At 37.5% G+C, this 144,179-nt stretch overlaps 3 protein-coding genes across 4 annotated transcripts; 1 reads left to right on the top strand and 2 right to left on the bottom strand.

The window, feature by feature from the left end:
- Window positions 1–27,703: 27,703 nt before the first annotated feature.
- TEKT5 (tektin 5) lies at window positions 27,704–89,768 on the bottom strand. Its single transcript, XM_051963419.1, has 7 exons — window positions 89,116–89,768; window positions 86,030–86,113; window positions 83,327–83,397; window positions 79,993–80,136; window positions 71,499–71,721; window positions 32,268–32,422; window positions 27,704–28,117 (listed from the first exon to the last, which is right to left on the bottom strand). The coding sequence occupies exons 1-7, from the start codon at window positions 89,677–89,679 to the stop codon at window positions 27,901–27,903; spliced, it is 1,458 nt and encodes a 485-aa protein (XP_051819379.1). The 5' UTR covers window positions 89,680–89,768; the 3' UTR covers window positions 27,704–27,900.
- Window positions 89,769–110,937: 21,169 nt separating this feature from the next.
- NUBP1 (NUBP iron-sulfur cluster assembly factor 1, cytosolic) lies at window positions 110,938–122,115 on the top strand. Its single transcript, XM_051963381.1, has 11 exons — window positions 110,938–111,162; window positions 111,257–111,361; window positions 112,005–112,138; window positions 113,271–113,339; window positions 116,770–116,802; window positions 119,398–119,488; window positions 119,943–120,097; window positions 120,621–120,731; window positions 121,061–121,163; window positions 121,348–121,431; window positions 121,797–122,115. Exons 1-11 carry the CDS (start codon window positions 111,144–111,146, stop codon window positions 121,853–121,855), a joined length of 963 nt encoding a protein of 320 aa, XP_051819341.1. The 5' UTR covers window positions 110,938–111,143; the 3' UTR covers window positions 121,856–122,115.
- TVP23A (trans-golgi network vesicle protein 23 homolog A) lies at window positions 119,367–140,068 on the bottom strand. Of its 2 annotated transcripts, XM_051963405.1 has the most exons (8): window positions 139,505–140,068; window positions 137,916–137,995; window positions 125,312–125,456; window positions 124,462–124,551; window positions 124,124–124,252; window positions 123,644–123,772; window positions 123,085–123,181; window positions 119,367–119,465 (listed from the first exon to the last, which is right to left on the bottom strand). In XM_051963405.1, exons 1-7 carry the CDS (start codon window positions 139,511–139,513, stop codon window positions 123,122–123,124), a joined length of 642 nt encoding a protein of 213 aa, XP_051819365.1. In that variant the 5' UTR covers window positions 139,514–140,068; the 3' UTR covers window positions 119,367–119,465; window positions 123,085–123,121. The 2 variants fall into 2 exon arrangements, with proteins under 2 accessions (XP_051819365.1, XP_051819354.1); XM_051963394.1 differs by lacking the exon at window positions 119,367–119,465 and having other exon boundaries at window positions 122,016–123,181; window positions 139,505–140,063.
- Window positions 140,069–144,179: the final 4,111 nt, after the last annotated feature.

The following is a 144,179-nucleotide window of genomic DNA, read 5'->3' as shown; positions in this document are numbered from 1 at the left end:
TTCTATTTGACAGCTTTTAAGGTCCTTATCAGCTCTAAAGTTATATTCCTTCTCTCAGGCTCTATTATCAGCTAGAATCTTTGTCCATTGGTCTCCCAAATAAAGAAAAGCAAGAGTTATTTCTCCTTTCTCCTCCAAACACTTAACTGATACAGAAAGGTTGAGTGCCCCTAGGTTCAATGACTCTCACAGAGTCACTCAGCATGTTAGTGGCAGAGCTGGGAACCCACTTTTCTAGATTCTGTTCCTTATTTCTCCCACTATAGAAGCTAGTGGAGTTTATTTTGTCTTCTTTTTCCCAGCATGTGTTCTATCCCCAGAAAACCTTCTCTAGGAAGCTGGGCCAGATATGACAACTCTTCCCCTTTCCTTGCTCTTCCTAGAAGAGCTGAGATGAGACCCAGCTCTAAGGGAAAGAGGGAGCCAGAATGCCTCAAACTTACATATATGTGGGACCAATGTCTGGCTCTTATTTCCTTTCCTCTCACTCTCTTTGTTAGGCTACTGTTGAACTGAGGACTTCTTGGGAGGGGAACAATGCAGGGTTGCAGAGGCAAGGCTGGAGAAAGAAGGATTCTGGAGCTCTATATGTATTAGATGTAGGAGAGAGAGAAAAAGGAGACAGACCTCTCCTTCCTCACCGCTAAGGACCCACCAAGCAATGTATCACCAGCTGGACCGCTGGTAGAAGAGACTGTTGTGTTTCATTTCTAGTGTCTGGAAGCCAGCTGTGTGGGATGGAAAAGACTGCCCTTCATCTCCATGTTGGCACTGAGTCAACCACTCAGGGGAATTTCAAAGCTGTAGCTGTGACTATTGCTTCAGCAGTAGCTAAAAGCCCTCATCCTGCAAGAAGGGTTGGGGAAATGGGAGAGGAGTAGGCTGGAGTTGAAAGGAGTCCTAAGGGAATGGACCTAAAGTTAGTTTAAGGATCTGGATTTAAGGGCGTTCTCATTCAATAGGGTCTCTGCTACTTTCTACTCATGTGTCTATGGGCATGAAAAGAATACAGAGAGTACTGATTTTAGAGGGAAATGACCTCAGTTTAAATCCTATCTTTTCAGTGACTATCCCTGGGGCTCAGTTCCTCATTTTTAAAATTATAGGGTTACACATGTGCAAAAATGTTTGTAGAAGCCCTTTTTATAGTAGCAAGGAACTGGAAAACTGAGTGGATGCCTATCAATTAGGGAATGGCTGAATAAATTGTGGTATATGAATGTGGCTCTCTTCGATAAAGAGAGCTAATTCAGTTTCAAGTGATCAAGGATGGACAGAAGCAGCTACACCCAAAGAAAGAACACTGGGAAATGAGTATAAACTGCTTGCATTTTTGTTTTTCTTCCCGGGTTATTTATACCTTCTGAATCCAATTCTCCCTGTGCAACAAGAGAACTGTTCGGTTCTGCACACATATATTGTATCTAGGATATACTGTAACCTATTCAACATATATAGGACTGCTTGCCATCTGGGGGAGGGGGTGGAAAGAGGGAGGGGAAAAATCGGAACAGAAGTGAATGCAAGGGATAATGCTGTAAAAAATTACATGGGTTCTATCAACAAAAAGTTATTTTAAAAAAAAGAAAAAGAAAAGAAACAATCAGCAGGATGATATCAGAAAATCCTGGAGAGACTTACATGAACTGATGCTGAGTGAAGTAAGCAGAACCAGGAGATCATTGTACACGACAACAAGAAGACTATACAATGATCAACTCTGATGGACATGGGTCTTTTCAATAATGAGATTATTCAGACCAGTTCCAATGATTTGTGATGAAGAGAGCCATCTACACCCAGAGAGAGGACAATGGGAACTGAATGTGGAACACAACATAGAGTTTTACTCTTTTTCTTATTGGTTGCTTGCATTTTGTTTTCTTTCTTTTTTTTTCCTTTTGGATCTGATTTTTCTTGTGCAGCATGATATTTGTGGAAATATGTAAAGAGGAATTACACACGCTTAACATATAGTGGATCTTTGCAGACTGAGAGAGGGGAGAATGGAGGGAAAAAATTAGAAACAGAGTGAATGTCAAAAATTATCCTTATATTTTGAAAATAAAAAGCTATAGTTTAAAAAATAAAATAAAAACAAAAAGCTTTATAAAAATTAAATTATAGAGTTAAACACAATGAGCTCTAATGTCCTTTATAGCTATGTAAATAAATATTAGTTATTATTGTTAATACTGTTTGGTTATCTGCGGAATGGGTTTAAGTCTCTCTTTTTTCTCCTTTCACAGCTGCCTCACATTCCTTCCATCCAGAGAATCTGGCAATCTGTTTGGTTTGTGATTGGCACAGGACAAAAGCAGCCTTTCTGAAAATGATGCTAGGAGGAACCCCATTCAAAACCAACTCCTCAAGAAATTATCACCCAACTATTTGGAATCGATACAGACAGGATAAATTGGGCATGATCTCAATAAGAAGGGGTGCTGGGGAAGCCTTAATGTAGAAAGTTGGACTTTAGGTGAGATTTGTAAGAAGCTAGGTTTGAGGAAAGAGCTTTTCCGGTATGGGGGACAGCCAGTACAAACCAAAGTTGTAAGGGGGGATAAAATCTAAAAGGTCTGGAAGGTAAGAAAAAGTATGGTTTATGAGGGCCTTAAAAAGCCAAACTGAAGTGTTTTATTTTGGGTCTTAGAGATAGCTATTGGAATTGATTAAAGAGTTGGGAGATGTGGTCAGACTTGCTCTTTAGGAAGATCAATTCCATAGCTGAGTAGAGGACTGGATAGCAGTGGGAAGAAGTTTGCAACAGAAAAACCCACAACTGGCTATTGCAACAGTCTGGTAATGAAGTGATGAGAACCTGTGCCAGGCTTGTACCAGTGTTAGAGAAGAGAAGAAGGGATGATGAATTACATACATGTGATTAAATGCTCTCAGATTGAGAGATAGAAAGGACCTGTGGCCCCCTCACTTTACAGATGAGGAAACTGAAGCCCAGGAAGATCAAGGGCAGAGGATGGGGTGAATGGAAGAGTAATCAATGTGTAATCAGTCTGAAAACATAGCTTGGAGCCAAATTGTGAAGGGCTTTAAATGCCTGGCAGAAATTTGCATTTTATCCTAAAGGAAATAAGGAGTCATTGAGGTTTATTGAATGATGGAGTGAAGGGTGAGTGTAGGAGGGTTGGTTAGGGTTGCTACCATAAAAAGAGCTGCTACAAATATTTTTGCACATGTGGGTCCTTTTCCCTTTTTAATGATTTCCTTGGAATACAGACCCAATCGTGACAGTGCTGGATCAAAGAGTATTCACAGTTTGATAGCCCTTCAAGCATACTTCCAGATTGCTCTCCAGAATAGTTGGATCAGAATTTTTTAAAACACAAAATATCTAGGCACAACAACAAGCCATTCTTTCCCTAGACATTCAGTTATCTTTCTCTTTGCCCACTCCTATCAGGTCTCTGGCTCCCAGGTGAGATGGGGAGAGATTGTGAACTTGGTTAATCTCATTTCTTGGTCCTGGGATTGGTGAGGCCCACGGAGCTCTTGTTCTCTTGGTCCAAAGCTAGCATGCCAGGTCACTGGACAGGCTGCCTCAGACCGGGGCTCCACCTTTCCCCTCCTCCCTGCCCCATTCTCTACTGAAAAGAGCAGACAGAGAGGTCAGACTTCCTCTTCTCCCTCCCCCTCTCCCATCAGTCTTGGACAGTTTGCCATCCTGCATCCTAGAAGCCTGAGTTGGCCTTCTATCAAAAAAGGAAGGGAGGGAGGGAGGGAGGAAGGAAGGAAGGATGCCAACTGGGAGTAGACATCACAGACACAAATGGCTATTTACAAACAAAAGTATCTCCTTTCTTGGCATCTAAAGTCCTTTCCAAAAGAGTGAAATCATTCCTTAAAGTAGATTCTACGGGACCTAAGTTAAGAAAAGCTGCAAGGGCAGTCAAGGATGGTCCCAAGAGGATCTTTCCTGCTTTATTCTCAGTGCCCACAAATAACCCCAAGCCTGCCCCATCCCTCCCACAGAGCAGGCACTATGGAAGGCTGCAGGGTCAGGGAGGTTTTTCTGTCAAAGTTTGGTAGCTGTCGAAGGTCTGTTGATTTTGGCAGGACAGCCACTGAGCATTTGAGTAGATATGCAAAAGTCCACATCACTGGAGCCTAGATTCTCCTTCAGGTTGGACTCTGTACTATTTGCTGATGAGCCCCACAAGGATCAGAGAAGCCTTTGAAATGGGGTTTTTCAAAGTCCTTAAATCAGCTATACAAAGAGCTTTCAGAAATCCTTTAGCCTCGGGTTATACAGATGTAGGCCCTACACCTCTATCACGCTTTTTATTTTGGGAACAAGAGAGTTCTGCCTCTCTCAAATACTCAATTATTTCTGTCAGAGCCAGGGTTCAGAGAAGCAAAGGTTAAAAAGGCAAATCAGACTCCACAAGCATTTATTAAGTACCTTCTCTGTAGGAGGCTCTATGCTGGGGATATATAAAAAAAAAAGTGAATCAGTTCTTGGACTAAAGAAGTTTCCCATCTAGATACAACAGGTACTTTTTTAAAAAGTGAAAGGAAGGAAGAAAGGAAAGGAGGGAGGGAGGAAAAAAGAAAGGAAGGAAAGGAGGAGGGGAAAGGGAGAGAAGAAAAGAAGGAAGTAGGAAGGAAGGAAGGAAGAAGGAAGGAAGGAAGGAGGAAGGGAAGGAAGAAGAGAGGGAAGAAGGAAGGAAAGAAAGAAGGAGGGAGGGAGGGAGAAAAGGAAGGGGGAAGGAAGGAAGGAGGGAGGGAACAAGGAAGTTTTGGTGTAGATATTGCCCTAAGGCAGGTTTGGGGCCTGCTGGTTACTTTCAACCCGGTTTAGCCTGTCTAAAAGCAAGTATATTCTAACTGGAGGCATAATAAACCTAAGCTAATTTTTTCCAGGGAGGGAAGCACTGCCCTAGCAGTTGAGGAAGATCCATAGAAGGTGTCACTTAAACAGAATTGAGAAAGAAACAAGGGATTTTTAGAGGCAGGAATAAGGGGAATGCACTTTAAGCCTAAAGGACAACCAGAATTGAGTGTAAAGGCTCAGAACTATGTGAGGAAGAAGACCACTTTGGCTCAATAGTAGAATGTGGGAAACAAGAGTTGAGAATGTTGAAAGGTTGGAAAGCTCCATTGGAACAAGCTAGTGAAGATTTAATAGCTAAATTGAGTTTATTTTTGATCTTAGAGGCAATAGGAGGTCATTGGAATTTATTGATTAGGGGAGTGAGATGATCAGATCTGAACTTTAGGAAGTGATCCATCCCTCAGACAAGTGATTTAAGATAAGGGAAGCATCTAAAAAGAGAATTGGGTCAATGGGACTTTGAACGAGCACTTCTTCCCTCCGAGAACCAAGAGCCTCTCATGGCAATCTACCTACTTGAACTATAGTTAATGCAGCACCCCTTTACTGAGACCTACCTTCTGGACACTGATGCTCTACCTCCAACTGATATTATCCTAAGTATAAATAACTCCTGTTTTGTCTGATGCCCTCAAATGAAATATTTATCAAACCTTTAATGTAACACCTGACACATAGTAAGCACTTAATATTTGTTTCTTCACTCTATTGTTCTTTTCCATAACTGCTAAAAATGTATCCTGTCTCAGGTATGGCTCAGGTATATATTGGACTGGGTTGAGGTTAGAGGGGGAAAACAGGAATGTATGGAGGTAAGTACCATCTATTTTTCTATCCACAATCACTCTTGGAAAAGAACAGATTTCTGTCTTCTGAGAGCACTCAGGCTACATATATAAGGGTATCAATACTGCCATAGTTTTTAGTAGGGAAGTTCTAGAGGAGGCAAGTTGAGAAATAGAAAGTCTAAGGAAAGATATTTGCCACTAGCATCTGTTGACAGATCCTGTAGCTAAACAACCTGCTGGGAAGGAGATTTTGGTGTGGGAGCCCAATGAATCCTGTCTCTGTGGGCTGCAGCTCCCACCCCCCTCCCACAAAATCTGTCTTCAGAACAGGGCTGAGTCTGTCTCCCTGAAAAGTGATTAACCCTTTAGGGTTCCATGCTGCCTCCAACTGAACTTCCTCATCCTTTTTCTGAAGCCTCTTCCACAGATGAACAAAATAAGGGGTTGAGACTAGGAGTCAATGTTAGGGCAGAAAGTTGAACAGGTTCTCCCTTGTTCTGAAGCATGAAAAATGGAGAAGGGGTGGTTGGTGAAGGAATAGCACAGAGACTTGGGCCTGAGTAGGGCAGATTACACTTAGCATCTGGAAGCGATAAACCTGCAGGGTGGTTTGGAGGAGTGAATAGGGGGCTGCCTGGGGTTTGGCCAGGGTTGCCAGTTCAGGCCTCAGCATGTGAGCTGTGTTAATTTATGATCTGAAAGATACAGGGGGGCCTGGTGCTGGGAGGGGGGTTAAGATAACTTTACTCCCCCACTTTTTTCTCCTCCTTTCCCTTCCCCTTTTTTTATGAGAAGTTCAAGATTCTTGCCAAGTTCAGAATCCTAAGAAACAAGTAGAAGCTTGTCTCAGATCCAAGTGTAGTGATCCTGGGGATGGGGACTGCTTTGGGGGAAGAACTGTTTCACTTTGGGATGGACCTTTATCTCTCTGTGCCTTTTCTGTTTTCCTCCACTGTTTTGTGGCAGGAATGGAGGGAAATGGCTCCAGGTGGGAAGGGATAACGGTAAAGACCTGGATTGTGAGATAGAGTGTACTTGGTGCTGTGGAAGAGTAATCTTGGCAGGGTCCTCAAAGTTACTCAACTATCCTTCCTCCTTCCTCCCCTCTCCAACCTTGGATTTTATGGTGTGGTTTCCCCATAAGTGGAGACGGGACAGAGAAACAGTGTGACATAGTAGTTAAATGCTGGCCTCTGATTCATGACAATGTGTCCCAAATCTGCCAGCTTAGTGGTCAGATGATGTTGGGCAAATTACTTAAACTTTTCAGCTCCCCCAGCAACCAAAAGACCAACATCTGTATTGGCAGAGGACTATACCAGGTCCTGGTGAGAGATGGAGGGAGGGAGGGAGGAAGAGACAGAAATGGACACAGAGACAGAGACAGAGAGAGGGATTGAAAACTTATGCAATTCCTCTTCTTTAGATCAAAGCCATAGCTATCTTGCTTAGCAAACTGGCTGACATAGGTGAAGTGTTTAATACATATTTGTTGTCTGCCTGGTTGCATAGGGGTAAAGAACTCTCCCTCAGAGAAGAGGGATGGAATTTGAATACTTTAGAGTAGATCATAGATTCTTACCCTCCCTTATGAACCTTAAAAAAAATAAGCCCTACATTTCAATACAATTGGCTTCACATTGTTAATTTTAGGCATTTTATTTATGCATTTAAAAATATTTTTCTGAGAAAGGCTTCCTAGGTTTTGCCAAACTCCTAAAGGGATATGTGACACAAAAAAGAGAAGAACTGCTCCCCCTGTTTTGAATGTGTTTCTCTGCATTTTCACCCAACAAATTCAGTCAGGAGAAAATACTGTGTGTGTGTGTGTGTGTGTGTGTGTGTGTGTGTGTGTGTGTGTGTTTATTTGTGGGGGTAGAGAAAAGACTGATCAAAATTCAACAGTGACCCTATCTTGGAGACAATAAATTTCTCATCAATAGGTTTCTGATAGGGAATATAAGATGGTGCCTGTAGTAGTAGTAGAAATAGCAGCAGCATTAATAGTAGTAGTAGCAGTAGCAGCATCAGTAGTAATAGTCATAATAGTAGTAGTAGCAGCAGCTAGCATTTATAAAGTGCTTACTGTGTGTCAAGCATCATGCTAAGCACTTTATAAATAGTATCCTCACAACTCTGGGATGTCATTATCAACCCCTATTTTATAGCTGAGGAAACTAAGGCAACCAGTAAACATCTGAAACTACATTTGAATTCAGATAATCTTTATTCCAATCTCCTCAACCCATCCATCTAGCTGCTTGTTACCTTTTCCCTTTCTTTAGAATGGCCCTAATACGTCCCCAACAAATCTATAAACTTACTGCTCTCTGCTCTGATTTCTTACTTGCTATGTAAAAAAAAAAAATAGATGCACTCTTTTGATCCCCCTTAGTTGCTACTACCCCTGCTCTGAAATTTTCATGTATTTTAATCTATTTTGCACATATTTATCTTGTCTTTCCCTATAGAATGTAAGTTCTTTGAAGGTAAGGACTATATCATTTTAGTCTTTGTCTCTGCACCTGGCAGGTACTAGGTGCTTAATAAATGCTTATTGATTGATATGTTTTTTATTATAGCTTTTTATTGACAGAACATATGACAGAACATCAACATTGCACTGGCTTCCAACTTTTCCCTTCCCTCCCTCCACCCTCTCCCCCTAGATGGCAAGCAGTCTCATACATGTTAAACATGTTAAAGTATATCTTAGATACAATATATGTTTACAGGTCCATACAGTTCTCTTGTTGCACAGGAAGAATTGGATCCATAAGGTAAAAATAACCTGGGAAGAACAACAAAAATGCAAACAGCTCACACTCATTTCCCAGTGTTCCTTCTCTGGGTGTAGTTGATTCTGTCCATCATTGATCAATTGAAACTGAATTAGATTTTCCCTTTGTCGAAGAAATCCACTTCCATCAGAATACATCATCATACAGTATCGTTGTTGTTGTGTATAATGATCTCCTGGTTCTGCTCATTTCACTCAGCATCAGTTCATGTAAGTCTCTCCAGGCCTTTCTGAAATCATCCTGATGGTCATTTCTTACAGAACAATAATATTCCATAACATTCACATACCATAATTTATTCAGCCATTCTCCAATTGATGGGCATCCACTCAGTTTCCAGTTTCTAACCACTACAAACAGGACTGCCACAAACATTCTTGCACATACAGGTCCTTTTCCCTTCTTTAAGATCTCTTTGGGATATAAGCCCAGTACTAACACTGCAGGATCAAAGGGTATGCACAGTTTGGATTGATTGATATGTTAAGTCACAGTCATCCCTCAAGATCCAGAAAGACTTCTTTCACTATACCTGACTCCACAGGTTGATACCCAATAATATTCTGTCTCACAGTGTTTGCCAAAGTGCCATGGATGTTTGTTCTCTTCTCTAAATAGGATTTTAAGCTCATTGAGATCAGAAGTTCTCTATCCCACAAGCAGCCCCATCGTGCACACAATAATAGCTCTGGTTGAGTTGAGATAGATGAGATGGGTTGGCTGAAGTGGGATTGGAAATTCAGAGGAATTCTAGGGTACATACCTTCCCACCCCAATGTCAAGGCTAGGCAGGAAATCTTGGGCAGGATTTTGTCGTGTTTTCCCTCTCCATGCTGAGATCACCATCTTCAACACTTCATAACTCATAGCTGGCTCTGGAAAGGGCTGGAAGCAGGAGCAAGATGGCAAAAGATCGCTCTTGAACTCACCAGAATGCCAAACCCAGACCTGGTGTGTCTGGAAACCTCAAGGGGAATTCCACCCTCACCCCATCTTCTTCCCAACATTTCCCCAATTCCTTCTCACTCCCTGAAACCAGACAGGCTCCAGCCCACCCAGTCACCTGTGACCAATCCTGGCACGTGACGCTGCGAGCCAGGGACACAAGGAGAGCCAGAAATTCCAGACCCCTCACGTCTGCCTCTCAACCTAATTTCTTTACCAGATTTAGACTTAGTTTTTCCACACTCCCTCAGCACTGAGAAAAGAAGAGTGTATATTAGGGGAAGGGGAATGATTCTTGGTCTAAAACAAGCCAATACCATCTTTTATTTTAGCAGGGATTGGGAAGGGATTCAACACCAGACTTCAGAGTTACCCCTGAGTTAGTATACATGTAACATGCTCATGGTCAATCAGAGCTGGACATCAGAGCCAACAGAACAGAGGGATGACTGCCAACTCTGGAGCACCTGGCTAATGTTATCAGCATGGTAAGACAGGGGACAATTTAGCCCTAAGCCACAAGGGCACGGGTAACAGGGGACTGCTGATCATTTTCTCCACAGACTAAGCCCATTTCAAATTGTAGCAGTAAGGAAAAAATTTCAGTGAAATAAAAACCACTTGAATTAGGGTCAAAAGACCTGAGTTTGAGTTCTGGTGCTGCTATTTACTTATATTACAACATTTTTTGGATCTGAAAGAGTCTTCAGGAATGATCTAATGCAACTCCCTTGTTATTTCAGATGAGGAAAGTATTAGCTATTCCTTCATCTTGCACCATTAGTAAGTCACTTAACCTCCCTGCAGCTCTGTAGGCAACACTCTAAAATTATACTAAAAATACCAATAGAAAGTGATTCCACCCAGGGAGTTCCCTATACCAATAAAATCACAGATCCTGAATCTTCCCTTTTCCCTTGTCCCCTCTCCCACAAAGGATACTACCTCAGCTATTTCTGCTCTCTTTTTTGTAAAAATAAAAGGATTAGGATACATGATTTATAAAGTCCCATAAAATTCTAACATTCTGTAATTTTGGATGGAGGAGAGACATAGCACAGCACATGGAGTTCTGGGAACTGGCAGCCTGCCCCATATTGGTGTCCTTAATGGAAGGGACTTATTTGTCAAATCCCATTCATGATACTCATTGCAGAATCTTGGACATATCCCTAAGCCTCAGTTTCCTCATCTATAAAATTGTGGGATGGAGGGCGAGGCTAAGTTTATCTAAAATCTGAGTTTTCCAGCGTTATAGGATCAGTGATCCTCTAAGGAAAGGGAGGAAAAAACTAGGAAAAGGGAGGAAAATTTACCTAAATAATCAATTCAACTGTTCTCATGAGCTGTCTCTGTGATCCCCTGTCTGTCTCAGGATTAGTGTGGCTGACTGCTGATCAACCCTGCTCTGCTTCTCTTCCCCCCATGCACACAGTTGTTCATTAGGCAGGCTTGAATTTCCTTTCCAAAGGGGAACGCTCTAATATGGCAGATGGAAAGTTATAGGTGTCCTCTTATTTAATCTCAACAGCTGGTAATCTCCCTTCTGAATTGTTATATGCTCTATGGTACCTGATTACTCCCCCTAACCCCCATCTGCTTACTCTGTGATCCAGTACTGCTGGTATTCTTGTTTCTCACACAAGACATTCCATCTCCACTTTGGAATTGTCACTGGCTGTCCCCTCCACCTACAGTGCTCTCCTTGATTTCTTTCAAATTCCAGGTAAACTCCCTTCTTCAAAATAAAGCCTTTTCTGATTCCCTTTAATGCCAATGCCTTTTCTTTGTGATTATTTCCAGGAAGTGTGTGTTGTTATTCAGTCATTTAGAACACTAGCTTCATGATCCCATTTGGAATTTTCTTGGCAGAGAAATAGGAGCAGTTTGCCATTCCCTTCTCCAGCTCATTTTACAGATGAGGAAACTGAGGCAGAGTTAAATAACTCACTCAGGGTCACACAGCTAGTCTCATGGCAGATTTGAACTCAACTCTTACTGACTCCAGGCCCAGCATTGTATCCATTGCACCACCAGGCTGCTCTGTTTGTACTTAGTTGTTTGCATACTGCCCTATTAGACTGTGTGCTCCTTGAGAATCAGGATTGTCTTTTGCCTCTTTTTATATCTCCAGTGCTTAGTACAGTGCCTAGCAAAGAGTACACAGGTATTTGATAAATGCCTGATTTCCCAGGATTATAGTTAAAGTCCTTCCACAAACTATGGATTTCCTCTCTGCTTAGCTTTGGAACTCCTGGGCAGTTCTGTAGGTGTGCATAAGCTTAGTAACAAGAAATTGTGGGGGAGTAAGGAAGGGAGGACTCTTCCTGGAATCTAGAGGCAGAGAAAGTGGGAGGTAGGAAGCACAATTACTTCTCCCCCTCCCCGGGGCGGGAGGGGGGGGACTACAAAAAGGGAAAAGATGACTTCTGGGAGGCCCTTTCTGGGAATAATAACCTGACTTGGGATTTATGAGAAATGTGGATGCTGGAAGTGGAATCCTGGTTCCCAGACAGCTCCGTGTGTCAATACAAGCTTCTCATCTTCTGGAGTCATTTTTTAAAAATAGGTTTTTATTCATATCTTTTGTTTCTATGTCATCTAAATTTCTCCCGTATCCCTCTCACTCCCTCTCCCCGAAAAGTCATCCCTTAGAATAAATAATTTTTTAGAGAGAGAAAAATTCAGCAAAACTAATCATTACAATGAAAATATCTGATATAAGCAATACTCCATGTCTGCAGACTGCTCAGCCTCTGCAAAAGAGAAAGGAGAGGCATTTTCTCAGACTTAATATGATTATGAGATTCAATTATCCTCCTCCACTGCAATAAATAGAAGATGGAATAAAAGTTATTTTTTTTAAACAATCAGTTCCCTATTTCTAAATGGATGTTAGGCAATAACTCAATCTTGAAGCAAGACGGTATTTGGGATATAGGAAGACTAGGTCATGATATTTTGTTTCCTTCCTCCAGGCAGGTTCACAAAGAGCCTACCTATGGTTAATAATTCTTATACCTGCATTCAAAATTTTTAAATTGCTGTTGTTAATTTTTATATAAATTAAATATATATAAATGCTTTAATGTTTATTTAGTATTTATTATGTGGCAAGCACCTTGGTAGATGCTGAGGCCAAAAAAAGGGAGGGAAGGAAGGAAGGAGGAAAGGAAGGAAGGAGGGAGGGAGGAAAAGAAACAATTCCTTCCAATAGGGAGCTTTTTCAGTTTGTGAAAAGAAAGGAGAAGCAGTTCAAATTAACTAAGTAAAACATTTTCTACTCCCATTTTTAAAGACCTTCCTACCACCCCTGTCTCCAAAGAGACCAATTTCATTATCTTTCTGGTTCTATCACTCACCAGGTTAAGTGACTTCCAAGCTAATAAGTGTGTAAGGCTGGATTTGCTCACAGTCCTTCCTGCCTTAGCCACCTGCCCCACCTCAGCAGACTATACTAAAGAACAAGAAGGATAAAGACGGGACAGAACTGAGATGAAGAGATCTTCTACCTTAATATTCTAATTTTACAAATAAATACTGATGAGCTTTCCTCTCTAACGTTACCAGCCATTGACTCTATTAGTCTTGTACGAACTTATTTTAACATCTCCTTCTCCCCCCTTTCCTCCTATTAGAACATAATCTTGAGCACAGAGACTCCGTTTTCTTTCTGTACAGTGCACACGGTAAACACTTGCTTGCTATAGGACTAATTGATAGTAGTTACCAATTATTTAGGGAGGCAGGACTCAGCCCCCAGGGCATAAGTGGCACAGTGGACAGAGGGCCATGCCTGAAGTCAGGACGACTCATCTTGGAGAATCCAATCTGGTCTCAGACATTCATTAACTATCACTTTGGATCAAGCGCCAGTTTGCCTCAGTTTCCTCATCTGTAAAAGGAAATAGCAAATCCAAATGCATACCAAGTAAAATGGGGTCACAGAGAGGCTGGCACACAACTGAACAATAACATCCCAGAGTCCAGTTTCTTAGACACGAAGGTGTCGGAGAGGTACAGCAGAGAACAGTGACCAGTTAGTAGGCAGATTAGAAAAGGCTTTCCTAACAGCACTGCCCCCATTCCCATGTCTGATGATGTCCAAAACTCAGCATCCCTAGAAACACTAACCCTGTTCTAACGAATCCAGGTCCGGAGAAAAGGACCGGACCACAGCCCAGCCTGGGACGTAGCCTGGATGGGGTGAGGCTGGGCAGGGCACAGATGGCACCTCCCCCCGCATACCCCACTCTAGACAGCTCTTAGCCAGACAAGTAGCTCACGCGTGAGTGCCAGCCGGTGCCAACGCCCTAAGTCGTTCCTTTGGGAGGGGAGGGAATTCCAAGCAGCTTTGTTGGGGAGAACTCTGACGGGACACAGAGGATTTCGTTCTTCCATCACATTCTGGGACACATGACCCAGAGGGAGGCGGGGGCAGGCGAGAAACGGGAGTGCCTGTGGGAGGGTCCCATAGAGCCAGATATAGAGAGATACAACTCAGCCATGGTCAAAAAAAAAAAAATGTTCTGTATGTTTAAGGGGAGGGGGGCAAGGCCCCAAAATAGTCGATTGGGAATTTTAATTGCATGTTTTGCACCTGCCTCTCCCATCCTCCTTAAGTCATCTCCCTCTCCTACCCCCCTCCTCTCAACCCTTTCCCCTGTCTTGCCCCTGCGTGTGAGGGGAGACTTGTTCAGCGTGCTCCGAGAATGCACAAGAACAAACAGCCAGTACTTTGTTTGCTGTGGATGGGCTGACATTTCTGGGCAAGGCCAAAAATGCAGCTATCTCATGCTGGACTTTCTGTCGCCCTGTCCTGGCTAGGCTGGAAAGGGAGGAGTTATTTAGCTTGGGGAGGCAGCTATTCCCATCCTGCCTACTTCTTCCTCTCTCCCCTCCCTCCCCCACCCCACGAAGAGCCTTTTCAATCAGCATACAAAAAACAGTAAGAAAGAGACCCCTCCCCCATCTCTGAGCTGATTTGGAGGGTGGGGGTAGAGAAGTGGAAAGAATTACTCTGAGCCAGGCAAGTCTAAATCGAGATCCCGTAGTCTTTCTGAGGTACTATCCAGACAAATCCTCTTGACTCCCCAATCTACAACTTTCCATGAGTTCCTCCTCTTCCTCCTCCTCCTCCTCCTTCTCTTCTTTCTCCTCCTTCTCTTCCTTCTTTTCATCTTCCTTCTCTTCCTTCTTCACTATTGTTACTTCTAATATTTCTTACTGCCTAATATTTTCCTCCATAGGATTCTTTGAAAGAACTCATTTGGACAAAATCTGATTAAACAACAAAAAAATTATGTTAAGTACCTACTATGCGCTAGATACAATGAAGCACGAGGATATAAAGAAAAGAAATTGTTCCTGCCCTATAGGAGCTTGTGTACGGAAGGGAGTTAGACCACACGTGAAAAGATAAGCAAATACAAATAAACGCAAAGTTTGTCTTGTGACACTGTCACAGATCTAGTGCAGGTCCCCCTCACCTGGATTATTGAAATAGGCATTGGGGATCTGCCTGACTCAAATCTCCCTTCACTCCAATTCATCCTTTATTCATTCACTAAAAAGTTTCCCTAAAATGCAAGTCTGATTATGTCATTCCTCTACTCAATAAACTCCGTTGGTTCCTTATTACCTTCAGGAGCAAATACAAAATGTTTTATTATGCAAAGTCTCATAACCCAGCCCCCAGCTCCCTTTCCAGTCTTCTTACACCGAACTCTACACTCTTCTACCCAGTGACACCCTTCCACCCCTCATCTCCTGGCTGTTCCATTAACCAACCCATTCCATCCCTCAGCTCCTAGCTTTCTCTCTGGCTATCTATCCTCAATACATTGAATGCTCTCCCTCTCTCTTTCCTGACCTCCCTGGCTTCTTTTAAGTCTTAACTATAACCTCAACTCATCTAGGAAATCTTGGACTACATTTAATTCTAGCACTTTCCCTTTTAAAATTATTTCTTACAGAATTGCATGAATTTAACCTACACTAGATTGCTTGCTATCTATGGGAGAAATTGAGGAGAGGGTGAAAAATTTGGAACACAAGGTTTTGCAAAGGTGGATGTTGAAAATTCTCTTTGCTTGTATCTGGAAAAATAAAAAAAATCAAAATTATTTTCTATTTTTCTTTTATATGGCTTGTGTTGTATATATTTGTTGTCACATTGTCTCCCCCACTAGATTGTAAACTTCTTAAGGACAGGGACAGTCTCCCCCCTCTCTTTTTTTTATTCCTAGCACTTAGCATAATACTTAGCCCATAATAAGCATTTAATAAATCTTTATTAGATTGAATTGAATTAATGACAGGGGGAATCAAGAAAGGTTTATTGTATATTGCTTTATACATTTATGTGTGTGTGTGTGTATATGTATATGTATATATATATTATATATATATAAAGCATACATACTGTAACACATATACCTTATGACAGAGATAACATTTGTGTATATATCCATCTTCCCTATGAGAATAAGAATAAAGATTGTTTCATTCTTTGTATTTGTATTCCTAGCGTCTTAACACTGTACCTGGTAAATTGTAGGTGATTAATAAATGCTTGTTGATTGGTGGTTTAATGGCACTTGAGCTAAACTTTTGCTCATATAAGTTTTGATAGAACTTTGAAAAGGATAAAGTGCCATAATGGAAGAATCTGGGGAAATTGCTTGGAGAATAGAAGGAACTTTGGATCTATTCTGCATTTAATTTGCTGTGTGATCTTGAAAAAAGTTCCTTTTCCATCTTTGAAACAAGTTTTCTCATCTGTAAAATGAATATATCAGATCAGAGCTTCTTAATTTTATGTGTATGTGTGTGTGTCATAAATGTGCCAGTCTGATGAAGCCTATAAAACTCTTTTCAGAATAATGTTTTTTAATATACAAAATAATTAGGATTATAAAAAGGAAGCCAAGCATATTAAAATATAGTAATCAAAACATATTTAAGGAAAAGCATTTATATGTCTATTATGTCTATTATGTGCCAAGCCCTGTGCTAAATGATTTTTAAAAATATATATTATCTCATTTGATCTTTACAACAATTCTTCAAGGTAAGTTTTGTAATTTTATAATTGAGAAAACTGAGGCAAAAAAGATTCAGTAACAATAATGATGATGATGGTAGCTGACATATATATATATATATATATATATATATATATATACACACACACACACATATATATATAGTACCTACTATGTGCCAAACATTGTGTTAAGTGCTTTACAAATATTATCTCATTTGATCCTTATAATAATCCTTCCAGGTAGGTGCTATTATTATTCCCATTTTACAGATGAAGAAACTGAGGCAAACAGGTTTAAGCAACTTGCCCAGGGTCACACAGTTAGTAAGTGTCTAGGGTCACATTTGAACTCAAGTTTCCTGACCGCAGGCCCAGCATTCACTGTTCATAAACACCAGCTCTAGATCATAAACTAGATGACTTTTAGGGTCCCCTCTGGCTCTAATATCTATTACAGTACTGTTGCTCCTAACATCCATTGTACTTAGAGGGGAAAAAAGCTGTGTGTGTGTGTGTGTGTGTGTGTGTGTGTGTGTGTGTGTGTGTGTACCCAAGGCAGGGAATGATGCCCAGGACCTAGACCTGGCCCTGGATCTTCTTCCTTCATCGAGAAGAAGCAGCCAAAGGAGCCATAAAGACATGGGCTGAGCCCCAACCCAAATGTGTTTTCCATTAGCCTCTGTTAGTGACCCACCCTAGCAACCTCTGCCAGGCTATTTTCAGTGAGAGCTTAACCTTCTCCTTTGAGCTGAGGTGCTGTGCAGCTAGGAGAAAGCTCAGGCTGGCCCATAGCTCTATTGGCTCCTGAACTCAAATCCTGGAATTTAGAACAAATTTTAAAGATGATTCAATTCAGTCCTATAGGTCAAAGCTTCTTAAAGTATAACTGAATGTGGAGGTCATGAAGTTATGATTTATTATCAATAAATGTTTGATTTGTATACTTATTTCATATACCTATATATCCAGGAAACTAAAAATTTCTCGGGCAAAAAGGTGCATGAGGGGAAAAGTTTGAGAAACTCTGCTATAGATGAGGAAACTGATATCCAGAGATATAAATTGACTTGTGTAATTCACTAGGATTCCCATCCCCTCTTCATCTCCTGTTCCCTCTCTCCTCCTCTCTCATCTCTCCTCCCTTTCTCTCTTCCTCTTCCCTCCCTTTCTTTTCTTTTCTCCTCTCTTCCCCTCCCCTCCCCAGTTTCCCTGCTCTTTGTCTCCTCCTTTCCCTTTCATCTCTCCCCTGCCCTCTCTTTCCCTTTTCCTCTCCTCTCTTTCTCTTTCCTGCCCTTCCTCTGATATCATTGTGATCAATGATAATACCATTCTCATTATGTTGATTTTATTTCACATCATTTCATGTAATCCCCCCATTTTCCCCATAAGCTTTCTATTTATCATTTTTATGGCACTATAATATTCTGTTACATGAATATATTGTGATTTAATGAGCCATTTTTCAATTGTCAATTTTACAGTTATTCCAGTTTCTAGTGCTAAGATGTTTTGAAATATTTTCAACAAGTATCAAAATTAAAAAAGAAATTTTATGAAAGAATAGAATCTCAAAATCAATCTCCTGTGTTTTCTAGTCCAATTTTTATCTGATTCAGTCAATTATCTAGCATTTATCAAGTGCCTACTATGTGCCAGATGCTGTGCTATGCACTGTAGCTAAAAGTATAAAGAATCCCTAGTGACCAGGAACATCCATTCTAATGGAAGAAACAACAATATCAACATTCCATTTACTTTGGCTTTACATGCATTATCTCACTCGGTCCTCATCACAACAGCTGGGGAAACTGAGGTACAGCAAGATTAAATCATTCATCCCAGGGTCACACAGCTAGTACAAGTCCAAGTTAGGATTTGAATCCAAATCTTCTTGACCAGCACTCTATTCACTGTGCCATTTTGCTGCCCAACTCTCATAATCACAGTCATAATAGCCAACATAAAGAGCTGTAAGATTTTCAAGTGGGCAATAAAATAATTAAAAAGAAGTAATAATTTATCCTTATGAGAAGTTTCCATTCTAAAGGAGAATTCAGCACCAATGACAATAGCTGATATTTACGTAACACTTTAAGATTCCCAATGATATTTCCATGTATTTTGATATTATATAATTTTAATAATAAATTAATAATAATAAAATATAATAAATAATAAATTAATAAATAATAAAATGATTATCTCATTTGATCCTCACAACAACCTGGGACATAGGTGACACTATTATCCCCATTTTACAGATGAGGATACAGGCAGGCTGACACAGAATTCAAACTCAGAATTTCCTAACTCCAAATCTGAAACTCTAGCCACTAACAAGTACCTATAAAAACATATAGAAAATAAACAGAAAGTTAATAGATATAAAGTAGTATGAAAATGAGGGCACTAGCAGTGAGGGGGGATAGGTAAAGCTTCATGAAGAAAATGATACATGAGCTGCAAACTAAAGAAAGAGAGGGATTCTGTGAAACAAGAGATGGGGAATACATGCTTTTGTTTGTTTCTTTATTTTAACATCTGAAGCTAGCGGTTGACTAGCCTCTTAAGAGAGAGAAATCACAGCTTCTCAAAGCCAACTACTTGCCTTTTTGATCACTTTAATTACCAGGAATTTTTTCCTTACATTATGTCTTAATTTCCCTGAAATTTCTAGCCATTGATTTTCTATCTGGAAACAAGAAGAATAATCTCATCCTTTTTCCATATGATAATCCTATATATACTTGAAAAGTCTCCGAATCTGTTTCTGTCTCTCTGTCTCTCTCTGTCTCTGTTTCTTTCTCTCTCTCTCTCTCTCTCTCTCTCTCTCTCTCTCTCTCTCTCTCTCTCTCTCTCTCTCTCTCTCTCTCTCTCTTTCTCTCTCTCTCTTTCTCTCTCTCTTTCTCTTTCTGTCTGTCTGTCTCTCTGTCCCTCTCCTGAAGATACCTGTCATGTATATCACCAATAAGTCTTCTCTTCTCCAGATTAAAAATATGCCATTTGTTCTGCTCCTTGTATTGGAGTGAAAACTCACCTGGGTTCATTATTATAGTGTGCTTTCTAGAGCCTCATGCTGGGGTGCCAAAATATATAGTCTGGACTAGCTCTCTGGAGGATCTCGGGACCAGCCTGAATCCTTGATCTTAGTGGAGGAATGATAAGGTGGAGATCTATATGGATGGTCAAACATGGACCACTAGCAAATTGCTCCCGTAATCATCTCCAGAGCATGCTTCACATCCCAAGCAGCTATCCTCTAAGACATCGGAGGTACCCAATGCAAATATCTTGTCTTTTTTTTTTTTTTTTTTTTTTTTTGCTTAAACATCAACACCTTCCTCCCACTCCTAGTTTTTTACCTCCCCTTCTTGCTAATCAAATAGAGATTAGCACTGCTTTTAGAAAAGAGTGTGACAGAACAGTTGTTTCCTTTGCAGGTCTAACAACAGCCTTATATCTTCATGATGCCCTTTTTTGTATCTATCTATAGGGGAAAAAAGGAGAAAGCTTTAATTTAATCTCACACAGATAAAGGCTATAGGTGAGTAGCTTCCTTTTGTCCTTCCTCAATTATGTGGTCAACTCTTTTATGGAACAACATTGGCAAAGAAAACCAGATTATCTTCATCAGGAGACAAAACCCATCATAAAAGTACAGAGAACAAATAAAGCAGACAAGAGTAAATGATCCCAATTTGCCAAGCAGTGAAGATACAGGACAGAGGAAAAAACAGAAAGAAACTACATTTATCTGATTCATGTGGCAGTAAATTCTGTCTGGACAAGTCATATTAACATGACATGATTGGGTTAATGAGTCAGATAAAGCTCATTCATGATTACACTCTGTTCAGTAGTAGTAAAAGTAGTGTCCTTTTCTTGCAATCATTGATTTTCTGAAGGCATCTGCCTTACAGAACTCCAAAGTTCCCCAGCATTGCTTCCATCTTCCATAATTCTTAGTTCCTTCTTCCAACTCAGAAAAAGTATAATTTCCATCACTTTAGATGGAAAATACATTTTTACATTTGATTTTTGTTTTATTTTTCTCTGTTACATGTAAACAACAAATTTTAACACTTTTTTTACTTTAAGTTTCATATTCTTTTCCTCTCTTCCTCCCCATGTTGAAAAAGCAAGGAATGCGATATAAATTATAAATGATATATATGTATATTATATATATAAATTGTACATGCAAAACATTTTTATATTAGCCATATTGCAAAAGAAAACACATAAAAACAATAATAATAAGAAAAAAATTTAAGTATGCTTTAATCTATATTCAGACTTCATTAGTTCTTTCTCTGGAGGTGAAAAGAATTTTTCATCATAAATCCTTTGGGATTGTTTTGGATCATTATATCATTATCCAGAATCATTTGGTTTTTTTTTCAATTATTTAGAGTTTGACTTCATTGATGTGTTCTTTTCTTTCATATTATAGTCATTGTGTATATTATTCTTTTGTTCTGCTTATTTCACTCTGATCAGTTCACAAAAATCTTTCCATGAGAAAAAGAGCTCCACATGTGCAAAAATGTTTGTGGCAGTCCTTTTTGTAGTGGCTAGAAACTGGAAACTGAATGGATGCCCATCAGCTAGAGAATGGCTTAATAAACTGAGGTATATGAATGTTATAGAATATTAGTGTTCTATAAGAAATGATCAGCACGATGGTTTCAGAGATGTCTGGAGAGACTTACATGAATTGATGCTGAGTGAAATGAGTAGAACCAAGAGAACATTGACTACAGCAAAAGCAAGATTATGTGATGATCCATTCTGATGGATATGACTCTTTTTAACAATGAGATGATTAAGGCCAATTCCAATGATCTCTGATGAAGAGAGCCATCTACACTCAGAAAAAGGACTGTGGAAACTGAGTGTGGATCACAACATAGTATTTTTACTCTTTTTGTTGTTGTTTGCTTGCATTTTGTTTTCTTTCTCTTTTTTTTCCTTTTTGACCTGATTTTTCTTGTGCAGCAAATAATTATATAAATATGTATACATATATTGGATTTAACATATATTTTTAACATGTTTAATATATATTGAATTACCATCTAGAGGAGTAGGGAGAAGGAGGGGAAATTTAGAACACAAGGTTTTGCAATTATCCATGCATATGTTTGGAAAATTAAAAGCTTTAATAAAAAAAAAAACTTTCCATGTTTCTCTGAGTTCCTCAGATGTATTTATTTTTTACTGTACGACAAAATTTTATTATATTGATAGGCTTTTGAAAAAGACCTTATGTTTAATTACTCCAGCTATCTTCCAAGTGATAGGCACCAACTGCTTCCAGTTCTTTTCTATCACAGGGAGTGATTTTATGAATCTTCTGTTTTGTTTTAATTTGCATGGTAAAGCCATGGCAGCATTTACAAATCATCCTTTCATTGAGCAGCTTAGAATTTTACTAGGAATATTACAATCAAAATCAGTATCCTATAGTCTGCTGATTCTCACTTTATGTCTTTTCAGAAAAATTAATATTTGCCCATCTACAATCTTATAGCAGTTCTTTTTGGGGGGATTTCAAAGATCACCAACAATGATCTTTGAGATTACTTGAAATCAATACACTTGACTAGCAAAAAATACTGACAATTTCCAATTCTTAAGTATTATCATTAATCAAGGTTTAATTATTTTAGCATAGGTTGATTTTTTACCAAATTGCTTTATTTTTATGATATTTTTAATGATATATTTTAATGATATTGTTCGGTTATTTTGTCCAAATCTTTGTGACTCCATTTGAAGTTTTCCTAACAAAGCTACTGGAGTGATTTGCCATTTCCTTCTCCAGCTCATTTTACAGATGGGAAACTGAGACAAATTTAAGAGCTTAAATTAGGAAGGGTCACACAGCTAATGAGTATCTAAAGTCAGATTTGAACTCAGGAAGATAAGTCTTGCTGACTCTACACCTAGCACTCTATCTAGATGCCCATTGAATTATGATTGGTGCTAAATAAAAGCTTGAATGAATATTCAAAAGGATTCAAAAGGATCAGATTTCAGCAGTGATATGACTGAAATCACAAGTCCATCTTCATTTCCTTGTGAACACCATTCCCAGATTCTTCAGGAAAGAAGTACTTCTTTCTATCTGTAGTCCCTTGGATTAATCTACTTTCCAAATTTTCCTGATTATTTCCCATGCATGAAATACTCTAGACCTAAACTCTGCCTCAGGGTTTCCTTGGCTTTCTTCAAGACTTAGCTAAAATTTTACATTTTGCAAAAAGCCTTCTCAGGTCTCCTTAGTCTTAGTCCCTATCTTATGAAATCCCTCCATATGTGTGTGCATTATATATGTTTGTATCTCTTCTATTAGGCTATGAGCTCCTTGAAAGCAGGGACTAGGATTTTTTGCTTGTTCTGTTTTTTTGTTTTTTGGGGGTTTTTTTGTCTTTCTATAGATCCCTGGCGCTTAGCACAGTGCCTATCACATATTAGATGCTTAATAAATACTGACTGACTTACCAAATATTATTGAGCATATTGAGGGAGGAATAGAGCTATGTTATATTGCAATCAATCATCTCCTTTATAGGGAAAAAGGGCAAAAAACTAAGGAGGTGACAGACATCTAAGGAGATTTATTCAAACAGAAAGCCGTATTAAGTGTCAACTCTATGCCAGGTACTCTGTTAGGCAAAGGAGTCTAACAAAGACTAATTGAAAAGCTTATATTCTATAGGGAGAAGCTATCTATATACATAAAAGTGAACAAATGAATAAGGATTTATTAAGCTATTGTGCTAAGAATTGGAGATATAAATACAAAATTGAGATAATCATAATGTTAGTCCTCAAGGACTTATCATTCTAAGAAATAAATCGCCAGTTCTCCAATTAATAAATGGTCAAAGGATATGAGCAGACAATTCTCAGATGAAGAAATTGAAACTATTTCTAGCCATATGAAAAAATGCTCCAAGTCATTATTAATCAGAGAAATGCAAATTAAGACAACTCTGAGATACCGCTACACACCTGTCAGATTGGCTAAGATGACAGGAAAAGACAATGATTTTTGTTGGAGGGATGTGGGAAAACTGGGACATGATGCATTGTTGTTGGAATTGTGAATATATCCAGCCATTCTGGAGAGCAGTTTGGAACTATGCTCAAAAAGTTATCAAACTGTGCATACCCTTTGATCCAGCAGTGTTACTATTGGTTTTATATCCCAAAGACATCTTAAAGAAGAGAAAGGGACCTGTATGTACAAGAATGTTTGTGGCAGCCCTGTTTGTAGTGGCCAGAAACTGCAAACTGTGTGGATGCCCATCAATTGGAGAATGGCTGAATAAATTGTGGTATATGAATGTTATGGAACATTATTGTTCTGTAAAAAATGACCAACAGCATGATTTCAGAAAGGCCTGGAGAGACTTACAGGAACTGATGCTGAGTGAAATGAGCAGGATAATTATATACTTCAACAACAATACTATATGATGATCAATTCTGATGGACCCGGCCATCTTCAGCAATGAGAAGAAACAAATCAATTCCAATGGAGCAGTAATGAACTGAACCAGTTACACCCAGAGAAAGAACTCTGGGAGATGACTATGAACCACTACATAGAATTCTTAATCCCTATATTTTTGCCTGCCTGCATTTTGGATTTCCTTCACAGGCTAATTATACAATATTTCAGAGTCCGATTCTTTTTGTACAGCAAAATAACAGTTTGGTCATGTATATTTATTGTGTATCTAATTTATATTTTAACATATTTAACATGTATTGTTCATCCTGCCATCTAGGGGAGGGTGGGAGGATGGAGGGGAAAAATTGGAACAAAAGGTTTGGCAATTGTTAATGCTGTAAAATTACCCATGCATATAACTTATAAATAAAAAGCTATTAAATTTTTTTTTAAATATTAGTAATCACAAAAAAAGCAACAATATTGTAAGGATAATAAATTGTGAATGACTTTGCTGTTCTCGTGAATACAATGATGAAGAACTCGTGATGAAAAATGATATTAACTTCCTGAGAAAAAAGGGATGAAATTTGAATGTAAATGGAAGCATACTTTAAAAAGAAAGAAATGGCCAGAGAGAAGTGAGAAACTATAGAGATGGTAAATAGAGACTAAGAGCAATTGATTGACATGTCCTTTGATTACTGGTTCCCAAAGTGGGATGAGGTGAGGTACATTTTCACCTGTGGCCTAACAGGAAGATGATTGGAGAGTAATTGCTTGGTGAACCTGAGGCTACCTTGATGGGATGAAATGAAGTATAGGGTGCTGGGGCAGGGGATGGAGTACCTGGATGGAGGTAGAGGATGAAGTTCAGCAGCTAGCCCAGATTTAAGTGATAGGGACTATAGCTGTTATTTCATTCATATAGGGGACTCCCAGGGGAGAAACTTCCCTCTACCAATGCAAGTGGGGCCCATCTTTGCAATTGAAAGTCTTAGAAAGTTGCTTAGAGCACTATGTACTTAAGCATATTAAGTCCCCAAGTTCACACAAGCATATGTCAAAATGAGAACTCTAGCAAATGAAATTCAGTTCTGATGAAGATTCCAATAAAAGAAAACTCAGGAGACTCAGTGGATAAGAACGCTAAGATGATGTTGGCTTCAAATCTGGCCTCAGATACTTATTAGCGTGTGACCCTGGACAAGTCACTATTTGTCTCAGTTTTTTCATTTGTAAAAAAAAAAAAAAAAATGAGCTGGAGGAGGTTACAAACCACTCTAACATCTTTGTCAAGAAAACCCCAAATGGAGTCATAAAGAGTCAGACATGACTGAAGAACAACAAATAAAAAGTCACTACAAAGTAAATATGAGGTAACTTTAGTAGAGGAGGTATTAGCAGCAGGAGAGCTCATGTAAGACCTCACATAAGACAAGGTACTTGAGATGAGCTTTTCTGGGAATCCGTTAGTCAGAGGTGAGAAGGAAGAGTACATCAGGTTGTGTAAAGACATGAGAGGAGATGGGATGTCTTGTGTGAGGAAAAACTGATTTGTGAAGGGTTTGGGAAAGGGGGAAGAAGCAACAATAATACATAAGTCCAGAAAGTTAGGCTGCAGCCAACTGGAAGACTCTCCTTAAATGTCAAACCAAAAAGTTTGCATTTTATTCAGCCCTAGAACATTTTGAGCAAAAGAGTGAGTGACATGGTAGGCCCTGGTCTTTAGGAATATCATTTGGACAGCTTTATGGAGGAAGGGATTGGAAAGATGTTGGAGAACTGTCCCAGAAAGTCTCCTCTCTTTACCCAAGAAACAGTTTGCTCCCCAAGGCAGAACAGAAAGCATTCTAGCTGAGCCAAATGGGGAAACAGGTCAGTTGAGAAATTCTCCAGTTTCTCCCCATTTATTTTCTGTCCTGGCAGGACACCAGAACTGGATTTTGTCTGGGACTTCCTTTAATCAATTGGCTTTTTTCTTTCCTCTGAAAAGATAGAGAAAAATATGGTCCCATACTCATTGAATTAATTGCCAAAAAGGGAAGGGGGAAGATGAGTATATATCAAATTAGAAGCACAGAGTAACTTCACAGTTCTGTCCCTTTCTGCCTTTGTTCCTCACTTCTCAGGTCCCCAAATCAGGAAATTATTTTCTGTCCAATATTCCCTAAGGAAAGGATCCCTTGAAGTTGTAGTCATTCAAACCCTATAAGTGCAAATCCTACAGGAAGTACTAAGGGGGGAAAAGGGGAGAGAGAGAGAAATGTGGAAATATAAAGCAAAGGCCCGGTACTCCAAGAATTACCTTCTATTTGGAGAACCAACACTAACAAATGAAACAGTAAATTAATAACATAAGGAAGTATGAAATTAAGTATCAGAGTGAGCCATGTATTGTAGACAATATAGGTCATTGGGAAAGGGCCCATTGCTCTTCTTTAGTCCCCCAACAGTTTCTTGAACCACCCTGAAAACTCCAAAAAGTCACGATGTCCCTTAGAAGGTCAAGGGAGACACACCAGTGGACCAACTTATAGTCTCATAGTATATGATAAATAAGCCTAGAGCCAACATATAAAGAGTTTGTTTAAGCTATTAAAACTTAAAACTGTACTAAGGCTTTGAAGACAACACATTGCAAAATATGTTATCTCATTTCTCATTTGATTCTCATACCAACCCTGTGAAGTAAATACTATTACTATCCCCATTTTTTTAGACAAGCAAACTGAGGGTGAGAGATATTGAATGACTCACCAGAGATTATAAAGTTGGTAAATGTCTGAAGCAAGATTCAGATTTTAGGTCTTTCTCACACTGAAAAATGGGTTTTAGAAAAGGTTTATCAGTTTCTTTTCCCTAGTAACTCATGGAAGAACATAGAATACATCAGATAAATGTTTTTTTTTTCCTTTGGAGTGTTTCCAAGTAGCCAGACAAGACAAGGAAGTGTTGTTTAACAGGGGCTGGAAACTATCTGAATGGGAGATTTATAAGATGAGGCAGGATAAAGAAGCTAAAATAAATTTCTAATCAGAGACAATGAAATGGACAAGATTTTTTTTTTACATTCTGCTTGTGATTTTATTTTGTTTTTATTTTGTCAATTAAATAACATTTTCTCTCTCCCCCATCTCCCTACCCTTTGGGAAAAGAGACAGAGAAGAAAAAACAAAACTTTGGGACAAATATGCATAATCAAACAAACCAAATTCCCTCTTTGACCCAGTCCAAAAATATACATCCAGCTCTGCATCTTGAGACCATCCCCAGGGGAAGACAAGGGTGCAACTAGGGAAGTTTGCATACTTTTAGCATTGGTCTTCCAGAACTGTAATTGATTCTTAAGGTTTTCAGAGTCCAGAGGCTTTCTCCAACAGCTTCAGCCTATGCAGATGATCCTTTCTGTGGATCTCATGATATTTAATGTTTATGGCCCCAAACTGACTTCAATTTAACTTCCCAGCCTGATTCTCTCCCCCCCCCCCGCCCCGCCCCCATCATACTTGTATCATCTGTTTCAGGCCTATCACCATCATCATTCTGAATTCCATCCTCCTCCCCAACCTTCCTTGCAACACCCTCACAAAAAGACTTGTACCTGCCTCCCCCCCAAATAATTCATCCCCTTCCTTTTGTCCCTTTCCATCTCTAAACTGCTGTGATTACACGAGTGAAGGAGGTCCCTTCTAACCCTGGAGCCATGAAAAATTCTGCCAAAATCTTTGTGGGGACATTGCCCTCTCTCATGGCCCGCCTGCCAGGAAGTTGGCTCTTTAAGCAAGGAATAAGCTCCAAAAATGTGGTTTTCGTATATTTATTTGACTTTATAAATATTTTTTATAATGGTAAAAAGGGAGTAAGTGCAGATTTCTTTTTTCTGATTTCCAACTTTTTGTCACATATTTAACAGGTGAAACAAGGAGTGGACTGCTATCCGTGCGCAGTGAGGAAGGGAGAAGGAAGAGCAAGTTAGGAGTACAGTGGGGCTCAGAGATTCAAGTATAACCCACTAGGCGAGGGGTGCTGGGAAAGGTCTTTCGCATTGCCATACATTTTTCCTTGTCGAGGAAAAGAGAGTTGGCCTTGACAGAAACATCATGTTCCAAACGGGTCTTGGTGAGGACCAGAAGGTGCAGGGTATCCTGCGCCTCACACAGCCGCATCTTCAGCGTCTTCAAAGTGTCATCGATGGTGAAAGTCTCATTCACTAGCCTAAAGTGAGGAACAGAGGACAGAGAGTGAGCCAGGCAGGGAAGGGGTGATGGAGAGGGCATTGGCTCAGGCAGGTGATATATTGCAAACAATAAAGGCCATTATCCCTGTGGAGCCTTGGACAGCGCTGCACCTCCCTGCAATTTAATTAAGCTTCCCCATTTGTAAAACTGGAGGATGGGGAGGGAAGGGGGAAGGCGACTTGGCTGATTTCTCTGAGAAGCCTTTCCATCTCTAAATCTCTGCTCCTGTGAATCTAATACTCTCATCCTTCAGACAAGAGCAAAAGAGAATATAGCCTAAGGCTTCTTAAACTTTTTCCACTCATGACCCTTTGGCATCTGTGACCCCAGGTATATAGGTACATAAAGTAGATATACAAATCAAATATTTACAGATATTGTCATAACTTCATGGCCACCCACATTCAATTATGATACCCACTATGGGGTCATGAGCCACAGTTTAAGAAGCTGGGATATAAACTATATTTGGGGGGATCTGAGTTAGACATCCAGGTGAATTTACCCCCTCATGTATCTCCGTCAGACTGAAATGACTGAGGCTGAGAACTCTCCATCCTTAGAAATCACTTTGGACAGAGTTTCATTTGGAGCCTGAGTGATGATCAAGACTTGCAGGGGTGGGAGGGGACCTAAGATAAGGTGCATGGATATAAAGCTCAGAATAAGAAAGTACCGCCTCTGCCTGGATAACTGCAAGCACTTAACCTCTCAGTGCCCCAGCCTCAGAGCTGTAGGGTAGGTGCTGCTGACCTTGGTAGAGGGAGTTTCCCTATCAGTAGTTTTCTTTTGAACCAATGATAATTCAGGACAAGTTTCCCCCAAAGAGCAATGGGGCCGAGTCAGATGTCTAAGCATTTTGGCTGAGATGGGGTGAGAGAGAGGGAATAGAAGGGAGGAGGCCCCTGGGACAGGCACTCAGAACAAATGGCCAAAGGCAGGGGGAGATAGCAAACTTTAGGACCTGGATAATACACAGAATGGCCAATTCAGCTGGTGGATAATCTTGACTCTTACCCACCTCTGTGTCCCATTAGGACACTGGGATGGCAGCTCTCTCCCACCCCACCCTGTTTAGAAGAGTCCCCAGGAATTCCTGCACCTTGGAATAGAACCCATCAGGAACTCCTGAAGAAGGGACTATTTCCTACCATCTCCCCTCCTTCCCCAGCCCTTATATCCAAACTATTTCAGAGGCCTGTCAAATGTACCTTTGCAACATACACTGACTACACTGCCATCATTTTAGGCCATCGGCTCATGCCTGGTTATTGTGATTGCTAGCTGCTGGGTCTGACTGCCTTAAATCTCTTCCATACCAATTCATCCTTCAGTCATTAAAGTGATTTTCCTAAAATGCAAGTTTGATCATGTCACACATATGCACAAGTACACACACACACACACACACACCACTCAAAAACCCTCCTGTAGCCTCCAGGAACAAATACAAAACGCCCTGTTTGACATCCAAAGCCCTTCATAACCTGGCCCCCTCCTTCCTTTCCAGGCTCTGACACCTTACTCCCCAGCATATTCAATCCAGCATCCCTGGCCTCCTGACTGCTCCACAAACCAGCCACTCCATCTCTCAGCTCCAAGGACTCTGTCTGGCTGACCCCAGGACCAAATGCTTTGCCCTCTTCTTTCTACCTACTGACCTCTCTGTCTTCCTTTAAGTCTCATCTGAAAAGCCTAACCCCTCTCAATTCCACCACCCCTCCTTCTGTTAATTATTTCCTGTTTCTCTTGTATCTAGCTTGCCTTGTATATGTGTGTTGGTATGTTGACTGTCTCATTAGATTATAAGCTCTTTGAAGTCAGGGAAAGTCTTTTGCTGCTTCTTGTATCCTCAGCACTTAGCACAGTGTCTGGTGCTTAGTGGGCACTTAGTAAATAATTATTGAATCGAATTGAGTTCTGCATATCCAGTTACAAATTACCCTTCCAGAGAAAGCACTATAGGCACTTGCCAGGTTCCTCTTTACAGCCTCAATTGAGTCCACTCCTAAGCTTAACTAAAAGTCCTTTGCCCATTTCCTTTTGGTCCTACAATTGGCAAGCTTCGGAGAGGAGCTCAGCCAATAGCAGCATTTCCTTTGGAACAAACAACAGATAAATTCTGACAAAATTTCTGTGAAAAAACTTCTGGCTGGCCTCTCCCCAAGAAATTTGCCTTAACCATCACTGGGACCCCTTTTCTCTATTTGCCTGCAGAGCAGTCAGTGAGTTAGGCCAGAAAGCAATAAACACAGTGAAGTGCAGAAACTAGAATTGAGATCATGGGGCAATAGAAGCAGCTCAGAGAAAGAAAAGAACTTTTCTCCTATGTGGGCCTGGTTAAGAGGGAGCAGTACCTTGGGTACTTAATCTCAGGAGGCCAAACTGCTCCATTCCAAACATGTCATGGAAGGAAAGAGACCATCCCAGATCAAATCAGACACCAATCCAAAAGGGAGTCCTCTCTCTCACAGGCTTTCCAGCTTTCCATCTGGGCAGGTACACACCACCACCCTAAATGTCAAGACTTTTCCACTTCCTACTGTTATTAAACCTTTGACAGGAAATAGCAGAAACACTGCTAAGGGTTATCTCTTTAGGCATCATTCCTATCAGGGGAGCACAGAGTATTTTTTTTTTTCAGAAGCTCTCCATGCGGCCTCATTTATTTCTCTGGCCTGTGACTCTCCCCAGTCTCTGAATCTGTACCATACTGTCTCATTCCTGGCATTCTTGCTCTTTTACTGAAATCTGCAGGATGAGGAAAAGAAGTACCATGAACCTGATCTGCTGGGATCTGGGAGCTTAAGAGCAGTCCTGTGAAGAATGAGAAAGGCAACTCTGAGGACCAGAACGTGGAATCTGCATAGAGAATTCCTAGGTCAAATTCTAGACTGAACCCAAAGGCCTAAGGCCTAAGCTTTGTCTGCCCCAGTCAGACCCTGATTTAGTATGTAAAACCTGGAGTCCAGCTCACAGATGATAGATTACAGATGATACATGTGGAGTTGGAATAGACCCTAGAGGATCCAACTCATTCCTCAGATGGGGGATCCCGATGTTGAATACAATTAGTCAATCAAATATTTATCAGGTACCTCCTCTGTGCCAGGTACTGTGCCAGGCATGGGAATACAAAGAAAGACATAAGACAATCCCAGCCCTCAAAGACCACCCAGTCTGCTGAGGCTGTAACACATAAAAATGCATTTTTACAAGACATAAAAAGAAGGTGATATGCAGGGGAAAAGGGTCATGTGTAGGGGAATAATGATGTGAAGTCTAGAAATATACAACCAAGTGGGAAATGATGAGATGACTGCCCTGGGGTCCCCTCTTTAAAAGAAGGACCTGAGAAGAGCTCATTACTGTCCATCCTCTACCCATCTCTAGTCAGAGGGAGGAAAGTACTTCTAGGGGCAGGATGTATCACATGAGTATTAAGTGGCAGTGGTGGGGCCTGAACGTAGATCCCGTGATTACATTCATTCGGCTGAATTGCTATTCACATTACATTTCTGGATCTCAATTTCTCATGTTTCCAAAGAATAGTACTAACCATATAGAACTCATAGAAGCTTGAGGAAATTAATGGAATATCTATTCTTTTAAAGCCACAACAATGATTGATCCCACAATGTTTGACCAACATGATTTACTCAATTAATGAGGGAAAAGAGAAAGCTTTAGAAGGCCTGACTTCTAGCTTTCTTTGTCCCCTACCTCCACCTTCCTGCCCTCAATCCCCCCAGTTCTCCCATTCCTTTTTTCAGGTTAGTAGCAGCTTTCTTTCTCTTTCTCTAATAGGAAGGGGGGGCACACCCACTGAGGAAATATTTGGATTATTTGAAGCACTCTCAATTACAAACATTCACATTTTTGTGGGTCTGAAAATTGGCAGCAGAAATCAGAAGTTCAATGGATAGAAACTCTGACCTTACTCTGAAGAATCTCACTTTCTAAGGAAATTTCCTGGGAATCACTACCTTAGGAAAGATTATCTGACTTTGGATACCCAGCAACTCTAGCAGTGCTTTTGACTTCCCAGTGCAGGGCCATGCTCCCTCTTCCCATACATAGTCCCCCTTTCATACAGCCAGTCCTTGCAGCCACCCCCTGCCACTCACTTGCAATGAGGGACATCCCGACAGAGTTCCACGTTAGGGCGCCGGGTCCTGTGATGTAGCCTCGTCTGAGCCACCTTCAATGGACACTCCTTGGCCATGATGGCCCTCTCCAAAAGCATGATGGTATTCTCAGTCTGAAAGATTTGCTGCAGTGTCTAGACAACCAACAAAGCCTCATTAGAAGCAGTGGCCTCTCTCTACTTTATCTTTTCTCTTTATATCTCCTTTGTCCCTAATTATGGAGTGTTTAATAAATAAAAATCTCTAGATCTTTTTTTCCCACAAGACATTTTACTGTTAAATGTTTTTTTTTATTTTCACAATTAATTTTTTAAGTTTTTATTCATATTTACACACACACACACACATACACGTCATTTCTGGGTATTACCCATCTCCCCACTCCTACCCCTCTCTCTGGGTGCCATTGCCATTATCCTCATCTATGTCTTGACACTGGACTCTGATGATGCTGGAAGAGAGAATGAGGCTAGAAACTGCATGGTTCTGCCTCTCAAATCCATTTTACTTGCAAGTCAAGATATCACTCTCCTGATGCTGGTGAGGTTGAGAAGAGGGAGACCCCAAAAGTCCCAGAATGAGGAGTCTCAAAAGAATCTGCAGGCTTGGACCCATCTCCTAGTCAAGGGGCAAAGTTTATTAAAAGCAATGTGATGCCATAACTGAGCCAACTGAATTCTAAGAAATTCCAGTAAAGAGACTGAAGCAAGGAGATACACTTATACTGCTTTCAGTTGTAAGTATGTTAATTCTGATCCAAAGGTCCAAGGCTAGGAAGTAATTTCCAGGTAATTAAGCGTGATCTTCAAATAGTTTGAGTGTGCTCAGTTTCCTGAAGTAGGTTCCAAAGCCAGAAGACCAAGGATTCATTAAAACAAAAGCCCAAGGTCAGGGGACCCCAAAATCACATTACATCAATGCCATAAGTCCTTCTCGAGAATGAAGGACAAACACTTTGTCCTTTCCTTAAATGTTCTTTCACTTCTAACAAAGGATAACCTTTAAGCAAAACCAACTGATACATCACTTTGGTCTGACCACATATATACCATTCCACACCCACAGGCCTCCATCTTTCCAACAAAAGGAGGTTGATACATTTCCTCTTTTCCTTTCTGAGGCTGAGATTAGTCATTATAATTATAGAACCATTGAGCTTTGTTTTATATATTTTTTGTTTCCATTATTGTAATCATTCCAAAGTTATTTTTGATATAGTTAACTAATTTTGACTTATTTTCTCCCCTAAGAGTAGTTACTCCAAACATTTGACTTCTGAGTCATTCTGTAATTTTGAAACAATATCACAACTGATAGGAAGATAATAATAGAATTATCTTCTGTGACTTTCCAGAGAAAACATATGAGATCCCTTTTCAAGGATGAAATTGCATTCCTCTGTCACCTTTATCCACCCAGTAGATCTCCTTGAGATACACTAAGTATAAATCAAGGTAACAAATATGAAGATTTTTTTTGAAAAGGTAAAAATACTACACAAGTGTGAAGTATTTAAGTAAGGTTAAGTAACAAAATATTCTATTTATATCTACACATCAGGAAATGCTTCATCCTATGATGAAACTCCCTTAGCCTGTTCCACTTCAGATCAATTATACCTACACTTCTGATCTATAACTCCAAATGGTCTCAGATTTTCCATTCTTGATTACAGACTTTGTCCATCTAAGGAGGACCTTTCTTTGTGAGGGCCATGCTGAGGAACTAAGGGAGAAATTAGGAAATTTTCTAGAAACAAACAGCTACTGGGGGAGTGTGGGAAAGGAAGCAAAATATTTCCCAACACCATTCCCAACACCATTGATGAATGGAGAGTGAAATGATAATTTCTAGAAAATATGCTGTTAAAGATCTAATACAGAGGGTTCCCAGGGAAGAATTGGTCAGACAGAAGCAAGGACTGGCTTTATCAATGAGGAGGAGGAGAGCTGCTGAATTCCAACCCCAAGGGCCAGCACAGAAAGCAAAATTGTATAATTTATCCTCAGTGATCCCTGCTTTTCTCTCTTCTCTCTTTGCCTCTGAACCCTCCCAACAGACTCCCAAAATGATCTTATCCTAGGAGCTGATTGTGTGAGACTCTTAACTTTCTAGCACAATTCCCTATACTTCAATTTTTTTCCTCTTCCCATGCCCATTAAAAATATCCTGTTCTAAGTTTCACTTACTTGTCCCTATTCTAATCCTTATTTTTCTATTTCATCTATAAATTGAGTTGGATGAGGGTAGGAGTATTTATCCTGTTGTCTGAGAATAATTGGTTTCCTTGGGAACCCTATAACTTTATACATTTAAAAACATTATTCTTGAAAGGGGTCTATGGGCTTCCTCAGATTATCAAGGATTCTATGATACAAAAAAGGTTTTGTATCCCTAAATTAGACAACCTTTATTGTTCCTTTTAGTTCTATATCCCATAACTAATAGACAACTAAACTTAAGAGTCAGATAGACTCAAGTTCAAATCCCCACCTCACACATTTACTAGCTGTGTCAAGTCATTGGTCAAATCATTGAAATGTCCATTACCTCATATTCCTCATCTGTAAAATGAGAGTGTTAGACTCAATGGCTACTAAGGTCACTTCTACCTCTAAGTCCTAAATAACAAAACCTAAGTAAGCCTATGATACCATAAAAAGATCTAATACAGGGGCAGCTAGGTGGCTCAATGGATAGAGCACCAGTCCTGAAGTCAGGAGGACTTGAGTTCAAATTTGACCTCAGACACTTAATACTTTCTAGCTGTGTGATCCTGGGCAAGTCACTTAACCCCAATTGCCTCAGCAATCATATTTTATATAACAATCCTAATATCTTATCTCACATGAGTGACTCTTTAATAATGGCACTATGGAAAGTATCTTGTTTGCATTTTGTTTCTGCCATTAAACTATAAGTTCCTTGAGACCAGGGCTTGCCTTCTGCCTTCCCTTGTAATCCCAACCCTTAGCACATAGTAGGCACTTAATGTTTATTGACTGACTTCCCTTGGAAGAGTAAATGGATGAGCATTTGCTTAAGTCTGAAAGAATTACAAATGCGGAGCTGGTCAGGACCTCATTACAATTTCAGAAAATGGAAACAAAGCAAGGAAAAGCATTTCTCAATACTTTAATTAATTCAGGCTCTTCACCAGAAAACACCCTGATGTTGGGAAAGATTGAAGGCAAAAGAAAAGGGGAATGGCAAAGGATGAGATGGAGAGATAGCGTCAGAGAAACAAAGACCATGAATTTGGACAGATTTCAAGAGATAGTGGAGGAAAGAAGGGCGGGTGTGCTATGGTCCATGAGGTCACAAAGAATTGGACATGACTGAATGACAACATGAATGGCAGAACATTCCTCCTTCCTCAATAAACTCTCCTGGTACCTATCACCTCCAGAATCAAATATAAAATCCTCTCATTGGTATTCAAAGTCCTTCAAAACCAGTCTTTCCAGTCTTCTCCAAGAACTCTGTGATCCAGAGATATTGACCTCTTCTCTGTTCCTCACACAAGCCAATCCATCTTCAAACTCCTGGCATTTTCATTGTGTCTCCCAGAACTGGAATATCCTTCCTTCTCATTGCCCCACCTTCTGATATCCCTGGCTTCTGTCAAGTTCAAGTTCAAGTTTCAAGCTAAAATTCTGTCTATAGGAAGCTTCTCTCCAACTTTCTTACGGCTAACTCCTTCCCTCTGTTATTATCTCCAATTTATTCTGTATGTATCTTGCTTGCAAGTACTTGTTTGCATTTTGTTTCTGCCATTAAACTATAAGTTCCTTGAGACCAGGGCTTGCCTTCTGCTTTCCCTTGTAATCCCAACCCTTAGCACACTGACTGTCTGGCACATACTAGGCACTTAATGTTTATTGACTGACTTCCCTTGGAAGAGTAAATGGATGAGAACACTTTGTTCTAACAGTCATGAAGGCTGCTAACGCAAGTGCTATGGAGGGCTTGGAGCTTGGACAGATATTGGAGATATCACTTCCATGCACTGACTGCATCCAGGGCCAGTATCAGTTGTCTTGACTGTGTCTTATGAATGATTCTGGAGGAGAGGCTCTGATGACTTTACCCAGATCTGCTTCTCTTAAATCCAATCACTCACAAGTCATCACTCATGATGTCATTGGTAGTACGAGGAATAAGTATGGTGAATATGGGATCAGAAAGATCTGAGTTCTGATCTGATCTCAAATACTAGCTGTGTAATTCTGGGCAAGTCAAGTCATTTCTGCCTCAATTTCCTTATCTGTTAAATGACAATAATAGTAATACCTGCCTCCCAAGGTTATGGTGAAGATCAATTGAGATGCTTGTAAAATGCTTTGAAAATCTTAAAGTGTGGAAAACAAAGTTTTGTGGGGGTGAATGTTGAAAAGTATCTTTGTATGTATTTTGAAAAAGAAAAAGCTATTATTAAAAAAAAGTCTGATAGAAGAGCTGTCAAGAGTAATACCATTGGGGCAACTAGTTGGTGTAGTGGACAGAGTACCAGCTCTGAAATCAGGAGAACCTGGGTTCAAATCTGACTGTGTGACCCTGGGCAATTCCATTGGGAGGAATTTAAAAGGTCCATCTAGCCCACTTATATATAGGAAGTTGAGATAGAGGGATTGTTAAATCAATTATTTGTAAGAACTTGGATAGTGAAATGTGATCATGGGGAGCCAGAACTGCCTTACTGTCATGGAAATGAGCCATTTTATGACAAAGTTTCTTGAATGGTAGATTTGGGACAACAATTCACTTCAAAAGTTGTTATGTACTTGTGTAATTCACTGTACTAGATACAAGGGATACAAAGATGAAATCATTAGAAATAATCATAACAATTTAGCATTTGTGAACTTTTAGCTTTATAAAAATGCTTTACTTATGCTAAAAAAAGAGAAAACTTTAAAGTGCTACATAACTGCTAGCTCTCATCATCATCATTATTATTGTGATCCTAGAATAATGAATCAGAACCAATGGATTGAAATGACAACAAATCAGATTCCAACTCAACATGAGGGAAGAATATTCTAATAATGAAATGGGCAGTAGCATTTCCTAACATTGGAGATGGGGGCTATTTGTCAGAAATGACATCAGCAGATTTATTGATCAAGAAGAATGGTCTCTTCCAATCCTAAGGTTCTGTGGGCATAGGACAGAGATTAGGGATGGAAATAGAGAATTGGAAGTCATCTGTATAGAAATGATAAATGAAGCTGCAGTTGATGAGATTGACAAGTGTGTGTTGCAAGAAAAGAAAAGAGGACTAGAAGAGGAATACTCACATATCAGGGGTGAGACAAAGAAGAAAGGTTCTTAGAGAAGGAGCAGGATTACTCAGGGGGATGTGAATTTGGCCACTGCTTCTTGCTGTCTTTTCTTGATGTACCACAGACACTCTCAGACCTATAGTGCCCCTCTAAGGGGCTTTCAGCTGCTCTCCATAGGAAAGTGAAGAATAATCTCTAATAGTTCAATGTTGGCGGAAGAACAATGCAAAACCACTGTCCCAGAATCTAGTGGGGGGGAGGGAGAGGGGAGGAGTGGCAGTGATGGGATTGAACAGACCTCTGATTCATCCCAACATCAGAGAAGGAAGACAGGGAGTCAGGAGGTAGTGGGTGAACTGTTCCCCTTCCCCAACCAATTCATCACATATTTGCCAGATCATAGTCCAGAAGTCCAGATCATAGTTCAGATCCTTTGCAGCTAGGCTAAAGGTGTTTTGTTCTTAATGGGAGTGTTTGGGAAGTGGAAGGCATTGACGATGCTAGTTTGGGGCAATGGGACTCAAGCAAGCATTAAGTAAATGACTCCTACATACTAAGCACTATCATCAGGCATTGGGGATGCCTCAAGGAGCTTGCATTCCATTGGGAATTTTGGAAAATAGCTACACAAATATTATCATACCCAAAAGGATACCAAGAAATATGGAGGGAGAGGATATTATTAGCTGGGGGAATCAGAAACGGCTTTATAAAGTAAAAGATGGGGTTAACTCTTTCCAACAATGAGATGATTGATGCAGTTCCAATGATCTTGTGATGAAGAGAGCCATCTACACCCAGAGAGAGGTCTGTGGGAACTGCATATGGATCACAACATAACATTCTCACTCTTTTTATTGTTCACTTTCATTTTGTTTTCTTTTTTTTATCTGATTTCTCTTGTGCAGCAAGAGATTGCATAACTATATACATATTAGATTTAACATATTTTAACATGCTTAACATATATTGAATTGCTTACCATCTAGGGGAGGGTGGGGGGGAGAAGGAGGATAAAATCTGAAAGACAAAGCGATTCAGGGGTCAATGTCAAATTATCCATGCATATGTTTTGAAAATAAAAAGATTATTAAAAAGATGGGATTTAGCTAAATTTGGAAAGAAATTACATATTTTGAGATGCACATGTGAGAAAAGAATGGATTACAGACTTGAGAAATGGTTAGTGCAGTCACAACATGCAAGATGTTATGAAGAGCATCAAGAAAACCAAAGCAATATATAAGATTGGAAAGAGATATAAAGTCTTTTTAAAAAACCAATTAGAAACAAAAAAATAGAAAAAATTCATATTTATTTCTAATATCAATAGGAAGTCATTATAGTTTATTGAGTAAGATAGTGCCATGGTCAAGAACTGAGCATTAGGAATATCATGTTGGCACCTGTGCAGAGAATGTATTAGAATAGGGTAAGACGTAAGGCAGGTAAGCCATAGGCTATTGCAATCCTACAGGCAAGAGATGATGAGAGTTTGAACTGGAGAAAGAATCCAATGGGAAGGATAAGATTTGGCAACTTGGATATGCGAGGTGAGGGAGAATGAGTAGTAAAGGATAATACCAACATGGATGACTTGGAAGGATGGTTTTACCCTTGATGAAAATATTTAAGTTCATAAGAGAGGTGGGTTTTGAGGAAAAGATTAATGAATCTCTTAAATTGAGAAAACTGAAGGGAATCAGTAATGAAAACACCTAAATCTGTCCACGTCTCTACCCCAATTTAACCTCTGAAGAAGAAAAATATCACTTTAAGAGTGGAATCAGGCTAAATGAAATGAGCAGAACCAGGAGATCATTATATACCTCAACAACAATACTGTATGAGGATGTATTCTGTTGGAAGTGGATCTCCTTTGATAAAGAGAGCTAATTCAGTTTCAATTGATCAAAGATGGACAGAAGCAGCTACAACCAAAGAAAGAACACTGGGAAATGAATATAAACTGCTTGCATCTTTGTTTTTCTTCCCGGGTTATTTATACCTTCTGAATCCAATTCTCCCTGTGCAACAAGAGAACTGTTCGGTTCTGCAAACATATACTGTATCTAGGATATACTGTAATCTATTTAACATGTAAAGGACTGCTTGCCATCTGAGGGAGGAGGTGAAGGGAGGGAGGGGAAAAATCGGAACAGAAGTGAATGCAAGGGATAATGCTGTAAAAAATTACCCTGGCATGGGTTCTGTCAATAAAAAGTTATTTTTAAAAAAAAAAGAGTGGAATCAGAAATATGGAGTATTCCAATGAAGGCTGAAACCTCCAGTTAATTAAAGATCTTAGGATCCTGATAGATTCAAATCTTTTGTCAAGGTTTAGATATGGCAAACAAAATTGGGGAGGCTTCGAGAGGGATTGTGATTTACCCTAAATCACTGTAAGATCCAGGTCCTGATTCCCAGGCTAATATTCTTTCTATAGTACTATTTAAAAATTATTTTCAGGAGCCTTCCTGAGACATTTTTGAACCTCTCTTTTTTCCTTCATGTTCTTCTTTTGCTTACATCCCAGAGCTCCTCTAGTACACTAACCCACGCCTTCCTGGGTTATATATTTGCTTCCTGAAAAATTCAGTTCTGGATCCTAGGTATTGTTTATCTTAGTGAGACAGTTAACAAGGCTGAGGACCTAACCTTTGCTTACTTTTCATTACTTTCCAAATCACTTACCACTGACAACCTCAATTCAAAGCCCTTCTTGATCCCTCAGCCTCCTTGGCTTCCTAGGTCTGGTGATTCATTACAAGAGAGTTCTAATTTGTCTTTTTTTCTCTTCCCTGTAGTAACTTAATGCCAGAATCTGACATACTAAATCCAATAAAATTAAATTTAAAAAAATTATTAAGCACTTTATAGTATATAAAGCACTGAGAAAACAGACAAAAAACAAAAAAGAGATAGCTCTTGTCCTCAGGAACCTTACATTCTCTCCCAGAATATATGTTATATACACTGATAAGTAAATATAAAGTATTTTTGGAGAGAGAAAACACTATACCAAAACTGGAAGTATTAGAGCAGGGTCCATGGAAAAGATAGCATCTGAGTTAGGTCTTGAAAAAAGAAGTCTAAGAGCCTTTCTCTCTTTACCCTCATGTAAAAAAATACATACTTCAGGTCATCACAATGAGTTAGAAAACTTTCTGGTGGTCTTATTTACAAAAGAAAAATCTCAATTTAGAACAATACTTCAGGGTAAAATGATTATGTAAATAACCCTGGGAATTAGATACTATTATTATCCTTATTTTACAATTAAGGAAAGTGAGGCAAACAGGGTTAAATGACTCACCCATAGTCACCCAGCTAGTATGTATTTGAGGCAGTATTTGAATTCAAGTCTTTCTGATTCCAGATTTAACACTTTATTGACCCTACCACTTAGCTGCCATGAAATTAATTAATGGAATTAGATAATTATATTAATGTAATATTTCTCTTGAGGACAATGGTATTTAAGAATAAATCATCTGAAGAGAACAGATTTTAATTCAAAGGAAATTTGGGGTCCTGTGAAAGATATGTGGAATAGGTTTTTGGGGGGATTTGAATAAAGGAGAGGTCTTCCTTGGGGCCCTTCAAACTATAACTGACAGTTAAGATGATCGCTGAGTTTCCTTTACCCCAACTCTTGCATGAACCAGGCTGAACTCATACCACTTGGGGTATAGCCTATTGGTTAAAATTTCTCAGATAAGAATGCTATCAAAGATGCTAGGTGGATTGGCAAATACTCAGTGGGCACACCCTCACATTCCCCATGGAGTTTCCCTAGAAACAACTCTAAGTGAGGGGAGAAGGCATGAGGCTCAATCAAAGTACCACAGCCCTAATATAGAAGAAATATGCATCTCTCTGTGTATTGTCCAATGTTTCTTTCGGCAATGGGAGAGCAAACCCTTGGCTGGGACACCAAAGTGTTCCCCATCTGGAAGAAAGAAAAGTGGTATTGACATTTTGAGGGAAAGCATCTCTGGTGAAGTGCTGCTAAGGGCAGAGCCTGTGATAAGACTAGATTTGCTTTTCTCACAGACATGGGCAGGAACACCTGGGGAAACTCAGAAAGCTCCAATCCCAGCGGCACAGCACTGGACCCTTAGCACCTAAAATCAGCGGCTCCTTTTCTTTTTTTCCCCTTCTCTCTTTTCTTAATTCAATAATTTTACTAAACTATTTATTAAACACTTACTATATGCCAGGCACCATGCTGTGTACACAGAAATAGAAAACACACACATAAGAGTAAATGCAAAGTAATTTGCAGGGGAAGGACTGTAGGGGGGGTAAATTAAGAATGGGGAGTAGGTGACTAACTTTTTTTCTGTCCCTTCTCTGTCTTTTTTTTGTATTAGCCTACCCAGCCTCAGGTTTGCTCCTGACACACTCAATTTATAATTGTTCAGTCCCTTCAGACTCTGAGGAGTAAATAGGTTAGTGTTCTCATTGACTGGAGTTTTCCAGCCATGGTACTCCAGAATAATGCAGACAAGATGTTCTACTGGGAAATATAGAACTAAGGAAATGGCATTAATTCACTCATTGGAGCCAGCCCTACAAATAAGACTTTAACGTTTCCAAAGCATGGTCATTTTATCAAACCCCATCTTTACAACTTTTATGAGATATCACAGCATTCTGTATGCTTCTTATATTATATTAATTATATTATATTTATTATATTTACCTGAGTATGTCTGATCAGCCCCACCAAACTAAGCTCAGCACAAGTGCAGCTAATAAATGTTAGGAAAAGAAACATGATCATCTCTATTAAAGAAATGATAAAACGAAGGTTCAAAGAATCCAACTGACTCTCCTAGGTTTGCACAGCTCCTAAGTATGGAGCTGGTTGTAGACTCAGGTTTCTTGATTCCTCCTCTTGCTCTCCTTCCATTACACTGTAGTGACACTACATTAAGATGCTCTCTTGGCTTGGGTGACTCACTTTCAGACCTGAGCACAATAAACAAGTCAACTCCAGGGGGTGTTGTCATGGCACACATACCACTGATACTCAACTTCACTCCACCTTCTCATACTTTCTCCCTCCCCTCAACTCTTGTCAGCTTATTTGTTGCTCTTGACAATGAATACTATGATTCAGTCTCTGGAAGTCCCTGGAATGCTATTCCCAAGAGCTTGCCACAAGGCCTGACGCAAGGGCTATTCACTGATAATGGGCAGGACGGGGAGGCCTGAGAGAAGAGAGCAGCATTTGATCTTGACTTGAAGCAGTTAACAGTTAGTTCATTTAACCCCAATTGCTTTGCCAAAAAAATAGAATTGCACTTTTAAAAAGTTCAAACACAGCACAAAAATTCAAACTGCAGTCTGGCCAACCTTAAGTTTAGATTTTGACAAAACAAACCCTTAGCAGGAGCCTTTCCTCCAGGTCTTTTTAGTCCAGAAGGTTTGAATTGTGAATGTAGGAGAACTGTGGCTGAATTTTCAGAACTTGGTTCTTCAACTGAGACTGAAAAGACATCTCTCTATTTTCTTGGTGTTTTGATGGCAATAGCAGCAACAATAAAATTCTTATAGGGAATTCTCATGAGATTTAGAACCAGGAGAGTATACAGAATAAGAGATTTGGAGCTGGAAGGATCGTTAGAGGTCATGTTCAGTGTTCTCATTTTACATAAGGAAACTGAAATCAGAGAGATGAAGAGTCACAAAGATTTCTAATAGTATAGCCAGGACTCCAATAGTACAGCCACAGTATCTGGCTTTTCTCATCCTGTCAGGCTAAGGTGACACTATACACCTGGCACTGTGCTCAGTGCTAGGTGATTTAAAGATCATTACGACACAGATCCTGCCCTCATAGAGCTTACAATCTAATAGGGGAAAGAACAAGTTTTAAATCCTGTATCAAAGTGGATTAGTTTGTGTGACCCTGAGTAATAAAGATAATATTATTAGTAATAACAGCTAGCATTTTATTTAGCATATTATTTCATTAACTTGTTATAACAACCCTGGAAAATAATTACTATTTATTATTCCTACTTTATAGATGAGGAAACTGAGCATATAACAAGCCATTTTTCCCCCCAATTACATATAAAGATAGTCTTCAACATCCATCCAAGATTGAGTTCCAAGTTTTTCTCCCTCTTTGTCAAGACAGCAAGCAATCTGATATAGACTATACATGTAGAGTCATGTTAAATATATTTCCATATTAGTCATGTTGTGAAAGAAAAATAGAAACAAAAGAGAAAAACTTTAAGAAAAAACAAATTAACAGAATTTTTAGAAAGTGAAAATAGTATTCTTTGCTCTGCATTCATAGTCCATAGTCCTTTCTTTGGACGGGAATGTCATTTTCCAACAAGTCTTTTGGAATTGTCTTGGATCAATGTATTGCTGAGAAGAGTTACGTCTATCTTAGTTGATTCATTACACAATCTTGTTGTTATTGTGTACAATGTTCTCTTGGTTCTGTGCACTTAACTCTGCAATAGTGTATATAAGTCTTTCCAGGTTTTCCTGAAATCTGCTTGCTAATTATTTCTTATAAAAATACATTCATATACTTCACCTTGTTCAGCCATTCCCAAATTGATAGACATCCCCTCTGTTTCCAGCAGAAAAGAGTTGCTAGAAAAATGCTATGAAAAATATAAATATGGAGAGATCCACTGACATCAAATAACAAATTTTAATTTGGAGCTTATTTTAATTTTAGCACTATGTTATATACTATAGAACTTATAAATTAATATGAGACACATCAAGAAACCTACAATTTAATTATGAACAGAGGTGACTGGGAATATGAGGCAATATAGAATAATGGTAAAACAAAAGGTGCATACAACAAGTATGAAAGGAGTTCAGAGAAGAGAGAGCTTATTTCCAACAAAAATGGTCAGGGGAAGCTTCATATAGCAATAGTATGCATTTATATTCCTCATTTGATCCTCACAAAACCTTAGAAGGTTAGTGCTATTGTTATCCCTATTGTACATAAGAGAAAACTGAACCAGGCAGAGATGTAGCTTTTCCCAGCTTTGAACTCAGACTTCCTGATTCTAGGGCTAGTACCACCTAGATTCATGGAGAATGAATACTTTGAACTGGCCATGATAATTAGGGAGGATTTCAATAAGTGAGGAGAGGGAAACATTCTGTAAGCAAAAGAAATAGGAACAACACAGGAGCAGGAATGGCAAAATATAAGGTATGCTATCATAATAGTCAGTGAACTAGTTTGTTTAGGGGCGCGGGGGAGATCTAAAGTTGAAAAGATAAGTTGTAGCTAGACTGAGGAGGATCTTTAAAACCAGACTATGGATTTAGGGGCAGTTAAGTGGTACAGTGGATAGAGTGTTGGCCTGGAGTCCGAAGATTCATCTTCTTGCACTCAAACCCGGCTTCAGATATGTACTAGCTGTGTGACCCTAGGCAAGTCACTTAACCTTCTTTGCCTCAGTGTCCCCATCTGCAAAATGAGCTGAAGAAGAAGAGGCAAATAATTCCAGTTATCTCTGCCAAGAAAACCCCAAATGGGGTCATGAAGGATTCTACAGGACTGAACAGCCACAAGAGGGATTTGGGGGTTGTCTTAGAGACATTATCATTAGGGTAGAAAGAGAATTGGATTTGGATCAAAATAGAGTATAACATTCCTTAGTGCGCAGAAATCAGATTAAAATGTTAAATGAGAAAAAAAATAAATGAAATTATAATTAAATAAAAATATAATAAAACAGATAATACTATCAACATAGAGTTGCAGAGATCTTGAATTTGACACCACTGGATTAAAAGACCTGGGTTTCAAATGCCAGTCCTTCTCCTTACTACCTTTTCTGATCTTAAGTAAATTATTTCGCCCTTTGAGGCCTCAGTTTCCTTTTCTGTAAAAATGAAGGGATGAGACTAGTTGAGTCCTTTCTTAGATCAATGATCCTGACTTCCTCCCAGCCTTGGGGGAGGGGAGGGGAATTACACACCTTGGAAGAACTAGATTTGACCAGGGGAGGGGAACACAAGTAATCAGTTCAAATCGGAGAAGGGGAAAGTTCAGAAGGAGGAGAATCTGCAGAGCAATGGGGCCTTGCGCTCTATAGTCCAAAAAGCTTCAGTCAGCTTTGGTTCTTGCGCCAGCTCCCAGGCCCAAAGCCACCCCCTGCTGCTCGCACTCCTAAAATGGCCACCCAGGTACCATTCTGGGCGGGGCCCGGAGAGGCTGAAGGGCTGTGGCTCCAGACAAGTGCCCGCATGCCCGGCATGCACACCGGCAGGTTCAGAGCTGCGCTGTCTGCCTTTCCTTCTCCGATGCCCTTTATACACACACTGGAGTGGTACACACACATCTGCCCCGCCCCCACACAGCGGGACTGCGGGCGCCCTTCCTCTGCCAACGTCCCAGTTTATCTCCTATCTTGCTTGTCCATCCTTGGGTGCAGGCTGTCCCCCCCATCAGACCGTGAGTTACCCGAGGGCAGGGACCCAGTTTCTGGCCTTTATAGGCCCGGCACACTGTAATCGTTTAATAACTGTTTGCTGACTGCACACACACACACACACTCCACCCCTACTGTCCACTCTCGAATGCAGATTTCCCCCTGGGAGGACGCTGCCCAGCCCTCCCCAGACCTCAGGTGATGTGCTTTCAGGGATGTGGTTAAGCTCATTCGGTAACTCCTGGCCCAGGTCCCCATTTCTTTTGAAACACTGTCTTTCAGAGATGTACAAAGAAGATGAGGATTTAAAAAAGAAAGAAAGAAAAGCCTCGGGGGTAAGCACCTCGGGAGGCAGAGCAGAAACCTTTTTATAAGTCACCCGTTCCCCTGGCACGTGCTCCTTCCGCGCTGGCAGGGGCAGGGCTGCCTTGGGCTTGTTGGGCCTGGATTGGCAGAGGGGATCACCCCATGGGAGGAGCAGCGGCTCACCCACAACAGACTCCTGCACAGACAGAGAGACCCGGGACCTGGCCTGGCACAAGTACTCGCAGTGTGGACATCCTGGGCTCCGGGAGCTGAGAGACGGGGACATCTGAGGGAGGCCTTTAGCCAACGGTCTGGCATCCTGCCCTTCCAGGAAACAGACAGGAGTTTGTACTGCCTGGTTCTCTCCATCTGCCCAGCCCTGCCCAAGCAGAGGGGATACTCTATATAACTCCAGGAGAGGGTGGTCCCCCAGCCTAAACTTTTACCTTAACTTTTTTAAAGAGTCAGATTACATTGTATTAAAATAAAACTCTGCAATGGCTTTGAAAAGAAACTTTTCTTCCCATTTTTCTCCAAATCTAACTCTCTCTTTTCCCATACACAATTCTTTTCCCTCCTAGCAAATAGCCAGCTACTTTTAAAACAAACAGCTCTGCCTTCCATCCCACCCTAGGGACAGTCTGTAAGAGGACAAAAGATCTTCACTGTTGGTCAGACAGACACCCAAAACTCTAAGATTGGTCCCACTCCTATTGGGGAGTTTGACATTTGTTTTCTATTCTTCTTTCCTAACTCTTTGCCTGCTTGAGGGTATAAATCTCTGAGCTCAGCAGCCTGTAGAGTCTGCATCCAGAAAGATTCATAGCCACTCATCAGTATCAAAGTCTAGCACAGGGGTCCTTAACCTGCAGTTGGTAAGCTAGTATTTTGAGAAATGTGATTTCAATCTAACAGGTTTCCTTTATAATCCTATATATTTCACTGATTTAAAAATATTCCGAGAAGAGACCCAAAGAGTTCAGCAGACTCCCAAAGGGTTCATGACCTTTAAAAGGTTAAGAAACATTAGTCTAGCATGTAGCTTTAGGAATAAGTTTATAAAGAGAAGGCATATTTCTCCTTTTTCCAAGTCTCCTTTTCTTGTCGCCTGTATTCTTGTATTTTAGTCCGATACTAGTTGCCAACAAAAGGTCAGAAGCCACTGCAGAGTCATCATCATCAACTCATAAGCAGTGTTTTTGCCTTTCTTTTTTGAGCACTTAGCGATGTGCTTGAATTAGATTTCTAAATAAATACATGCTGATTAGTAAGCATTTATTAAGTTCCTACTGTATGCCAGGCACTGTACCATGTGGTGGAAATACAAACACAAAAACAAAAAGGACCTTATGTTCTACTAGAGGCAGATACAATTTGTTCTTGGAAAAGTTATGCAGGATGTATTTCTTTAAATACATGGTAAGGAGGGCTCTAGTTCCTAGGAAATCAAGAAAGGAAGATTAAAGGAGGCAGAAGCAGCACTTGAGTTGATCTTTGAAGGAAACTAGAATCTAAGAAACTGAGGTGAACAGGGAGAGGATCCTCCACCTAGGAGACAACGAAGGCAAAGGCAGGATACAGAAGGGCCTATGGGGAGCAGCAATAAGGCCAGTCTGGCTGCTACAGAAAAGTAGTATGTGAGGTGGATTAATGCATTATCAGATTGTAAAGATAGGCTGGAGCCAGACTGTGAAGAGCTTTAAATGTCAGCCAGAGGAATCTGGGTTTTCTCCTAAGGGTAATGGAGTATCCCTAAAGCTTCTTGGTCAGATCTGTGCTTTAAAGCTATCAATTTGACAGCTGTGTTGGGAATGGACTGGGGGAGAAGAGAGAACACCTCCTTCCCATTTATGAGGGGAATTAAATCTCCTTTTTAAGAATCAGGATACCTGGAAAGACTTACATGAACTGATTGCTGAGTGAAGTGAGCAGGATCAGGAGAGCATTGTACACTGCAACAGCAAAATTGTGTGATGATCAACTATGACAGACTTGGCTCTCCTCAGTAATACAGTGATCCAAGACATCCAATAGACCTCTGATGGAAAATGCCATCTGCATCCAGAGAAAGAACTATGGATGGAATACACATCAAAGCATACTGTTTTCACTTTTTAAAAAAAATTGGTTTTTTGTTTTTTCTTTCTTGTGGTTTTCCTTTTTGTTTTGATTCATCTTTCACAATGTCACTAATATAGAAATATGAAAAATGATTGTACATGTATAAGCTATATCAGATTATTTGCTGTCTTAAGGAAGATAGGAAATTAGCCTAGAAAGAAATGATCAGTGGCTTTAGTAAAGAGTAGCAAGATACAATTAAATTCTGGAAGAACTGCACAGTAATTCCAATGTGCAGCATTTAAAGTACCATGGAGCTGGACAACACTTTAACCTTTTTTTTTTATCCTATGTGTATTTTTTCCCTATGGGATCTTATCCCCCCCCCTTTTTTATAATGTCAGAGGAAAAAATAGGATGAATTTGAAGAAATTCACACTACATCCAAATTTGTTGGAATGAACTAATTCCGTAAAGCAAGTCTTCCTTTTATTCATTATATCTAATCTTCATTATGAAACTCAAAAAACTCATCTAGCACTTAGCCTAGTGCCTGGTACATAGTAGACATATTATAAATATTTATTAACTGATTCATCTGCAAATATGGGAGTTGTGAGCAGAATAGTACTAATATTAAAGGTCATCAAATCACCTCTGTTCCTACTCTAACTTGGTGCCATATTATTTCTGACAAGTTAAGAAAGCCTGCCTGGACCTTATGTCCTGCTTCTTCCTACCAGTTGAAGATTGGTAGTGGGTCAAGGATGGGTGGAGTCTGATGCCTGACAGCTTCCCAGGGGCCTCCTACCAAGACTCGAGCAATGTGAGAAGGCCACTTTTGGCAATGAAATGCAGATAAGTACTCATCTTTCAAATTATCTTTCAAAAATGTCTTTCTTTACATTATTTGGATGACTGTATTATCCTTCCAGTTCTGCTCCCTTCACTATACATTAAATTATTCATCTCCCAAAATTCTTCAGTGTCATAGAACTTAAAAGTTGGAAGAGGCTTCGAAGGTCATCTGCTGCATCCTCCCCAGTTTTAGAGAAAAGACTATATTTAGGCCCATGAAACTTAATGATTTGCCCAGGTCACAGGTAGTAAGAACGGAACTCAGATTGAATCCAAGTCCTCTGACTTGGATTCCCATACCATTGGGAGAAACAATGTCGTGTTGCATTCATACATAGTAATTTGTTCACCCATTGCCCACTTAAGGAGCATTATTTTCAGTACCAGCACAAAATGTGCTGCTCTAAAATTTTTGTTTATATAGGACCTTTCCTTATTTCTTTGACTGCCTTGGTGTATATAAGAGTTTTAACATAGGGCATATCAAAAATAATATATAAAGTTGGCTGACTTTTTTAAATTATAATTTGTAATTGTTTTCTGGAATGATTGGATCAATTCTCTTCTCTTTGAACAGTGCATTTGAACTGTGCCTGTATTCTCACAGCTTCTTCAATATTTATTGTTTTTATCTTTTGACATCATTAATTTGCTGGATGTAAAGTGAAAACTCAAGTTGTTTTTACTTACATATTTCTAAGTATTGGAGGATTGTTTTTGTGATTGCTGCTTATTTGTATTTTTTCTTTTGAAAAGTGTTGTTATCTTTTAAGGAATGGCTCTTAGGCCTATTTTAGTTTCCTACAAATTTTAGTTATCAGACCTTTATTAGAAATATTTACAATGAAGATTTTTCTAATTAACAGCTGCTTTTTCTCACTCTTGGAATTTTGACTTTTTTATTCTGAAGATTTTATATAATTGATATTGTGTATTTTATATTTTATGATCATCTTTATTCCTTGTTTAGTTAAGAATTCTTCCTCTTAGCCAATGCTATGTAAGAATGAAGGAAATAAGCATTTCTTCATTGTCTGCTATATGCTAAGTACTTTACATATTTGATTCTTGTCATTTATAGTAGTTGTGTTCTGTCGCAAAAATAATGAATTAGCACATAATGAACCACTACTCCTTGGGGAAATACAGGGTTAGGTTGCTGTGCACCTCACATTTATTTTAGCTCTTTCCACAATGGCTCCTGTACAGTTAGATAGATTTCTTCTCCCTTTTCCTAGATGCACCATATTGATAATTCATTAACATTGATCTCATCGCCAATAGTGTTGTAATTCATGCCTGAAATAAACTTATCTAACACATATTTTCTCTGTAAGGCATATCACAGCCTTCTTGAACTTAGGAAAACCAGATAGCACTTCAGCCCTACACTTATGGGTAAAATCATCAACCAAAACGGCAAAATTACTCACATAAAGTACAAAAATGTGGTAATGAGTAGACTACAAAAAAGGATACTTAAATTATGAGAGCTAAAACAAAAAGGCAGAGCCTCTCTTTGTTGAACCTCAGTAGGGCACATATATAAAGTACATCAAGAAACACAAAATTTTCAACACATCATGGAACACCATGAATATTAATTTGGGGTTTACAAATTTTAATAAGTAGGTAAATTCACAAATATGGAATATGTGAATAGTAAGGATCACCTCCTTACCTCATTTGACCTCACAAAATTCTGAAAGGTAAGTATTATTAAACATTATCTTCATTTCACAGTTGCAGAAACTGAGGCAGACAAAGGTTAAGTGATTTGCCCAAGGTCATACAACTAAGAAGTTCTTAAAGACCAGATTTGACCTCAGGTCTTCCTGACTAATGGTTTATCAGTTGTGCCACTTGGCTTGTCTAGGAGTAAGGTACTTTTAATCTGATCTAAATTTGGTATGAACTTCAATATTTATATATCTATTTGGATAATGTATTTTGCTAAATAATGTAATATATTGGCCTAAAATTGATGTGTGTGGTTTTTTTTTAAATCAGGAAGGTAACATGATCATTCTTGTGTTTTAGGAATATAATTTGACAGCTTTTTGAAATAGAGATTAGAATCAGAGACAATTAGAAGTCTATTTTCAATAGTTCAGGCAAGAGGTGAGGATGGGAGAAAATAAAAGGGCACAGATGTGAGAAATATTGTGGAGACAGAATGGATGACTTGGAACTGATTGCAGACTGAGAATAATGAATGAGAGGGAAGAGTCAGGGATAAAAGAATTTAATCTCAAAAATGGAAATTAAGTAAACACTGAAGGAATTATGAAATAAAAAAATCCCTTGGGACAGTTTGGAAATACTATGAATTATCTAAAAAGCAATACATACTTTGTGTCACAAAATAATCTCAAAGATATAGAAGACATTATCAAACAACTTTTATGAGACAACTATGATACTGATACTTAATATAGAGAGAGGAAAACTACACATCAAAATATATAGGCAAATTTCACTAATGCATATTGATTTTTTAAATGTAAAAGCAACATCTTAGTGAAAAGAATTTGCTATATCCAAAATAACTAAAAACAAGCAACAAAAAATTAATTTCATTGTAATAAAGGTGAATTCATACTAGGGATGCAAGAAGAATTTAACATTAAGAAATGATTAGCACCATTGATCATGTGATATGACTTCAATGACATAGGGAATTCTCAATGAGAGAATTTTTCAACCAAAGCAAATTGGCTTCTCTGTAATATATAACCTGAGAGAATTGCCCACGATCACATAAACAGAATGTGGCAAAACAAACTTGGGATGTCCTGATCCGAGATCACTTCTATATCCACTGTGCTGTGCTATATGTCATTAATTATATAAATCACAAAACAAAACAAAATCTTCATCAAAAATATGACTTTATCAATATACATAAACTTCTTTGACAAAACACAATTTTCAATTACATTAAAGAATCTTAAAAAGTATAGAAAAGCCTATTTTCAATACATTCAAAATATATATCTAAAATAGTTATCACTTATTTGAAATGAAAAAATACCAGAAGATTTCCTAGTACAAATAGAGGTAAAACTAACATAGTTCTCCAAATACTAGCTAAAAAAAGAGAGAGAAATTAAAGACACAAATATTAGCAAAGAGATAAAATTGTTCTTAGTTGCAGATTACCTGATGACCAAAAGGCAGAGTATGAGGGGGACCTCACATAGGTCTTCAGAGAAAGTTGGATGATCATTTTCCTTTGTCAGGAATGTTGTAGGAGAAATTCTATTTCAGGCATATGTTGGATTAAATAGCTTTTTGAGTTTCTTTCCAACTATGATTATGGGATGCTGAAACACGTCTATTGTTTAGATGATAGTAATTTGGACAGGCAGTCACTGAGTTGTTAATATATGTGCATCTTGAAAATGGGCATTGCAAGTGGGCTATGCAGATGGACAATGAGCTGGGCACAGAATTGATCTAAAGAAAAAAGGCTGGCTAGACTACTTTTGGTGAATATTACAGCATTTGCAATCATGACAGGGAGTTCCCTGACACAAAAATAATAGCTGACATGTATACATAGTACAATGAGATTACAAAAGTATCATATTACCAAGTGCCTATTGGTCATTTCAAGATGGATATCCCAAAGACACCTCAAACTCACCATGTCTAAAAACTAATTACATGGGACTACATATGCAATATTTAACCGGGAGTCAGGAAGACCTAAATTCAAATTATGTCACAAATATTTCCTAGATGTGTGACTCTGGGCAAGTCATTTCATTCTCCCAGCCTTAGTTTTCCTTCTCTACAAAATGAGAATAATAGTATTATCTCACAAGGTTGTGTGGGAGCTCAATAAGATAAAAAATGTAAAATACTTTGCAAGTCTTAAAGTACTATATAAATACTAATTTACATTAATCTTATTTGCTCTTCACAACAACTTTGTGAGAGAGGTCTATAATTATCCCAATTTAATAAATGAGAAAACTCAGGTCTGTGATATGATCTTCAATAATGAAAGAAATATCCTTATCAATGAAATCACAGGTCCATCAAAATGCCATAGGATCATAGACCTAACACTTAAAGAGAGCTCAGGGACTATCTAACCTCGTTCTTTTATATTAGTGAATTTGGGGTCATCAGCTAATAATGAACATTACTTTGAGAAAACCAAATATAAACAATCTGAACTTAAAAAAAAAATCCACAAGCAATTGTTCACATTAGAGTCTTTAGGAAATGACTTTGTTTCAAACAACAGTTTTCCCACCACAGCTGTGTTCTTTCAGATCATTAACTGCTTGGGTGAATAGCTAGCACAGGCGCCTTAAGCACTCAATATATATTTGTTAATGGATTTTTTGACTAAGGGATGGAGAAACTTTAAGCTCAAGTATTAAGAGCCAGGGGCAATCGAAGATCTGTCAGTAATGAATCATAATACATTCTATAGCACTTTCAAGGTCTACAAAAGCTTTTTTTCCCCACAACAACCCTGTGTGCAAATAATATATTACAAGGGTTTTGAGACTCAAAAATGTAAGTTAGGTGGCTTATTCAGAATGGGGCTACTAATAAGTATTGGGGGTAGGAATTAAATTCAGGTCTTTTGACTCCCAATGCTAGTACTCATATATTTCAGGAAATAGAACCAAGATCAATTGGAAAATATTCTAAAGTCATAGAGAATTTTAGACCTGGAAGGAACCTTAGAGATTATCTCATTTATCATTTATTATATCATTATCCCCTTTACTATATAGCTAAGAAAATTGAAACCATGAGAATTATAAAAATTTGATTTTCTTCCAACTTTTCAGGACATCTGCTGTAGAAAATGAGGTATATCAGTAATTATAACAACTTACTTATATAGACAATGAAGACTTGCGAAGTCTTTTCCTCAAAACAAAATTGTGAGGCAGGTAATATATTATTTTACCTTGTTTTTATATATTAGGAAAATGGTTCACAAAAGTCAAGTGAATTAACTGGGACTACACAAGTGTCAAAAGGAATACTTGAATCCAAATTTAACTTGACTCCATGTCCAACATAATCTATGAGCTGTATCACAAAAAGGTGCTTTTATATACCTTTAAATTATTTGGGATCATTAAAATGGCTTACAACTGTCTACTATTATGGAGGATGGCCAACAAAGAAACTGAGCTGAAGTGAAAGATGAGTTTAAATCTGTTACATAATCCCACTCTATGCTCCTTTTAACCTGGTCTTTAGTAGGATCAGGACTTAAGTCATTTGAGGTTCTCCTTAAAAGAAGTTGAGATCAGGGCTAGAGAAAACTTGGTCAATTTTCCTCTCCCTACCTTCCACATCTTCTACTCTCTATAGCAACAATTTACTAAGTCCCTGACAGCACTCTATTCCCTTCAAGTTAGAATGAGGCCTTTGTCAGCTCCCCATCTGACCAGATCCTGTGTATCTAATCTTACAGGTAACTTAATGAAGTGGGTAATTTCTTTTTCCCAGAAGAATTTCCCTTTCTGAGGATCAGAGGGCATGAGTTCCAGATCTGGCTCCAAAACTCCGTGTGTGACCATTGACTGTTTTTAAAAATTTTTAATTTTAATTATATATTTTGTTTTCATATCACCTTTGTTTCTGAGTACATCTCTCTCTCCTCCTTGCCCAATGAGCTGTTCTTTGCAATAAAATAATATTTTTAAAGAGAAAGGAAAAAACAAATCATGTTGTCAAAACTAACATGTCATTGGAGTCTGACAGTATAGGTGATCAATGTTCTACACTTGGAGCCCCTCACCTTAACAAAGAAAGACAGGAGATACTTTTTCTCATTTCTTCGGAGACAAGCTTGGTAAATATAAACTTCTGCTCCTTCTTCACCTTGTTTTTCTCCTCATCCTCCTTCTACAATTTCTTAGCTTTCTATAATTTTTAAAAATGCATTTTCAGGTCACTAATTCTTATTCTATTTTATTAACATACATCTGTTGAGATGTGATATTTTCCCCAGAGGACTGCTTTAGCTGCATCCCAGAAATTTTGGTATGTTGCTTCATCATTATCACTTTCTTTGACATAATTATTTCAATGATATGCTGCTCTTGACCTATTCATTATATAGGATTTCATTGTAAATGTATCCATCTGGGGTTCTGTGTTTGGTTTGTGCTCTTCCATAACTTCTTAATCATAAAACCTGTCTCTCTGTATCTCAGGGATGCTTTGGGAGACCAAGTTAAGAGTTAAAAGCATTCTATAGATATCAGAGGTCATTCCACCACTCATTTCCACCGTAAGAAACTCTGCCTTTGCCCAGTGGGCAGCTTGGTTGTACTATAGTAAGGACAAAATTCCCATCCCCCCCTCCCTGGGATAAGGCCTTCAACCTATGAATCTTCAATTACATAGGAGCTCTCATCTTCTCTGTCTTCAAGAGTATGTTGTTGTGATCTTGGAAAGGCAATAGACAATTACCATAAGAAATAAAGTTATAAATCCCCTGAAATGGGCTCATCTCACACAAGGCATTTGCTCCCTTGTGATCTGCAGCAAAGGAAGAAGAGGGAAGAGGTAACTGTGTAGAAGATTAGAGGGTTGGGGTTATTAACTTGGGGTTCGTGGGCCTCCAGAGAATTTATGGATGGGTTTCAGGGCACTGTTGAACTTAAATGGAAAAAATTATATCTTTATTTTGATATAATAGGTTTTCTTTGTAATTCAATGTATTTTATTTTATGCATTTAAAGATAATATGCCAGGAAGAGATCCTTAGGCTTCACCAGATTGTCAAATAAGGTTAAGAATCCTTGGGATAGAGGAAAGATAAAAGAATCATGCAGGTGGAAGAAAAGAGAAGGATCTAGTGGGTGATCAAGATCATAAACTGGGAGAGCCAGGTGATAGAGATGCTAAAGCTTATGTACTGAGTTTTGACCAGCATATCCCTGAGAATCTTCACAATAGTAAAATCTCAAGAGATTATTTTTATTGTATAATTGTTTCAGAGTTTTGTGATTCCATGGATTTTTTTGGCAAAGATACGGGAGTGGTTTGCCATTTTCTTCTCCAGCTCATTTTACAGATGAGAAAATTGAGACAAACAGGGTTAAGTGATTTGGCCAGGGTCACATAGCTAGTGTCTGAGATTAAATTTGAATTCATGGCTTCCTAACTCCAGGATTAGTATGATAAAAAGAGAAAGAGAGGGTAGGGGCAAGAGGGGAGAAAGAGAGAGAGAGACAGAGAGAGACACACACAGAGAGACAGACAGAGAGAGGAAGGGAAGGAGGGAGAAAAGGAGGGAGAGAAAGCTACCTACAATGTTAAATAGAAGGAAATTTAGAGATTGTCCTCTCATTCAAAAATTAAGGAAAACTTTTTTCTTCTGATCTGGGCCTTAAAGGTAAATTATAGGCAGTGATTGATTTTCCTTATTTTACTTCCTTTAGAGAAGGCTTGGGAGCTTAGAGAGGCTGAAACTCTTGTTTTCTTTAGGATTGGAGATCCCTGAAGTTGTGGGCTTCTCCTCCTGTTATTTCCTTCTCTTTTTCCTCCTCCTCCTCTTCATTTTCCTCTTTCTCTCCCCCTCAACAGGGCCCAGCCCACACTCCGCACACGGTAGTACAATCAGGATGGGTGATATCTGTCCAGCAAGCTACTTTAAGTGTCTATTGGTTTCACAGTGATTTTTTTTTAAGTCAAAATATATTTTTTTCAATCAATGGTCTTTGCAGCAGCTGGCTAACAGAGAACAAAATGGTACCTCCTGGAGAAAGAATACACCAAGCCTTTGGAAAGTTGGTTGTGAAGTATCTGCTCTGCACCCATTGACTTACTGGGGGAAGAAGGAGAAAAGGAAGAGAGGGAAACAATTTCCAGATTTGCTTCAGATGAAATTGATCTCAGCTCAGCAGAAAAGATCTTTGCATATTCCAGATCATTGCCTGGATGGAATAGAAATTAGCCTAAAGGTTTTATAAGGAAAAAATGTGCTGGCAGAGTTATCTGCCCTGTAAAACAATCTGCCTACGTGTTGTCTTGTGACTAAAGATTGAGAGCCCTTAATGCCGCTGAATTATTTTTGATGTGGAAAAAAGGATAGAGTGGTGCCAGCGGGGTTTAGACTTCTGGATTCTTTGTGCAATCTTGCATATTTATTGTTTTCCAAAAATGCATAAAGCCAAGAGGTTTCCAAGGAGATGCCTGGCTCAGCATCACTTTCCCGGGAGCTTCTTTGATGCCGGAAAAGACCAATTTGAAAGTCTGAGTTCTTTTCACTGGATCAAATGCTTGGAGACTCTATAGTATCAGGAGACAGGATAGGTGTATGTAGAGCTGGGAAACAGAGGTTAGAGGAGGAGAACAAAAGCGAGAGACCTCCCCAAAGAGTTAGCAACCGAAGCTGGAACTTCTGGTCAAATGTCAAGCAACAATATCAGTGGACATCATCCAGCTCAGCTCCTGATGGCTCCTCCTCAGAGTTGTCCCAGCTATCTCCAGGACCATGGTTGCTTGGGGGAAAATCCCTTTTTCACACCCTTTTCTGACTTCTCCCATGGAAAGATTGTCTAGGATAGAAAAGATCTACTTGGGATTTGAAAGGAGGTACTTTTCTCTTCTCAGACATTGTTTTGTGTCAGGAAGGATCTTTAGAAGTCATTGAACTACTCATTTCACAGACAAGGAAGCAGAGAGATTAGCCAAGGCTCACATACTAATAAGCAAAACCAGCACTTGAAACCGGGTTCCCTGACTGAGTCTCAGGTTCTTTCTTCTAGGCTTTGTAGTGCTGAGGTAGAGAAGGGAAGAGAGCAAACTGATTATCTTTTGCTTACCTTTCTATAAGACTATTAACACTGAGGCATGGATGGTAATGGGGCATAGAGCCATTTCACAGAGCATTTGAACTTTTGAAAATGCCAAATTTAGGATTTATTCAAAACTAGTAAACAAAAATACTGCCTCCATCAGTTTGCACATTCTATTTCTATTCACATACCTAAAATGGCATTAGCTTTTTTTGATTGCTACAACATACTGTTGACTCTTATTAAATTGTGGTCTACTAAAAACTCCCAGGTCTTTTATATATTTACTGCTGCCGACCAAATCACTCCCATCTTGTATTAAAACGGTTTTGTTAGGATCCTCAAGCCTGTTACAGAAATACACTTAAGATCAATCAGGAAAATCTCAACAAACAATGGTGTTGTCAATGACCTAGGTACCACTGATCATGTGACATGGATTTGCCACCACCACACTTTTAGAGCTTTATTGTACCCAGAATCTTGGGCAGCTCAGTCAACACTATAAACAAGACTTCTGTGGCAACACATATAATGCAAGAAATACAGGGAAAACCATCCAATTATTAGATATCTCCCATGGCTACACTATTTTGCTAGGAAGAAGTCTCGTCTGACATAAGAGTCTCACTGTCCCTGTAAGATAATTAGTCATACTATAGGAGTATGACAAAAAATAGTTTTTGGCCTTGATTTCTTCTGCTTTTTTCTGTAGGCTACTTTAGAAGAAGCTCATGTACCACTCATTATTACTGGCAATCACTTCTGCCTCCCATTCTCACAGCTCTATTGCTGTACTTTCCTCCTTACAATCATATCCCCTCTCCTTTCCTTTTTCCTCTTTTCTTGGTCTCTCCTCTGACCTCCCTAACTACACTGCTTCTCTTATGCATAAAGTATCATAGAGGCAAAGAAGCACAAGATGACCTCATCTTGGGAAAAAGCCCTAGTCATCATACCCTAGATATAGCTTCTTCAGAAGGGAATGTTGACAAGTGCAGCGGGTATATGACAGCTCCAGAGACTACTAAAATGTCAGGTAAGTCAGAAAATTGTTGTAGAGTCAGAAGCAGCTTTGGGAACCACCATGAATGATACTGGGGGTGGTTTAAGTCTCTCTATACAGCTAAGATATAGTAGAAGGATTTGATAAAGGATAATAATATACTAGAATCACCCTGGAACTTGGGGTCATGGTCTTAGAGCACATATTGCTTTCTACCTTTTTCTTCTCCTCAAAGATTAATCTTTCTGAGTTCAAATCTGGCTTACAACACTAACTGCATGATCCTGAGCAAGTCATTTTATCCTGTGTCTCTTAGTTCTCTCATCTGTAAAATGAGCTGGAGAAGGAAATGGCAAACTGCTCCAGAAAATCCCAAATGGGGTCACAAAGAGTCAGACTTGACTGAAAAAATGATTTAACAACAGTAGCAGCAGCAGCAACACTAATATACAGGTATCGATACCTCAAGGTCAACACAGGGCTCTGCTACAGAAAACACTGGTAAAGGAACAGAGTCCTTATAAACAGGTTCTGATCATCTTTACCAGGTCAGCCTTGCCTAAACCCACTCTATTGTTGTCAATTGTTTTATCTAAGATATGTCACCTGGAAAAAGATATACTTCAGAAGTGGACTCACTAGGACAGAATACAGTGCATGGATCAGTCTCTAAGACCCTAGTTTCTTCATCTATAAAAATAAGGGATTGTGCTCATTGATGGAGGATTTTTTTCTTTCAGAAAAAAAAATTTTAGTCAGTAAACCCCACAATATCACTGGGCAGCTAAGTGGCACTCTAAATGAGAGCACGGACCATGGGTTAAGTTAAAATTTGGCCCTAGATACTTGACTCTAGCTATGTGACTCTGGGCAAGTCACTTGAACCCTGTCTGCCTCACTACCAAACAAGCAAAAAAAGATTTAACAGAAAAGACAATACCCAAAAGGAAGCTAAAAGTGGGAAAGAGAAAATATAAGAAGGTATCAGGTTGGGATATGATAATGGTGATGGTGTAGTTGATACCAACCAAATCAGAGCAAATTTTTGTTCCTCTCTCCAGAGAAGCAGAGGTAACTAAGGGTAATGTAAAATTTATTCAGATCCCAAATGTTCCCCATCTCATCAATAAAGTACATTCTCTCTAAAATAAGGATTTACTGCCAAACAAAAACAAAACCTTGTCAAAATTCTTTGAAAAGTCTATCTAAGGAATATTTGATGGGTTTTTCTATGTACCTAAAAGACTTTCAGATAATTAATCAATTTCTACCTACAGAGAATCCTTATTAACTCTGATACATACAGATTTCTATTTTTTTAGTGATGTCCTACTTCAAGTTCCATCCACTTTCCACATGGCCAACCCTCCCTTTTTATTTGGCTCTCCTCAAAGGCTTCCTATAGCACTAATCCCATTTTCTGGTCCTTCTTGAGGCATAGGTTCCCTAGGCCTCAATTCCTGATGACCCCTTTTCTTTCACAGTTCAATTTCTAGAAATATGGACTCCCAATAATAATACTAAACAAAGAAATAAACCATTCTCTGGGTTCAGGCCAGAAACAGTGAGAACTAGAAAGTACATTCTGTAGCCACTGCCATAGACATATGCCAGGATAAATGAAAGTATGGTAAAGAGGGCCCACAACCTATCCTTGTCCAAAACTTGCACACTCCCTGCAAGATAGAGCAGGATTTAGTTTTTTGGCATCTATATGCTTTTCTTGGTAGAGATATCAGGCTGGTCTTCCTGTATACAGGGGAAAAGTGTGCAATTCACCAGTTAGAACCTATAAGACCTCTTTTATTGATATAAATGAACTCCTGAAAAGGAATTCCCTTTATTAAAGTGAGTCAATACACCTGCTCTGCAATTTAGAGTCCTTAGAAAGATTTAGGATACTGAGGGATTAAGTGACTTTGATGACATAGTCAGAGAGGCAGGATATAAGCCAGACTTTTCCTGCCTTCAAGGCCAGCTTGGTAAACACTACCCCAAGTCTGCCTTTCTGGGCATCTGTGATCCTATAAATAGAGTTGGGGTTAGTCAGAGAAAATGTCCTGCATGGGCACTGAATGGGAGGAAAGAAAAGGACATTCCAGATGGAAGGTAAAACAGGGACAGAGGCTTCCAGGCAAAGAAATAGAGTCAGTTTTGTATGAAGGGAGGGTACCAATTTTCATTGAAAAAGAAAAAAAGTAAACTGGTAGATTGGGAATAAGTACCTAAAATGAGTGAATAATTTATTTAGTTCAATGTCATATAGGTCATGTGCTTAAGAACACTTAACAAGCAAAAAAAATTAAATTTATGGAATAAAAACTTACGTCTGTCAAGCCTTTTGCATACTTCCTCTCATTTGGTCTTTCTCCTAATATTGGGAGGTAAGTGCTTTTCTACTTCTGTTTTTAAAAATGAGGTAATCGGGCTCAGATGGCTAAAGTACTTTATTGAGGGTCACACAGAGAATGTCTGAGGAGGTCTTCCTCACTCTAAGTTCACACCATCCTAATGATGGATGAGATATAACAAAGTGAAAAAGGACTTAGGATGGGACAGAGATATTCTAGGAATGGCAGCAGAAACTTGGAGACAAGATAGACTTAGAGAAGGGAGGAAGTGTATGCCTTAGTTGAGGAAAGACCCAAAAGACAGTGATACCGATTGGGAGATTTAGTCATATTTATGGATGAATAAGAAAAATGGCAGTAGGAAAGAGCCTAGGGACAACGAGGTGCTCCAGTGGATAGACTATCCTGAGTCAGGAGGATCTTAGTTCAAATCTGGCCTCAGACACTTATGAGCTGCTTAAGCCCAGGCAAGTCAATTGACCTCTGTTTGCCCAGTAGAAAAGAAACAGTGAACCACTCCTGTATCAGATAATATGATCCAAGAGTCACAAAGATTCTGAACATGACTGAACAAGGGGAAAATCTATTGTGGGGGAATATCCAAACTCAATCACTTTTAAAGCAAACCCAGTCTAGACCCCCAATGGCACTGCCCAAAGCTCATCAGATATAGAAACTGAACTCCAATTTTGAGTTGAAATGGTATGATAAAAAGTACTAAGCAGGCATAGGAATGGTGAAGAAAGAGATTATCTAACCAGGCAGATTTGGATAAGCCAACCAGATTCCTCCTTTAGTTTAGGAGAACTAAAATTTTTAAATTTTTTAAAAGAGCTTTCTCTTTAGAGATGCTATTAAATTTCTTGCTATTGTCCCTTGATCTCAAGGAAATTCATAGGATCTCTTTCACTGGGTAATGTTGATTCTTTCCCTTTTAATATTATAAAATTCTTCTCTCTGCAGAACATTTTTTTTCAGGATGTGACTGTTCCTAAGTCAAAATGCATGTTCACCTGACTAAATTAATCTGTCTGACACTTGAGACAATATGAAGGACACTAGTACCAGGATATCCTGCAACCCTCTTTCCCAGGGGGTGTTATTTGAGTTCTATTGTCTGGGGGGATACTTCACTTTTAGAAAGACTGGCTGAAATGAATTGCTATACTCATGTTGTTTTGGAAGCAATCTGGCTGCTTGCAAAGCAAAAGAATTCCCCAGAAATGGTTTCCAAACTGAGTTAAATAAATAGACTGAGTTGGCTTTGAGGGAGCAAACTGAGTTGGAGGACCAGGGCCCCTTGCCCTCTTAGGCGGTTTCCCTAACTAATTATAGAGGAATTTGGCCTTCACAGGAAAGTGAAGTTTTTGCTGGTGCTGATGGTCATTTGAAAATCAAAAACCAAAATGAACCTCCAAATAAAAACAAAGTGACTTCTTTTAAGAGTAGAAGTCATGTACTTTTGAACTCTGAATCTCATTTAGGAATTCTTCAAACTTTTTTCCTCTCTACTAATTTTAAAGGTTGATCTCTACACACACAATAGCCTTAATTTGCTCATCAGTATCATCAATAATTTTTGCCTTGTGATTCTGATGATCTAACAGTTGAATTTTAAGTAATATTACTTTAGTTATATTCCCTCTTCCAGGAAATTTTCATGAACTACACAAACACTGGACTTTACCTATTTTAAGTGTACAGTAGTTGGTTTTTAAAAACAGGATTTAATATTATATATATTTCATTATTTATAGCCCTAATAAAGAATGAATATTGCCTAGATTGAGATATGCAATTCAACGGATAGCTTATTGAATTAGTCTTTCAATACAAACACTATAAATAGATGATAAACTAGGACCATAAAAGAACAGAAACAGAGTGGACTGCATTGCATTTGGTGAATTTCTGGATTTTTCAAGGATTCTAAGTTGCAGTTGACTCAAATTTTTAAAAAAGATCTTTTTTAACACCAATATTCTTCTGGTTATTTGATATGTCTGCTAATTATAGAACACCACAGTCTCCAAAGAAATAAGATTGTGAGTCATCCAAAAGGCAACAGAGAGGCATTTGGTGGGAGTTAGAAGACAGTAACATATCATCTGCCAAATCTTCCTCCACTTTAGTATTTTTAAATTCTGAATCAATTATTCTTTCTAACAGAGCTCTACTCGTCTATTACGTATTCAATTTTTTTCTACTCTGATATTTGCTTGTTTTTAATTCTGTGTTAAGAGCTTTGATTTCTCTCACATTCACTTCTAAATTTTTTAAAAGAGCTTTCTCTTTAGAGATGCTATTAAATTTCTTGCTATTGTCCCTTGATCTCAAGGAAATTCATAGGATCTCTTTCATTGGGTAATATTGATTCTTTCCCTTTTAATATTATAAAATTTGTCCAAAATGTTTGATTTCTTATGAGGCTTCATTCTATATCTCTGTCTTTCTGTTGGCTTATCTGCTGGTGTATTGGTGTTTTAGTTAAGCTTTCTCTCTTAAATTGTTGGAATTTCAGTTTTTTTCTTTTGTTCACTGCTTGTCACTCACCTTTGAAAATCCTCCTCATTCTTTTGTCTCTTCCTCCTTCCTCTGAATGGACTCATGGAAGTACTATTGATCTGGGTCTGCCCCTCTCGTGTTATAGGATATTGGAATCCTATAGGCCTATGTCTCTACCCTGAGTAATCTCCAGGGATAGAAGACAATCACCAATCAGCTTTCCAACTGATTTTTACCCAGCCCATCACAATGTTCTTTGTTAGTTGATGATTCTAGACGAGTCACTACTAATCTTCTGTCCTTTCTGAAACTTATTTCCCTTCCCTCTTATTCTCCTTTGCTGATAATGGCTGGAAAGGATCAGTATCTGTTATCTCTCACAGAGTTCTTTACTGTGGTTCTTGTTTGTATAAATTGGGAGAGGTCTCAGAGTTGCTTAGGGTTAAGAATTCTGAATGAGAAGTTTTTCAATATTCATGAGATTTTAGCTTTTATGAGTGTTCTATATTCTTATCTTATGGATTATGCAACTGCAATTGCTCTCTATCTGGTAATCATCTTTTTCTTTTGAGGTTTTGAAGTTGGAGAAATTTATACAAAGCAACTATTTGGCTGTAGAAAGCAACATCAAAAATATGCACAGGAGAAATGTAAGGAAAATCATCAGACAGACATGTAATTGGAAAAGTTATGCAACAAGAGTGAAGGATCACTGGTCAAGTGGGAAAAAGAGGTAGGAAGAAGGCCTCAAGCATTTAAAAACACCTACCATGTGCTAGGCACATACTAAGTGTTTTATCTGAGAGATTATCTCAAAGAACTTACTCTATCAGAATCTATACAAGTATAGTCAAGAGATCTAGAGGAAGACCTCAATCATGTACCTGGATATCCTGAGGAGGATTTATGGAAGAACATGGAGTTACATAGGATAAAAAAGTATGGATGGATGTAGTGTGTACTATTGGAGGGAGAACCAACATTAGTGAGATTTCAGGTGCATCAAAGTATTCTATATCAAGATAACTCCTGGAGTATCATGATCAAGAAAGAATCAAGATTTCAGATCAATAGGGAGACTCATGACATGTGTAAGTAGGCTACGTATCATAGGCTATGTATCACCTTACTGATGGTGACTTGTGCAAAAGAATTAGTAATACATTATCAAAAAATGTATGACAAGAAAAGTTATTAGGCTTGTCACATAGTAAGGGCAAAGGATAATGGACAAAAAGTCTTTATGTTGCAGTGGTACCCATAAAATATTATGGAAGTGTCCAGTATCTTGGATAGGTCCTCTTGGGAAGAGTTATGGAAGGATAGGGAGGAGGATCCAGAAGGGAAGAAACAAGTACATGAAGAATGCCTATATTAAAAGATTATGACATCCATCAGTATATCTCTCTTGGACAGACTTGTAGGTCAACTAAGTTGATCTAGAATTGGGTATGAGAAGGAAAGAGATCTGGATTACATTTTGGAACTGAATGGTGCTTTGAATGGCTCCGAACTTCCTTCAGAAAAAAATCATTCATTATTTTAACATCAACGTTCAATAGTCATGAAATACCACATTCTCTAATGAATCAAACTCTGGTTCATCCAAAGGACAGTGGAGAGGTGGATGATAAGTGTGAGGAGACTACACTATATTACTACTGAGGAAAGGAATATTTATCAGAGACCTGTAGAACCAGAGAGGAGATGAGCTAATCCTGTAGTGAGATAACTGATTGGATAGACTGCATATTCCTGAAGTATCCAGTAGAGTAGGATCTGCAGAATATTGGAGATAGACAAGAAAAATGTTAGAGAGATAGTGTTTACAAGACTTCAAAGCTCAAAATCTCTCCTATTTTTCAGCTAAGGGATCTTCCAGCTCCAAATCTATAATACCATATCTGTCAAATATCACTAGATTTGAAATCACTTCCATACATATAGTTCTTTGAGGTTTGCAGTGTGTTTTACATGTGTAATTTTGTTTGATCCTCACAATAATCTTGGAAGAGAAGTGCTATTATTATTCCCATTTTACAAGATGAGGAAATTGAGGCAAAGAAGAGTTAGGTGACTTGCCCAGGATCACACATTTGGTGAGGCAGGTTTGGAACTCAAATCTTCTTGACTTTGAGCACTATGGCCTGCACTACTGGAAGCAGAAGAACTGGGTTCAAATTCAATTCTACCCCTCACCAAATCCCTATGTAATCTCTACCAACTCACCACCTCTTTAGCCATTGTTTCCTTCCTTAGAAGCTCAAGAAAGCAAAATTTACTCTACTGATCTGAAGTGTTATTGTGATAAGATTAAATGTTAGAAAGTTTACAAACATTAAAAAGCAATATAAATAGACTTTTTTTTTTGTAGTATAAACACCATCAATAAGCCCACTGGGAAGGAATGAGTTTCAAAGTTGGGTCCATGCTTTCTTCCCCGAATGGACATTAATTAAATACAAGTTGTGGACAACAAGGAATAAAAGAAGGAAAACATTCTGACTCTTTCCCTGGTAGCCTTTGAGAAGCAGGTCCTTCTCAAAGATGGGGGCAAATTCTGTCTGCATCTGTTTCTTCTGTCATTTTTCACAACTTGGAGCCTCAAATCACTTAGGATGTGGGAGATTGTAGAAGATGAGAAATTAGATTGATATATTTGACGATACGACGTTAACTATGTTTCAGGAATGTGTGGTTTATTATGATTCCCCTGTGAAGGCTGTCAGGGCTTCATATTGCTAATAACAAAAGTAGGCAAATTATGATGCAGTTAACTCATAAGTAAGAGCTGCTGAATTTTGGCAGAAATGGGGAAGGAGTTTGCATTTATACAAATTGGAAAGTATACACATACACTATATATACGTGTGTGTATCTAGGTGTGCATATACATAGATACACACACACATGAATACATACATTTATGCACACACACGTATATACACGCCTCCATACGCACAGATTGGATAAGCCAGCCAGATTCCTCTCAGGAAGAGATCTAGAATGATTTGCTTGGCATGTAAGTTTGGAAATTAAACTCAGATTAGATCAAATCTCCTTAGAATTAGTTGACTATGATTTGCTCCTTGGAGGTGACTTTATTCTCTGAATAATCTGAGTATGACACAGCAGGGTTAGAGAAAAGGCCACATTGTATTCAGATGTTGGTTAATGCCAATCCAGACTGATGCATGTATGGATAACTAGAACACTGTGGGGAATGCCAAGCTCTCATGCCCTCCTCTGTGCCAAAGGGCCTTTTAGCAGAGTATCCAGACTGGATAATTAGATGCATGTGGAAGGAACTCTCACACATGTACATCTGTAGTCTCCACAAGCCCCAATTGTCAGGTCAGCCACTCTCTTCAAAGGCAGCAGCTCTGATTACAAACTTTGTAGTTCTGGGCTATTTTAGCCTGGAGACTTATCAGCCCTTTCCCAACCACTGTGAAATACACTCTTAAACCTGACCTAGAAAGGCTCTAGGGGTGGGAAGCACTGCTTGGCTATGGCTTTGCTGGAGACCACAAATAGAGGGACTGTCAAAGGCCAAATGTCTTCAAGCACTGGCCTACTTTAATGGCCAAAAGCCTCATTCCAAATGTGCCCTAAAGGTGTACCTGTGCAAGTACCTGTGCAAGCCAGGCAGTGAATAAACAGCAATTCTAGCAGTTGGGGGCAAATTCAGTTCAAAGAGAGTAATGAGATGATTCAAAATACGATCACTTCTGTGTATATCTGAGGTAGACCTGAGACTGGGGTAATGGGAGTAGAGGAGGTTGAACAACTGAAAGACCAGGATGTTTTAAAAGGGGCAGAGAGTTAGGGTGAAGAAGAGATCAAATTAATTGGGAAAGAGGAATAGAGGTCAAGAAATAGAAACAATAGGATCTGAGTGATTGAAATTTTAGAGGAGAAGAGTTGACTGTAGAGAAATTATAACAAAGTATATGTCAGGAGGTATAAGAAAAGGAGCCATCTTGGACCAAGGGATGTGGTCTTATCAGAAGAAATCTAGGTTTCAGTGAGCACTTGGGAGAGAAGGAATGTAAGTAGTAGTTAAGAGTGTATATGTGTATACACACAGAGAGAAAGACACAGAGAAGGGAGAGAGAGAGAGAGAGAGAGAGAAAGAGAGAGAGAGAGAGAGAGAGAGAGAGAGAGAGAGGAGAGAGAGAGGGAGAGAAACAGAGGAGAGAGAGAGAGAGAATGACAGAGGGAGACAGACAGACAGACAGAGTTTGTTAGCAACAGAGAAGGACTGAGGATGGGGAGGGTGCAATGGAAAGAATGGCAAGATAGAAGAGGAGGATAGATAGGAACTAAGGAGCTGATCATACTATGGAAATGGTAAAAGAGGAGAATTAAGGCTGTCAAATAGTAATCCCTCCTCTACATTCTCTTAACACAATCTTAGTGTCCTATATTCTTCCCAGGTCAAGTAGCAAATCAGGAGCAGCCCACCCTTTTGTGAACAGGCAGCCCCAGGAAAGGAACATGATAATTTCTGATGCTTAGTTGTGGGTGAAAGCTCAAAATGAACCAGGAAGGGTTTATTATTATTAAAGCCTTTTATTTTCAAAATATATGCATGGATAATTTTTCAACATTAACTCTTGTAAAGCTTTATGCTCCAATTTTCTCTCCCTTTTGCCCACCCTCTCCCCTAGTTGCCAAGTAATCCAATATATATTAAACATGATAGAAATATATGTTAAATCCAGTATATGCATACATATTTATACAGTTATCATGCTGCAAAAGAAAAATCAAATCAAACAGGAAAAAAATGAGAAAGAAAATAAAATGCAAGCAAGCAACAACAAAAAGAGTGAAAATGCCATGTTGTAATCCACACTCGGTACCTACTGTCCTCTCTCTGGGTGCAGATGGCTCTCTTCATCATAAGATCATTGGAACTGACTGAATCATCTCATTGTTGAAAAGAGTTACATCCATCAGAGTTGATCATCGTATAAACTTCTTGTTGCTCTCCTGGTTCTACTCACTTCACTCAGCATCAGTTCTCGTAAGTCTCTCCAGGCCTCTCTGAAATCATCCTGCTGATCATTTCTTACAGAACACTAATATTCCATAACATTCATGTACCATAACTTATCCAGCCATTCTCCAACTGATAGGCATCCACTCAGTTTCCAGTTTCTTGGCCAGGAAGGGTATGCAGTATTCTAGGAGTTCTTCCATGTTGTTCATTCATGTATGATCCCATTTGAGTTGGTTTTTTGTTTCTGTTTTTGTTTTTGACAAAGAAACTGGAGTAGTTGCCATTTCCTTCTTCAGCTTATTTTACAGATAAGGAACTGAGGCAAATAGGGTTAAGTGACTTGCCCAGGATCACACAGCTAATAAGTGTCTGAGGCCAGAAATGAATCAAAAAGATGAGTCTTCCTGTTTTCAGGCTCTGTATTCTATCTACTCAGCACCCAATTGCCCAAATTGTAGCTCAAAACCCTGCCTGCTCCCAGCTACTTTCAAATCTGATGCAATACTAAATCCCTAAGAAACTCACAGTTTCCATTCTACATAACCCAGCCTTGAAAATCATGTTCATATGACCAGTTAGAAACTATTAATTTCTTTCCAGGGCAGTGGAAGTTTGAAAGTCTGTATTTTCAGGATGTGGCCAGTATTTCAGATCAATGGAAAAGGAATAGGTGTCAACCTTAATAAAAGATACTAGTTAAAAAGAAGCACTTAAAAACTACAATAACAATGAACTGTTGAAATGGTGACATACGGAATACCTTCTCCACTCACCCACTCTCCTTCAATATCTTATTTTCTTATCTAGAAGAGCACAAAACTGATAATCATCAAGAGAATGCCAAGCTGAGGCCTGAACCCTATCTTGTTTCTTTCTTTGGCAAATGGCAAACAGATCTTGTTAGAGCTTAATTTATTCAATCTAGGCACTGACTTATTAACAAAACAGCTGGTGATTAAGTAATTAAGATTAATATCAGACTATGAGGCAATGGGAAACTCTGAGTGGCGGGAGATGGGAATTTGAAATTAAAGTGGTGAAAATCTTAAAAGAAAAAAAGTCTCAAAATAACTATTCTCTTCATGAAAGACAGACCTCGGCTATACAACCAAGAAAGATAGAAAAACCCCACCCAGCCCATGAACTTTGTGCAATGGTAATAAATACAATGCAATATTAAACCATGTTTGATGTAGCAAATTAAATGCTTATAAAAACAAAAAGCCCTGTTTTATTGTCATCTTTGGCAAAGGGGTAGGGTGGGGTCCAGACTTGTGATTTCAGTGGTCTAAGAAATTTCTTTTAAGGAAACCCTTTTACCAATACAGATCTTCAATAACTATGAAATTTAAAGTTATCTCAGGCTTCAGAGATTGTATGACCTGCCCAGAGATGTAACTTGAAAGTCTTTCTTATTCTGTGACTGGTCCCTATCCACTACACCATGCTGCTTTTATTTTTATTAACATGTCTTAAAAAAAAAAAAAGAATGTAACCAAAAATGATTCACAATTTCCCTCTAATTTCTTAATCTCAAAATCTCTCAAGAACTCCATTAACCAAAATCATAGTCATCTTCTGGAATCTTTAAAGCCAGAAGATTGGTTTCCTAGTGTACCAACATGGGCAACGTGGATCTGCTGTGTCCTCCTTAAAAAGCTATGGCTTCACATATGCAAAAAAAAAAAATCATAGCAGCCCTTTTTGTAGTGGCAAGAAACTGGAAATTGAGTGGATGCTCATCAGCAGGGGAATGGCTAAATAAATTATGGTATGTGAATGTTATGGAATAATATTGTTCTATAAGAAACGATCAGCAGGATGGTTTTAGAGAGGTCTGGAGAGACTTACAAGAACTGATTCTAAGTGCAATGAGAACCAGAAAATCATTATACACATCAACAACATGATTATATGATGATCAGTTCTGATGGACGTGGGCTCTCTTCAACAATGAGATGATTGAGGTCAGTTGAAAGCCATTTACATCCAGAGAGAGAACTGTGGGAACTGAGAGTGGACCACAAGATACTATTTTCACTCTTTTTGTCATTGTTTGTTTGCATTTCGTTTTCTCATTTTTTTTCTTTTGAATTTGATTTTTCTTGTACAGCATGTTAATTATGCATGATTATCCATGCATTTATTTTGAAAATAAAAAGCTTTAATTAAAAAAAGAAGCTGTGGCTTGAAAGATCACAGATCTCTTCACCCTTATTCTTATAAACATCAAGCAATCACACAAAATGGAGGACATCAACAGTCTCTGATATCATTGTTCAAAATGCCGATGTGTACTTTGCTTCTTTGAATGAAGCACATTATTAAGCAAGGGAAGATTTACAAATAAATTTGGCTTAGACATGGGGAGAGTAAGCCAATCTATCCCCACCAAGAAGCTCAGATCTGACTGTGGGTCACCACCTACCAGCTTCTAGAATCCCAGATTTATGGGCTAGGTGGGTACACTCTAGATGGGTCATTTCCCATAGTCTCCTACCTCTGGGCAGGCTTTCTTCTAGATGGAAGCAGAAAGATGGGGAGCAGGGGTTTGTCCCATTCTGAAAGATCTTTTTAAAGGTCTCTGATAGCTGGCTCACCTTTGCCAGTTGCAGCTGAAGTTTATTTTTCACATCTGTCACCTCAGAAATTCGGGAGCTGAAAGCCAGGTTGGTATTAGTATACTGCTTCCATATTTGATCTGATGAGGCTTCCAGTAGTCTCTCAGCTTCTTCCCGAAGCCGGATGGAGTTGGCTCTCATATTTTGAGAATGCTTAATGTTATCATCACTAAACTTGGCCAATGTCTCAGGTACTGAGACCCTGGAGATAAAATACAAAAGAAATTAAAATAAGATTGAACAGGCAGACATCAGCATAGACCTTCCTCTCACCTAAAATTTTTAGGACTGAAAAGGAAATGATCCCAAATGACATCTTAGGCTTTTCTGTAGACACAAAGATAAGGTCTATCATCTGTTTTCTGATTTAGTTCAAGATGAGCAGTGTTTACACTGATTACTCTGTAAAAAGCTCTAGCTTTCCTTATCCATAAAGAAAAACTCAAGGAACTGTAATACCTCAAATTAGGGGAAAAAAGAACAATTTAAGTAAAACTTTTAAGAATATAAAGGTGACAGATTTTTCTCTGCTAGACAGTACAAGAGAAAATGGACTTAAACTTCCAAGAATTTAAAGTTAGAAAGGATCCTGAAAATAATCTAGCCCACTCCCATTATATTACAGATGGAGAAACTGAGGTTCAAAGAAGTTAGATGTTGAACAGAAGGATATTTGGGTGTTGAATAGCAGAAATGAAAGTTAGCTAATAGGAAGAACTTATTGGCAAAGAGAATAGTCAGAAACTGCAATGAGTAGCTAGAAGCAGCCGTGGAGTTTCCTTCTCTGGTGGACTTCAGGAAAGGGACAGACTCATATATGTTTAGGCTGATTTAGGTGCCTGGAGTTCACTTAAATGTTCACTCAAGCTCCCTTCCAGCCCAAGGAGTCTTTAGTTCATAAATAAAGGCTGTTTTCCATTTTAAGGAGGAAAAGGAAAAAGGATTCAATTTCCTGAAACTCTATTGCAGGAGAAGGCTGGCTTTTCCGGAGTTCCTAGAGCTTATTTATATTTCTCAGCAAGTAGAAATTAAAATATACACAGGATTGCATTGTTAATTTTATTTGGTGGTCATTATAAAATAGCAGCATACTACATATCTTTGGCCTGGTAAAATGAAACTTATAAGCTGCTCAATGACTTAAAAGAGACCTTAGAGATCCTGTAGATAAACTATCATATTTTATTAATGAGGAAAAAACTGAAAGCCACAGAGATAAAGACATTTCTCCTAGGCCATAGTGCTATACAATGACAGCATGCCTCTGAGATCAGTGTTAAGGGCTAGGCAAAAATTTCATAGAGGGAATTTCTTTTTAATCTGTCTTCAAGGCTGATGAACAGACTAATAAATTTGTGGTTGCTTTGGAGCCATTTACGATGTCAATGAACAGCAGTGTTATTGCAACTGACTCCTAATCATCCTTCTTTCTTCCAGTATCTCTCCCTTCTCTAATTCATTTGTAATGGAGCTTCCAAAATAACCAAAAAACAAACAGATAGACAAACAAAAACAGGCCTACGTTTCTGTCCTGCTCAAGAATCTTCTATGACTTGGTATTATTTCTAGGATAAAATAGAAACTCCTTGATTTGGCATTTAAAGCCTTTCACAATTGGGCCCCAGCCCTACTTCACCAGACTGATTTCACATCTCTTCCTATCACATATGCCAGAGTTTCTTTGCTATTTCCTGAACTCAGCAGTCCATATCTCCAGAGTTGCCTTTGCTCTTCTACATTTCTGGAATATATGCTTTCTTTACTTATCCTTCTTAGAATCTTTATTGTTGTGGTGCTATGGTTTTTTCAGTCATGTCATATTCTTTGTGACCCCATTTGGGATTTTCTTGGCAAAAATACTGCAGTGGTTTGCCATTTCCTTCACTAGGTTATTTTATATTTAAGGCAAATGAGGCAAATAGGGTTAAGTGACTTGCCCAGGATTGCGCTGTTAGTAAGTTCTGAGGCCAGATTTGAACTCAAAAAGATTCTTCTTGACCCTACCTCCTGCATTCTATCCACTTTTCCTCCTAGTTGCCTCCTAGAATTTTTTCTTTTCTTCATTTTTCCACCTCTTAAGAAAAACCATTTCCTGGTCTCAAGCAATCAACATTCAATCAACAATCAACCAACAAGCCTAATTAATCTTAAATGGGAGGCACTTACAAATGCAAAAGAAAGAGTTGCAGCCCTCTAAGGAGTTTACTTTCTGTGGTTCTCACTTCTCTTAAATTAGATTGTTTATCAGAGCACCTGCCATTTCCAATGCCCTTTTCCCCCTTCAACCACGCCTACCCCATCAGTCCCATTTTCTCCCCTTACTGACCTACAAACTCTTATGTCGTTTTTTCCTCTTTTAACACTGTGTTAAGGACCTAGCATAATGTCTTGCACACAGTAAAAAATTAATAAAGGCCTGAAGTGAATTGCAATAATTGTACTCTCTCTCCTCTTGGTCCCAGGTCAGTTGACTATTCCTGGATAAATAACTTTTGGATATTTCATTTTGTCAATAGGTTCCCAAGAATTGTAGGCATTATGTGTCATAGTACTGTAGAAAGAAAAAAAGGTTGAATGTAGAAACAACACTTAACTTGAAATCCTAAGAAATATGGTTTGAAATCTTGGCTCCAGAATGTATTAGCTACAAAGCACTGAGTAAAGAATTTCTTATTTACCTTTCTGAATTATAAGTTTCTTATCTCATCTAAGACTGAGATAATGAATAATATTCATTATTCATATGTCATGTAGGATTGTTGTAAGGAAAATATTTTGCAAATAAAGGACAATATAAAGTGACATTATTGTTGTGAATGAAGAACTCAATATTAGATTTCTTTTAGATGTGTCTCTTAAAGATGGAAAAGAAAGTAAAGATTTGCAAGACAGAAAATAAAGATAACTCTCAATAGTAATGGCCATGTGGAACAGAGTGAATAAAAAAAATGCAATTTAATGTAATGCAATTCTGTTGACACTCATTTTTAAAAGCCTGGATAGATGTGCCTCATTTTGAGAAAGTCCAATATAGGAAAATATGAACTTTCAATCAAGTAGGTAAATGTGGTGGTGTAGCAGGATGAGAGACAGTGTAACATAGCAGATAGCATGCTGGATTTTGAGTGAGAAAAGACCAGGATTCTAAATCCAATATGTGATCATAGGCGAGTCATGTAATCCTTGTCAGCCTTAAGTTTCTTTATCCGTAAAAAACTGGGAAAATGGGATGTATTTAACAATGTTGCTAAAAAAAATCAAATGCATTAACATATAAAAAGGACTTTGCCAACCTTAAAATGACACTAATAAATATTATCCATAATTATTATTTAATCTCACTCAGCCTCAGTTTCCTTGTAATTATTTAATCTCACTCAGCCTCAGTTTCCTTGTAGAATGTCTTTAAAGATGATTTCTTCACTATAAAAAATACAACAAAACACTTTCAAATAAAGTTATTCCTTCTATATTTTAAGAGATTAATCGCTTATCCTCCCTTCTTCAAAGTAATCTGGAAAATCTGAGTAAAATTTTTTGGCCCTTCATACTAGAAAATTTTTTATGGGATGTTTACAGTATCTTACTATAAAATTTGGATTACGTTACACACTATTATACATATATTTTATGCATTTCTGAGTTTCTAAACTTTTCCTGTATCATCCACTGTATCCTATATCTTGTATTGTCTGTGGTTCCCAAAACTCCCCCAAAATTCCCACTTAATTATGCTGTCGAAAACTTGATGCAGAAAGTAACAATGGGAAGGGATAACTGTACAGTATTTGGCAATACAGTGTGATACAGAGTTTGGCTAATAGTGGACACTATAAATGCTGGTTGATTGATATTAAGAGGAATATTTTCTTCCTGAGATTATTGTAGGACTCAGATGTAAAGTACCTTTTGAAAACAGTAAAACTACATATAAATATAGGATACTATTGTCATAAGTTTAAAATTGCCTTTTGAGGACATCTAGTCTAGCTCACTCATTTTACAAGTAAGAGAATAGAACAGAGACGTGACTTGCTCAAAATTACACATAGTTAGGAGCAGTTTTAGGACTTGAACCCAGATCTGATGATGCTACATCCAATATTCTTTCCACACACCATCCTGCACTATAGTTATTTATGTCAAAATTGGCAACGTAATTTTTAAAAAGAAATCCTCGGGGCAGGCTCACTCTGTGCATTTGAAATAGGATTTCTGAAACTGAATTTCACACCACATCTTTCCAGAATACATCTCTTCTGTCCTTCCCTAAAGTCTTGTTCTGATGCCTAATTGTGGAAAGGGAGAGAGCCTGGGTTTTTAAAAAGGCTAAATCAATGGAATTCACATTGATAAAGCTCTATCCTCATGGGGAAAGCATTGAAGATTCACCCAGTGATGGACTGCAGGATCCAAGGAACTTTTGGACACATGGCCTGCAAGGTGATGAATTTTTCAGCCACAACAACATTTAATTGGAAGCCTGCCTGAATTATAGAGGAGTTATGGTCTGGATAAGTGGAGGAAGTAGCCACACCTTTGAAATTATAGCTCCTTGAAGTACAAATTCTGTCAGGTGAGAAATAAGGAAATAAACAGTAGGTTCAAACAATTTCTCCCAACCAAGTCTTTTCCCAGAGTTGTTCACCAAACAGTCAAAATCCCCTCCTTTATTTGTTCCTTCCCAGGGTGGGAGCCTTGTCAATAGTGGACCAAAGGGGCAGGGGAATTGGAAAAGTTGCTGTGGGGAACAACTACAAAGGTCTCTTTGATCTTGGAAGAACTAGGTGTGGGGGAAAGAGTTCATGAAATCCTATCAACATCCCTGAGAGATGGTTTTTGCCATAAAACTCCAAATGTCATTCTGGAACAGGCTTTTTACTATGTGATTTAGAAAAACTCACAATGGTAGTTTGCATGGAGGTTTCCCAGGGGCTGAAGGGTGGCCTCAATCCCACTGGCCACTTCCCAGTAATGTAGAATGATAAAATTTTAGAGCTAGAAGGATCTTCAGAAAACATCAGTCCCAAGACTGTCCTTTCCCAAGTGAAAAAAAAGACAAACCTCAGAGAAATCATGTGATTTTCCCCAAATCACATAGCTAACAAGTAGCTGGAGCTGTCAGAGGTTAGAATCATAAATTTTGAGCAAGATGGAACTTCTAAACCCATTTTTCAATCCCCTCAATTTTATGGAGAAAGAAATCAGAGGCCCAGAGAGGATGTCTAAAGGAAATCAGGGTGGCTTGGAATCAGAAGACTTAGCTGATGGGATAATCTCTCCAGGTCTCAGTTTACTCATTTGCAAAATGAACTAAGTGTCTACTGAGCTCTCTGAGAGCAGGGACTATTCAGGGCCTTGTATTTCTAGTGTCTTGCACAGAGGAGATAATAAATATTTGTTGCTTTGAGTAAATGATCTCTGCGGTCTTTTTCATCTCTACAAGTTCTAATGTCTGATGTGGATAGCAAACTAAGATCAGAACAAAAGTCCTATGGCCAGCACTGTTTAACCCACACTGTCTCTTCCATTAAACGAAACCATATCTACCCCCAGCACTCCTCTAGCTAGCACTATCGAAGCTGGTTTAGAGCATGTTCTCACAGCATCCTTGGGTGTATTTAAAAGCCAGGAGTATATTTTTTGGCTGGTATGGTTAATTTAAAAATGTTTATAATGTGTCATATGGATTTCAAACATGTTTTGGAGTTTTCCTTCCACTAAACTCGGGGGAAAGATAAAAACAAAGATTACATAAAAGGGAGAGCTCCTCCTGAGATATGGGCTCCCTAGAAAGAGCTGGCCCTTCCCCCAAGCCTCTCACCTTGGTACCTGGGACTGCGGGGGAATTTTACACTGTAGAGGTGCTGTAAAAGTCATTGCATCCTCCTGCCGCAGATGCGGTGCTACGATTTCCCTCCAAAATTCCCAACTTCCTGCCAGCCCGCCTTTGCGGGCAGACCCTGGGAATCCCCAGGTGCGAGCCGAGGCCTGGCAGCTGCTCTGGGCGAAGGCGTGTCCTGCCCTGTCTCTGCCCGTCCCAGCCCACCCCACCTGCCTGCGGAGCCCGGGCGCCTGGAGCACCCTGGCTGCTCTCTCCTGGTAGGACAGGGACAGATGGCAGCTGGCTGCACTTTCATTCTCCGATCCTGCTCCCGAATCTGAAACTCCTGGGTCTACACGCTGGCTCCTGGGAGTTTCATCAGTGATTCCTTACCAGCCCAGTCACCTTACCCGGCATTGTTCTGTGCCATCTTTGCTACCTTTCCCCTAGAACTATGGTCCCCAACATCTTGGGCTATCTTGGGGAAGGCAGTTAAGGATACAAAGTCAGTGGTGAAATGGAACTGTGAGGGAAGAGAAGAGGGCTTAACATTCCCAGCCCTGGGTTGCCTTGGCAAAGAATGCCCATTCCAAGACCAATCACCCAAATCCAGCCCCTCAGAGCAGTGATGCTGCCTCGGGACTGGGTGGAGGCAGTGGGATTTCCATCTGCCCAACAAGACTGCGCAGCATTGTGGAATTCGGGGCACCCCTGGGCCACCTCCTCCAAGCTTTGCAGTAGACATAAGGCTGCTTAATGACAACTGCAGGCCCTAAACACGAGCCCTGGCCCCTGAAGTGCCAACGTCAGCAACTCTCACAGCCCATTCCTTCTTCAACCCATCACCCACAGCTTTGCAGCCACTGAAGCCAGTTGGCAACTACCATTCGACCTGCAAGGGCCAGTGGCAAACAGTGCCCTCTATAGACTAAGTGAATTTCTGCAGTTTTGACTTTTTTAAAAGCAGGTCTTCATTTCTCAGGGGCTTACTTAAAGCTTAACTCTCAGGGTCCGTTTTCTTTCCTTATTGGGAGGCCCATATTAATGATTCTCATTCATATAGAAGGACTGCCACCAAATGGTTTACAGACAATATTTCATAGGAACCTCTTAAGCCTCATCATATTAAGTCTCAGAAGTGATAAAAACTTGAAAGATATTAACTTGATTTTACAAATTGAGGTTCAGAGAGGTTGTGCTCAGTCACATAGCAATAGTTGAGCTAGTGACAACCCAAATATTCCAACTTTCAAACTAGTGCAGTTTTTATTATATCACTATTTCCCCTCTTTCCCTTCCTTTTTGGTATTTACTTTTATCCACTATGGGAACAAAGAAGAAAAAAAAAACAAATAAATATAAAAGAACCCTCGTTAGCAGTTCTTAATTTTTATTTATTTATTTTTGGTGTGTGTTGAGTGTCAGAAGCTCCTTTGGCATTCACTGGCCCATGAAAAGGGTTCATGGACCCCTTTCCTCAGAATAATGTTTTTAAATGCATAAAAAAAAACCACATAAGATTCCAAAGGAAACCAGTTATATTAAAATATAGTCATCAAAAAAATTTTTTTTAATTAATGGGCCTCAGCATAACCTTTGTCCTAGATTTTAAAATTATAAATTTAGAGCTAGGTGGGACCCTCAGTCCAAATCCCTCACTTTACAAATGAGATAAATATTTGTAAAAGGGCTTATTTAAGCTCCTTGGCACAAAGTAACCACTATGTAAATACTTATCTCTTCCCTTTTCCCCCTACTTAGAAGGAAACTGAGACAGAGAGGTAAAATTACTTGCCCAAGGTTAAACAAGTAGTACACTGGCCCAAATGGACTTTGAATCCACAATCTAGGAGAAGTTGATTTCCCAGAACCCTTAGGAAAAATTTTTAAAGGACAGCTTGGACTGTCTGACAACTGTTGGAAGCTAAGGGAAAAAGGAGGGCCTGTGATAGGAAGCTGAGTACTTCTTTTAAGCATTTAAAGGTTTGGGGACATTGAACTAAAGATGGTGTCTGCACATTCTCCTGCTCTGAGGATATTAGATCTAGGGAGAATGGCCATGCTGGATCAGGCTAAGAGTACAAAAAACCTCATCCTACAACTAGTAGGGAAATGGAGATGAGTCTGGAGCAGTGAAGTGTATCTGTCCTTGCTGAGACAAAAGAGGGCAGAGCGATGAACTGGGCCCTTGGACACTGGGCTCAGTGAATTAGTATCTTGCAGCTGGTCCTGGTCAGCTCCACAACAATTCAGGCCAACATTTATTAAGTACCTTATGTGCAAGGAACCAGACTAGACACTTGAAATTCAGCAGCACAAATCAAATAGTTCCTGCTCTTATGACTTACATTTTACCTCCACCCTACTCACTAAGAGAGTGACATAGCAAGAGGCATAAGCTCAACCAGGACCTTACAGAGCAGAGGGTTCGTGGAAATATGAAATTTTAAGTGCAAGACAAAGAATGGGAAAGGGACCTTCCCATTGCCAATTTCACCATCATTTATGAAGCAACTCCATCACAAATTTCATCATCCTTCTGATTCCACTGCCACACACTCTCAAAAACAAATACTTTTCTGTAGACACCATCATCATGGACATTAGGAATTTCCTATGCCCAGCCAGTTAAAAGAGTCACACACTTACGCGTCATCTACTTTCTCTACTCCATGGAAGAAGGTGATAGCATCTGATGTGTTTCTCAGGTTGAAGCACTTCTCTTCAATAAACTGTGCAGAATTTTTATCAGCTAAGTCCTTCTCCAGTGCATGTTGGGCATCTCGGTTATCCCTGAGGAAAACAAAAATCTCTCATAGCTAGCTTTAGGCAAAAGGATTCAGTTTCTGGTTTGTCTTCCATTTTCCCTACTAGATTCACTCCTCCATTGCCTACCATCTCCCTACCATTGGTAGCATGGTGGGCAGTCTCTTCCAGCCATTTACCATGTATACCATCTCACCTCTTTTCTTGTTAGAACATACTTTCATAGTCGTGATTTAGAAAGAAAGATATACCTTCTAGCTAAAGTATAAATGACTGATAAGAGATTAAAATGCTCCTATTCCAAGTGATATTTCCATTTCAACAGAAGACAATTCAGAAAATCGATGGAGCTTCTATTCTAAGTTGGCAGAATTTTGATTATTAGGGTTAAGATAATAAGAGAGAATGGTGGATTGGGGAAGACCTTAGGTACTCCTAATATCACATTCCCCATTAAAATCATTCCTGAAAGAATCCTTTTGCCCAACTTATCTTGAAACTATGAGGGAGTAGGTGTCTTCCTCACTGTAGCTTTAATTCTTCTGTAATACCCTTGTGTCTTTGGTCAGTTTGTTTTAGAGAAATAAGAAAAGGGAAATTCATCTCGATACCTGCAGTAGAGAATTCTATAATCCAGCCAGTCCTGTCCTCTTTGCTTTGCTCAAGAGGGGACAGAGAATGATCTTAATTAATTTCCCACTTTAAATCCCAGACTGATGGTGAAATGTGAACCAGAAAAATACATGCTGACCAGGAGAAACCACAACTTAACTCTCCTACAATTACAAACTGAACTTTCTGTTCCGCTGGAAGAAATGAAGGAATGTCAACTTCTGGTAGGGACACTTCCCCATCCAGATGGGAGGCCCCAGGATTTGCCGAAAATACCTCCAAAGTTCCCACTCTCTTCCATGTGCCAACGGCTCGAATGGGCTGGCAGCAGTGCTTCCCACACTGAGGATGAGGAAAGATTGCATTCTGTTTCCTTAATTGGGCTCTGGATCTGCACTAATTAAGTTCCCCCAAGATAGCATAATGTTCTCTGAAAGCAAGAGGTAATCACTTGATGATGACAACCTTCTTTTGACATGCGGACTTTCACCTGAGAATTTAAACTGCTTTTTGTTCAGAGGGATCTACCTCATATTTTTAATGGAAGGGAATGTCTTCCTCCTACCAGCACTCCCCACACTCTTGCCCCCAACCCCATCCCCATCCCCCAACCGTCTTTCTGATATTGAGATCATTTATTTATTTAGAATCAGAAGAGACCTTAGAGATCAGGACTCCCCACATTCTCTCCTGCTCCCTGATAGTTCACACTCAGAACCACAAGATCTAGAAGTGAAAGGAACCTTAAGGATCATTTCATCCAATCCAATACCTCAGAAAGATTAGATAACTGGCCCAGGATTTTAGAAGCATTAAATAACAGATAACTTTTAAGCCCAGATCAATTTACTCCAAAATCCAGGGCAACTGCTCTTCAGTTATCTTCTTTCTACTCTTTTGGGTGTCTCATTCTCATCTTTCCCCATTCCACAAATTGTCCACCTCTCCAGATCCAAGTTGGAATAATTGAATTAAGCATTGTAAGCACTGTCTGATCCTTTCCTAGTTACTCTCTCCCCCTGCTGGCTGTCCCCAAGTTGCAGCAAATGGATGTATGTGTAAAAACACATTATTAAGATCAGAAATACATCAGTTGGGGTGATCTGGGCCTTATGCTTTTGAGGGACTGTCACACTCATGGAGAGAAGAGGCTACTACTAGCCCACTGGGTTGACACTACTAGCTGGTGCTAAGAACCCATTTTTCCTAAGGTTTATAACTGAGGTAGATCAGTAAGGCTATTTCCATAAGCCAGAGCCATAATTTACAATTTTTGTACACTGAGCAAGTGGGATGAAATTTGTGTTATGTGTGAGAACAGGGTTTGGATGAGAGGTATGGTGGAAGTTGGAGAGTAATTTCTGATCACTGCTAATGTGTTGGCAGTTCTAGGGCTGTACCAATTTGGGAAGCAGCCTCCAGGGAGAGGAAGCATATAAAACTCCCTATTTTTCTAATTAGTCTTGCTAAGTTCAATTGTCTCTATATCTTTTGAAGTATGGCAAAGTAGCCTCTAAAGCCTCTAAAGTATGGCACACTGAAGCCTTAATAACCTACCTCTAGTGATTCCTCTGCCTTAAGCCGCACACAAGGAAGTCTCTCTATAGTCTGGCATCTCAGTATAATGAGTCGATCTATACCCCACCTGCTTCACCAACAACTAGGCAAAGTGAACATCACTGTCTTTCCTATTTCATCCCAGGCTGCATTTGGTACTTTCGTGACTTTATTTTTCCTTTGAAGTTGCTTGCCATGCTCATTTCTCATCTGCTTTGACCTAAATCCAAATATTGGAGTAAGGAAGAAGTGGTAGAGGAAATGAAATGCAATTGGCCCTGAATCCTCATCTTGTTTTCCAAAGATGATACTGGCTTTAGAACTAGGGTACAAGAATACTATGTCCTTTTAAAGATTCCAGGTCATATTTGTCCTACTTGTCATTCCTTATACCCCAGATATACAAAAATAGTGTATAGGCCCAGTGGGCTGATAGCTATGCCTTCTGAGTACAGAAATTGCTGGTCCCATGTTAAATAACTTTTCCTGAAATAGTTAAATGTCAACTTCCTATTATGAAGGATGGGACCAAGCTACTTCCCTCAGTACAAGCCATGGAGCTGCCGCAATTGCAGCAGCAGGGACCTGTAAAGCTTGATTTTCACTTTAATTATGTCATGAGTAGCTTCTTAACTTGTCACGATGTGGTTACATAATCATCTGAGTATCAGAGAACAAAAAGGTGAATTCATTTTAAGACTCCTGACTCCAGGCCTCTACTGACTATCCTTTGGCACCATTCCAGTCAATCCTCCCAGAAATCACAGGGTTCTGTTTCATAATACTCCATTTTGCCACATCTGCAGTTATAATTCATATATACTGTCCACAGGGTATGAGATCACTGCAGACTATCTTCCTCCATAACTTTCTCTCTTTAAAAAAAATATTAACAATTAGATAATCATCATTATAATAAATTAAAGGGGGTGGGGTAGGGAAAAGAAATGGTGTCACTCCTGCCAGTTTTGTCCAACATTAGGAAATTATATTAACCAGAAAACAGAAAAGGAAATCAGGGAAAGAAAAAAAAATGGCAAATACTCACCGCAGCTGAGCATCACATCTTTCTACAAGTTTTTTTATTTGATCTTGACAACATTTTAGCAAATCAACCTCCTGCAATGCAAAATGTCTGCCAGTCAGAAGTGATAGCAATTCTCAGAAACTGACTATTCTCTTGTCTGGCTAGTCTCAGAGCCTTCTCACTCAGCTGCTTAGAGAGGGAACTTGAGAAATGGAACAGAGAATATTGGCATCCAAAATTCACCTTTATTTTCTTTAATGGGCCAGCAAGTGGAAGCTTATTAACAACAAAATAATTAGATGATGTGGGCCTGATAAATTGATGGAAACCCACTTGATCTATTTCCTTTTTGGAACTGATGAGGAAATGGACTTGTCACAAGCCAACTGAAATTTCTGCAAAAGATCTGAAACTAGACCTGTCAAAAAACTGAAATGACTGGAGGAAACTCTATCTTGTTGGTTTTTCATTTTAGTAGATTTCTGGATTTGCATATTTTTCATGTTTCATAAGAATGATTTTTTTTTTGGAGATCAATAAAGTCTTCTATACACCTCATAGTAATACACATCATAGAAACCAACCAGTGACCATTGCAGGAGATAGAACAAGATGATCCCTTATATTTATGAAACACTTTACAAATAAAACCCTTTCACTTACATGAACTCATTTATTCTTATGATCACCCCAATGAGATGGACAGAAAAGGAATACTTATCTTCATTTTACAGAAAAAGAAACCAGACAGGTTTGGTGACATCCAATGTCATTCAGTGAGACAATAGCAGAATCAGGATTAAAATCCAGTTTCCTGATTCCTAATCTGGTGCTCTCCTACAAAATATTATCTATACTCTGATAGGAGTGTGGTATAGTAAAAGGAATTTTGAACTCAAGAGTGAGAAGCTGTGAGCTCTGATACTTATTGGTGGTGGACCCTGGATAAATCTCTTAATAATAGCAATAGTGATGACAACAATAATAACTTTTTTATATATGGGTATCTAGGTGCCACAGTGGATAAAGTGCTGAGTCTGGAGTCAGGAAGATCTGAGTTCAAATTTGGCCTCAGACACTTCTTAGCTGTGTCATCCTGAGCAAGTCATTTAACTGTTTACCTCAGTTTCCTTATCTGTAAAATAAGCTGGAGAAGGAAATAGCAAATCACTCTAATATTTTTGCCAAGGAAACTCCAACTAGGGTCAGGTCATGAAAAGTCCAACTGAACAATAACAGTTACACAGCACTTCGAGGCTTGCAAATCATTTTACTTATTGTATATCATATCATTTGATTTTTCCAACAAACCTAAGAAGTATAATTATTACCCTCTTTTTTGTTTTTAATTTAATATCTTGTTTTTTTCTAATTATATGCAAAAGCCTTATTTTTAAAGATAAAGAAATGGAGCTGAGAGAACTTAAGGGACTTGCCTAGGGTCACATAACCAGTAAGCATCTAAGGTAGTCTTCTTTATCTTCTTTTTGCCTTGGTCCCCTCATCTGTAAAATTGGGTCAATAGTATACTATCTACAAATGTATTCTGAGGAGAGTACTTTGTGAAATCTTAAAAGCATTCTAACATCATGTAACTTATTTTCTCTTTTTTTTCTTCCTGCCTTTCCATGTCTTATGCATTTCCTCTCTTTCTTCTCTACCCCTCCCACATGTTCCAGGTGTTACATAATCTCACTAAAGTCATGTAAGACTAAGGAGGTTGTTGAGTCCTTCATTCTATCAATGCATTCTATTAATATGGATGCAAGACTGGAAAGAAAATTAGAATGAGTCTAAAAGAAATCAGTAATCAGGGCAATTGAGAATTTCAGTAAAGAATGAAAACAAATCAACTCACCTTTGTACTTTCCTTTTGAATGCTGGAATTGATGTTCCTGCCATCAGTTATACCTTCCCTTATGTAACATAGTTTTGTTTTGTTTTTTGGTGGTCTAATATACTTATTCTAAATCTTATCTTAATTTACATTTTGTTTGTACAACAACTTTTTATTCCTCTATCTTTCCCAAAGATGACAGAACTCATCTAACAGGTCATTCATAAAGCAGACGTGGAAGGGACATGAGAGGCCTTCTGGTCAATTTTTTCTGTGGATTTCATTTTGTGGATGGAGAAAAGTGATTTGATGTCACAAAGTTACAAAGATAATAAGGCTCACGGGTGGCCTTTGAACCCAGGTTGTCTGATTCCTGGGCCTTATTATACAACACCTTTGTTTGGTAAACGAGTAAATGGAAATTGGTCCCTTGACTCCCAATTGATCCCTTGACACCAATCTCATATAGCACTGAAAACTGAGCTCCAGAAATGCAAAGAAATTTTCCAAAAGTCACACAGCTAGTTAGTTGTATCTCAGGTGCTCAAAGTCTTATGTCTTGTTTAGCAATCTAGTGTTTTGTTTTTGTTTTATCATGTCACACAGCCACAGATCTGCAGTCTGAGTGATTTTCTTATGCCTTTCTAAAGCTAGGCATAACCTGGAGAGAAATGCAATGTCTTTACTCAAAGAGAACTGCTCAGAATTTTTTTTTTCTAACTCTCCCTCTGATTTATTCCTGCTTTCTCCCATAACCTGTTAGCACCCAACCAAACAAAATAGCCCTATCTTAGGAAACTGCAGCCAACCCCAGGTACTCTTGACTTGCCTATTAACCCTATACATAATCTTGTGGGAAGGATGAATGGATGGATTAGATTTCATACCTGGATAAGGTTTTTTTCAACAATGTCATGGACTAAATCGACACCTATCCGCTTTTCACGATGGTACAAACATTCGAGGGCCACCTGCAAAGAAGGAAGAAAAAGATAAGACAGTGTGTTCTCTTTCTGATTATATTTAGATCACTGTGCACAGGGATGACTCACATCTACCTCTGCCGGCATTTGTTCTTTTTACTTAGAAAGTTGTACTTTGAGTTTGGGATTTGTATTTTTGGCTTCATTGGGTTTTGTAACTGTGCCTTTGGATACAAACACTTCCCTTTCTTCTTCTCACTTTGAAACTGTAGCCTTGTCACCCAATCTGACTCTTACAAATATAACATATAAACATACTCTTGGGGCATTTGAAGACCACTTCTTTATCCAGATCTTTATCCAAAGCTCCCATTCCATCTCTTTCAGGAAGTGTTCCTTGACCATCTAAGCTTACACAGATTCCTCCCTCTACTAAACTATTTTGCTCAATGTTTCCATTTCCACTTAAATACTCAACCAAATACAAACAATTGTTTTTATGTTATTAACTTTCATTTAGTATATATCTTTTATTCCCAATGAGCTTGGAACTGTATCTTATACTTCTTTATATCCCTCATAAAGTCTGTTACATTGTGGTCTCATGACCTCAAAACAAAGATACTCAATGGAAAAGAAAAGGACTCCAGCTGAACTTGGCTTATTGACTTAAATCACAATTGTCAAGCCTTTTGGAATAATCTGTGCCTAATCATACCTCAGGATAGCTTACAAAAACAATACAAAAACTTCCCAGGGATACAACTACAACTCTAGGGGACCATGATCACAGACTCACAAGTCATCCCAAAAAACAGAATACTCCGTGACCATGTAGTCCTACCATGTTAAGTCATTACCTGTGCATCTTGTCCTCACTCCTGTCAAGACAAATGACTATATCTGAAATATAAAGCCATTTAATCAATAAATATTTGATAAGACCCTATTATGTTCTGAGAATACAAAGACAATCAAATAATCCTTGCTTTTGGAGAAGGATTGCTACTGGGTGAGACACAATGTATATATATAGATACATACAAAACACAGAAAAATCGAGAACCCACAACTGTAAGATTTGAAGAAAACTTCTTGTGAGTTCCTTTAATATCCAGCTTGGTTCACTTAATTATGCATGAAATGAAGGACTTTTAAAGCTGGATAAAACATTGAAAGGACATTTAGTCTGTTCTCCAATTTTTTAGACTTTAGTCATCCTCAACAAAAGAAGGCTCTTATTTCTTTTGAAAGATGTCTAGAAAAGCAATTTCATGACCTCTTGGTTACCTATTCCAGTAAGCATTAATAATTGTTATTATAATTTGCCTTTATATGTATATACTTTAATGGTATCACACACTTAAGAACATACACATTTATTTATGGAAACTCTGAAAAGGTGTACTTGAATCAAGGACAAGCAGGGTACTTATAGTTAAGCACCTACTCAGTGTGAAATAATGGTTCTCTAAATATATACTTAATGATATGGTGATGTAATGGTTGTGCATGCTCAGTGTGTTGTAGTGATATAATCATACTGAGGTATTTAAGGGAGTTGCAGACCCAACAGACTCTTAGACACAGACACAAGAGAAGACTCCAGACCCCATCTTTGACCATCCTCGTAGGTCTTCATCACTCCTCCGGGTTGGTCCGGAGATCCTCTAGAAAGCTAGCTTGAACACAGGTGGTCACACCCTCCCTGACTTCTCAGGAAAGGAGGTTTTATTAAAAATAACTTTTAAAAATTGTTGCTTATTGCGCCATCTCCATGCCTCTGCATATTATGCCACAGGCAGCCATGTTACTTGATCACTCTTTATCTCAGCCCCCTACCATAGACTTCTCCAAGGAGGAGATGTTCAGAAGCAGTGTAAGCAGGCCCTCAAAAACCCTTCCAGGCTGTTTCCAAGGAATCTTCATAAGACTATGCCTGGAATTAAGCCACATGGTCCTCTCATCAATGTTTGCTTGGACAGAAAGAGCTGCACCAAAGAGGCAGACAAGAGAAGGCTCCTTAAATGTGATGGAGTTATTCATTAAACTTTGGAAGGCCTGAGAGGGATCAGCCCTGTATAATAGATTTAAATGGAAGCCTGCCAACCACCAAAGAAAGCTTTGAAATTACCAAACTAAAGAAATGTTTCTGAAAACAATTAGTCACCAAGCTATGCTCATAAAACTGCTGACGTGTGTTCCTCCATGGAGGGGAATCCTTTCAGTCATAGATAGTGAGTCATAAGCCCCAATGAAGTTTTTATTATGATCATGTATCTCTCTATCAATACCAGAATAATAACTAGGATTCCAGTTTTTTTTGTTTGTTTGTTTGTTTGTTTGTTTTTTTAAGGAACAGAAGGTTAAAGGAAGGCAGTATATTAGAAAAGTTTACAGGAGAAAATAATGGTTTTGAAAGAATAACTGCTGATTGGTTCACTTATCTGTGATATCATAAAGACTATTAGAAGATAGGTGTTAGTGATATAACTACACCATTCAGGTAAAGACTTTGAAGTGAGAAGAGAATAAGAGAAGATGGTAGCAAGGATTGTAGGAAAAGTGCAGATCAGATCCACATTCATATGGCTCAACCCAATCTTTGATCCAGTTAACCACTCAGACATGTATCTCATATTCCAAACTTCACGCATGGAATCAGATAGCCAGCTATGTGAATTCTTATGAGATATTCAGTTCAATTTGAAAGAGGTAGGAATTTCAGTAAATAGTGCTTGGATTAATTAACAATTTCAGGAAACTCCTGGAAGGCAGGTACCATTCTATTTTTTAGACAAAAATGCCTGGTACATAGTAGAAATTCAATAAATATTTCCTGTTTTGAAGTGAATCGTATTTACAAAAAGACCAGCCTGGAGGACTGATTATTTAATAACATTTTCTCCTGCCTTTTCAAAGTTCTTCTACTTCTGACATACCAAGTCAGTGACTAAGTTGGCTCAGAAAGCTACCAGTTATCATTGGCTATAACTATTTTTTGTATGTTTGACATAGTCTGCTCACTCTATACACCTACATGTACTCACCTGCAATGGATTTTCTAACTCGTCGGCTGCACACACTAGTCGCTTCTTGACAGTGCTCAGTGCATGGCTCTCATTCAATAACCTGTCTAGTTCATAGGTCAACTCTGATTTCCAGAAGCCAATATCAGATAGCCGTTGGCACAGGTTTCTGCAGGTGCCGTCCTGCATCTGTTCAGTCAACTGGCCTTTGTCCTGCATCAACCTCATAGAATCAGCTGTCATCCTGTTGGCCCACTGCCGACAGGTTTCAGCCCCACGCAACTGGGCCATGTTTGACTGATCCCAGTCGTGGTGACTATACCGGGAGAACAGGGCAGTGCGCAGGGCAGGCAGGATAGTGGGAGGCCTCAAGGAACTCCGGCCTCTGGTCCCCTCAGCAGGACAGCTCTGGTTGGCGGAGACTTTGTAACATACATTAGGCTTCCATGAGTTAGGTTGTCGGTATCCTGGCAAATGGTAAGGTTGGTAACTCTCCTGAGTGATAGTAGCAGGAGGCAACTCAGACAAATAAGATTTTCTGGGACTGCAGTAACTGGCAGTCTGAGTCGTTCCAAGAAACTCCATCTTCTACCATAAGCTCTTATCAACTAAACTCTGCAGAAGTCACAGGCATCTGGAATTATTGTGCTTGGTTAGGATTTTTTGTATTGTAGGAACTGAAAGCACCTCTATGACTCAGAGCTGTTGTCATAAAGCCCTAGTGGAGAAGATACCTATTGACATCCTTACTTAAGAACAAGACTAGTTCTTTCAAACCATTTTATTTGGTCAATAAGCATTTTCTTAAAAATAAGTTTTTCATGGATATCTATGTCCTTTCATATTTCTTCATTCAAATCCTACTTGAACTTTATAATTTTGTTACATTTACTTTTTGAATAAGTTTTTATTGATATTTTCTGTTTCTCATATTATCATGGTATCTCACGTGTTTATCCCCATCTCCCCCAAAAAGTCACTCCATGTGACAAAAAGTATATTTTAGAGAGGAAAAAAGTCAGCACAACAGTACAACATTGAAAAAAGTCTAAAAATGTGTGCAATGTGTAACAGTTACATTTACTTGTTTTTGGTGTGTAGTTATTTCTATTTCTATTATTGTAGTTTATCTAGCTATCTATTCATATACTCATCTGTATGTATGTTTTCCCCCTGGCTCTACTTATTTCACTCTACATCAGTTCATATAAACCTTTCCATGCTTCTCTGTACTCATCACACATATAATTTCTTATAGCACAGTAATATTCCATTACATTCATACACCACAATTTGTTTAATGATTCCCCAGTGATGATCATTTATTTTATTTCCAATTCTTATCTGTCACAAAATATTTTTTAATATAAGTATTTTGGATTATATGGGGACTCTCTTTTCATCAATGATTTCCTTAGCATATTGGCTCTGTAATGAAGCATGAACTTTATTTGCAAAATTTGTAATTTGCAAAGAGTTGGTACATAAGTTGCATAATTCTGAATGGCTTTACAAAAATGCTTGTACCATTTCATAGCTCTACCAAAATTGTGTTAGAGTGACTATCATTCTATAATACCGTCAACATTGGCTATTATCATTTTTTGTCTTTTTTGCATATTTGCAGGGTATGAGGTAAAACTTCAGGGTTGTTTTGATTCATGTTTCTCTTATTATTTTTTCATGTGGTTGTGAATATTTTGCATTTCTTTTGAGAACTACTTTTTTCATATCCCTTGGATAAGAATTCTTATTTTGATATAATGTTTTTCCATTTGACTTTCTCAGCCTAAATGTGTTAATTTCATAGGCTAAATTATTTTCAAGAAATCAGAGTTATTTACTTTCTCTTTTCTAATTTCTATCTCTTATTTGTGAATACATTCCCTATCCATAACTATGAGAAGTATGTTATCTGTTCTGCTTCTAATTTTTGTTGATGATGTATGTTTTTTAACATTAAGTTCACATATCCATTTAAAATGTATTGTGGAATACAGTATAAGATGTTGTTCTACAGCTAATTTTTACCAGATTTCTTTCCAGTTTTCCCAGCAATTTTTATCAAATAAGATAAAACAACTATATTTTGTTGCTTACAAGAAACATTTTAAAAACAAAGACATCTAGAAAATAAAACTGAGAAGACTAGAGAAAAATTTAGCATGTACCAAGTGAATTCAAAAAAGCTGGTACTGCCATCATGTTATTAGACAAAGCAAAAACATTAAAAAAAAATTAAAATTATACTATACTTAAAAGAACCATAGGGCAGAGAAGTGGCATGACAGAGAATTAAGCTTAGTATCAGGAGAACTAATCTTCCTGAATTTAAATCTTGCCTCAGATACTTATTGGCTGTGTGACCCTAGGAAAATCACTTAACCCATTTTGGCTACCTTTGCTCATCTAGAAAATGAACTGGAGAAAAAAATGGCAGATCACCTCAGAATCTTTGCCAAAAAAACTCCAAATGGGATCACAAAGAATTAGACACAAATGAAACACTGAAAAGAACCATTAATAGCAAACCAACAACAACAAAAATTTAAATAATCCAAATGTGTTAGCATCCAAATTCATAGAAGAAATATTATCTAAGCTTCATGAAGACATGGACAGTTACAATTATACAATAGTGATAAGAGACTTCAATATCCCTCTCTTAATTTTGGAATAGGTGAGAATTCTAGTCCCTGTTTGTTGGGCAATTTACAATAAATTGTTATACTCAGAAAACCAAACCTCTGTTTTCTTCACTCATTTCATCTTTTATCAACCACAATATTAGCAAAATAGAAGAGAGTATTAATGAATTGAATATGCATTTAAAAAATTAGAAAGTGGACAAAAATGTTAAGCACAAAAGAGAGGATATTAAAAATTAGAGGGACATAGATAAACTGGGAACAAAACCCCGTAAAAATAGTAAATAAAACTAAAAAGTAGTTCTTTGAAAAGACTAACATAATCTTAATAAAAAGAAGAGATCAGAAAATCCATTGAATAAAATAGTAAATAGCAAAAACAAACTAAATAAAAAGAATTTGAATATATTATATACCTTACAAAGTTGAGAACAAAAAGAAATAAAGGAATACCTTCAAAAATACATAATACCTAAATTATCAGAAAACCATTTATAGATCTTAAATAACCCCATTTCAGAAAAGGAAATCTCTGTCTCCTGTAATGGAACTATCAAAGAAAAATACAACTGAATTTGATGGATTTGTGCTCCTTTCCAAAAAGGATTTCTCTCATTCTTTTCATTATTCATCCTTCCTTTTTCTCTACTTTAAACTCTCATTCTCTGATTCACAACTCCTATAATTATTTAGTCTCTGTTTTCCTTCTATTCCTCATTCAATCAAAGTTCTCAAGGGAATCCATTCTATACTCTCCCCTCTGAGCAGTTTCTGACACTATCTTGTAGAGCTTCCTCTGTGGATTCCCTTTTTTCATTGTGCCTAGCTATAAGAACAATTTCAGATATCAAAGAGTACAATGCCCCATTGTAAGATTCCACCAAGTTCCTAACTATGCAGCCCACAACTAATCTTTGCCCTTTGCCTCAAAATCTCCTCCATAGATCCATGTTCTATTCACTTATTATAGGTGTCATTACATTCTAGGATTTCCAGCTCTCCAGTAACTCCTCTCCCCCAAGGTAGAACAAGTAAACTTTTCAAGCACCAAATTCTCCAGGCCAAACCCACCACAAGGTCCCTATCTCTTTTAATAAATTATCTCTTTTCTCCCAAAGAAGCATTCATCAGTGCAATTCCCCTGACCACAAATTTAAGCTTCCTTCCTTCTCCCCCTTTTTCAATCCTTCCCTTTTCTCCTCAGTTATTCCCTTGTAGGCTCTTCTCTTTCTGATACTACAGGATTCACCTTAATCTCATTGCTACCCCTTAGTTTGATCTGGGCAAATCATGCATTCCTCTTTGTCCCCCTTCATGTATATTCCCACATTGTAATGTCAAGATAAAACAAAACAAAAAATAACATTGAATTCACTTATAGGCAGGATGTTACCAGGTACTGCCCATAATGCTCCATGCTTTCCTTTTCACTATTACTTCCACCAAGGAGACCCCTGTCTCCTTCTGTTATTTAGAAAGAAGTTTCTCATTTGTATCTCTACTATTATGTTGTTGCTCCTGCTATCATGAGCAGCTACATTTATTCATGTTTCCTGCATTCTTTTGTTTAGGGTATTCAAAAAGCAAATGATCTCTTCAGTTCTGATTTTTCTTTCATAAAATGTTTCAAATGCCTGTTTATTGTTGAACATTGTCTTTTTTTTCCCCCATGGATGGTTAAGCTCAGATTTGCAGAGTAGCTTATCCTGAGCTGCATTATTCCTTAGAACACATTATTCTATTCTCCCCTACATTTTTGTTGATACAGAATAGTCTAATGTTATTCAATTTTTTTTCTTTATATTTGAAAGTCTTTCTCCTGATCAATTGCAGAACTTGTTTCTGACTTGAATAGCTTAACTTAGCCATTATGTGTCTTGAAGTTTGCAGTCTTGGGGTTTTTCTGAAAGTGTCCATGAATTTTTTCAAGCGATATATTTCATTTTCTATGTTCAAAAGTTGTGGACAGCTCTCATTTCCTGAATTGTGGTGTTAACAGGACTTTTTGTATTGTCTTTTTTTCTTTTTTGAGAGAACTACAATCCTTAGGTTGTATTTATATACTAGGTCTTCAAGATCAGTATGATTTGTTTGCATAATGAGCATATATTTTTAAAAATTTTATTGTTTTTTGCTTCTCTTCTAAAATGTCCTTCACTCCTATACATTTGCATTCCCAATTTATTGTTTTCACTTTTATTTCTTTAGTGGGATTTGCCCACAGATTTTTTGCTATTCAGGCTATAAATGTTGTTCTTATAATTCTATCTTCTTTTTTTCACTCAAAAGGAATGCATTGGGGTTCCATGTTCTCCTCATATTCTACCAGGTTCTCTGTCTCATCAAATGTTGGTTCATTTTCCTTTACTTTGCAATAGTTATTCATATATGCCAGAACATGTTTACAAGATCTGTAGGACATATATTCTTCTATTGTTACTTTTTTTTCTGTTGATTTATCTGTTAATATTCAAGATTTTTGAATTTTGTTTTTCCTGAAATCTTCAGCAATTTCATCTTTCTTTTCTATTCATTTTCCTTATTATTTATTTTCTGACTCCTTCCCTTCTAGAAGTGGTTTCCTTGGTGGCTAGATCTCAAAAGAATATTAGTCTCCTCCCATCCTGGACAATTCATGGTTTATCTAGGTTCAAACTATGTCTCTGCCTTAGATGAATTTTTGACTATCAGAACTGGCCTCAGATGGATGCTATGTTTTTCCGCCCTCAGGCTTAGTGGAATGCTGCCCAGACCTAACACCTGAATTCTTGAACTTAATATTCTCACTTCCTCTGCTTCTTAGTTCTCTAGCCCAGAATCACCAATTCAGAGCTTTGCAGCACTAGTACTATCTATGGTGTTGTGAGCACTTGCTCCCAAAAGACTGCAGCTATGATGGCTGGTTGTCATGACCCATGCAAATTTCTGCAGCCTACAGCCAGTATCTCTCAGGAAAGAAGGAGGAAAATCAGGTGTATCAGGGGAGTTTGTTATAAGCTTTTTTCAGGTTTTTGAATATAGCCTTTCTGATGGTAGTGTGGGAGATGGAAAAGTATTGAGTAAACTCAGAATTAGTGAGAGTCAGTTTATGGGGTTTTGTGAGAATTTTTTAAATTTTATTTTGAATTCTTATTGTAGTAGACCTGGAGACAACTGAAGTTGCTTTATCTCTGGCATGTAATTTCGTTTTGGAGAGATTTGCTGACATGATGTGGAAGTTCAATGAGCATTTATTGTATGCTTACCAGATATGCATTAGGCTAAGTGCTAGGGACACAAAAAAAGTAAAAAATACAAAAACATTCCCTTCCCTTAATGTGTTTTAATATTCTAATAAGAGATGGGGAATAGTATGTAAATAACTAGTTATATACAATATATATATAATCAGAAAATAACTCTTACATATGAATGTGCATATATATGTATATGTGTGTGTATATGTGTATCTATAGATAGATTTATCTACAAATAGATCTATCTATAGATAGATATGCACATATGTATAATGTTATATGCAATGTCATATACCTGTTGTTACCTACTTGTGCAAAGGATATGAATTTATCAAGGGCAAATAGGTTACCCCCTTTGACTCTGCCCTTCACCAGTACAGTATTTGTGGGGAGAATGGCTCAAACTTAAAGGGGGATACTACAAAACTTTTGCAATCCCAAGTTCCTTTCCAAATGTAGCAACTCCAATGAGGAACTTTTTTGGCTAATACAGATCAGCACTTTTTTAGTAATTTATATTATTAGAGAATTACTTAGGGTGCTAAGAATTTAAATTACTGGTAGAGGGCCAGAACTTTGGAGAAGTATACTTGAAACAAGGTGTTAACTCAGTGGAATTGATAAGATGATGGTTCTCTAGTTCACATATATCTAGTATGGTATAATAATATAATTACTTTAGATTGATATAATGATATAATCACTCTAGATTAACTTAAACTCAGTATACTATAATGATGTAATTGAAATAGGGTATTTAAGGGCTAAGAAGGACTGGAAGAGGGACATTCTATTTTTGACCATTCTGGTGGCTCTCCTGCTTCCTCCACTAAGAGTTGGGCTGGTCCGGAGATCCTCCAGAAAACTAGCCCGGACTTTACAATTACTTGCTTACAGTCAGTAGGAATCAGAGGTGGAAGATGAAAGCAAGCCTCCCTCTCTTTCAGGCCAGTTCCCAAACTACCAAATGCCTCTCAGTAACTATCACAATTAAGGAGTGCATTGATAACCTTTGTATCTATTTTTTGATGGGAGAAATATATAAATTTCAACTTTTAGAAAACTTCACTATTTATTTCCAGTGTCTTAGAGACATACACAATATGGATTTAATGATTGGATTGGACTAGATTATTTCTTAGGCTGCTTTCAGCTCAATAGGAAAAGATCCATTTTGTGAAACTGCTAGTTTGGGAGAAGGCAAGCATGGTATGAAGAGAGTAATTTTTCAATATCTTTATTATTAGACTATTATATTAGATAATCACTGTATTGAAATCATATATTTGAAAACTGGAAATTAAGCTGAATAACAGAAGACTGAATCAAATACTCAGATCTAGATTAAATCCATTGGGCCTATCCTTATTGCTAAGGTTTTATCTTTGTATTTCTATGACTCTGAGCTCCAGAGCAGTACAAAATATGATGATAGATCTACAAATATTCAAGAACTCTTTTTTTTTTTCCTGGAGGCAATCAGAGTTAAATGATTTGCATATGCAGGATTATCAGACTCATTTAGTAGAGCAATTGAAAACTTCCTAGACCCTTCTTTCATTCTTTATTTTCAGTATTTCACAAACACAAGTTCTCCCCAACACACATACATAGACCAAATATACAACTGTGATTTTCAAAATTGATCAGCCAATTTGATACATCTGCATCACCACTGATTGTATCAATGACCTGTTTTATTTCTTTTGCTGTATCTAAGGTGAAGGCATACCTTCTGGAATTCGTTTTCAGTACCCTAGCCATCTTCTGACCATCATAGCTCTTAACAGCTACATTACTACACATGAGACCGAGGTATCATTTTGGGTACAAAAAATAGATGCTGAACTGACTGAGCCGAATGGGTAATTAGATGGAGGAAGTTCAAGAGCATAGATAGAACTTCAGTGAGTTTATATGCTATTAAAACATGGGAAGAAATAATAGGTTCTATACACAAAGAAGGTTATTTTTAAAATTTTTAAAGCTAACCTTTTCCTACAATTCCCTAAAATTGTCTCTTAATCCTGACCCTGGATGAAAGTCTGGTGTTTTCCTTTAGGCTTGGTTAAAGAAAGCCCTTGATTCAGAATCTGACCATTCCTGGTAAGGCTTGGTGACTGCAGATGGTTGATCTTGGCAGTCAAAACTGGTTGTAAACTCAGGCATGAACTCTGAGAAAGAAACCGTTTCCCAATCATAGCCCACCCAGCACTATCTGCAGGCCTAATTTGAAAAGGGAAAAATATTCAGACCCAGATGCCTAAGGACAACAAAGGAGACCAGAAGGAAAACACTCAGTGTCTTGCAATCTATCATTAATGGTGGCCAACTTTTCTATGATCCTGAACAAGCTGTATGCTTACTCATCTCAGTAGGGGATTGCAGAGGGAAAGGGGGAGGGAAATTCTCACCATTTCTCGCTTGACAGATTTTGTGAATGATGTCAGTGCAATTCCTATTTAAAGTACATCATCCATGAAATACAACAAAATTGTCATGGGCCAATCAATGTCTGCCTTTTTCAAGTTTGGGGGTTAGTTTTTGTTTCAAAAACAGCTGATGCCATGAAAGAAAAGATTAATCTTAAACTCTGTTCTTGGCTAATGAGTCCCTATTTATGTCCTACTCCCTAGAAAAAGATTTCATGGGGACAAGAGGATGCATCCTCTTTAGAACTGTGCCATCTGCAAATTTGATAAACCTTCTATCTATGCCTTTATCCAAGTTGGGGGAAGGGATTTAAGGAAAAGGGTGAGCAATATATTATACTGTAATGGGACATTATTATCCAGAATACTTGGGAAATGAAATGATTTTAAAAGGATAGATAGAATATCTAGAGGGACCCAGGGGTCCTCAAACTAAGCTGGCCGGCCAGATGCGGCAGCTGAGGACGATTATCTCCCTCATGCAGGGCTTTGAAGTTTCTTTATTTAAAGGCCCACAAAACAAAGTTTTTGTTTTTACTATAGTCCGGCCCTCCAACAGTCTGAAGGATAGTGAACTGGCCCCCTATCTAAAAAGTTTGAGGACTGATAGACTCTCAAAAATGTGGTTGTGATCATCAGGGAAAACAAAAGTGTCATAATTCCCCATAAGTTCCTAGGTAACCATCTTGATCTGCCATTTCACCATGGCACTAGAAAAAAAATTCTTAAAGCTATAGTGAAGAAAAGAGTAAGGTCAAAGAAGGAATATGACCACATTGCAGAGATAGATAATTAGAAGGGAAAGAGAAGGGAAATAAGATAGAACTATTTAACTCTTATTTTGAATGTTTCCTCTGCCAAGAAGAATATTCTTTTCATTGGAAAAAACAGGACAAAAATCGTTTCTAGACAGTTGAAATACAAAATAAATGTAAAAGGAACTGGCCAATGAGGGCCCAGTTCTGGGAGCATACATAGAGGATCCAGGTGTATGTTTAGTGAGCCAGCTTTTGGAATAAAGGAGCCTACCTCTCCATTTCAGAATATGCACGTGTATTTTCTGACTGTTTCCTGTCTGCTTATTGTAAAATGAAGAAAAATATTTTTGATAGACTAGTGAGCTGGAATTGAGCATTAATAAAAAAAAATGTCACTGACTAGCTGATTTAGTCTTCCTTTTTCCTGATTGCATTTGACTGAAGGGATGACAAACTGTAAGCCTTCAAGTGGACAGAAAGGCCTCAAACTTTTGTTTTTCTACCCAGGCTGTTGTCACATGAACTGTGAATGCAGGGCCAAGTTGATTCTATTCTTATTGGGTCTGTTCTTTTCTGGTTTTAGAGGAAGAAGTGACAGAGATAGAATAAACTAGGCTATGATTTAATAAAGGTTAGGAAGCCTCTAGAGGTCCAGTGATGGGGACCCATGGCAGAAATGGTTTTAGGCCCCCTAGCTCAGCTGGATGTTGTGCCAATACAGCCCTGAAGAATGATCTGTGAGATCAAGCCCAGTAGTAAATTAACCTGGAAGCCGACATACCAACTCCTGAAGAACAGGAGGGACTCATTCAGTGACTATGCTTCATTTGGAAGTGGCATTTGGGGTGACAGAAGCTTTATAGCAATCCCTTTATATTTAAGTCTATTCTTTGCAGAGACTGAGGTGGAAAGGGGGAATGTAAAGATCACCTTGTTGCCCCTCAATAAATTCAGTTATCTACTTTGCACAAGTCAGGAATAATGCCTATGTGAGGCAGCACATAATGTCATTTTTTCATATATTTTTTAGGTTTTCCCCCTTCATATTTTATTATAAAAAATGGCTCTTGGGAATATGGTGGAGAGGAAGGGATTCACTGGGAAATGTAAACCATATAAAAATAAAAGTTGTAAACACAATTTATTGTTAAATTTTGTTTTTAATTATAGGGAATAGAATCATTACAGGAGAACTGAAGAAGAGAAAACATACTAAATTTCAAAAAGGGAAGTCTGTAAGGAAATCCACCAAACCATATAGGCCAGGAAGCTTGACTTTGATTTCTAGCAAAATTCTAGAATTAATATGTTTATAAAAGAACTGATTTCTTTAAGAAAGGAGATCACTAAGTGTGGTGTTTTTGTTCTTCCCAAATGCAACCAGGTGATAAAAGTTCAGATTTTTTATTGTCTCTAATATATTCCGATTAGTTGAGGCCTATCTCTCTGCTTGGTTCTAAGAGCTCTTGCAGCTTTGTCCTTTGCTTTTGCCTCTGCTTTCTTCAGCCACCAGCCAGCACAAAGATGGAATGAATCTCTTGTCTCCTTCATTTGGGGCTCTGCTAGCTTTCTGGCGAGTCTTTCAGACCAGGTTGGTCTCAGTGGGGGAAGTGCAGGAGCCCAGCCACCATAGTGGTGTGAGATGAAGATGAATTTGATTGAGCCTCCGAGAGAGGGCTTCTCCTCAACTGAACTGATGCTCCCTTCTTAATCTTCAGCTGAACTCCCCTCACTGGGCCTCTGCTTTCTTCTTATATATCAGAGAGTGGAATTATGGGTTTTCTCCCATAGTGCTCTCTGGCCCTAAGAGCCTCAAGGGAGGTGTGAATTCATAAAATTACACAGTTAACTTTGTGAATCTCCCATACTTGTGAATTCTAAGGAGTAAAGGTGTAAACACAAGCATTGTATCAATTAGTTCTACTTAGTACCTTGTTTCTTCTGGCCCATAACATCAATCATACTGAACCATGCTAAATTAGATAATTATTGTCTCTATCAACTTTAATGACTTAACAATTTGTAAAGATTCAAACAACTAAGAAAGCAGAGACCACAAGGGGCTAGAATGTTTTTTAAATCAAGAATAGGTCATATTAAACCTTCCAGATTGAGAGATTCTTAACTCGGAGTTTATAGAATCCCAAGGGATCCGTGGTATCTGTCAATGGATATATTTCAGGGTGTCTATAATTGGGATGGGGGAAAATATACCTTTATTTTCACTGACTTGTAACTGAAATTTAACATTTCCTTATATTATTTATTGGCTTCATAAACATTCTGAGAAGGGGTCCATAAGGCTTCATCAAATGTTCAAAGTAGTTCATGATAAGAAAAATAAAGTTGAGATCTTGTACTAGACAAAATCTCATTTGCCTTTTTAATGAAGTTACTAAATGAGTAGATCAGAAGAATGTTAAGATATAATTTACTTAACTTTCAGCAAAGTATTTGACAAACTCTTTCACATCATTCTCATTGATAAAATGGAAAGTAAGTGGGTTAAATATATAGTTAGGTAGATTTGGAATTAGATTAACAAGTAGATCCAAAGAATTAATGTTGTAAGGAATTCTATAGTGGAATACCTAGGTATCTATTTTATTCTGTGCTATTTAAAATTCTTATCAATGACTTAATAAAAGGATAGGTGAAGTGTTTAACAAATATGCAAATGATATGAACTGGAAGGTATACTGAATTGCTAGATGACAGAAATGAATCATCTCTACTAAGATGGATCATAAGGATCATTCATTTAAAGTTGGAAGGAATCTTCATCCGCTACATCACACTTAAGAAAAAGCATTGACAAAGAAAGGACAGACCATCCTTTTTTGTAGATGACTGGAAGATATACTTAACAAACTCCAGAGAAGCAGCAAAGAAACTAATTGAGACAATAACTTCAGCTTAATAGCCTTAGCATGGTAGCAAGATACAAAAAAAAAAAAAAAAAACTTCTCCAAATCATTAGCATTTACATAATAGTAAGAGCAGAAGCCAGGAATCATTGACAATAATAATATTCAATTCATATAATTATAAAATTCATCAAGTATCTGAAATTGTATCAAGCCACATGAAAGTTTTGTATAACCACTCGCACATAATATTCTTTATGAAATAAAAGTAATTGAAAGATAATCACTGCTAGAGGTTTAAGTTATGCTAATTTAATAAAAATGAGAGCAATACCTAAGTTAATTTATAAATTTAGAACTAAATCAAATTCAAGGGGATATTTCATTGAACTAGAAAAGAATAATAAGAAACAGAAGTAATCAAAATTAGCATAACAGTCTTTCATAAATTCCTAAAATCTCAAATTACTGGGAGAAGAACTTTTTGCTTGACATGAACTGGTGGAGAAAGTTGAAAAGAAATTAAGCAAACAATAGGTTTAAATCTTATCATATATTACATTATGATGAAAATGAACAAAAGACATATATAAAAGGTCATAGCAAAAAAAAAGTTAGAACACAGTGAGGTCAAATACATTTCACAACAATAAGAAAATATTTAAACAAGAGACAATGATAAAATAGAAAATTTTTACTGTATTGAATTTAAAAGCTTTTGAATTAATAAAATGAGTGAAAATTAGAAATATAGTACAGCAAAGAAAGTATTTGCATCAAATAAAAATGGAAGTGTTTTAACACAAAGACCCTAAATGCTAAGGGGAAGGGAGTCAACATGTATATAAATAAGTATAGCAAAACAAAGGATTTTTTTTTATTTTTGGAAGTGAAGGAAAGAACCAAGAAAGATTTCATGTAGAAAGTAGTGATTAAACTGAATTTTGAAGGTTGTCAGGGGTTCCAAGAGGTATTGGTGGAAAATGAGTGCATTCTGACAACTAATAAAATAGGAGGGCATGAACTCCTTGGGACTTTCAAGGCAAAGTCAATAACAAACTGCACAAATGAAGTCATGTGAAATTTCTACCATGGGGCAATGGGAAAGAAGGAAGGGAGGGAGAGAGGGAAAGAGGGAGGAAGGGAAGGAAGAAAAAAGGAAGAGTGGGAGGGAGAAAGGGAGGGAAAGAGGGGAAAGAAGGGAAGAAGAAAGGAAGGAAGGAAGGAAGAATTCTTTGCTTTAACTGCTACCTAGCCTTAATCACTGAATGGATGCAGCATCAAACTGAGACTTGTTAAAGAGCTTAGCTTTAAAAGATCAAGGTCTTCCACTGCATCCATGTCCTAACCTACATTGACTATTGGACCCAGATAGGAGCGGAAAAATAAGGCAGGTGACCTTGCACAGCCCTCCCCCACTTAAATCCAATTCACTTGCATAACATGGTATCACCTCCCTGATGGTCCTCTTCAAGAACAAAGGACAAACAACAACAGCATTGCAGTAGTAAGTCTAAGGGAAAAGGGCTAGCATGTAGTTGGGGACAATCCCAGTCATTCAGAAAGAACTGAGGAAGAGACCAAGTCTAATGAACTGTAAAAAGCCCAGCATGGGAGGAAGCTAACACAATTTGAGATACAAGTCTCAGAGAAATTATTATTAAAGGGAAGGGGGTCATAAAAATAAGAGGGGAAAGATTGAAAGTAACAAAGATTTGACATTGAGCATAAGCAGATAAACTAACAGGTAAGATACTAATAACAACTGAAAATTATTTCCAAATCAAGTAAAAGAGTCCTGGCATACATGAAGAAATATTGCAAAACAAAGAACTATGACTCAATATCTGCTAAGGCACAGGATCCTATGAATTCCCAAGAGACCATGGAACTATAATAAGTTTGTTGCCGAATGGTTTAAAAGAGAAATAAGGATTGTGAATTAGATAGTATGGCCTACACAGCAGAAATAATTGTCAGAATTTAGAAAAACTTGAATATACAGTAAGTTTTTGCCATAAAATGGAAAGGGAGAATAACTATCTGATAATGCAAACATACAGAAGTGAAGAACAATCTTAAAGAAAAGCAGTAATAACAAAAAAAAGAAAGCATATTCAAGGGGCAGCTAGGTGGTACAGTGAATAGAGTACCAGCCCTGAAGTCAGGAGGACCTAGTTCAAATCTAGCCCCAGACACTTAACACTTCCTAGCTGTGTGACCCTGGGCAAATCACTTAACTCCAGTTGCCTCAGCAAAAAAACAAAAACAAAAAACAAACAAACAAAAACATATTCAAGCAAAACATATTAATCACAAATACAGGATTCACAGATCCATTTAAGGATAGTTCTCCAGAAAAGCATGGCAAGTCAGAAATCTGAACATAATTCAAGAAACAATACAAGAAAACTATCCAGAACTTCTGAACATAGAAAATAAACTACCAACAGAAAGAATCTCCAGGTGTGTGTGTGTGTGTGTGTGTGTGTGTGTGTGTGTGTGTGTGTGTGTGTGTAGTGGGAAACATATTGCAAGCTATGCTATAAACTTCAGGACACATAGTAGTTAAATTGAACAATTCCACTGAAAAATTCTGTAAGTAATCAGGAGAAAGACATTCAGATATAAAAGAAAGAAGACTCAGATAACTTAAGACTATTCTTCATCCACCCGAAACCACAGAGGGGAATGGAATACTGCATCCTGAAGAACCAAGAAACTCAAAATGCAACTTAATGAGACAAATGGAAAGACAGAGTGTCTGAGTAATTAATAATCAATGAATTAGGCTAGCTGTTAATCAATAAATTGATGGTCTATTTAACCAAAGACAAAACCATGAAGATTATGGAATGCTTAAATAACTGAAAAATGGGATGCCTCCTGATGAGTATAAATCAACCATAATTGATGAACAAATAGCGAGAGGGTGGACTTCCTCCCTCTCTTCCTCCCTTCTCTCCATTCCTCCCTCCTTCCCTTCTTCCTCCTTTCTCTTCTCTTCTCTTCCCTTCCTTTTTCCTTCCCTTTTCCCCTTCTCTTCCCTTCTCTTCTTTCCTATCTCCCTCCCTTTTTCACTCCATCCCTTCTTCCTTTCTTCCTCCTTCTCTCCCTGTCTCCCTCCTTTCCCCCTTCCTTCCCCCCTCCCTTCCTGTCTGCCTTCCTTCCTTCCTTCCTTCCACCTTTCCTTCCTTTATCCCATCCTTCCTTCCTTTCTTCCTTGCGTCTTTCTTTCCTCCCTTCCTTCCTCTTTTACTTCCTTCTTTCCTCTCTACCTCCCTCCATCCTTTCCTTTTTTTCCCTCCCTTCTTTCCTCTTTCCCTCTCTTCTTTCCTCCTTCTTCCCCCTTCCTTCCTTTCTCCTTCCCTTCCTTCCTTCCTTCCTTTCTTCCTCCTTCCCTTTCTTTCCTTTCTTCCTCCCTTTCTTCTTCCCTTTCTTTTTTTCCCTCCCTTCCTCCTTCCCTCTCACCCTCCTTTTCTTCTTCCCTATAAGGCAATAACATAGAAATTATTAAGAAGACCCCCAAAATAGGGAGTTAATTCATTGAGAAATAACAAAGATTAACAAGGGACTAAATAAGTATAAAGGATATGAATGAATTAATAAAAGTCTATTATAGATAGAAAAGATAGATAAGTAATGAAGAGAATGAGGGAAAGAACTCTTTTTTTTTTTTTAGAAATAAGTTTGAAAATGACATTTTATCAACTAACAACAAGTCAAAGGAAAGAAAAGCCACAAAGAATTTTACTTATCTACTTACTGATGGGGAAAAAAGGGAATAATTAAATAACTAGAAAAAATAAGCAAGAAAAGCAATTCATAAGTAAAACTCCAAAACTAAGGGAAAAGGTACCAAATTGGAAAGGGCAAGAGGTTGAGAGTGAGGGAAAGAGAGTTAAAGGGAACCAAGTTGCTTTAAAATAGATTAAACTAAAATAACTGAAAAAGTACTGTGTTTGGAAGAAGGGGAAAATTCTTATTTAGTAAGATAAAAAGTAATATTAGAAAAGAATGGAGAACTATAATAAGTTCAAATGCAAATGGACTGAACAATGCAATAAAATGAAAAAGAGTAGCAGATTGGATAAGAAAATGAAAGCTATCAATGTGTTGCTTACAAAAATACATTTAACAAGGAAAGACATATATAAAATAAAAATGAAGAGCTGGGGGGAAATAACTAAGCATTAAGGGAATTAAAAAAAAAAAAACCACCAAGAGTTGCAATCATGCTATCAAGCAAAACGTGCTTTTGCTTTGAAATAAAAATGGAAAAAAGAGAAAACTAAACTATGCTAAAATAAACCATTATCAGTAAGCCAATATCAATATTAAAATATCTTCCAAATGTCTTAATATCTAAATTCATAAACATTAACTGTATTATAAAATACAATAGTTTGTCTATAAATCTGAGTTACACTCTTACCAATGCACATTATACATGAAAAAGAGTAGGCATACATAGAAATTTAATAGACAATTTCCAAATTTTCAGGATAAGATGTCCTTGGTCTCTTAAACAATACAAAGTTTCTCCCCTCCAAACAGTTCCCTTCTTGGTTCTCTCTTGATCAGCAAAGCTAGCTTTCTGTTCTTAAGCCAATGAAGCAATGATAAGCTTTTTAATCTTAACAGGACCCTGAGAAAAATGATGTATACTTCTATCAAAAATATATCAACATTGACCTTGTACAATGACAAGCAGTTCCCTTAAAATAGATAATTGAAAAGTTCTTCAGGATGGCTCTTTGTGCAGTACAGACAAAAGTCCAGCTAGCTAATAAAAAGGATTCTCCTTTCTCCAATCAGCTTCCAGTAAGGTAGTGTCTTCTACCATAGGCATAATACACACTAAATCATATCCAAAGCCTACCTTTTCCTCTCAAACCACAGAAGGTTGTTTTCTACAACCAAACACCTGAAAATTTTCTTCTCTCTTAGGCTATAGATATCACTAGAGAGCAATTAGTGAATCACTAAGCATCTACAAAACTCTTACTATTTGTCGGTACTCTACCCAGTGTTAGGGATAAAAAGGCAAAATCTTTCAAGGGACTCACATTCTAATGGGAAGGACAACATGCAAATAACTTTTCACATACAAGATCTATATGCTGAAATGGAGGGCAATCTCAAAGGCAAAGGACTAGTGGCAAGAGGAAGGAATAAACCAGGAAAAGCCTCCTGCAAGGTGGGATTTAAGCTGAATCCTGAAGCAATTCAAGGAAAAAGTAGGAGGTAAGATAAAACCATTCCATGCATGGAGTTTTAACAGATCGTTCTCAAATAACTCTCAGACATCACAGAAGTGGCTGGATTCAGTTCTTTTTCAATCAACACAGCAATTGAAGAATTCTCTCAACTAATTCCAGCCCATCAGCCAAGAAGTTCTTTTCCTGCAAACATCAGATTCCCAGTAAAGCACCTGAAGAGCCTATCAGACAGCTTATTTCTTCTTCTATGTCTTTTTGTGACTGTTCCTACATTTAACTTACTTATTCTCTTGCTTCTTCCTTTGTTTAACTCTTCCTAGACCATCTTCTCTGGCTTCAATTCCTTCTCAGACACAATGACTCATCTCTAACTTATGACAGGAAACTCAATCAGGTATGATGTCAATCCTTGGATTACCTCCTTATAGCCTCCAAACAGTTATTTGATTTCCAATTTTTGAGTTATAATTTTCTTTTTTATTATCGTTTTTATAGCTTCTTATTTACAAAACATATGCATGGGTAATTTTCAATATTGACTCTTGTAAAACCTTCTGTTCCAACTTTTCCCCTCCTTTCCCCCACCCCCTCCACTAGATAGCAGGTAGTCCAATACATGTTACATATGTTAAAGTATATGTTTAATCCAATATATATATATATCGATATCTTGCTATACAAAAAAAAAATCAGATTTAGAAAGAAAGAAAAAAATCTGAGAAGAAAAACATTGTAAGCAAACAATAACAGAAAGAGTGCAAATGCTATGTTATGGTTCACACTCATTTCCCAAGTTCTCTCTCTGGGTGTAGCTGATTGTCTTCATTACTGAACAATTGGAACTGATTTGAATCATCTCATTGTTGAAGAGAGCCATATCCATCAGAGTTGTTCATCGTATAATCTTATTGTTACTGTGTGTAATGATCTCCTGGTTGTGCTCACTTCACTTAGTATCAATTCATGCAAGTCTCTCCAAGCCTGAGTGATAATTTTCAAAGCTCTTTTGAAAAAAATCAGTTACATGCAAATTAACACCATCACCTTAGTTCTTTGTTCTGCCTTCATATGATCTGAGGGGCAGATTTCTAACTGGTCCTCAAAATTATGTATCTTTCAGTATTTTATAGGAGATGCTGTTTCTTCTTAAAATTCTCAGTTTTCCAAGCAGGATGAATACCGAGAGGGTTGGAGAGACTTACATGAACTGTTGCTAAGTGAAATGAACAGAATCAGGAGATCATTATACACTCAACAACAATATTATATGAGGATCAATTCTGATGGAAGTGGCTATCTTCGGCAATGAGAGGATCCAAATCAGTTCCAATCGATCAGTGATGAACAGAACTAGCTACACCCAACAAAAGAACACTGGGAAATGAGTGTGGACCACAACATAGCATTTGTACTCTTACTGTTGTGGTTTGCTTGCATTTTTGTTTTTGTTCCCAGATTATTTTTATCTCCTTTCTAAATCTGATTTTTCTTGTGCAACAAGATAACTATATAAATATGTATAAATATATTGTATTTAACATATACTTTAACATGTTTAACATGTATGGAACTGCCTACCATCTAGAGGAGGGGGTGGAAGGAAGGAAGGAAGGAGGGGGAAAGTTGGAACAGAAGTTTTTGCAAGGGTTTTGTCAATAAAAAGCTATAATAAAAATTTTAATTAAAAAACTCTCAGTTTTCCTTACACAGAAGTTCTTTTTCTGTCTTTTTCAGGAAGCAAACTAATCATATATGAAAGTGGTGATACCTTTTAGTATCACTATTGCTAGGAAATATAGAATTACAAAAATAGACAATAAATAGCAAGATTTGGAATCAGAGGTTCTAGACTTAAATTCTCACTCAAGCAACTTTGGCTAAGTTATATTACCTTTCCAAGTCTCCTACATAAAATAAGAGGGTAAGACTAAAATGACCTCTAAGGTCTCTTCCCATTCTATATCTATGATCCCATGACATACAATAAAAATTTTCTATTGAAAAAAAATTTGAAGATTTTGAATGCATTTACTGCTGGAATATTGAAGGGAAATCTTTATGGTTAGCAGAGATGACTATCAAGAGTAGCTCAGAATGACAAAATTGGGTCCTTTTTAGAACATATATTCACTCTTCAGATTTTGAAAGTTTATGTCAAGATTCTTGGAGTCAAGTTTAGAAGATTTCTTATTTGCTTGGGTATGATGATTCCCTGTCCTGAAGCAGGCAAACTTTTTTGAATTCACATTTCATCTTTGATTAGCCTTACTCAGAACTACTGTCAAAAATGAGACTTTGAGAATTATGGAACAAATAAAGCATTTTTTTTCAATTTTTTTTATCAGTGTAACACACCTTTAGGGTTACATCCCTGGTTCTCTCTTACAGTCAGGTCTCTACTGATGAGCTGATTATGACTAATCCTCAGAGTTTTAAGGGACAACCCTGAGGGCTGCTGGGGTTTCTAGTATTAAAACTCCTGAGATTCCACCAGTGTGCTGCCTATTTTCAAAAAGAATCAATTGGACTCTATCAGATTTTAAAAAACCTGTTTAGCAAGAATAACAAATATGAAATAATCCTCCCAAACTAAGACACATTCTCCCCTTAAACACACAAAGATTTGTAAGGAAAATGGGGGTCAAAGTTAAAAGTACAAAAGTAATCAGGCACATGTACCTCAGCATTCCTTTTCTCCTTTCATGGGGTCCTCATGAAATTCCCCTTAGATGTGCTTTTATGCTTGATTTTGAGATTATAACGATAACTAACATTTCTCTGTCATAAGGGTTCATAATCCTTGAAGGTACCACTTTCTATAGGCACTTTCTCTATAGTTGGCTACAGATACTCTATTAACATAGAATATAAAGTTGTGGAATTTCTTTGTTGTTCTCTGTTATTACAAATATCAGATTTTTAATCCTTACCTCCACAATACATTTTGAATCTGGTTCTTTTTATTCACTCACCTGAGACCCCACACTAATTAAGGCCCTTATCACTTCTTTCTAGAACTTTTATTGTAAGCAATTAGTTGATAAACATTTAGATTGGGAATTGCAGAAAGCATTTATAAGGTGTCTATTATGTGTCTGGAACTGTGCAAGGTGCTGGGAATAAGGGATAAAAAATGGACACAGAGAACTATATATCAGATAAATTCCCTCTGCCAAAGCATGATAGCACTTTTATCAAAAATTTTAGTCTTAGAAATAATGGGGGTTCCTCTCATGGAAATCCCAGGAAGACAAGAAATTTGTCAAAAGATTACAGGGAATATTTGACTAATAATTACATTATCCTATTGAAATTAATTAATCTTATTTTATTTCTTATATGCATATTCATGGCAAATGCCAGAATTTATATCCTTTCAAATTGAATGAGGTATGAGATGTCTTATTGAAAGCCAAAAGATACAGGGATAAAAAAATATGTGATTCCCTGCTCTAGCACATACATTAAAAAGTTTAATGACTTCTCCAGTCTGTTCTCTGGCTAAATAATGTTTCCTCATGGCAAGAAGATACCAGAGACAGGACAATGAAACTAGTTTTTCATCCATTAGGCTATACTGCTTCTCCACTATGCTAGGGATTATACAGGGCACTAATTTTTTTTAGCCTGAGTGATTGGGAGGATATTAATACTGATGACAATAATAGGGAAGTTTGGAAGAGGAAGAGTACAGAGAAAAATAAAGAGAATAATTCAACTTTGGACTTAGTGAGTTTAAAGATGTCTACATCTGGCCACATTACCCTTCTTTGCTCCAGAAGCCCCAGTGGTTCCCTATTACATTTTTCTGGCCCCTGTCTACCTTTACAGAATTATTGCACATTGCTCTTTGCAGCCTAACTGAATTGTTTGTTGTTCTCCCTGCATAACTTCTTGCATAGTTTGCCCTCTTTACCTACAATGCACTTTATCCAGCATCTTTTATCTTTAAGATTCCTTGAGGGAGAGGTTTCATTTTGGGTTTTGTATCTACAGCATCTAGCACATGTACCTGGCACATTTGTTGTTTAGTCATTTCAGCCCTGTATGACTCTTTGTAATCCTATTTGGGGTTTTTCTTTGCAAAAATACTGGAGTGATTTGCCATTTCCTTCTCCAGCCTGGTACAGATCAGAAGCTTATTAAATGAATGCCTATTGAATTATTTTGCTAATTAAAACAAGATACAATCCAAAACGCTATCCAAATCAATTAATTGTCGCGTGGCCAAGAACTAGTGGAACTTAGAATATATCATATGATCCTATTTCTGTCTATAACACTTCAAATTGTCTTGGTTTTAGGAGCAGCATGGCATTAGGAAAGAACACTGATTCTTGATTCAAAAGATCTAGATTCTGATCTCAACTTTTCCCATTACTTCAGTTGTTCTCATCTGCGTCTGCTCTAAATCTTATGATTGTAATATTAAAACCAGATTCCAATTCCACTTTCAATTTTTAGTTTACACTGACAGCGCCAGGGTGACACCTAGTGGCGGCTGAGGAGGTTATTCGTTTGCATTCTGGGCCAGTTCTTGAGGGCCCAGATTAGATCGTCTACAAAATGGATGATTGAAAATGAACTATACGGTTAAACTAGCGAGATTTGGTAGGGGAAGATACATAAACAATCCTCTGTCCTGCACAGAACCGCCACCTCTAGTCATTGATTCCAAAAGATAACAGAATTAGAGATGACAACTCTCCTTAGAGCTACCTCAGGTGACACCCCTCTCAGGCGCGCGTCCCGGCGGAGACATCAACCCGCGCGTGCGCACAAGGACACTCGTCTACTGGATTGCCTTCACCCCGGACGGGCTGAATGTGGCGTCCCTGGCCGGAAGTGCAGCTGCGGCTGGTTCCGGCGGCTGGGAAGGTGTTGGAATGGAAGAGGTTCCGCAGGGTGAGTCCGGGAAAGGGAACTTGGGCTAGGCTAGGAGGGAGTACCGCGTGGTGCAGGCGGACAAGATTTTTCACAGAGGTTCTGTTCCCTTCAGATTGCCCCGGAACCAGCAGTGCCCAGGCGGGCAAAGGGGCCTCATGTCAGGGATGCCCGAACCAGCGTCTGTGCGCCTCTGGGGCTGGCGCCGCCCCCGACCCGGGTGAGGACTCCGCGAGGAGGAGTTGGGGGGGGCCGGGTGGAGGGAGAGGGAGCGGGGAAAGAAAGTTATGGAACAGAGAGGAGAGGGCGGGCTCTGGAGGAAGACGGGAAAAGAGGGGGTCGAAGGAGGGGGCTGGCAGGTCCCCGAGAAAAGAGAGGAAAAGAGTTAGGGGGCGCGGTCAGGAATAAAAGGTTAGATTTTGGAAAAGAAAAGGAGGGGTGTAAGAGACATATACCGAGGGGCTGGAAAGGTTTAGTTTGTGACCCGGGACAGGATTTGTAATTTATGGTATTATGCCCCACCCGCCACACATACGAGCACACGCAATTTGCATATTTTTAAAACCCCATTAGATTATACTTTCCTTGAGGGCAGCTACTTTTTTGTATCCTCGTTGCTTAAAAGAGAATGAATGAAATGTTTCTTAAGCTCTTACTATGTGCACGTACTAAGTATTTAGTGTACACGTGATGACTGAGACTTCACATACTAATGGAAGGTCCCTGATGAGGGACATGGAAGTACCCCTGCTTCCAGTACTGAGCCTTAGACTAAGCACTTTTAAAAATCGGGCTGAGAAATGTAGCCCTGGAGATGGAGCCCTTGTTTCTATAGTATAACAACCTATTAATGTTTTCTACAGCAATAGAGGAAATCAAAGAAAAAATGAGAACTGTGAAACACAAAATCTTGGTCCTATCTGGGAAAGGTGGTGTTGGCAAAAGCACTTTCAGTGCTCATCTTGCTCATGGCCTAGCAGAAGATGAAAGCAAACAGGTGGGAAGCTTTCGGAAAAACTTTTGTTGCTTACTTAAGTTATTGATTAGAAGCTTTGCACCCTTTACATTCTGTTGATTTGATGTACTCTGGCATATTTAAAGCCTTTCATAAAACACTGAATTTATTGTTTCATCACCAACCTGTAGTTTGATGGATTCAGCTTCTAGAATGTTTGAGGTAAATCCACTGTGGATTTGTTTTTCAAATTTAAGATAGGAATCCCCTATCCTTAACAGGCAACCAGAATGAATGTTTTACCTATCTGGTCTCCTGCAGAATAGGCTAATGTACAAGTCTGTTTCTGCAAGTTAGTGACAGCCCTTTATTTTGACTAAATGACATCTAAGGAGTTTTCCAGATATAATTCTGTGATCTTTGAGATCACAAAAGAAACAAGCTAGTCTGATCTATTGCAGTCTTTTATGTTTTAATGGACCAGCAGAGGGAGCTAGAGTTAGAAAGATGATTTATGTTATGAATATTGTACTAACTGTAAACATATGTTTTATGAGTAATGAAAAAGAGAAACAAGAAACTAATTTTGAAAACTAGAGCAAGAATAAATTTATGAGGAAGACTTCCATTTTGGAATGGAAACATAATTTTCAAGAATGACTACCACCTTTTCAAAGATTTGCAAAAAAAAAAAATCATTGACTACTTTATTGTCTTTAAGACATTGGAATTAGGAAGTCTTTTCAGGCTGTTTCTAATTCACTCTGAAGAGTTTTTGCAGAAGGTCTCTTTATTGAAATCTACCAAAGATAGGCACTGGTCATTGCTTACTCATAGGACACCAGGAAAACTTAGGCAGATGCAAACTTCAGTCAAACTTAGGTACATTTTAAAAGGGTCTGAATAGTTGGGGTAAGCCTAAAATCATCTTAGGACTAGACTAAGGTCCAAAATAGCTTCTGCAGTCAGTAAAGCATATAGTGAACCTTGTTTCATTTTAATATTTCTTTGTATTTGTATAGATGTAGAAGGTGAATGTAGTTAATTATAAGAATCTTCCAAATTGACTGTCATTTCTTGATTCTTTCTCCCATACCCTCATTTACCTCCTGCTTTAGAGAGTATGTTTGTATATTTTATTATGTAAATAACCTGATTCATTCATCATTTCTAGGTGGCTTTGCTGGATATTGATATTTGTGGACCATCAATTCCCAAAATGATGGGACTAGAAGGAGAACAGGTATGACTTCAATAGAATTGTGAATTTAGTATGTGCATCTTTATGTGAATTAATATATTAAATCTGATAAATTTTGCTTAATAATTTGTCTTTTAAAATATTTTTAATTTTATTAAGATTTTTTAATATATAATTTAATATATTTCTTTCGTGTTTAGAGTTATATATTGTAACAAAAATAAAAGCAAGGGTTTTGAAAAAGGCTTTTTAGCAAAATCTGAATTTGGCATGATATATAATGTTCTACATTTAGAATTCCTGACCTCTGCAAAAGAGGGAGGAAATTGCATTTTCTCATTTCTTCAGGGAGAAGCTTAATCATTAAAATTATACAGCGTTCAGTTTAGGTTTGGTTCCTATTTCCATTTACAGTAGCCATTGTTTTCTTGGTTCTTCTAACTTCACTTTTAATCAATTCCTACAATAAGTCTTCTTAATGCTTCTCTGTATACATAGTTCTCATTTCTTGCATTATAGCATAATTGATAGTCCATTATATTTATATATCATAGTTTATTTAAACACTTTACAATTGATAGACATCTACTTTATAATTCTTTGCCACCATTTAAAAGTCCTTCATGGAATAATTTGGTACATGTGGGTCCTTTCTGAATTTGACCCCTCTGAAATATTTGGCGTAGTTTGGTATGGGAATTTTCCTTCCTTTATTAGTGTATTTCTGAATTATTTTCAAGAACAATGAGATCAATTCACAATTCCACCAACAATGTTATTAGGATACCTGCTTTTCCATAGTTCCATTTAAATTAAATTTAAATTAAATGACTTCCCATCATTTGTGATCTTTGACATTAACTTTCTCTTTAAAAACAATTTCTCTATCTGAAGTTTATTCTAAAGGAGCCAGCTAATTAAAAATGGTAAATTTTGTAAATCCATTTTTATTTTTTTTTATTATAGCTTTTTATTTGCAAAACGTATGCATGGGTAATTTTTCAGCATTGATCCTTGCAAAACCTTCTGTTCCAACTTTTCCTCTCCTTCCCCCTACCTCCTCCCCTAGATGGCAGGTAGTCTAATACATGTTAAATATGTTAAAGTATATGTTAAATACAATATATGTATTGTAAATCCATTTTATAAAAAAATCCCAAAAGGCTATTTGGGAGTGTTCAGAAGAGATGACTAAAGGGGAAAAAACAATGTAGCATTGACTTAAAATCCACAGCTTTGATTAGGGAAGCTGGATTAGGATTTTCAAGGAGTTTATGCTAGAAATGAGCGGCTTATGTCCTAATGATATTTTAAAAAGCTTCAAGATTCAAAACTGGACCTGTACATATCTTGAGAAAAATTAATGTGAAACCAATGCCTCCTTTCTGACCATCAGGAAATAAAGAAAAAAATATCTTAATAGAAAGTCAGTTAAAACCAGAAATTGTGGTAGTCTACCAGAGGTTTTGATGTGAGCCTAGAAAAGATGCAACAGGGAGCAGTTTTGACACTGAATTAGTGAGAATAAATGTGAAGAATCCTGAAAAGGCTTCCAGTTTTAAAAGATATATTAAAGAATCATGAGTTTTCCTATTTGATTTTCTTAAATCTGAAGAATTATCTTCATTAAATTTGTTGCTTTTCTACATTAAATTTAATAATTTAAAAGATAATATTTTTGTACAGAATAGAAACTTCAAAATTTGTGATTAGTGGTAAGTAACCACAGTCCTGCTCTATGAAAAGGCTGCTGTCTAGTCAAACCACAACTTTCTCTACTTAGCAATAGCAAAGAGGTAGCTGTTAAGAAATAGAATTAATGTTTTGAGTGTTAACAACTGCCAATCTGTCTAATAGCCTAGTTGTGCATAAATTAATAATTTAGTGGATAATCTTTTGATTTAAAATGAAATATCATATTGTTGAAATATGGGAGTTGTTGCTCTTTTCATTTTGGTGCTCCCATTATGTTCCTACAGAGCTTTGTTCTTACCACAATACACAGGAAAAGGGAAAAAAGCTTTCTCTTTATGCTGCTCCAATCTCTTCTTTCTATGTCCTTTGTTGTAATTTCTCTTCACTTCCTTCACTGTACTATTTTTGTCTAGTTTGATATGTAACTAAAATTTACCACCAGGTTGAGAAGATCCAAAGCTTGAGACTACGTATAGTCTTATTATTTACATTAGATTCATTTAGCCAACCTCCTCACATCTAACCACTAGTTATACAAAAAACGATTTTTTAGGCCATTCATTTAAAAAAAGGGGGGGGGGGGGGGCTTTTCCCATCCTCTGTTATTAGAACATGTGATCTGCTATCCTTCCACTACCATCCTCTCCCCTTCATCCACCTCTCCTCCTTAGCTTTCTTCAGAGCACAACTCATGTCCCCTCCATGAAGCCTTTTCTGTTAGCTATTTGTGCTTCCTCTTCACCTCAAATGATTATCTTTTCCTTTTTTAAAAACTTTTTATGCATTATATGTCTTTTTGTGTGTATACATATGGTTTCCAAAGAGAATGTAAATTCCTTGAGAGCAGGAACTAGATTTTTGTTTTATCTTTATAGCTTTTGCACCTAGCACAATGCTTAGATTGCACATTATGCATAGATAAGGCACTTAATTTTTGCCAATTATTTTGATTTGGGCTTATTTTCTTCCCTTTTTTAGCTTGTGGGTTCTTTAGGCTTTGCTGGCTCATTTTTGTTTTCAGGCTTATGACACACCAACATCCCATCCCATCCCTCCTTTTTAGCTAAGAACTTTACAGTAGCAATTTCATTGCGGTGTAATGATTTTTGCATTTTCACAATAGGCTTTATTACCTCAACACATAAATTGCTTTTTTAAAATAATCTTTTAGACCCTTTACTTGTATTTGAATTTAGGTAACTGTACTTGGCATATTCCCCCAAAGATACTCTTGGAGAATCAGACTCTTGGAGAACTGACATATTTTTTTCACACCCTCCTTTCTCTATTATCCCTCAAGTTCATACTCTATTGAAATTTTGGGAGTAGTTTATGATACTAGTACTAAAATAGCGAAGTGATTTTAATTCAGAACTTCCCTTCAGTAATGCATCTTGCAAGTTATCTATGCTTGCCCATCCTGTGAATTTCTCATTTCTCTTAAAAGTTAATTACAAAAATCCTATTCCTATGTGCCAGCATGTCATGGAGGGGACCTGGCTTCTTGAAGGCTATACTAGAGGAACTCATGTTCTGACAGATTCCACCATATTGGAAATACTTCAAGAATGGGCCCAGGAACAGATATAGTCTGTTTTCTGTCCCAAAAAGGCATATCATCTATAACCTAGCTACCACCTGGTGTGAAATTTATTTTTGGCTATGGTAACTCATGACTTTGGGGAAAATGAATCTACTATTCTATGGAAATGTATTTATTATATGTCACAACGTGTATAATTCTTTTACAAATGATTTTTGATTCTCATTTGTTCAGGTTCATCAAAGTGGTTCTGGATGGTCTCCAGTGGTAAGTTTTTTATTTATATCTACTTTGTTTTTGTGGTAGGTTATCATGTTGCAGGAAAATATATATAGATAGTATGTATAACAGAAAAAGCTAAGTATCTGCCTATATGACAACATTTTTTCAGAACTTAGCTATTTATTTATTTTTAACTATTTTTATTGTAGTGCCAACAGAATAATCCATAATGGAATTCAGTTCAACAAATAGCAGAGCACTTTTTGAACTTTAGAGGTCTATGTAAATGTTATTTATTGCTAGAAATACTACTGAAAAAATGTAATCATTTCTCCCCTTAAGAAATTTACATTCTATTGGGAAGGATCTTACTTGATTATAAAGGAAAAGGGAATAAGCATTTATATAGTGCCTACAACGTATCTAGTGTTATGCTAAGCAAATTTTTAAAAAATTAAATATTATCTCATTTGATCCTTATGACAACCTTGCAATGTAAATACCTTTATTAGTTTTATTTTATAGTTTAGGGAACTGAGGCAAACAGGTATTTTGACTTGCCCAAGGTCACACATCTATTAAGTTTCTGAGACTGGATTTGAACTTGGGTCTTCCTGATTCCAGGCCTAGTCCTCTATCTCATGTGCCACTGCAGCCTCTGGTGAGTTAGATATTTGTATTAAGAAATTAGAACAATAAGGGGGTAAAAAATCTATAGGAATATTTATCAAGGAAGAGGCCCTGATCATTTGAAGGGAGAAAGAGGAGGATTGGCTTACATAGAAAGTAGCTCCTGAAGTGAAATCATGAGTTTTATGAAAGACAGAGATGAGTGAGTTTGTTCAAGGTATAAGGGAAAAATGCTTTGTGCAACTGTATGGAAGCAGAAGATATCCTGTCGAATTCTTACTGTTCTGCTATCACATAGACAAATGATATTACTAAATGGCATGATGAAATATGTGGCTATTCTGTGACTACTAATGTACTTTGAGGAAAGTCTGTCCTAAATTATCAGTTTTATGGGGCAGAAGTAGAATATGCTTCTTTTCCCCTTCTGATTGGATTGTAGAGAAATAATGTGAAGTAGAGCTGAAGATGTAGATTGGTTCCTAATTGGGGAAGGCCTTAAATACTAGGCAGAAGTTCGTATTTTCTCTTAGATATAATAGGGAGCCACTGAAGTTTTTTGAACAAAGGATTTATATAATGCTACTTTAGGAATATCACTTTGGCAGCACTGTGTGAAAGATAAACAAGATGCCAATTAAATCTCTTACGGTAGTCAAAGGAAGTTGTGATAAGGGCCTGAATTACAGTGGCAGCAATGTGAGTTTATCTAACATGGCGAAACATGGAACAGTTCTGCAGAAAGTGGATCAACAGGACTTGGCAACTGTTTGGATGTTGTGAAGGAAAGAGTCAGAGATGCTTTTAACATCATAGAAGTCTGAGTGATGAGGGGAGCTTTCAGGAGGAAAGTTCCTTCTATGTGCCCGGCACTGTGCTAAGTGCACAAATAAATGAAAAAATCCCTATCTGCAAGAAACTGAAATTCTAATGAAGGAAGATGATAACACATACAAATACATGCAGAGTAGTTAACTATAAAGAAATATGAGAGGGAGGGCACTGGTAGTTGGGGGAATCAGAAAAGGCTTAAACTATATCTAAAAAAACTGTAGCCATCTTATGAAGCAGAAGTAAAGAGGGATGTGTGTTGCAGGCATGGGACATGGGATGCAAAGGGATGATGATGGAAGAGGGGGCCAATTGATCATACGACAGAGTGCTGGTGAAACAAGGGCTTTAGAAGCTAAATGGGACTATTAATTTTATCCTGAAGGTAATAGGGTAGAGCTCAAGAAGACTGAACAGGGAGGAGAATGTTGCAGTCAGCTCAGTGTATACTTAAGGAAAAATCACTTTGGCAACAGTGTGGCGTTGGGCCTGGAGTGGGGAGAGCTTGAAGTAGGGAGACCAGGTTGGAGGCTTTTGCAGTAATCTAGGGTATAAGGCCTGAATTAAGGAAGGATGGCAGTCAACATTGAGCCTGGAGGAAAGTCAAGAAGGAAGAAAGGTTCTTGTTGCAACATGAACTCAAGAGAAGTAAGATTGGAATGGAAGAATAGTGAAATTAGTGGGAATGATGGTGAGTGAAATTTGAAATGCTGACAGAATCCAGGTGGAGGTCATAAGATCACAGATTTATAGTCAGGACGGTCATGAGGAGTTCATATAGTCCAATTCGCTCATTTTCAGATGAAGGAAATAGGCCTGAAGTGAATATATTTGTGAACCAGGATTTAAAATAAAAAGTGTTCTGACTTCAGATGCATGCTTTCCACTGTACCATATATCCAGACTTAAGTCAATTTAAGATGTAGGATTCTAGTCAAAAGAGAGATTAGGATTATATGAACAAATTCACATAATTATATCCCTGGAAAATGGTGGAATCACTGAAAGGGTTTCCAGAATCCAAGATAGAACTTTAGGGGATACTCCTCCTGAAAGTAGTGGGAGCTAGATAATGATACAGAAAAGGAGAGTTTGCAAGTACCTTTTCTGCTGTTTTTTTTTTTCCCCCAGTAAAGTATTTCTCCTGTGATTATTTCTTTTTGCCTGTTCCCTTTGTAGTATGTTGAAGAAAATCTTGGTGTGATGTCAGTAGGCTTCTTGCTTGGCAGTCTTGATGATGCTGTTATCTGGCGGGGACCAAAAAAAAATGGTTTGCACCTAAGTCTTTAAACATTTTGACTTATTATTTCAGAACATACTGTTGCTCTCAGTTGATACATATATATTATTAAACTCAGTTATAATTATCTGAGTACTTATTTCTCTTGCTTTGTCATTGCATTTAGTTTAGTTTAAATATAAAGACCTAATGACCATGAACTTTTGTTTAAGAATCTACTACATTAAATATCATTTGTAAGAATTTTACTCCTTAAAAAAATGAGTTTGGCATTTATGTAATGGCTCAAGAAGCATATTTAGTTTTAGAGGTAGGAATGTAAGCTTTATTATCAGGAGCATCCCTATATTATCTTCATTTAGTGGGATTTTATTGTAGTGAAGGAACAGATATTATTTACATAAACTATAATGCCATATCATTTTTTTAAATTGCAGTCATAAAGGTGGGAATGCTTTTACCTTCTCTTTTTTCTCTTTCTAAGGTATGATCAAGCAGTTTCTTCGTGATGTGGATTGGGGAGAGATTGACTACCTCATTGTAGATACCCCACCTGGCACTTCAGATGAACATCTATCCATAGTCCAATATCTCAGTGCAGCACACATAGATGGAGCAGTTATAATCACCACTCCTCAGGTGAGACTAATGCCATTTTTATTTTCTAAAAGCCATGCACTAACATTAAACATAGCTGTGAAGCAATGGAAAGAATATTGGATTTGGAATCAGTGGATGTGAGTTCAACTCTTAGCCCTTCCAATTTTTGTGCTAGGGCAAGTCACTTGATCTCTCTCTGGGCCTTAGTTTCCTCATCTATAAAATGAGAGGTTTGGATTCGAGGACCTCTAAATTTTCTTCTAGTTCAAAATCTATGTGGGTGGGCAGAAAATTTTTGCCCAACAATCTAAAATAGGCCAAAAAAGTTAAAATGCCCCATTTCCCCTAGTGTTTTTTCCTAGTTTAGCAATCTTATGTAGAAATTACTACTTAATTATTAGTTCTTAGTGTATCTTTTGAGCTTTTTTTATACACTAAGCAAACAAAAACTATAAATTCGATGATAATAAACTGCTTGATTATCTAGTCATTTTCTCTACTGTAGAATTATACTGTAGTTCCTTTCCTTACTTCTGAAAAACTGGCTGTATTCCTTTGATAGGAAGTTTCACTACAGGATGTTCGAAAAGAAATCAACTTTTGTCATAAAGTGAAATTGCCAATAATTGGTGTAGTAGAGAATATGAGTGGCTTCATATGCCCCAAATGTAAGGTAAGAACATATACTTTTTTTAATGCCTGTTGCTGCTATGTGTTTTTTTTTTTAAATTCACAGCTGAAGAAATAATTTTATAAGACTCTTTCTTCATAGTACTGACTCTGGTTTCTATAACTTCATAAAGTAGGTCTACAAAATTATCATGGATTTCATGGACAAACTGCCTTAATTTAGCATATTAGATGTCCAACAAATTTCTCCAATTTGTCCAAGATGTCCAACTAATTTCAGAGATGATGTGTCCTGTTTACAAGAGTAGTCACTTAATATGCTTTTAAAACTTAATGTTTCTAATTCCATTTATGTTCTAACTTTCTTTACAGAATGAATCACAAATATTTCCTCCAACAACAGGGGGAGCAGAGGTAATGTGCCAAGATTTAAAAGTCCCCCTCCTCGGTAAAGTGCCTCTGGATCCACAGATAGGTGAGTGGTTCTACAAGTATGTAAAAGACTTATAATGTCTTAAAGTAGGTCAGATATGTTTACAGATGAATTACTCCATTATGTATTTCAAAGCAAACCCTTTATTTTATAAAATCACTAGAACTAAGATAACAGAAATGTCATGTTCTATTTATGTGCTTAAATTTGATGTTTTTTTTCCAAGGTAAAAGTTGTGATAAAGGACAATCCTTTTTGACTGAAGTGCCTGATTCACCAGCTACATTAGCATACAGAAATATAATCCAAAGTAAGTGTTTTAAAAAATGTTCATAATTATCTCATTAAAGGTATTTCTCTTTGGTTCACAGTTCTGTCCTATGATACCTTAAAAAAATGAGTGTTTTGTCCAGAGTATCCCAAAATTTAGAGTATATAATCTACATCCTCCAAACATGTGATAATGACCAGTTGTTGAGCCGTAGATGAAAAGATCTTTTGTGTAGAGACAGAATTAGCTATGGAATAAAGCTTTTTGTACAGTTATCTCCTTGTAAATAGTTACTCCCAGTAAAGTGTGATAAATGTGTAGCCAAAAAAATAATAAATTATAGGAAATCAGTAGTAGTGGATTCTATGTTGTATTAAGGCTTATATGAATATTTCTCTCCCTAGGAATTCAAGACTTTTGTGACATACATAGTTCAAAAGAAGAAAAGCTGATTAGCTGCTGAAACATTAATTTTTATGGACCCTAGCTATAATTATAAGCAATCTGAGAAATGGACCAATAGTATGTATAATAAAAACGTCTAATCAATTGCAGGGATAAGAGTTAGAAATTCAAAATTTAACCTGGTTTTGAAATCACTTTTTAAGGACACTTTAATCAGCTAATTTTGATATACATTTTATTAGGATATAAGTTAATATAAGGCACTGTATTTACAGATAAGCCATTTAAAAAAAAATAAACATCTTTCCTCCTCTAAAACCCGACTTCTGATACTTATTTCATGCAAATATACAAAACAGTCGTCACTTAAATTCTTCCTAACTAGCAACAGCAGCAGCATGCAGTTGGAGAACTTTTCATCTAATTTCCTCAACTCTCTCAAAAAAAAAAAAAAATTAGTCTGTAGGGAAAATAAATTTCAATTGCTATATTCAACATCTTTTAACAATCTGTCATTTTCATGGTTTAGATATTTCTTCCACCTATTCAGCTTGCATCTATTTGTACCTTAATATAAAGTGAATAATAGTTGTGGCTTATGTTTTCCTTGGATCTTCTAAGATAAAAGTTTACTAGGTAGAGGGGAAGGAGAGGTAAGCTTTCACATACATTATCAGCTCTTGACTATTGCTGCTATTTGTAAAACTGCTCGAGTTTCACAATTACCAACTATGTTTTTAATCAAGAAAATCCAACAAGTGGTTATTTATATTAAGCACTTACGTGCCATGCATTGAGGACGATACAGAGAAGGAGTATACTATTTGGTTTGGACAATGACACTATTTTGAATTTATTTGTATAGAAGTTTACAAAGTTCTTTTAAATATATTCTCATTTGATCCTCAGAACATTGATAAGCATATCATGTATTATCTTCATTTTACCTGAAAGGAAGCTTACTCATTATAATAATAAGTAATTTAGTTCAGATTTGAACCAGTCATCTTAGTCCAGCACTTTTCCATTATTCCAGGAAGAAGTCAAAGGATAGTATATAAGTATCAAATAAAGTGGTACTTATTTAAGGATTATGAATTCATATGAGGGCAGTATAATAGGAACAGCTAAGAAAAGCTTCAGTTGGATGGAAGGATGTGGATTAAATGAAATCCAAGTCAAGAAATATGCATAGCTTGTTCAAAGTACAATAAGACCAGAAAGATTGAATAGACAAATGGAGCCAAATTACATAGTGGATCACAAATGCTAATTTAGTGTTAGAACCTTATTCTGGAGGTAATGAAGAGTCTTTGCTTCTCATTTAATGTTTGTGTATTTCCATTCTCTCCAGACCAGGCTTTTGAAATTCATCTTGACACTCCTGTAAAATAGAAACTATGTTGATGTTTTATTACTATTTTGGTATAGAAAGAAACAAAACTTAAGCATGAAAACATTTAATAACTTAACCAATAGTTCATTACTTAACAAATCAAGAAAGATTACTAATCCACAGGGCTATGTGTTAATTAGCTTCATCATAAGACATTACAGTTTGGAAATATAAAATAAGGTATTCCCATAATTAATTTCTTCATAATTTAAAAGCAACTTAAAGTTAGCTATATTTATCAAAAGATACTAATCTTATTAAGTGGGAAGTTTGGGGTTTCATCTTTTCTTATTAGTACTTAAATCTTTTGAAACCAAGAATGTTAGCTTGACTTACATGCAAACTAAAAAACTTGAGGCATGACATGTGGTTACATAAAGTAGCTCTTTCCTTTGATATACTTCAGGGGCTTTGGCACAAACTTAAGATATACAACTACCTCTAACTTACTCTCTGAAATACTGCTTGGGATAGAAATCTTGATGTGACTTTAGTGATATTTTTTTGTCCTCCTATTTTACAGTGGATGTATCCATATAGATTAGCAGTTTGGAGGGAGATGCCAGCAATCACAAGTGCCTGTTCAGGAAAAAAGAAATAAGTATTTTTATTTTTTAAAAAATCCTAAAGTTTTTTTTCACATCAACCACCTTGATCTGATCTTAATCTATTTTCATTCTGTTTTTAAGAAAACTATGAAATGTGGTTTGATTACGCTATTAATATTTTGTTTTAACATTGGATAAACCTGATCTTTGCAGTAAATAAGTTCATCTTTAACTATAATTTAAGTAATTTGATTTATGCAAATAATGGGATTAATAGAGGCAGGATGTAGCTTTAAAATGGTATTTCAAAACTCCACAACTTCTGTGACTACTTGATTTAAGAAGATAACAAAAGCTTTGAGTGAAGATGGTAACGACTTACTAGCCACTTAAGCTTCAGGGAGAATAAGGTGCTAAAGAAGAATACAGTCCAGATCAATGGACAGATAATTAGACCAAGCCAGAAAATTCTAGCTTCAGCTTCTGTTCCAGTTGAATTATTTAAAGACACCTGTTAAGACAAAGTGGTTCGAGTTAAAATGTGATATGTTGTGGTTTATGTTGATTTTACTTGTACTATTCACAATATGCATGTACCAGAAAAGAGGCAGTAGGGATACATCTTGTGCAGGGCAGGAATCAAGACAGGTACAAATCCTGGAACAAATCAATATAAAAATTTAACAATTTTTAGTTTCTCCTTAACTCAATTCTTAATACCTTTTTGGCTTCAAAAATCCAATGACTTTTTCCATCTTCATCTATCTGGTTCCACCAGCGTAAGCCAACCATGAGTCTTCCTGTCACATTCTAATGAAAACGGACAAATTAACTATAAGATGCAATTTTCCTTTAACTCACTATTTATGTTATTACAAACATACCACACAGAAAGAGTAACCCCTTTTAATAGCAGATAAAATGTAAGTCATGTATATTAGTAACTGTCATGGGGAAAGGAAAGGAAGGGAAGTTCAAACATGCTATTTTCTTTAAATTAGTTTTAGTGATACCTGATTTTAAGTTTTTTTTTTTTCTAAAAGGTGACCAAATCTGACATATCTATTATTGCAGGGATAACTTCTAAAATAGGAGAGACATAGAATCACCCAGAATCTGATAGATAACAAAACTGCCATCTGAACTAAAGTTCATAAATAAGATACTTTTATTTGTTGCCATCAGTAAAGAAGTAAATGCTGTAACTTTTCCACCAGCTTTCAGTAACAATGTTTCCATATCCTTAAATAGTTAATAGCAATTTTGACCAAAGTAATACTTTTTAGAGGGCTGAACCTAGGGAAGGCTTGGGATCTGGCACACACTGTCTGTGGGACCTGAGGCAAGTCACTTAATTTCAGCACCCTGGGCAGCTCTCTAACCACCCCACAATGATAGGTGTTTCCTCATCCTACCATTATCTTTTTCAGTGAAATCTAAGGTGTAATCTATATCTTTGTCCAAATTGTATTTTTTTAAATACTCAAATTGATCAAAAAGTCACAATCAGCCAATAAGGATTATAAAATTATTGGAAACAAATCCATTGCTGGTGCAAGATTTGTCTTACCTTGACAGACCAAAAGTCAAAGGACAGAAGAAGAAGAATAGTGACAAAACAGGCAACAAAGCTTTTGCTGAACCAGTCACAGAACAAGTAGGTAATGATAGCACTCACTCGGAAAAATAGGTGGAAAAAGGTGGCCAGTGGATGCCTAGGAAAATAATCCAAAACACTTACTAGCTTTAATAGGTAAATATGAAAACATTGTTTGTTAATCCAGGATTGCAGAATCTATCCCTGAATTATCATTCAAATGTAGACAATTCATTCCTTAATATTTTATGACATCTAGAAATTTAGACTATAGATTTTATGGAAAACTACTAAATGTCTAAATAAATAGCATTATTGATACTAATGTATCTTTTGTTTTAAATTGACTTTAAAAATTGATATCTTTTGTTTCAAATGCCCCCATTGTATCTTTTGTTTTTACATTGCCTAGATTTTCCCCATGTTTCTACTTCTCCCTCCCAGGGAGTCATCCCTTACAACAGAAATTTTAGAAAAGGAAGAAAAGGGGAAAAAATTTCAGCAAAATTGACCAATTCATCAAAAGAAAATTGAAATTATATATGTTCCATACATATCTAATGCCAAAAAACAAAATTAAAGGAAGGTATCCTCTCATATCTCTCTTTGAGGTCAAGCTTGTTTGCTGTAATTTTACAATGCTCCTTTTTCAGGGTTTTTTTTTTTTTTTTAAATGGTTATTCTGTTTGCATCATTGTAACCATTGTGTATGTATTTTTTTTTCTTTTTAAAAAAAAACTTATACTGAGCCTTCAAAATAGATGCTTCAGAATAGAAGGATTTGTTTAAAGCTTTAAACCATCATTTTTTCTCAGTCAGAGTATGATTATTCACTATTTTGAACAAAGAAAATAGTCATTAAGAACAAATTTCAAATGAAGATCAGCCTTCTCTCCTTCCCACTCTCTTCTGAGAAAGCAAGAAAAAGAAAACTTCCTACAAATAGATATAACAAAATGAAAAAATCCCATTTTCTATGACCAGAAAAAAAAAAGGTTCATTTTGGACTCTGTCCATCATTCATTATCAGAAGGTAGGTAAGATGTTTTATTATGATTCTTTTGGAATTGTGACTGGTCATTGTAGTGATCAGTGTTCTTAAATCTTTAAAAGATGTATGTCTTTACCGTGTTGCTATTATAGAAATTGTTTTCCTAGTTCTGTTCACTTCACTGTATCACTTCATACAAGTTTTCCCAGGTTTCTCTGAAATCATCATCATTGTCATTTCTTACAATTCAATAGTATTTCATAATATTCATAAATCATAACTTGTTCAACTTTTTGCCAGTTAATGGCTCCCTCTTCACTGTCTGATTCTTTACATCACATAAAAAGTAACTACTGTAAATATTTTCGTACACATGACTTCTTTCTATGATTTCTTAGGAGTTTGCATCTAATAAGTGGTTTCATTGGGTCAAAGGGTTTTATAGCTTTGGAGGCATAATACCAAATTGCTTTCCAGAATAATTGGACCAATTCTCTGCTGTTCTAGCCATGCACTAATGTACCTGTTTTCTCATAGCCCCTCCAACATCTGTCCTTTTCCTTTTTTGTCAACTTTGCATACCTGATGGGTGTGAAGAGAAATCTTTCTTATGACTAAAGATCCTCTGATCTCTTATCAATTTGGAAATGACTTATTTATGCAAATTTAAACCTCTTATCTATGCATCTTGTAAATGAGACCTTTTTCAGAGAAACTTGCTACAAGAAGTTTTCTCCCATTATTCTCTCTTCTAATTTTAGCTTCACTGGGAGTTTTGATGTTTAAAATTCTATTCTATGTTCTATGTAATTAATTCTATGTAATTAAAAACGTCAATTTTATCTTCTATCTCTAACCTTTGTTTGGTCCCCTACTCATACATCTAACAGGTAATGTTTTTCTTGCTCTTCACATTTGTTTATCATGCTACCTTGACTTGTGCCACTGCTTAAACATAAGTCTTGTACCCATTTGGAGCTTGGTATATGGTATGAAATCTTGGTAAGTGGTGTGAAATATAAAAACTATATATAGTTTCTTCCAAGCTGCTTTACAATTTTCCCCACAGTTTTAGTCAAAAAGTAAGTTCTTGCCCTAATTGCTGGAATCTTTAGGCTTATCAAACACTAAGCTACTGTGCTTTTACTTCTTTTTTATTGTATACATCATAATGTGTTGTTGATCAAATTCTGTTTCTTGACTAGCACCAAATATTTTTATGTAAACAGGCAATTTTCAAAGTAAAAACTCCAATCTATCAACAACCATTTGAAAAATGTAACAAAGTCAAAGCAATTCTAAAATTGTACTTCACAATCATTTTTTTTTTAATTTTTAACAGCTTTTTATTTACAAGTTATATGCATGGATAATTCACGATCATTGTTAACAAAAATAACAAAAAAGGAAAAAAATGTTCATTGTTGGAGGGACTTCAAGAAGACAGGCTTTGTTGATGGAGCTGTGAATTGGTTGATGGAGCTAAGCCATTCTAGAAAGCAATTTAGAACTATATACCCCCAATTTATGACCAAAGAAGAACTAGAGATCACTATTGACCACAAAATAGAAAATTTTGATTATATCAAATTGAAAAGTTTTTGTACAAACAAAACAAATGCACACAAGATTAGAAGGGAAACAATAAACTGTGAAAACATTTTTACAATCAAAGGTTCTGATAAAGGCCTCATTTCCAAAATATATAGAGAATTGACTCTAATTTATAAGAAATCAAACCATTCTCCAATTGATAAATGGTCAAAGGATATGAACAGACAATTCTCAGATGAAGAAATTGAAACTATTTATAGACATATGAAAATATGCTCCAAATCATTATTAATCAGAGAAATGCAAATTAAGACAACTCTGAGATACCACTACACACCTGTCAGATTGGCTAGAGTGACAGGGAAAGATAACGTGGAATGTTGGAGGGGGTGTGGGAAAACAGGGACACTGATACATTGTTGGTGGAGTTGTGAACACATCCAGTCATTCTGGAGAGCAATTTAGAACTATATACCCCCAAAATCACTAAACTGGATACCCTTTGCCCAAGTGATGATGGCATGGAATCTGAATGCAGATCAAACCATATCATCTTCACTTTTTTTTTTCATGATTTTAAACCTTTTATTCTGTTTTTTTTTCATAAAATGACTAATGTGGAAATATGTTTAACATGATTGTTGTATATGTATAACTTACATCAGATTGACTGTCATCTTGGGGAAGGGGAAGGGAAACAAATTTGGATCTCAAAATCTTAATTAAAAATGAATATAGAAAATTATTTTTACATGTAACTGGAAAAATAAGATATACTATTTACATGGAAAAATAATAATTGAATTCTCACAATTTTTGGCAGTTGTCTTATCTTTCTAAGCCGACCTTGAAATATATATATCAAATGTTTAAATATTAGATAGTGAAACTTTAGTCAACCCTTATTTGATCTAAATGCTCATTAGGTCAAATGAGGACTGACTTGAAGGCCTTTTTTGTTCTATTCTTGTTAATTCTTCCTACTGTATTGTTTCCTGATTTAATTTGTACAGTATGTTAAGGATTATGAGATCATAGAAACAGGTTTAAAAGGGCCCTCAAGAGGACATCAAATCCCTCAGCCTTTTTTTCCATAAGAACAAACAGGCCTAGAGGAATTATCTAAATAACTATTAATTTTTGATCTACCCTATTTCCTTTCATTTCTGTTATAATCTAATCTCTGAAAAGATCAGTCAGCTATGGCTGAGGGCATGGCTGACAGATTTCATCTAGTTTTCAAGGCACATGTTCATTCATTAGATTGGGTGGGATCCCACCCAATTGGAAAATCTAATTTCTATTCAAAGTATAAACAGAATCCAGTCTGTATGAGCTTTTGCCTGAAGGAAGAATCCCCTGTCCTTGATCACCATCTATTGAGTTTAGGGCAACTCATTTCATGAAGAAGAAAAATAGCCAGACAGGTCATGATGGAAATGTCTTGCAGCTGCTGAACTTCATGATCAAGCCTCATTCTCTGGAGGAGCTGAAAACTTTTAGCCCACCTCCTCGTTAAATTCTACCAATCAGGGTTGAACTTTACTTGCCAGGGGAGTTCAGAAGGGATTTCATGGGTCTTTCTTAGATTGGTTATTGAGAGAATTTCCTGATCATCAATTTATTGATTGCTGGCTAGCTTAATTAATAAATTGATTATTAATTACTCAGACACAGTGCCTCTTGGGGATTTTTACTCCTGACATGACTAAGGTCTTGCCAGGTCCTAAGTCTAGCACTCTCCACTATGGAAAGTTGCCTCATACTAATAATATTTGGAATAACTAAGGATCTTACAGTAATTCAGTCATTTCTATGCGTATCAGTTATGTCAGCAAATTCAGAAGGCTGTCTAAAAAATTACTAACACTGAGATAATATCCCAAAAGTTTTATTTATTTATTTATTGCTGAGGCAATTGGGGTTAAGTGACTTGCCCAGGGTCACACAGCTAGGAAGTGTTAGGTATCTGAAGCCAGATTTAAACTCAGGTCCTCCTGACTTCAGGGCTGTTACTCTATCCACTGTACCATCTAGCTGCCCCCCAGAAGTTTTTTGATCCCTGATGCCTAACTTTTTTTTCTTGTCTTTTTTTTTTTTTTTCTCTTCATAGTTAAATATACTGTTTGGCTAGGAGAAGGAATTGGGGAGAGAGATACCAGTACTTTAGGATATTGGTCAACTGGATTTTACTTAATCAAGGTTTTATTCAAGCATAAATGTAAAGTACTTTGTGACTATTTTTAAATTATTTAGTCTCTTAACTCTTTCAAACAATTCTTTTAAACAAAAATGCAAACCAGGGGTTCTTCACCTTATTGGTGTCATGGACCCCCTTTGCCAGTTTGGTGAAACCCTATGGTTATTTCCCTAAGAATGGTGCTTTTAAATACATAAGATAAAACATAATATTATAATAGAAATCAAATATATTAAAATGTAGTTATACATATGTGGAATATTGTATGTGCACATTCATACATATGTGAAATATATGTGTATATGTGGGTACATATATGTGTGTGTTTATATACACAACAAGTTTACATAGCCTAAGTTAAGAACCTCTACTTTAAGACTCCAAAGTGAAGAACAGTGTATTTGTAGAAATAGTTTCTTTACCCTATAACAGTGAAATCACAGATTGGAGCCAAAAAGGGAAATGATACCAACAGAAATAAATAAGATAGTTATTTAAGAACATTTAAGTTCTTTCAGAATAGGTCATATTAAACATTCTTTATGATCAATTTGTATCTCCCCTGATCTCTAGAATCTGCTTTTTCATGCCAATATATTTTGTATTAGTAAAGTTTGTATACCCAGCAGGTTTAAGCATTTCTTCCTGCTTTTACAAAAAAAAGGATATTGTGCTAAGACAGAAGCAAAATCATAAAAGTCAATCTTTTTTTTTTTTAATGTGTTTCTTCACAGAAGGGAGTAGATTTGATTCTCAGCACTACAAAAATGCATAGATTATAACTTGTAAAGGGAAGAAGGACAGAGCTTTCTTAGGACAAGGCTTTCCTTCCTTTTTTAACATATTCCCTGCCCTATTCCTCAAAGTAAAGTTGGTTATTCTCTCTTATTCTTTCTTATTTATAGAATCCAGTCTAAACTCAGCCTGGCTATCTTCTACCTCTTTCCATCCCTACCTTTTCACCACACCATTTTTCTTTGAATTTTTTTCCCCAGAGGAGCCTTCTCTTTTCTACCAAAAAGAATTCATCACTTTCCTTATAATAAATTACTAACAAAATAATTTGTTATAAATTTAAGGTTATGAGCCAAGCAATTTTTCCCTATTTGACCAGTTTAGTATGTCAACATCTAAATGTGGGAACAGATATTGAAGGGGGGAAATGAAATCACTTAATTAAAGCACTGTCAAGATTGACAACATTATGTTTGTTTCTCCTCTTTTAAAACAAATGTTGTGTTTTCCAGAGGCTGAGTAACTTGATTGATGTAAGTATTACAGTCCTAAATATTATAGAAAAAAAAATGCTGTTGTACTTAGCTATTAAAAGCACATATGGTTAAGTGTATTCATAACAAAGGAAAATACAAAATTAGTTGCCCCTTCAGAAATTAGCTGCTCCCCCTAATTCAGTAAAGCAGGCTTATGTTTTAAAGATATATTAAATAGAAGAAAATCAATATTCATCAAAATCAAAAAAATCTGTATCCTTAAATCAGAAATAACAGAAATCAGATTATGATAATGGACAAACCTATGCCATATCTTCACCATTGTTATTAAATGATTTTTCTTGTGTTTACTCAAAGAATTTAGTCAAACAATTGACTAATTTTTTTTACACAACTGTCCTGTTTGAATTGATTAAATTCATTATTGCATTGTGTAGCTGTGGCCTAGATTCCATTTTCCTTCTTATATTTTACTTGTCATACCTCCTCATTCCACCTCCTCCTTCCAAATTAGGGGAAATGTTCTATTTCTGACCTACATGGTACTCCTAAGTAGGTGACATAAATGACTATTCATACTTTCTCACTAAAGGTCATAATAATAAATATTTGGGCATGGAAATGAATAAAAGCTTATGCTCCCTTTTTAATCATCATACATTACTTTTCTTACTTGCTTCTGTTCTTTATTTTAAAGTGACATCTTGTTTTTAGTACCTGTGGTAATTCTCTTGGCAGGTGAATGAATAAAACCCATACAAGTCAATTAAAAGGAAACAAATTCGGTTTGATCAGTCTTTTCTTCATGTTACGCCAGACTCTGCAATCATTCTAATGTCTTCTATGAATGAGGGATAGGGAAGTATTGGGATCTAATCTAGTGAAGACTTCAACTGTGCAGCTGTATGGTAGCATAAAGCCAAATCTTTTATTCATCTGACCAATATTAATATATTAATATAGTGACTTCAAAATATAACATGCCATAAAGGTATGGTGGTACTCAAGTACATAGACTTATTAGTTACAGAAGCAGGAGGATACCTTAAATGATTTGTTTCAAATAAGGACTAACATGTGCACAAGTAAACAAAGTAAACAGAAAATTTTAAATAGAATTTAAAAAGGATAGGACATACCTTTTTTTTTTAATTATTATTTTTTTTTAATAATAACTTTTCATTGACAAAACCCATGCCAGGGTAATTTTTTTACATTATCCCTTGTACTCGCTTCTGTTCCGATTTTTCCCCTCCACTCCCTCCCCTAGATGGCAAGCAGTCCTATATATGTTAGATATGTTGCCATATATCCTAGATACAATATATGTTTGCAGAACCGAACAGTTCTCTTGTTTCACAGGGAGAATTGGATTCAGAAGGTAAAAATAACCCGGGAAGAAAAACAAAAATGCAAATAGTTCACATTCATTTCCCAGTGTTCTTTCTTTGGGTGTAGCTGCTTCTGTCCATCATTTATCAATTGAAAAGGAGTTAGGTCTCTTTGTCAAAGAAATCCACTTCCATCAGAATATATCCTCATACAGTATCGTTGTTGAAGTGTATAATGATCTCCTGGTTCTGCTCATTTCACTTAGCTTCAGTTCATGTAAGTCTCTCCAAGCCTCTCTGTATTCATCCTGCTGGTCATTTCTTACAGAACAATAATATTCCATAACATTCATATACCACAATTTACCCAGCCATTCTCCAATTGATGGGCATCCATTCAATTTCCAGTTTCTAGCCACTACAAACAGGGCTGCCACAAATATTTTGGCACATACAGGTCCCTTTCCCTTCTTTAGTATTTCTTTGGGATATAAACCCAGAAGTAACACTGCTATATCAAAGGGTATGCACAGTTTGATAACTTTTTGGGCATAATTCCGGATTGCTCTCCAGAATGGTTGGATTTGTTCACAACTCCACCAACAATGCATCAAGTGTCCCAGTTTTCCTGCATCCCCTCCAACATTCATCATTATTTTTTCCTGTCATCTTAGCCAATCTGACAAGTGTGTAGTGGTATCTCAGAGTTGTCTTAATTGCATTTCTCTGATCAATAATGATTTGGAACACTTTCATATGAGTGGTAATAGTTTCAATTTCGTCATCTGAAAATTGTCTGTTCATATCCTTTGACCATTTATCAATTGGAGAATGGCTTGATTTCTTATAAATTTTAGTCAATTCTCTATATATTTTGGAAATGAGGCCTTTATCAGAACCTTTAACTGTGAAGATGTTTTCCCAGTTTGTTGCTGGATAGGACATATCTTATAGAACTGCAGTCTATCATTTTACTTTAGGGGAGTGGGCTTTAAGGAGGAGCCTGAACATAATTAAGATAACCCATTTTAATAGATTCATCAGGAATTTATTAAGTACCTATAATGTGTGGGCTTTGGGAACTTTTGACCCACAAGTTAAAGGGGTACACATTTTCTTCAGTCCCTCTAGCTCTCAAAAAAAAAAAAAAAGGCTCAGACATTAAGGTAAAAGGGTTAAGTACAACTTAACACAGAACCAGAAATGGAGAAACCTGAAAAAAAAATTTAAAACTAACAATGTAGAATGCTAATCCATAACACCCCTATTTGATGGCTTTCCCCTACCTGTCTCTCTGCTATAACTGGGTATGCAAACTAATACATGGATTCTGCTTCTGGACCCACTCAGGAATTTGCTTCTTGCAAGCAAAATCTTTGCTACCACACCCAAACCTGCTATAATATGCAATGAAATAAGCAAAGCCTGGAGAGGAGACTAAAACGGTACAGAAGAAAGGAAATCAGGGTCCCTGCTGACTACAGGGTTCTCTAGGTTAGCAAATCTTGGGATTTAATAAAAAGACTCTGTCCTGAACATCCAACCCAAACTCCACTAACCTCACAAAAGACAGCAAGTACTGACTGATTCAGCACAAGCAGGGAAGTAAAGAATAAAGGTAGGAAGCCACTGCACATGGCTGCACTGAAAAGGAACAGCTACTGAATTACAATCTGGAAGAAAGTGGTATTGATTCTAAACATAACTAGTTCTGAACTTCCAGAAGATACTAAAGGCAGAGATCAAAACTAGTGAAAAGCAAATTCTTCACATGGGAGGAGGCTGAGGCAGCCTTGTAGTGTAGCCCCAGAGGTAAATTACCATCAAATGGGTAAGAATCAGGAAGTTATTGACAAGAAGAAGGCTAAAAGCACAAAAAATTTTAAGAAGAAAATGCAATTAAAAACCAAAGAGATGAAATAGTAGAAAAGATGCTAAAATGAAAAGATCTGCCTACCAAAACTTTCAAAGGATTATAAAATCTTCTAAGTAAATCTTTTTAAACAAAGGAAATTGAACCATGAAGCAAAAACCCTATGAATTCCCAACAGAATATGAAAATTTAGCACAATGTTTCAGAATGGTTCAAGAAGGAACTCAGAATCTTGAATAAACTTAGAAAAGAACAAAATGGCAGAATTTATGGCTTGTACAGCAGAAAAAATTAGCAAAAAAAATTATGATAAATCTCTCCAAGAAGTGAAAAAGAAAACAAGAGATTAGGAAAGAAAAAAAACAGACTGAAATGAAGGATGATTTACAAAAAAAAAAAAAAAAAGAATCAAAAAGCAAATATATTAAAAGAACACATGATCTCTCTAGAAGAAAAAGCCACTGATCTCAAAGTGAAACTGAAGAGAGACAATTTCAGGATCATAGAGCCTCCTAGAAGAACAAGACAAGTTGAAAAACTTGATCATCACAATGTAAGAAGTCATTAAAAAAAAAATACCCAGAACTTCTGAGTACAGAAAACAAAATACCAATTAAAATAATCCACAAGTTTCCTTCCAATAAAACAATAAAACAATAAAAATAAAAAGCTTATCATTGACATCTAAAATGCAAAGAGCACTGTGCTGGAGAGAGAAATAAAGAGGCAAAGTCTTTATCTACCAGTAGAAAACAATCTTGTCTTAGCTTTCAGTTTAGATCATAAACTTCTTCTCTCTTATTTCATGCACTCCATAAAATTAAATCTAAATTAATTTTTTATATCAACAAGAATTTTTTTAAATCATCAACAAAACAATCATTGAGCATAATGCATATTCTGTTTTAACATGAAAATGTTCTTGGGAGAAAAGACCAGTTCATGGGGGGGGGGGGGAGGGAAGAGTTAATTCTGGGCTATTTCCTTCAAGATTTGATTTTAGAGTAGAAAGACTTATTGGATTAGAGCTCTGAGTCCAGTTCCTGACTGAACAGGAATTATATTCAGATTCTTACCCCAGATTCATTTTATTTCTGTTTTCAGGCTCTTATATGTTTTACTCACTGATGCTGTGACAAGGTATCTACCTTTATAGCAGGATTCATAAACTTTTTCCACTTAGGACCCATTTTTCATGAAAGAAATTATTATATAACCCTGGGTATATATGTACATGTACCTATATATTTACTGATAATAAATCATAATTTCATAACTCCTGACATTCAGTTACAAGATTCCAAATAGGGTCATGAACCACAGTTTAAAAAAGTAGGGATTATGGATTCTTCTATTTCATTCTAAGTTATATGCTCTAAACAATCACACTCCACTGGCATTTATATACTCTTTAATATTTCTAGCACTCAAACTATTCCTTGTCTTTCTCTTCCTAGTATTACCCCACCTATTACACAGTCACTCATACTTGAGTGAAAATTAGTTTATTCTGATTATTCTTCCTAACAGGAAAAGGAGTTTCTGTGCAGAGGCACTCTTGGTGCATCAAACACATGGCAGGGAGTGGGAGGTGGGGAAGGATACCTGGGCAAAAGTTTATTATGGGAAATGTTGGGTAGCACAGAATTATATGAGAGTCTTAAGTGGCTAGAGAGCAGGGACAAGAATACCAGCAAAAGAGAAGAAAAATCAAAATCAGAGAGGCAGCATGCTACAGTGAACATAAATTGGGACTTAGAGTTGGAAAACTTAGGTTCAAATGTCAACTCTGCCATTTATTACCTGGGTGACCTTAAGCAAAGCATTTCAGGTTCCTGGACTTCAGTTTCCAGAATAGCAGATAGGTAGTAAGCTACCTATCCCACCAGCAGAAAGTCTGCAAGAATAAACTGGATGATTCTAGCTCTCTGCTCTAACCTTGGTTGGGCCCTCTAACCCCCTGTGATTTGAAGGAGAATCCACTCCTTGAATTGGAGTCAAGATCCTTCCCCTCTATTTGAAGACATTACTTAAGAAATCTTCCCTATATATTTAACATGTATAGGACTGCTTGCCATCTGAGGGAGGGGGTGGAGGGAGGGAAGGGAAAAGTCAGAACAGAAGTGAGTGCAAGGGATAATGTTGTAAAAAATTACCCAGGCATGGATTCTGTCAATAAAAAAGTTATAATTGAAAAAATAAATAAATAAAATGTATAGTAATTACATTTAAAAAAAAGAACTCTTCCCTAATTCCCTTTATTAATTTATCTAATGCCTACCAAACTGATGAGGTAAAGGTTCAGATACAGTTGTATTTAGATAATAGAACAAATGAGATAGTATGTGGATTTGGAGAAGGGAGGGAATGGAAAGTATTCGTGGTATAATTTTCATTGACCATAAGAAGGTACCCAACATCTAACAGTTACCCCATCTTCCAGATGGTTTAGCTTCCACAGTTTATTTCATGTTAAGTAAACACAATGTAAAGGGAAGTTAAACCAAAAGCTATGCAAAGAGTTAATTTCATAATATGCAATATCTTTAATCAACGAGAACTGAAATTTGTTTAGTTCCTTGATTCTGTGGGTTATTTTCCTTAGTAATCATGAATGTTCCTTAAAATGAAATAATCTGATCTCTGTGGGAGCTTCTTACGTTGTTACATTTATATATTTTTAAATAGTCTTTAAGGTTAAGAAAAAAGTGACTATGATTTATTCCAAAGTCAAAATCTATGCAAATTGACTAAAACCTGCCAGGTCTGAAAAGATTTAATTCTATTTCAATAAAACAAATGACCTTCTAAAAGAGAAAAAAGAATGATCACCTGACATTATTTCCTTTCCTTTTTTTCTTTTATACTGTGCTTTCTGTATGAGAAGATATTAAGTCATTCCTATTAGGGAAGGCACTTTGATTTATTTCTATTGTAGCAATTTTCCCACTGAGGCCATTCACACTCTGGAACCTACTTCTCTTGATCAATATTTTGATCTGTTGATATGGCCAGCTAGAGTTAGAAGTGCCACTTTTAGCCACAGGACAGATTTTAGACTTTAGACAAGACCTTATAAATCATCTAATAATCATTTTGTAGAAAATGAAATTTGGGCTTATAAAAGTGAAATAATTTTCCCAAAGTCATACAGCTAGTTTATGACTCAGGACTAAAGTCTGGAATGTCTAACCCTAAAGTGTACTTTCTATTTTCCATCTTAATTGCAATGTGGGTTATAAAAAATTTGTCTACTCTTTATAATATCTCTACTGCTATTACCATTTTACACTTAAGGCTCAGGAAAAGCAAACGACTTCTCCCAAATCAAACAACTATTATTATCACATAGCTATAACTAAAATTCCTAGGCTAGGAAAACCTATGTGAATTTACCTGATTTTAGCTTTCCTCAATGCTAATTCCTCTTCATTTCCAAAATCAAGAGACACATCCTCTGTGTCATCCACCAAGGACTAAGAGAAAACAAAAACAAGAAAGCCATTACTATAGTTGAAAGAATATTGGATTCAGAGTCGAGAGCAATCTGTGTGACCATGAGCAAATCCTTTAAGTTTTCTGAGCCTTTTTCCTCAACTGTAAAATGAAGAAGCTAAACTAAATGATCTTTAAGATTTCTTCCCTCTCTAAATTGGGTCCTATTCTGTTATATCCTTTTGAACCATATTATCTGTCCCATACCACAGGAGTCCATAATTGTTTAAGTATACTGCCCTTTATCTTAAATTTCTTCTGGCCTTTCATAAGGAATGAAGAATAGAAACCATAGAGGGAGCTATATGTGGGTGAGTGTGTATGTATATGTGTATGTGTGTGTATATATATCTTTATATGTACACTTACATTTGCTTACTTATACGCCCACACACATATAACAAATCTATACATGTATACATATGTATATGTAAACACATATACATATACGTATAATGCATACATATACACATATAAGTGTGTGAGAGAGAGATTTAGAGCTAGAAGGAACCTTAGTAAAGATCATGGAACTCAATCGCCTCATTTTACAGATGAGAAAACTGAGGTCCAGAAAAGTGGCCACTTGCCCAAAGTCACATATAAGCTTCTAGTGTCTTTCCTAACTCTAAGTCCAATACTTTATCTGTTCTACCATCCTATCTCAAGACAGAGGTACCACAATGACAAGCACATACATATATACTCAATGGGCATTTTCTAGTAAAAGCTTACTCTATTAGGATTGCAAATTGTCCCACTTTACTGCTGAGTTCAGTATCTTCTTTCATATTCAACTCTCAGCCCCATCACCCTCCCTGACGACTCCTCTGTGAACTGCCCATATCTACTTGAAACCATTAACCCCCCTCCCCACATAATGTCATTGGTCCTCTTTGAAAACGAAGCGGGAGCAACAACAGTCCTATTGTACCCAAAGCCTTCTTTTCTCTTTCCCTTATCGTCAGTCAGCCAATAAGCAAATATTAAGTGAAATGCCTACTATGTGCCAGCCATGCCTTCAGCATGATCTCAGCCCCTCCCTTTTCCCTCTACCCCAGCCCTTCCCATCCTTCTCCCGATGACTGAGCCTTCCCTTTGCTTTTTCCTCCAGCCTCTCCCTTTTTTCTTCTCCCACCCTACCTCTCTCATCTCTCTCCTTCTGCCCCAGTTCCAGCACCTCTCATCCCTTTTCTTCCAGCCCATCTTCTCCCTTCTTCTTCCGTTAGTCCCTCCTCCCTCCATCTCCTCTCCCAATCCTTCACTCTTCTAGCTAACACTAGCCATCGCTTACCCCCAGCCCCTCACATCATTCCATCCTCGCTCCCCAGCCCCCCACCATTTCTCAACCTGGACCCTCCAATTTTTCGTCCCTCCTTACCACAATAACCTCCTCTCTCTCTCTCACTCCCACACCGCCAACCTCTCGAGGCCCCTCCTATCACTCTCTCATTTCCCAGGGCGGAGGCGACCCCATTTTCCCATCACCTCACCTGCTTCATCTTTCCACCTGGTCACCTTGGGCCAGCCCACTGCGCAACGAGGTTGAGGCCTGTTTTTTTTCTTTTTAATTTTTTAAAATTTCTCTTGATGTCCGGCCGCCACAGGGCAGTAGGGTCGGGAGCATAGGCTGATTGAGATGGGGGTGAGGGGCAGCGCGTGGAGCTCGGTCTGCGAAGGTACCAGTTGCTAAGAGGCCGCCCTCCACATCCCAGAGCGCAGGCGCAGGATTGGCTGCCCAGCGCACTGGCGACCTGGGCTTGGGGCGGGGCCTTGGAGAGAAGGGCTAAATAGGAAAGAGTGACTGACCAATGAGATGTTGGGGGAAAGGTGTATGCTAGCTGAGACGCGCGGGTGATACTGTTGTCAAGGTGAGGATGAGGCTTAGGGAGTCACACAGAATCACTCCCAAAAATTTGGGGAAATCACAAAGGTGGCGTATTTATTGTAGTTTGTCTTTCTTTCTAGAAGAGGACCGTAACATCGGGGAAGATAAGGTCAGGACTTGCAAGTGAACTGGATGTTAGTGACTCTGCCAAGTCACCAGCTTCAGATCCAGTGGCGAGATATAGATCGAGGCCGTCGGCGATGGGGCTGGATGCAGTGGGAGACCTTGACCTTTTTAAGCTAAGGTCTTTTCCAGGTGTCAAGCACAGTATTTAGTTTTGAAAAGGACCATAGAGATCTAGTCAAACTTCCTCATTTTATAGATGAGGAAACCGACAACCAATCAATCAACATTTTTTAAGCACCTACTGTACCCCTGGTTTTGTGCTAAGCGCCAATCACAGGAAGACAAGAGCCAATCTCTGCTCTCAAGGAGCTTACCATCAAATTCACCAGAGTTGAATTAAAGTCTCACCAGCAGTAAGCACAGCTGCATTAGAACACAGATCCTATGACTTCAGATGCATATCTCTTTCCACTATACTTCTTGATCTTGTCCAACAATTTGAACAGAAACACTCTCTTCTAATATCTCTACAAATGATCATCCAGACACTGCTTGAAAACTTTTCAGTATATAGAAAGGGGCTCATTCCCTTGCTAGATAGCTCATTCCACTTTTGGGTGGCTGGAGAGGAGTTGGGGGGGAGGGAAATATTAAAGGACTATGAATGGGAGGCATCAGTGGAAGTGACAGATAATCCATGAAGGATGAGGGTTTAGATAGATGGAAAATTAATCTTTAAATTTTATATCTTTAAAGTCTAGTAGGAAACTGAATAATCACCCAATTCACACTGACAGATTGGGCCCCTGGAACACAATTGACTCAGTTACTTTTTTTTAGGATTTTAGAAATAACCCTGAAGTGTTAGGATTTTTCATTGATCACAAATTGTTATCCAGTATGCTCCTCTCAATATTTATCAACCAAATTATTTCAATCAGCATTTACAAGAGAGTATTTTCTCAAAAGATATAATGAACACAGAAGTTTAAATAAAAAGTTCTTTAAACTAAGGAGGTACTGTTATCACCTTATACACAAAGTTCATGGGAATGAAGTTCATGGGTTTGAAGAATGGGCATGAATTTAAAGAATCATGATACTAAAGCATACATATAGAAAAAATTAAGCCAAGGGGGAAATCCGACCCTGGAAGTCTCTTTCCCCCATCTCCCAATCTTTGCCAAGTTTAGTTTGGGGCCAGATGTTGGTAATGGGAAAGTCACTGTGTTGCTCAAGTGTATTGGCTCCTTACAGGATGCAGTGTACATCTGCATGGGTGTCTCAAGTCTTTAGTCAATTCACTGAGTCAGACCAGAGCACATTTCTACATTATTGGCTCTGATTGTCTCTGTTACTTACTCAGATTACTGAGGGGAGCTATGACATCAATCCTGACCTTACAAGCTCACAGATCGATTCTGTTTATCTATGCTCATTCACCCAAGATCAGGAAAAAATAAAAACAAAATAAGCAGGTACCATATACTCAGGGACATGTGGGAACTAAATGGAGAAAGAAGATAGCTTTCTGATACAGAAAGTCTTGATTCTCACTATGTAAGCTCATGGTAATACTTTTTCATTCAAAAGCCACTCTGCTCTAACATTCTGGATGCACACTCAGTACTGTAATGAATGATTGATCAATCCTTCCAGTTCCTAATTTAATTGAAAGTCTTTTCATTATCACATAGTATGGACTCCTGAGTCTTTCATGACCATAAGTATTCTTTCCAAAATTCTATATGTTGGATTGGAATGAAGCAATGAATATCAATATATGCTTCATATAAGTCACCAACAAAGTCAGATCTAAACATGCCCTAAAGCCTTCTCATTACAAAGGAATTAAATGGAGTGGTCTGATTAAGAAAGGGTCAAGAGCAAGACCATAATTGATAAAAGAAATCTGCACCTAATTTTCAGGGAGGAAAAAAGTTCTATACACATACCAAGAGCCACTACTAAAATTTTTCTTAAATAGTGAATGACCAAGAGGGTTTAGAATTGACTCATGGGCAGAGTAATGCATTTGGGTGAAGCAGAATCATCAATGAGGGCCTTTTACTTCATTAAAAAAAATCTTGTGTCCTTTAACCAACTATCTCCCCACACACACAATATACATATACTCCTTGGGAGACTAAAGAAAGAAAACAGAACAACTTATTTTGGAGATGAATGGTTTATGATAAATAGCCAGAATAGTGATTTCCACATCTTTCTGGAGTGTGAGAACTGGGTTTTCTAGTAATTTTGAAGAAAGTGGGTTTTATCTCTGCCAGAAGTTTTTTGTCCTACAACTCCTCAAAATGTCAGTGTGAAATTTAGAGACTGAAAGTTAGATATGACATGGCTGAAAAAAAAGCTTAGGTCTTGAAAGGTCTTCAGTAGTGGCTAATAATTAACTAAATGGCAAGAGTAATGAAAGAGAGATTCATTGAGAATTGAGATAGCAACAGAAATTTAGGGGCTTTTTTTATCCCCAGAATTGGCAACAGATCTTATGTATATTGAATTAGGGCTCATAGATAGTTATGTCTGGCTGGGAAATCACCTATAGAAACAAACCAATTTTTTGGTCTAACTGTCACTAACTGTCCTCAAATTGTGGTTAATGTCTCAAAATACCCTCAATTCTCTACCATCTGTATGAAGAGAAAGGAAAAGAAGCATGGATTACCCAAAAAGTGTGAGCAGTAAAAAATAACTGATATTTGATCTTGGAATTCAGACACAGAAATTATTAACACTTAGTTTAGCTCCACTATTGATTGTCAATCCAAAAACCAAATGGTCAGCCAAGAGGAGACACTGACAGGATCTATCAGGTCTTGCTTGCCATCATTCATGAAACAAGCAAAAAGCCAAATGCCCTGGCCCTTAAAGAACCAGTCCAGCCCTGTGTCTGAATTCCAAGATCAAATATCAGTTATTTTTTACTGCTCACACTTTTTGGGTAATCCATGCTTCTTTTCCTTTCTCTTCATACAGATGGTAGAGAATTGAGGGTATTTTGAGACATTAACCACAATTTGAGGACAGTTAGTGACAGGTATGCATAGGCTACCCAGTATGTGGAATTTTGAATGAGACCTGAGATGGTTGGCTGCTTCTTCTCTTTCTCAGCAATGGGCCTCTACCCCACTGTTCCTAGTGTAGCCACTGAAGGGAGCAGCTGTAAAGTGAATGCAGTAACAGCAGCAATACAAAACAAGTATTGATCTTACTACAATAGGTCTGACCATGTTCCTTCTCTGCTCAAAAAGCATTAGTTGCTTCTTATTGCCTATTGGACAAAATATAAACTTCTCTCCCTAAAACTTAAAGCTCTGTATAATCTGACTTTACAGGTTTATTTCATATTATTCTATTTAATGTTCTTTACCTTTGAAGCAAACTGTTCTACTCACCTATCTTATATTTATTTATATCTTACAATTTATCATATACTCACTGATTCCATTTTCTACTTTCATGCCTTTATATAGATCCTTTATAATTGGAATTTAGTCTCTTTCCTCCTGTCACAAGGAAACCTTTCCTAATTCCCCCTAGTTTTTAGGGTTTTTTTCCTCCTCAAATTATGTTATATTTCTTTATCTGTTTCAATTTTGCCTTATCTTTAGGAACCACTATTGGGTCCAAAAGGGTTGAGATACCCACTTCCTGTGTTATACCATACTTTTTTCAAGTATATAATTTTAGACTGGGTTCAGTCCTGTAGAATGTAGCTTCTAAAAAAAAGAGAACAAGACGCTCTATTCTCATATTCTACAGCTCCTTATATATTCTACCCTGGTGCTCTGGGATGATTTAATTGTGGTTCATTTATAAAACAAGGTATAAAAAAAGTATATCTTTTTTATCAGGAATTAGGAATGGGATAGGTAATTTATTCCTATACACAAAAAGAATACTAAATACAGAACACTAACAAATACGCATCAATGGAATAACTTAAAAACAGGATTCCATAACTTAGCTTGTAACTACTGTAACAATTTCCTAAGAGGCTAATAATTAAACTTCACCAGAATATAGAGCAACCTGCAAGACATATAATTAGACTTTTCAGATTTCACCTGAATTCAACATTGTCCAAAAAATTGTTAGCACATATCTGCTAGTAAAATGGCCACGTGTAGGCCAGTCCCCTTCTTGTGTCTTATAGCTGTAGCTGTCATCCCTAAGAACACTGGAGTAGTGCT

The sequence above is a fragment of the Antechinus flavipes genome, chromosome 1 (assembly GCF_016432865.1).
Source record: "Antechinus flavipes isolate AdamAnt ecotype Samford, QLD, Australia chromosome 1, AdamAnt_v2, whole genome shotgun sequence".
NCBI classification, from domain to species: Eukaryota; Metazoa; Chordata; class Mammalia; order Dasyuromorphia; family Dasyuridae; genus Antechinus; species Antechinus flavipes.
The sequence above is the reverse complement of the archived record's forward strand: the minus strand, read 5'-3'. Positions and strand labels throughout refer to the sequence as shown.

What these genes read in the sequence shown, in the direction of transcription:
- NUBP1 (XM_051963381.1), top strand. An exon ending in CAGAAGATGAAAGCAAACAG is followed by an intron (nt 112,139 to 113,270) that starts GTGGGAAGCTTT and finishes CATCATTTCTAG; the next exon opens with GTGGCTTTGCTGGATATTGA. An exon ending in GCCTCTGGATCCACAGATAG is followed by an intron (nt 121,164 to 121,347) that starts GTGAGTGGTTCT and finishes TTTTTTTCCAAG; the next exon opens with GTAAAAGTTGTGATAAAGGA.
- TVP23A (XM_051963405.1), bottom strand. An exon ending in TTGAGGAAAGCTAAAATCAG is followed by an intron (nt 125,457 to 137,915) that starts GTAAATTCACAT and finishes TTATTTTCCTAG; the next exon opens with GCATCCACTGGCCACCTTTT. An exon ending in CCCTGAAGCTTAAGTGGCTA is followed by an intron (nt 123,773 to 124,123) that starts GTAAGTCGTTAC and finishes TTTCCTGAACAG; the next exon opens with GCACTTGTGATTGCTGGCAT.
- TEKT5 (XM_051963419.1), bottom strand. Translation starts at nt 89,679, where the DNA reads ATGGAGTTTCTTGGAACGACTCAGACTGCCAGTTACTGCAGTCCCAGA. An exon ending in TTGAAAAAAACCTTATCCAG is followed by an intron (nt 83,398 to 86,029) that starts GTATGAAATCTA and finishes TTTGCATTGCAG; the next exon opens with GAGGTTGATTTGCTAAAATG. An exon ending in TTCAGCTGCAACTGGCAAAG is followed by an intron (nt 32,423 to 71,498) that starts GTGAGCCAGCTA and finishes TTGGTTGTCTAG; the next exon opens with ACACTGCAGCAAATCTTTCA.